We start from the raw sequence: 144,179 nt of genomic DNA, 5'->3' as shown, positions 1-144,179 counted from the left end.
GCTTTTAATTTTAATTAAGGCTTTGATTATTTTTGGGCTTTAAACCCATAATTCAAATCCATAATTAGCAATTAAAATCCAAATCAAATATATATATAATTGTCATGTACAATTATATTTCTTTTCGGTTGTTGTTCGGTAACTTTTTTACAACGTAACGTGTACGTTTATAAATTAACCGTTGTTTCTGCTTGTCATTTTTATATGACATTTATAATTTAATTATATCATGTATAATTAATTATAACCATCTTAATATTAATTATAATCAATTTATAATTAATCAGTAAGATTCTCCGAGTAGCTCCTATATGATGTGACCCAATAGGATCTGTGTTATGTTGGTAAATAAAGTTAAAACTGTTTTAACTTCTATAATCATGAGCGGCATCTGGCAGTATACATCATGACCATCCAATTACACAGATGATGCTGTACTGTATAATATCACGATCCAGTAAACAATTTACTTGTGTCAGTTATCAGATCAGTTTCAAGGTAGATGTGTGTCATCCTTGCTAACTGAATCTTTTCTTGATCTTGAGCATATTATCAAATATAATTACTCTTGTAATTATACCGCATGCAGATAATCTAACTCTACCAAGGGGCCCAGTGATGCTATAACTCGTATAAAATACGAGGGACAAATAGTATTCTTGGTAAACTATCACTTCCTCAGCTAAGCTATACATATGGAAAAGCTACCGTTATGACTGTTTTTTACAGACAGCGTTAGATAACAATCACACATACATATTTCTCAGTGGGAACGATAAATACCTCATATTGTAGAACTTGACACTGAATGAAAATATTAATGACACGAACACAATTTTATTTAATGTTTCATTCGGGGTCTGTCAAATATCATGTTCCTAGAACATGTATCTATGTGATTAAAATGACATCTCGTGTCAATGGTTTGTAAAACTTAACCATCTTTTAATCCACATACTAACCTAGTAACGGTTAATTAGTGTTCCTGCTAATTACCTCGGTTAGTGACTTCTTAAGAATATATATCATCTTTATTATGGAGTTTCACAATTCTAGTCATGAACTCGAAATGATCCATAATACAATAATATTCAAGGCAACAAAATGATATATAATTAAACATTCAATTCATGAACAAAGCTTTATATGATAATTTATCGCATTATTGACTTCTAGATTATTACTAACTAACATAATTTTGGGTCACATACTGGGCGATTCGTCACTCACTCACAAGTTGTTTCGTGCGTTTTAGGTACAGAGTTTAGCGATCCGCAGCAGGAGTTGTCAGGAGCTGTCTTCGATGGCCACGTCGCTTGATTAGTTAGGATTAGGTTTTGATTAGGTTTACGAGTCCCGTATTTGTTGTTTTTTTATATACGGGCTCGTTAGATCATGTATTCTCTTCACTAGATATGACATGGGCTGGATTGTACTATATGTATGTTTATTTATTTGTTATGTGGCTGATGCTTGATATTTATATTTCGCTTCCGCTGTTTATTATTTTGTTATTTTCTGCCTTGCGTGTTTATTGATTAATAAACACGAGGTGATGCTAATCACACCTTCGGAATTTTTGGTTTGGGGTGTGACAATTCCAACGGTACAACCGAACACTCATATAGTATATTCTCATAATTATTTTTGTGCATACTAATGAGTATGGATTTCCGCAAATAAAAAAGTGGATTTCCGAACCTGTCAAATCCCATCCCGCACAATCCCATGACAAACGAACAGGCTCTAAATCAAATATGAATCCTTTGCATGTCAAAAGTAAATTATAAATTAGCAACCTTTACATTATGTCCCTCATTTGAAAATTGATCTTTAGAACTAATGACTATTATATTAACACTTGTTAAGTATGTTACTGAACTTGTGTAACTTTGTTATTTAATATATGAATGAGGGCATGATCTTCACTTTTTCTCAAAAAAAAAAAAAAAAATTTCTTTTTCATTTGGCTACCAACTAGCAACTAGAGAGAGGGGAGGTTTGATGGGCATCAGATCAAATTCAGTTTCATATACAGTGGGAATCATCCAATCCGCATCAAAATTCGTCAGCACTTAATCTGCACAAATATTTATTTAGATCACACGGCTATAACCTAGAATCCACCAATAAGGCATTATTGGTTCCAGATTATACTGGTACAGTTGAATTCACATCCCCTCAGGTTACAGTCAGTACAATTAAATCGAACGATCCAAGATTGAAACTTTTAACTTGGCACGAATCTCAAAGCACAAATAATACTGCCCCTCATCATCCGAATAGACACTGACTGATATTAAATTTGGGCCGTCCATTTCAATTTTTTTGAGTCAGGTGGGAGGATACGGATCTGGTACAGCTGGACTTGTGCTATTGCTTCTACACGGCTTCATCTCCTTTCGGCTTTTACCCAATAAGCCGTTGTTTCTAACTTTATATATTACAATGTACAGTTAATAAAAGCCCCTTATTTCATTCCTTATCCACTCACCTTCCAACTGAAATTTTATTGGGTTTTGCAATATTAAATGCTTTGAAGGATAAAGAGATTGAAGCACATATCAGATTTAGCCCACAAATTTGCTCACCATCATGCCTATATACACACACACACACACCACCACACATGTTGCATGTCAATTCACCAAACATAACAAATTAACTCATACATATTCCACTGTTTCATAGATTCTTGTTTTGAGAAAGATATATAAATCAAAACGAGAAAGGGATGGAGAAGATTTTAGTTGCTCTTTTGCTGGTGTTGGTAGCTTTATTATCAGTAGGTTTCAATTTAGCTCAAGCTGACCATCAGATCCTTTTTCAGGTAAAATTAAATTAATTCTTTTTTATGAAACAATACGTTCACTTTATTTGTGAAAACATTTCTTACTTGTCATTAATAGTCATACCTAATTTGTTCGATCAATGCAAACAAACTAATTCGTAGAATGAGAGGCTATTCCATATATTATTGTTGGTAGGGTTTCAACTGGGAGTCATGGAGGAAGCAAGGAGGATGGTACAACTTCCTCAAGGGCCAAGTCGACGACATTGCCAGTACCGGTGTTACGCACGTTTGGCTTCCACCACCTTCTCATTCTGTTTCTCCACAAGGTTAATACATACATAATAATCATCACTGTCTAGCTAGAAGTATATATATATATATATACTAATATTTTTTTAAGAACTACATATGATAAATGATTAATTTGCACAATGTTGCTAACTAGCTAGTTTTGACAAAAATAAAAAGAGCAAGAACAACTTATATATTTATCACGAAAATTAATATATTTATTTATTTTTGTTATGAACAACTTTTAAAGATCCATTTGGCCGCTTGTCATGAAAGAGCGAAAACCTCCAGGCTCAACTCCGAGATTTCTCTTGTGAGGATCATATTAATTAAAAGTTGTAGTAATTAAACTCAGCATAATATAATTTCCATAAAAATTATGCATTACTGGCTAATTTTTATCTAAGTTATAATATCCGTGACACCATTTAATAGGTTACATGCCGGGACGGCTATATGACCTAAACTCCTCAAAATATGGCACTGAGGCAGAGCTGATGGCGCTGATCAGTGCCTTCCATACAAAGGGCATACAATGTGTTGCTGACATCGTTATCAACCACCGTTGTGCTGATTACAAGGACAGCCGAGGCATCTATTGCATTTTTGAGGGCGGCACATCTGACAACCGCCTCGACTGGGGACCAGGGATGATATGCCGTGACGACACCCAGTACTCAGATGGCACTGGTAAACCTGATACAGGAGCTGATTTTGGAGCTGCTCCCGATATTGACCATCTTAACTCTCGTGTCCAGCAAGAGCTTTCTGATTGGTATTTTAAATATTTTTAATGTTAATTTATATATATGTTGATTATTTCAAGATTTTACGCAACATGAGGTTGAAAGTTAAAACCTCATATGCTCTTGCAATAGTGTAACTTTCATGACATGTTGCAGGTTGAACTGGCTCAAGACTGATGTTGGTTTTGATGGTTGGCGCCTTGACTTTGCAAAGGGCTATTCAGCCAGTGTTGCTAAGATTTATGTTCAAAACACCTCTCCAAGTTTTGTTGTGGCAGAGATATGGAGTTCACTTTCATACAATGGGGACGGCAAACCTTCAAGCAACCAAGACGGAGCTAGACAGGAGCTGGTGAACTGGGCCCAGGCAGTTGGTGGTCCCGCAACAGCATTCGACTTTACTACAAAGGGTGTGCTCCAGGCGGCAGTGCAAGGAGAACTATGGCGGATGCGCGATGGAAATGGAAAGGCTCCCGGCATGCTTGGTTGGTGGCCTGAGAAGTCGGTCACGTTTATCGACAACCATGACACTGGATCAACACAGAGCATGTGGCCTTTCCCGTCAGACAAAGTCATGCAAGGCTATGCTTACATCTTGACTCACCCGGGAATACCTTGCATTGTAAGAATATTGTTCATTGAAATTCAGTTTATGTGTATCTGTGAAATTTTTGGGAGAAAGTTAGTCACTCCACTATTATTATGTTCAATGTTTTGCTCTGTTTATGTGTAGTTTTATGATCATTTGTTCGACTGGGGACTGAAAGGACCGATATCAGAATTGGCTGCTATCAGATCGCGAAACGACATCCATTCAGGCAGCACACTACGCATCCTGGTTGCCGATGGAGATTTCTACATTGCAGTGATCGATGAGAAAGTGATTACGAAGCTTGGATCAAGATTTGATGTCGGCAACCTGATTCCGTCTGATTTCCATGTTGCAGCACATGGTGACAGTTACTCCATTTGGGAGAAGAGTCACAATTTGTAGCATCACTTCAGAGAGATAGAGAGTGTATAATTTTTCTTGATGAATTTTTTTAGCAAGTATATTTAATCAGCTTGCAAATAAGTTGTAGTTAATTTAGTTCTCCAGGTTTGAATTGTATTTTAATTGAACAATTTTGTTTGTCTAGAGTAACATTTTACTGGTAACAAAATAAAGATAAAATGTGTGAAATAATTTTTTTCTGGATTATCAGTCTGGCAATAAGCCCAAGCCCAATTAGTTCGTAAAATAACTTGTGGGTTTTGAATATAAAACATACATGTAATAGATAAGGTACACAACGGACCGAGATTGCTTCATATTTAAACGAAGACATGAGCTTTAGTGAACCATTTGTGATTGGTGAATCCATATTCTTCGAGATAATCATAATATTTCTGTATAGATCCGAACCGTCCGATCAGAATCCGGAGAATTGTACGAATTTTGATCGGATGGTCTGGAACTAAAAAGAAATATTATGTTACCTTAGATTTCTCTCTAATGGAAAAAAAAATAGAAAAATTATATAAAGATAAAGGAATAATGTTCTTGTAAAAAAAAAAAAATGTTCGAAAAAACGTTCTGAGTGACTTGTATGCTCGTTCCATATATTGTATCGTGATTTGTTATATTTTCGGAAAATAATTATAGTATACAAATGAACACAACATCAAACACGTGAATCACAGTATGTATGTACAAGCATGTTGTTACAGAGCGGTCACATTCTGAATGAAGGATCACTAAACTAAATTATACTAAATTAACGGACTTGTTAAAATTAATTGATGAACTATTCATGGTTTGTTCTCTGAACATTTTTTTTTTGTTTCTAACAACTTTAGTTATTGGTATTGAGGAAAAAAAATCATGCCACGACCAGTTTTTCATCATAAAAATACATCTGTTGCTAACATATTCACATCACGTGCACGTACAGAGACAGACTTTTAAGCTATCGATGACAAACATACACAATAGATATCAATCATATAAAATGACTTTTAAGCTATCGGTGTCAAACATACACATTAGATGTCAATCATATAAAATTTTCATGCTGAAAATATGAATGTCGATTTTATAAAAGTGAGCCTATGGTGTTTAAGAGTGAGCCTATGGTGTTTTACAATATACACTTATCTAGTGTGTTTCGATACAACAAGTATTAAATTTGTGTCAAGATACACTCTGGATGAAAATCGAAGTGCATCCAACAATTATTATATGAAAGCACACTAGGTAGGTGGAGCAGTACTCTATATGTAGATCCGTCTTTAGTGGCATGATAAATAACACATCACGCCCCGTTACCATATTATTAGAATTTTTTTGGTTATTTTTTAAATACTAATTTTAAATCCATTCAATTTTTTTTAACATTAAAAATTGTTCAACTATTTTTTATTTATAATATTTTACAATTTATCACAGTTTAAACATTTTTTTTTTCTGATTTCTATTCATAAACGAATTTAATTTACGAAAAAAAATAGTTAACATGACCAGTCTATTATTATTATTATTATTATTATATATATATATATATATAGAGAGAGAGAGAGATAGGCTAATGTGCTTTCGGTAGCATATAGGCTGAAATACACACGGTCCAAATTTGAAATTTCAAAATTCAAAAAGTCGATCTGAACCGTTCATCTTGTTTTCCATATTAATATGTGCTTGGAGACCAAATTTTATATTTTTCTGAATTTGTTTACTATTTATTAAGTCACTTTGAAAATTGCTGATCCAACGGTGGCTTAACAAAACAGTAAAACCGTTGGATCAACGATTTTCAAAGTGGCTTAATAAATAGTAAAAAAATTCAGAAAAATGTAAAATTTGGTCTCCAAGCAAATATTAATATGGAGAACAAGATGAACGGTTCAGATCGACTTTTTGGATTTTGAAATTTCAAATTTTGACCGTGTGTATTTCAGCCCATATGCTACCGAAAACACATTAGTCTCTCTCTCTCTCTCTCTCTATATATATATATATATGAGGAGGGTTCAAATGCACCCAAATTTTTGTGTACCCAAATGCGCCATATCTTTCAAAATCTTTTTTCTCCGTTTTCAAAGTCCGAATAGTCAATCCGAACCGTTAGATGCGATCTATATATTAAGATGTGCTTGTAGACCAAATTTTACATTTTTTGGAATTTTTTTACTATTTATTAAGTCACTTTGAAAATCGCTGATTTTGCATTTTCTGGACCATTGGATCAGCGATTTTCAAAGTGGCTTAATAAATAGTAAAAAAATTCCAAAAAATGTAAAATTTGGTCTCCAAGTACATCTTAATATATAGATTGCATCTAACGGTTCGGATTGACTATTCGGACTTTGAAAACGGAGAAAAAGGATAGGGTGCATTTGGGTGCACAAAAATTTGGATGCATTTGAACCCTCCTCTATATATATATATATATAGAGTACGGCTAACGCGCTTCCTCTAGCATATGGGCCGAAATGCTTCCGGTGGAAATTTGAAATTTCAAAATCCAAAAAGTCGATCTGAACCGTTCATCTTTTTCTCCATATTAATATATGCTTGGAGACCAAATTTTACATTTTTCTGAAATTTTTTACTATTTATTAAGCCACTTTGAAAATCGCTGATCCAATGGTTTTACTGTTTTGTTAAGCCACCGTTGGATCAGCGATTTTCAAAGTGGCTTAATAAATAGTAAACAATTTCAGAAAAATGTAAAATTTGGTCTCCAAGCAGATATTAATATGGAGAAGGAGATGAACGGTTCAGATCGACTTTTTGGATTTTCAAATTTCAAATTTCCACCAGAAGCATTTCGGCCCATATGCTAGAGGAAGCGCGTTAGCCGTACTCTATATATATATATATATATATATATATATATTTATCGCGACTATTTATTAGACCTGTGTACTTAATTTCGGTAATTGTCCTTATTTCACATACTTTGCATTTCCTAGTGCAACACATATTTTGCGTTTGTTTACTTTTTTTTTCAGTTGCTTTGAATGACATACAATTGATATTATTAATTCAAGTGAACAAACATAAAATGTGCATGAATAAATTTTATATTGTTATATATAAAATACTCATTGTGTCAAATTATACATGTTAGAAGTAATGCACCACTCATAATTTGCTCATATGAGATATTGGAGAAACCCAATTACTATTATATTGTTACTTTATTTAAATGCTTCAACTCACTTGTTTGAATACTATTTTAGAAATAATTATATTTTTATATAGAAATATTGTAATTTGTATTTTTCTTGGAATCTGTTGTTACAACTAGTTACACTTTATTTACTTATAATTACTATTAAATTTAAAATAATATTTCCAAAAATAATATATGTTATCTAAATTATCCAATATTGTACACAAACACAAAGGTTTTTTTTTTTAGAAAAAAAAGATTGACATTGTTTGTTAAGAGTGAGAAAAATAATTCAATTGAATTATAAATTTATTTTGTCTTAGATTAAGACTAAATTAAAACTTTATTTAAAGATTTACTTATAATTATGTACCTATACAATTCAATTTGTTAGCATTACGCAATTCTTATATGAACCTTAAATTTTTTTGATTACTTCTTTTGCTACCTGAGCTTAATATTAACAAATTTGGCACATAATAGTACAATTGAGATTTTTATTATTAATACTAAAACTTGACTTAATTAATTAACTGAACTTACACAATAACAATTAAATCTTAATTTGAATCTTACCGAGATGAATTAACTATAAAAATTGATGAAATAATGACAATAACCAGTAATTTAAAATTTTCTTATGGACCTATCTCCATGAAATAAAATATACCTTTTTTTTTTTGAAATAGAATTAAATTTCAAAACTTTCAATACATAATGCCGCAGCAACAAAATTGAATGGAAAAAGCGGTTATTTATTTAGTACAATATCCCAAAAAAAAAAAAAAAAATCGCAAACCAACTACTTCAGAGATACTATTTTTGTTTATCTAACAAAATTGTGAGCATTATGAGAGAAGAATCAAAACAATTAATAGATTGATACTTGGCATTGATCTGTTAATTAAAATCCATATTTGTTTCTTAAAATACTATCTGAATGTCAGCAAGTTGATACGTACCTTATTTTTTTTAGTATGTGTTTCAAGTTGTTATTACTTTTCTTATTTCTAAGAAAAATATTAAAAGGACATCGTTACAATTTTTGTTGGGTATTGTATGAAATGTCTAGCCTAGTAAATCTGATTCAAAGCTTGAAATGGTCTAACCTACTAAATCTGTCTCAACACCATGATTCAAAGCTTACAACACTAGTTCCCATGGATCTGTATCCTTCCAGGTACCTGATTCAACACAACTGAAACGGACGGTCCAGATTTACTCTCAGCCGGTTCTTTCTTGGGATGGCACAGGGGTAGTATTATTTGTGCTTTGATATTCGTGCCAAATTAAAAAGAACAATTTTGAGCCGTCCAATTCAATTGTACTCCGTCCGGTAACCTGAGAGGATGTGAATTCAGTTCCCATGGGTGCGCATGTCTCTGAGGAAATTCACATGATTATTATTTTTTTCCCTAGTTTTTCTTTGGGGTCTGTTCGGCTCCGTTACTGTTCGCGTGGAAAAAAAAAATTCAGTTCACAGAAACAGTAAAAAAAACAGTTCAATTCCTATGCCTACACTCATTTCCAATAGTGGGCCGAACAGACCCTCAATGTGTAGGTGTTTGAGATTTGTGTCGGATTGAAATAAAAGATCTGAATTTCACTCGAAAGCAGAGTCAGATTTTCAAACAATTGAGATAAAAAATAAATAAAAATTAATAATATAAAAAATTTAGCTGAAAATGAAATTTAACTTTACAATACTAATAATATTTTAATATATATAAATTATATAAAAAATCATATACAATTATATATTTTTTATTTCATTTTAGATTCAGTTAGATAGATGATGCAATAATGAATGTAATGCTGCGATAATCACTATTTAGAACATTAATTTAATATAAATCACATATTGAGATCCTTTAGTTACAACCTTCATTGATAATTGATCCGCCTAGTCAAATCAAAATCATAAAAGTTTCTGTCATTTCCTAATTTAATTTAAGGATGACAAGTTGACAACACCACTAATAATTAATATAACCCTGTATTAATGCCGTTAGATACTCAAAAGAATCCAAATTTTGTTTCTTAATTACTAGCCAAGACATATAATTGTAGGAGGTGCTATCAAAAGTAAAAGTCCTGTCTTATTTAAGACTGATAATATTTGTTTTTAGTATTAGAAAATCGTTAACGACATCGCAACGAATAATGAATAATATTTTAACATTAAATAAACATCACTCTGTATTGAATTTTAAAACGACATCGCAACGAATAATGAATAATGTTTTAATAAGTAAATTAAACATAATTTTAAATAGATTCACTAATATATTTTTTAAACCGAACCTAACCGAACCGAATCGAACCCTGAACTCTAAACCCTCAAATCGTTAGATATAATATATATTGAGAAATAAAATAAAACCTCAAATCCGAGATGTACCTCAGCCACCTCTCCCTCCACCACCCCTTCTAGACCTCACTCCCGACATTAATTACAATACTCTCCCCTCTCTCTCGTCTCCTCTTTGAGCGGAGAGGAGAATGAGAGAGAGGGGAGAGAGTCGAGCGAAGCTAATAGCGTGGTATTGTCAGAGTTCAGAACCTAGTGTTTCTATCTATCTTGATTGGAGCCTGATGTTGAGTAGATTTGATAGTCGGAGTGCAACAACTATTAGACAAAAGCAGATCCGGTCATGGAGAGAAATGAAAAATGAGGTAATAAAATGATTAAGAGTGTAAATAAGTATAATTAGTTGGTTAGAGTTGTTTAGATAAAAAATTATGAGAATAAAGGAGTTTAAATTTAGAAATAGAAAGATTATTTGACTCGTTGTAAATATGTTATTTATCAATAAAATTATTAGTAGATGTTGCTACTAACTTAAAAAAATTATAATCTATATCATTTTTATATGAACATATAAAATACTATAATATTTGAAATTTTTTTTATTATCAAAAGCTTACAACAATGTATTAATGTGAATAATTTTTAGATATTATTTTTTTATTAATTAATTTATATAAAAATAAAATCGAATGTGATATTTTTCATGTAAATGTATTGAAAATAATATTGATAACATCTAATAATTTTATTTTGATATATTATAAGTTTAAAAAAATTTGTACCGAAGAAACTAAGGGCGTGTTCGGCAGATCTATATAGGAATGGGTATGGAAATGGGATTGAAAATTTTTTGAACTAATTTGTACTGTTCACGTGGAAAAAAAAATCAGTCTGAGTGAATTTTTTTTCTTCTCATGTGAACAGTAACATTCACTCTTCTACCGAACAGGACCTAAATGATTGAGACATGATAAAAAATAATAATTTAACCACCTACGTACTACTAACAGGCAGCTACAAGGAGTGCAGCTGTAATGTGACCACTAACACAATCCCATAATTTCAGGGGTATTCAACTTCTAGCTGATGTCTTCCATTTAATGCCCATCTAAGACTTTGTCAAATTAGTAATATTTCTAGGATCTCATCGTCGGACTTCTATGATTGAAGACATTCTCTCATGAGTTTAACACAATTAATTCGCAAAATTATAAAATCTAAAATTCATTACTAGATATAGTTTTTTTTTTTTTTTTTATGTCCAGCAATAATCATTATGAAAGAATAGGCCTTTAATTTGATAAATAAATGTCCTCCGCTAAGATTGAATTTAAAAAATATATATATAAATATATAATTTAAAAGATTAGACCTCTAATTTTTCTTCTTCTAAAAACCATAATTATTAGAACATTTTTATATTAAACTTTTTTATAATAACATGTTATATTATTATTACATCACTTTCCAGAATTAGTTTTACTAGTGATTAGTTTCTGCTTTACTGACCTTAATCAAGCTCGATTCTTCTCCAGGATACCCAGAGTGATGGCCTCGGACTTCAAAATCCAAGAGGACCAAAAAAAAAAATAGTTTGTATATGGTAAAAAAAAAACAAAGAAATTTCTAACATTTCATCCAAACTTTCATCGCCTTCACTGTGAAACGAGGGAAGAAACCCAAGCTCCTCCCACGATCTCGTTCTGCTGCTGCTTTGAATATAGATATCTTGCGGATGTCAGATGTTAATTGGGGTTCAAATGAGGGTTAGAGATTTCAGATTTGTGTTCTTCTAGCTAGTATCGACTCTAAATTCAATTGGCAGAATTCGAATTTTATGTCCTCACGAGGTGAGGTTTTGTCTTTATAAGTGAAGCCTTTTTTTTCAATAATATACCGAGTTATCTCAATTGGAACAAATCTCTCATTCTAGACTCCAAAATCTTCAGAACCGACACTAACTTTAACATTACTACTAGTTAATAATTGTTAGCAAAATCAGTTGTGATATTGATAAAAGAGTAGAGTTAAAATGTCACATTATTTTCCTTGCCTAATTATGTCTCACATTCTTATTTTTGTTTTCAAAGTCCAAATAGTTAATTCAACTAGCTCAACATATATTATCTCCATATTAAAATGTGTTTGAAAACTAAATTTTATATTTTAAACCTTTTTAACTATTTTTTAAATAGATACAAAATCAAAGTTTTTCATAAGATTCGGTGTCTAAAAAACAACGATTTTATATCTATCTAAGAATTAGTAAAAAAAAAAATCTAAAACATATTAGAATTGATCTCCAAGCACATTTTATTATATATCAAGGCCATATTGAGAGATTCGGATCGACCACTTGAACTTTAAAAATATAGATAATAACATGATTGGAGAAAAAACAATCAGCTATTTTAACCCTACTCTTAATCAAAATAACAAATTATACAATCCCGGACTCCAAACACACCATTACAGTCACTAGTACAAAAAACCCCTTCACCGACCCTTAATCACCGACTGTTTTAACCAAAGCATCAGTGTTGCTATACCTACACTGACTCTTTTATTAAATAACAGTCAGTGTTTTTGTTCAACACTGACGCTTAAAAAACAGTCAGTGTTTGTTATCAACATTGACGGTTTTAAAAAAAAACAGTCAGTGTTGGTTGTCAACACTGACGGTTTTTACAGCGTCAGTGTTGAACACCAACACTGACGATTTTTCAAGCGTCAGTGTTGATACTCAACACTGACGCTGTAAAAACCGTCAGTGTTGGTGGTCAATACTGACGCTTTTAAAACAGTCGGTATTAATATCAACACTGACAGTTTTTAAAGCGTCAGTGTTGACAACCAACACTGACGCTTTTAAAACAGTCGGTGTTACTAAATTTACTGACTGTTTATTTTGTAGCCGTCAGTGTAGGTTGATTTACTGATTATTTCGTTTAGCCGTCAGTGATTTACTGACCTGTTTTTCATGGGTCTGGTGTGAAGAGCACATACATACTTAACATGAACATGGATTTTCTGTAGCAGAATTGCAGGTGCCTCATCGAATGGAGCATGAGTGTATCACTGACATGTGGGGACCCGACCCAAACTAATAGTTCTCAATAGAGATTCTACCAAAAGGAATAAAAAATATTTGAAAGCAGTTTTTGAGTTACGACTCTGAATTTGTACTCGTTTGGTGGTCCACACCGAATTCAAAGGATTGAAACACTTTGTTTTTCTGTTTCGTCCTTTATTTTATTTTTCTTTGAAAGTATAAATTCTTGTTTTGATAATATTGATTAGCTTTAAAAATATTTTTTAATTTTTAAATGAGACATTTAAAATATGATGTATACTTTATACATTCACATATATATGTGTGTGTGTGTGTGAAGAAAAATGGTGAAATTGATGTAAGTTATACTGTCTTGCATCAAAGTTTGATCAAAATTTATTTTTATTTACCCATCCATCTAGTTGACCAAAAATTGAAGCATCATATGGCCATAAATATTTCTCGTTAGATCGAAGCTCATACATAATTAAACTTTCGAATTTTTTGGTTGGTTACGTTCAATGTTCTCCCTTGATCATTTTAAAATATTTATGCACTGTGTATATTTTGTAAGATATTTAATAATTAAGTTTGATTGTTTAAATTTAATTTATAGATGCAATAAATATTTTATTGTTGTAATTCATAAAATATAAAAATAGGATTGGAATTATATTTGTGACTGAAATATCAATTTACAATTATAGTTGCTGAAATATATACCAACTATTTATATCTTAATTAATAATGTATCACCCAACAAACATGCATCTCAACACAAAGCAACATAAACTCTTGTTTCGTGAGTTAATGAAGACGCACGAGAATATGTTGTCCTTGGTTTGATTTTTTTTTAGAGTTTGGAGTTTGGAGAAAAAAAATATTCATGGTTTGATTTGTTTTAGGACTTAATACCCAACAACAAATATTCATGCATAAAAAATAATGCAAACTAAGATCAAGAATTTCTATTCCCTGTAAATTTGTTAACTCTCTACCAAAAAAAATCACCGACGGTTTTAAAAAAAAAAGTCAGCGTTGAATACCAACACTGACTGTTTTTTTTAAAACCGTCGGTGATTTTTCTTTTATATGCCGCTGAAATCTTCGTTCCCGGGTTATATATTTTCATTTTAGCGAACTTCATTTCCCTCTGCGATAAACCCTCCCCGTCTCTCTCGCTCTCTTACAAAACCTTCTAGCCGCCAGACCTCACCCTTTTCGCCCAGCACTAAACCCTCTCCGCACCATCCCTACCCATCTCTCTCTCGCTCTCTCGCATCAGATCGGCACCATCCCTCTCTCGATCTCTCACCAGCACAGACGCATCAGATCGGCACCGGTTTCTCTGCCTCCGCCTCTGACGCTGCCACTGCCGCCGGTTTCTCTGCCTCCGACTCCTTCCTGCCACTGCCACTGGTCTCTGATGTAAGTGGTTCGATAATCCCTTCTTAATTTGGGAGCTCTTTGTTGTTTTAGGACTTCTTAAAAGTATCGGACTTGAGTCATGCTGGTACTGGTACCCCCTTTTCTGATTTGCTTCTGGTATGAATTAATTATGTCAAAATATGAGTATTTGTTTGTGAATTTTTGTTATAATACAATGTCAGAGGTTCAAAACTGAAAAATTGACGGGAAGGTTCGGACGCTAGAAATTCTTCACGGCCTTGGCGCTGCGCTGTAATTCTTCTTGTTGAATCAAATTAAGATGGTCTTCCGAAATCTGGCTTGGTTAATTGCTTGGTAAAATGCATGATTATGAAATTGCTTGGTTAATTGTAAATAGGTAATCCCACATATTAAATAAAATTGACACCCAATGATAAATTGGTGAACAATCTTGATTTCAAGCTTTACAAAACCTGTAAAGAAGAACAACACCAATTTTTATTATCACTAGACTATCTCGATCTTATTTGATATTTCACATTCTATAACTCAGATTGGTATAACATCAATATTCCCACAAGATGCGAGAGTGGGAACTTGTATCTCTGAAGAAGCATCTTCCATTTGGCAAGAAGTTTGATTGGGTGTCAAATGTACAGGTTATACAATTTTACTTTTATTCTTTCAGCTATTATTTATTAATTAAGTCGTGATACCCATTGTCTGCTCCATGAGATTTGTGCTTATGTTTTGCTACTGTCATTGTTGTATCCAATCTTGGTAGAATTACTAAGATAAATGGCATCATGACACAAGTATATTAGAAAGAAAGAAAAGAAGACGAAACAAGTAACATCTGCATGTAACTTTCAAGTAGAGCTTATTTACCATACTAAATTTAAACCGCAACTTCTAATAATTTAGCATACTCCTTTGGCATAATGGAAACCAGAGCCTAACTGCATTCATAACATTGAAGTTTAATTAGGCCAGTGTGGGTTTAAATGCAAAACTGTCATGATTGTTATTGCTCTATATAAATAATTGGTTAAGGATGGAATAGTTAAAATTGCAGATTTGGGGCTAGCAGGGGAACTTTACTCGGAGCCTCCTTATACTGAATATGTCTCTACGAGATGGTAAGTTCATTATTTTTGTTCACTAAATGCTTTAAAGTTTGACCCTTGAAATTCTACTGGTACCTCAAAGACCCCAAATGACCTTCTGTGACAGATCAGCCAGTGCAGGCTGATCAGAAGTCCAAACCAAAAATCCACATGAACAGTCAGATAGAGGACTCAAAAACACACACTTTAGACCCAAATTTTACATTCATAGCATTTTTCTATGATTTACTAGCTATTTTTAAAGTTGGCTTTCTGAATCTCCAAAAAATGCTGTTTTCTGCATCTTTTACCAATCTGCCCCTGCATTCAAGCATCTGTTAAAAATAGTTAGAAAATTACAAAAATCCTGAAACTTGGCAAGCATGTAGTTTAGACTTTCCTTTACATTTCTATAAAAAGAACAAAAAATTTGGCGTTGTAGATTGTCCAGAATGCATTAATTTGAGAATAATTTGCAGAGTGAGTTTGCATGGAGTGAATACACTTCTACGGTATATTGTCATACTACCCTCTTGTCAAGTTGTCATACACTTTATCATTGTGACATTAAATTTAATGGCACAGATTCTAATTTTCACTAATTGCTAGCTGTAGGTTGTACTAGGTGAAGTAGCAATGTGAGGTTGATTACGTTGAATAGGCCTCGTCAATTGAATGTCATCTCTTTTCGGGTGGTACTATCTTTTATATTAGTTATAGGTTGCAAGAAAGAGAAGCATTTTTTATTTAAGTCAAGTAAATAGATTTTAGATGCCAATTAACTTGGATAATTTGGTGTCTTTTGTGTGTTTTGTGGATATATGGCATGTAATTTGGATAGTTTTGAATGGCAATTAACTTGTTTGGTGTCTTTTGTTTGTGATTGTGGCATATTAATTTTTTAACGTCAATAAATGTTGAATGGTAATATATGGCTAGCAAAAATATGGAGGCTAGCCTAGAATCAAACAGAACCATGTCCAACACTGACTGTTTTTAAAGCGTCGGTGTTGGTACTCAACACTGACGGTTTTTAAAAGCGTCGGTGTTGGTACTCAACACTGACGGTTTTTAAAAGCGTCGGTGTTGGTACTCAACAGTGACGGTTTTTAAAAGCGTCGGTGTTGAACCCAACAGTGACGGTTTAAAAAGCATCAGTGTTGAACCCAACAGTGACGCTTTAAAAACCGTCAGTGTTGAACCCAACAGTGACTGTTTTTAGAGCGTCAGTAAAAGGTAACATTCACTGGCGCCGGCTTTACTGACGCCGCTATAACAGTCGGTGTAGGGGTATTTCAACCGTCGGTGAAGGGGTTTTTTGTACTAGTGAGTGAATAAATCTTTTTATGAATAAAATAAGATCTCTATGAGATGGGCAGTAGCATAGTTAGCTAGAAAAGTTGTTCTAATTAAGACTTTAGCTATTCAAAAGTCGAGAGTTTGAACCCTGCTAACGACTTCCCAGCCTCTGCGGAGATTTCAACAAAAAGAAGAAAAAAAAAATAAGGTCTCTATATCACCCACAAAACTACTGTTTCACCTGAAAAAAAAAAAAACACCTTTGATGTTGCTACTTGCAAAAAACAAAACACCATTGATGTCGGCATGTTGCTTCTTCTTAATTAATTAATTATCTTTTCAAGACATGATAGAGAGATACACCAACATCAGCTAAACAAAACCATCAATGACATAGTTATTAGAGAATTAATTACCATTAAACCACAGCACAATATAAAATTCTTTGGTTAAATATGACTGCCCAAAGGAAAATATATGTACCGTTATATTTTAGCAGAACATTTGAAATTCAGATAATTTAATTTTGAAAAAAGTTTTCAAAATAATCATCCGGCTTCATCCTACTCCTCCATCCTAAAATTATCTTTCGTTGCATTTGTTCTCAAGACTTTGCCATGAGAAACAAATATTTATTAGATAGAAAAAAAAATTCATAAATAAAATAACTTGTACAAAAGAAAGGATTAAAAAACTTTTAAGCTCAAATATAAACAATTTTTTGAAACGCTTAAAGCTTACACATTATGTATTATTGTCAAGTACTTATGTTTGGGGAGATCGAGTTTCAATGGCACATGTTATTTGTTGCTGCAAAATATCACAAACTCACTTTTTCATTTATAATTCAAATTTTGAAAGTCAATGTTGAATTTAAACAGTTGATCTTGTTCATTTTCGTGAGAAATGTGTGTCCACGTTTAACTTTTATAATTTTTTTGAATTTATTTTATACTAAATCAAGATTTCCAAAAATTAATGCATTTAAAATTTATGAGTTATATAGTTAATTATATTTTTTTTTATTTTCTACCACTTAATCTATTATAAATAAGCTAAAAAAATCATAAAATTTTGTGTGCACGCATCTCTCATCTCTCATGACATTAAAGTACAAGACCAACAATGTGAATTCGACATTTAATTTTCAAATTTGAAATATAAATAAAAACAAGGTTGTGTATTTTGTGACATCAAACGCATGAATTGGAATTTTTCTCGTTATGTTTTGTCATAAACCGAAGCAAATCATATGCATGGAAGCGCTAGAGAGTGGAAAAAACATGCCGTGTCGTGCCGTGCTGTGCTATGCTGTGATTAACATGTTATGATTTTAGTCAAGTGCTGTGCTGTGACTAATACGTTGTGATTTTAGTCTCGTGCCGCGCCGTGCCGTAATCAAGTTAATTTTTCACGTGCCGTGCCGTGACCAAAATGTCAAGGGATGATCATGGCACGCGAATGGTCATGCCACGGGAGTCATGCCATGCCCAAACATGCCGTGACCAAACGTGACTCACGTGACAATTTAATTATAATTTATGTTAGTTTATTCAAGATTCACTATTTGATAAAGATTAAATGGTATTAATTACATGTGACTCGCGTGACTACGTGCCGTGCCATGCCATAACTAGATCTTTCGCGTGACGTGCCGTGTCAAATTTTCTAAAGATGATCATGGCATGCGAATAGTCACAGTACGGGACACGTAAGTCATGGCACGTAATCGACTCGCATGCTGTGTTGTTCCGTGCCAAAGTCGTCTCCGTCATGTCATTTTTCCCACTCTAAAGGGGGCTATGCAGAAAAATGGATTGGAAATTCTCCTCGTCTCGCAGTTTGTCATTTGAAGAGAACGGTGTGCAATAATTTTTCGGGATCAATCAAAAGATATGCACATCTTGGTGGAATAAGTCTATACTCAGTAGAAGTGCATGCGTCAATTATATTATTTTTGTTTTTATGTTTTCTTCCTTTCAAAAGATTTTTATCTGTAAAACCAAAACTTTTCTTCAATCAATATACAAATAAGGGCTCGACTCTTATTTTTCCTCAAAGTTCATAGAACAAAACATGTCACTGATCATTTGTTAGTGATTGTTTTTTTCTGATTTGTTTTCTAGTTTTAATAAAACCAACTGTTGTAATTGAATCGTATGCTCTTAGCTAGCAGGCGATGACAAACAACACTAATTTAAAGGAGGGACCATATGATATTTGCTAGTACAAAACTTTAAGGATTATTACAAGATACAATGTATATCGACAAATATATTTTTCATAAATGGTGGAGGAGCACATGCTATAACAAGTGATGATTAATTATAGATGAGAGGTTGCAATCCATACAGATTAGCTATATGCTACTGCAGTACAGTAGCAGTGTGGTATTCATTGTACCAGAAAAAACAGTGGTTTTCTGATAATTAGAAGGGTAACGTAAGCTATCATCCATTATTTATGTCCATGCTAGATACACATCTGATACTGTTAGCCATGCAATATGTGCATGTATGCTGCTGCATTAGAGATGGATCTCAACTTGTAGACAAAATAACCTTCAAAAAATCTTGTATTGGATTGTTTTTTTCTCATGATAATCAACAAAAATACAGACCTGTCTATGTATACATGTCAAAAAGATCTCAAAATATTTCTCAACTTCATTACATATTTTTCACATGTTTTGTAATTTATTAATTGTTGCAAATTGTACAATTTTCTCGTAAAATAAACAATAGTGATGCTAAAAGTATTGCCATAATAGAACCTAGAATATAAAATAATGTATGTGTAATGGGTCTAACTAACATCATTCATCTCAGGTTAAATAAGAAAATATTTTTATACAATTTGCGAATATATAAATTTATTTTTGTAGCAATTGTACAATTTGTTCGTAAAATAACCGATAGTGATGCTAACAGAATTGCCATAATAATGGAACCTATAATTTAAAAAAAAAAATGCATGTTTAATGGGTCTAACTAACATCATTCATCTCAAATTAAATAAGTTTACAGCCATTATCTTTTCCTCAATTTTGTAATTGAAAAACCTCCCATGGCAATATTAAAAGAAATAAAACAAACTAGTAGATAGTTACGTAATGTGGGCCCATGATGGTATGGTCAGTGGACAGTGGGTAGAGATTGGGTCAATTTCAGAACAGTCTGTGACTAAACATGGTCGGCTCATGGGCCCACAAACCAGCCCATACAAGGACAGATATAATTTCTCACAAGCCATTAAGATTTGTAATTAATCAGGAGGTACTAATGTGCCAACTGTTAGAATGTAGATATAATTACCCCAAATTAATGTAGTGAGGGAGGTCTGTTGAGTATTAGATCAAATTCGGTGTGATGGTCGGTCGGAATTGTTCGATCGATGTTAAGATTCTTGCACACTTTATATATCTATATGAATCTTACAACTGTCCGCACGAATCTTGATGCAGATCAAATGGCGTCGACCACCCCATTTTATAAATTTATTGGATTAGAAGCTGATTAATTACTGTGTTAGCTGCATGGGTAATTTTGTAGTTGCAACTAAGAAGGAATATATATATTTATATACAAGTGAAATAAACAATATAATTTGAGAAGAAAATGTGACAAAAAAGTTTCTGGGTGGAATATATTAAGTACCATAATTAATCAACTCTGACAATTTCCAAGAAAATGTTGAAAGTTCCTATTTAATTATTTACTAATTTTGAAGAAAAAAAATATAAGCTAAAAGTTATAAACTTGCGAATATATTATTGTTTAATTCTTGGACTTCGTCAACAAAAATTGCAGCACAGAAATTTTTGTTTTACAAAATTGAAGTGCTGCATAAAAATTAACCACTATATATTAATTTACCATGCACTCAAAATTCTAACTTAATTCTAGAAAATTACTTTAAATATTCAACTTTCAGAAAATATATTTTTTTTTAAAATTTAAAATCAGACATATTCCATAACGGCGTCCAAGTTGACCAATTATTGAACTCAACTCCTAAATTTGATCCCAATTTAATTATGTCTTCCTTCTTAATTATAGATGTTATTTTAATGAAGACATGCAGCATATATATGTTTTTTGGATTTGTTATATAAGCATTTTTTTATAATATAATGTACTATCATTTGTATTTCTCAGATCCTTGTTTTCTGATTAGGAGTGTGTAATGATTGGATAAGCCATGAATTAATTATCCACTGGCTATAAAAAAATGTTCTCTTTTTTATTATGTGGAAACTCATTTCTTAATTATATTCAACATCACATATATAAACAGCCACCAAGAAGCAGCAATAATATCTGACTGTCTCATCTACCCAACACAAGTACAAAATTTATATTCATACTTTTGATTCCTAATTTACAATTGACCTACAACCATATATTACAAAAAGATGAAACACCTTTTTCTCCTTATTGTTAAATTATCCAGAAGGAATAAAAACCAATAGAACAAAAATTTTCATATATACCTTTTAATTGTCATGATGTTTACCATCTACACTTGACCCTCCTTGGTCCCAATCGAACTCTTACAATGCGCAATGGCGGCTTCGATCGCATTCTGTAGCTCCTCCATCGTGCTTTCATCCGAGGAAGAAGAGAGCTTATTTATTGAGCCCATGGAAAAATGCCCACTATGCGAAGGAGACCCTCTCATAGAAGCCGGGGCTGATCGCTGCCCCCTTGTTCTCCTTCTCCACCGCTCTCTTTCTCTCGGGACTGAAAAGGAATGCGGTCTCTTCTGTAAATCTCGCCGTTCTCTTTCTCTTCTATTGTTTGAGAAAATATTCTCAACCATGCCCATAAACTTCTTCAACACTTGACCCAATTCCAACCTCTTCTTGTTCGCTTTCGTCTTGTTATCATTCCTTAATTCAGTATCTTCGTTCTTTGCACGCCAAATTCTGAATATATCGGACATCGATTTGGGCTTTGTTTTTGTTGTCTCGCTTTTGCTGCTATAATTTGATGTGTTATATCTTCGGCTAAGATCACTCTCTACACGATCTAGAGGGAGAGTGAAGTTTTCTGCTGATGAATTTGAATTGCGAGGCCGTGATTTTGTGTTGGAAACGGCTTGGAGAGGCAGAAGTTGGCCACCCAAAAAAATTTTGTCAGCCGGTGATAGATCAAATGTTGTAAGAGAAGACGTCGATGCATTGTCGGTGCAACTATTGGTGATGTTTAGTGCTGGTGTGAGAGGGGGAGGGGTGGATTGGAGAGAGATTGTAAAAGAGAATTCATGAGAGGGGGAGACAGTGGAGGAGGGAGGTGGAAGGGATGATACCTTATCTTCTATTTCTTTCTTGTTTTCTCTTATTAGCAAATGTTTTGGTGAGTCCATGGAATTTTTGGGAGAATGATGTGTGGGGGAGGAGACAAGGGAATATATGATGAGAACTTGAGAAGATTGGTGCATTTATTTATTTTTCACTTGTAGTTTATATATATACTAAGGTAGTTATTGCCTTATTGGATATTAGTTCTTTAGAAGGTGAAGCATTCAATGTGGCTTTGTGTAGTGAAGATGATGAACAGGAAATATGGTTCAACATTTTAACTTTTTTTTCTCTAACTTGCGTCATGTTGGCCACCAATGTAGGCCAATTATACAACTTGTATTTATTAACCGTTATTAATTGTCTTTCAAGATTAGTTGTAAATTATTAAAATTAATTTCACAAAAAGGTAGCTTTAATTTACACAAACCATCACTTTCCTAGTGGAATGTTTGTGCAAGTTTAATAACAAAATACTTGTAAAATCCAACAAGCAGCTTATTAATCTTGAGAACTTGTCAAAATTTAGCATATTAGGTGACTGCTATACTATATAAAGAGAGGTGTCTCATGGCAGATTATATATTTTTTCTATTAAAATGCATTTATTGAAGGTCTATAGATTGAGTCAACGTGCATGCATGGTTATTGGCTAGATATCCTCTGGTCTGATCACATCATGCATATATGCACCACAAATCAATTAATAAAAATTACAAAGGATAAAAATTTCCAAGGCATGTGACATAGTTAACCCCATAACGCAGCCAACTAAGAGGTCATGGTGTCACGTAATATCATTGGAAATATATATGGAAAAATGTATGAAAAGACTGAATGATTTATTTGGTTTTTATCTATTATTCTAGTATATATATGTGATATTGTGATGGGTTTATTTATAATTCACCGGTGCTGACAAATTATTTTGATTCCGTCCATAATTAATTAGCCATTTCCAGTCAATGGTCAGCTGCCATGTGGCGTCAAATCTTTCCATGTAAATCTATTCTGACTAGGGTTAGTGTCAATGGCACTCTTTTACTCATTTATCCGATTCGATTCGTATTGTATTCAAAAATACGGATAAGAGTAAGATTTTTTTTTCGTTAGCTTATCGGGTACGGGTAAGAGTAACGATTTTTTCCATTATCTTACCAATTTTCGTATAAAATAATTTTAAAAAATAAAATTATATTTATATTTGTATGAAGTTGATGCATGATGCAATAAAGTTTTGTACTTTATTATAAGTTTTTATAATACAAATTAGTTGTATTCATTATTATTTTTTCTTTTATTTCTTGTTTTGAAAAATATTTTATCGAAAGCACAAATTGAAATGTCAATCGCACATTTTTATCTGTTTATCCGACCCGTACCGTATACGAACATATATATAAAAGTAAAGACTTTTTTTCGTTATCATAACGGGTACGGATATGAAACAACCTCCACCCGACTTGTATTGTTTTTAGACACCCCTAATTATGAAATAATTTGGATAATTTCATACGTGCATGTGTTTTAAATTTGAAAGTTTCAACAAAGTCAGTCTTTAAAATACAGAATAATGTTTTATGTGAAAGGTTTTTGGATTAAATTTTAAATGAAAAATATTCTCATTTAAATAAAAAAAAATTCGAAAATATTAAATATTTAGGTTGTTTGAAGTTCAGCTTTTATAAATATTAATTTTGTATGAACTAAATAATTTGGATATTTTTGGAGCAATAAGTGGTCAAACAAAATAGCGGCTCCTTGTCGTCTTAATTTTATATATATATAGAGAGAGAGAGATGGGCTATGGTGCATTGCAATGCATAGGCCATGGTGTGCATTGGACCATAAATCACCGATTCAAAGTCCAAATGACCGATCCAAACCATTCATCTTGTTCTCCATATTAATATGTGCTTGGAGACCAAATTTTATATTTTTTGGAATTTTTTTACTATTTATTAAGCCACTTTGAAAATCACTGATCCAACGGTGACTGTTTAGAACAGTAAAATCAGAAGTCACCGTTGGATCAACGATTTTCAAAGTGGCTTAATAAATAGTAAAAAATTCCAAAAAATATAAAATTTGGTCGCCAAGCACATATTAATATGGAGAACAAGATGAACGGTTTGGATCGGTCATTTGGACTTTGAATCGGTGATTTATGATCCAATGCACACCATGGCCTATGCATTGCAATGCACCATAGCCCATCTCTCTCTCTATATATATATATATATATATATTCTAGACTTGTACTAGTAATTACGTACCTTCGTTTGTAATTGATAATTAATACATAGCTCTAATTTTATTACACAATGACCCCCTCCATGAAAGTTTTCACAAGCTGGGGCAAATTTTCAAAAATGCAACCATGCATGACCGTGTATTTTATTTTATCTTTTTTCTGGTGATATACACAAAAACAAGTAGAGACATGGTCATAGTGAGTTTGCTAAATAAGAGGAAAGTATTATAATTATTATCCGTTAATTATACTTTTACTGAGAATTTTTTTTTATAAATGACAAAATATAATATTTCTTCGTATTAGAGGTTGTAGGTTCAAAATTCAGATATAAATTGAATTAAATTACTTTAAAAAGTTTGACCTTCAATATTTACTAAAAAATAATTATATTTGAATTAAAACTACTGTTCGTTAATTACAATGGAGATCGATCGGAGCCGGAGGTGTGAAGCTTTTCTATGAGGATAAATATCGTGGATTTTTATATTATTATAAGATAAAAAAAATTAGTTTAGCTTTAAGTTTTACAAGTAGTAGAGTCAGCCGTCATTTTTTTTAATATCCAACATTAAATAAAATCTAATAGAAATGTTCATGATTTTTCAAAAATTAATTGTACAGGGTCGGTAGCTAATTAACTTAATTATATACTAATTTTTCTTAAAAATTAAAACAAAGAATTGTAATTTGTGTATTTGAAAAAAAACGAATGGGTAATTAAACCCTCATATAAGTGATCATATGGTGTTAGAAAATTTTGGGTTCTTTATATATATATATATATATATATTTTTATAAAACTATATGCCTATTAAGTCATTTTTGCATTTTCAAAATCTAAACAATCGATCCGAACCGTTCAATATGATATTCATATTAAAACGTGCTTGGAGATCAAATTTTATATTTTTTGGATTTTTTTGCTATTTTTTAAGATATGTAGAAAATCCATTGATTCAGAAGATTCTGAGCCATAAAAAACAATGATTTTCTACCTACTTAAAAATAGTAAAAAAAAATGTAAAATTTGGTCTCCAAGCACGTTTTAATATATATGGATATCATGTTGAACGGTTTGGATCGACTATCTAGACTTTTAAAATGCAAAAACGACTTAGAAGCATATGGTGTTAAAATATTTATGGAAGTGATTATCCGGTCTAATTTTTTATTGATATGCTAATAAATCATACTTATTTATAGAAAAATTTGAGCCATTTATACATACAAAATTTGGGCCTTAATATTTTATTTATTTTTAATATATACAAATTATTCTTTAATTTTATATATACACAAACATTTTCATTTTGGGGCCCCTAGATCTTGGGGCCCAGAGCGGTCGCCCTGACTGTCCAATACCAGGGCCGGCCATGCTAAAGGCACATGCATCATGCCATAATTTTTTTTTTCAAATATATCATTTTTCTTGTCAAATCGTACACATTCTTATTGAGTCGTGATTTTACGGCAAAAAAAATGATTAGCGGATTGGTTTACCTTTGGTGAAGTATTCCTCGAAGAAATTTTCAAAGAGGTTATTAATTACCATTTATAGTTGCTCATTGTGGCATAATGGTAAATTTTGTAACAGAGCATTTTTTACTTCATTCAGCGCACAAACTATAAGTAGCTCTTTTTAGATTCTGGAGTCCGTTTGCTGCATGACGTCAAAACTGCTCTGTTAAAATCTTTACCCGTGGTATCATTGAAAATTTGAAACTACAAATTCGATTTTGGAACTTCGAATTTTGGACTATATGAACTTTTTTTTTCAGATGAAAGACTAGATGAACTTAATGTATCTTGAATTCTAGTATTACATACGTTTTCTCCAAAATTGCAAATGCCAACTTATAAATAAATAAAAAAACTCTATTTTATCGTCGTAAAATTACAAAATTGTATTTTTCTTCTATCAAACTAACTAATATAGGTATTTATTCTTTCACAATATAAAAATTGATACATACATGTCTTCTATCAAAATAACTAATATAGTATGTATTCTTTAAATCCTATTAAGATTAATACATTACAGATACCAAAATATTTTCATCCGATTCTTATTGGATCCATTGAAGTTCGTAATTGCTAGATATCTCGTCCTCAATAGCAGAGATATCCAACGATTACAAAAATCTGTTAATATTTGTGAGGGTAAAAAATTACTATTGTCGATAATAAGTCGACATAAATTGTTATTTTTAAGAATATCATTATTACCGATGAAAGTATCTGACAATGACAATGTTAAGCATTTTTGTGTTAAACATTTTTGTTCGTGATGCAACGATTACAAAATCTGTAAATATCTGTGTGGGTAAAAATTTACTAGTACCGAGAGTAAATCTGTATAAATTGTTATTTTCAAAAAGATCGTTATTACGATGAAAATATCTGATAATATATGACAATGTTAAATATTTTTATTCCGGCAAACAGTAGAAGTTACAATTGAGTTATTATAATTCCACAATAAATTATATTTTAAAAACAGCAGGTACAAATTAATCCATTATTTTAGACAAAAAGTGGAAACAGGAATATCTAGTTAGGATCTTTGACGTAATGACCTTATTCAGTATTATTCACACATGAATAGAAATATAAATTTAGCATACTGATAATCAGGACATGTTAATTGTTTGACAGGAGGTATAGTAACCAATATATGAAAATGATTTGATGTGGTCCATGCATGATCGGATATACATTGTATAGTTGCATGAAAGCCAATGGCACGTTTAAATGAATATATATATATAGATAAATAAATGGTCCTTGCCAATACAGCTCACATAGTACATAGACACATAATAGAGAATAAATCTGCTTCAATCCGAATTAGATGAACAGTACTCTGAAATTCTTGCTTTTCCAAATCTAATCGTTCAATTTTTTCTGTGCACGCATCTCGAAATAGCTAGTTTGTTTGTTCACGCATCTCAAAACAAATCGACAGTTAGATATGGAAAAGCAGGGATTTCAGGGTACTGTTCATCTATTTCGGATCGCAGCAGATTTATTCCCCACAGTTAGATATGTAACTAAAATGAGGAGAGTTCAAATGCCTTCATTTTTTGTGCCTCCACCATGTCTCTATTTTTTTAAAACTTTAATAACTCAAAATTTAAAGCTTAAAAAGTCAAAATAAAATCGTTAGATGTGATCTATGTTATTTTCTCTATGTGCTCATAAAAAATTATGATATTTCAATTTTATTTTTATGTGAATCAATAAGTTTAAAAATCAACGTCTAGAAATCATCCACATTAGTGCGTTTTTTATAAGCTATTGATGACAATCAAAATAAACTTGAAATGTCATCATTTTTTACACATGCATATATAAAATGATCTAGATCATATCCAACGGTTTTATTTTGACTTTTAAGTTTTAAATTTTGAATTATTAAAGTTTTAAAAAATGAAGGCATGGTAGAGGCACAAAAAAATGAAGGCATTTGAACCCTCCTCAACTAAAATAACTTCTTGTTAAAAGATATTGACATTGTTATTTTAATTTGAGTGAGACTATGGTAATTTGTAATACACGAATTGTTTTGTGCTTTGGATTTATATCTCTGTTTCAAAGTTTAAATAGTCGATTCGAACCGCTTAATGTTATTCTCGTATGAAAATATACTTGGAGATCAAATTTATATTTTTTGCAAATTTTTTTTTTTAGACAATTAGAAAATCAATTGATTTAAAAATTCTGGACCATTCAAAAGTAGTTATTATCTACCTACCAACAAAAATAGTAAAAATATTCCTAAAATTATAAAATTTGGTCTCCAATTATATTTTTATATGATAATAATGTCGAGAGATTTGGATCGACTATTTCAACTTTAAAGACAGAAATATGAATTCAATGCACTTAACGATCTGCGTATTGAAAAGTACCATAGTCTCACTCTTTTAATTTTATGCATAGCAAAAATTATATATTTTTTTTTAAATTTTGTTATCTATGTAGCATTGTCAACATCTTTATATCGCTTACATTCTTCACTGTATTTAGTAATTAACAAATACCATCTCGATTTTTTGATGAATTATAATTACTTCCTACATTCATTTTTTTTTTATCAAAATTCCATAAAAATTAGTAGGGGTCCATTTAGTAGGGGTCTTCTCATTAATTGGTAAAAAAGTGTATACCAGAAGTATCACCATGCTTTCGGTTGGTACTAAGGCGCGTTACTTGGTTTACATACTGGTGCTGTTTCACTGGTATGATTTCTGTTTTTTGGATTTTAGGTATCGATGTACTTGTGTTTTGTCTAGAGTTGATGTGTTTAATAAAATACGACTGAAATCTTGATACTGCTTCTTGATCACTGTTGAAGTTCAGTATCTAGCTAAGGATGTCAGATATGCTGCTGAGACCTATACAGGCTTTGGGTTTCTCTTGGGTACTTTTAATTTTTGTTGTCTATTACTTAGGTCCTTGTACTGTTTCTTTTATATAATGGAAGGGCATTTCTGCCTAGTTTTTTTTAAAAAAATTGTCATATTTTACCATGTCACTGTAAGCAATAATATTGCAATATCAATTTGACATTAGAAATATTAATGGTGTGACCATTAAATGTGATATTTTGACAAATATGCCGCTCAAATTTGTGTGCATTTATATATGATGTCTGGTAGTAGAAATTTACATGATAGGAATTTTTGTTTACAGAGAGATGGACGTATTTTCTTATCAAATTTTATTTTTGTTATTACAAAGTATTTTTTTTATCAGAGTTTCAAATTTATAATCTCTTACTCAAATGAGATTGTCTTTTACCACTGAACTAAAGCCGAATTTTTTTTATATACCATAATAAAAATTAAAAAAAAATCAAAACACCTCCGTTTTAAGAGAATTTCATCTTTACCCAGGCTACAGATTGGTTCTGCGGCCCCATTTTGAGAGGACCGCAGAGCCAATCTGCGGCACCACTTTGCATGTTACAGCAACCTAAAACACCCCCACGGCCCGATAAGTGGGGCTGCATATTGGCTCTGCAGCCTGAGTAAAGATGAAATTCTCTCAAAACGGAGGTGGTTTGGTTTATATTTTTTTTATTATGGTACATAAAAAAAAAATTGGGAACTAAAGACTAGAGTTCTTCATAACATTAAAGTTGATATCATCATATGACATTTTTCTTCAAATTTCATATAATATTAGATGAAAATAGGTTTTAGTTAATTATTGGTTTATTTCCAATATGCCAAGGGCTTTTGAGATTTTTTTGTCAAAGGTCAGGATTGTTTGTATGATTGTACCTAATCATGAAGATTTAATATATATATATATATAGAGAGAGAGAGAGAGAGGAGAGGGGGGATCGAGGATAGCCTGTTGGGTTTTGACGGTTCAAACTCATTGATTAAGTATGTTGGGGTTTTGACGGTTCAAACTCATTTATTTGCTTAAGGTGCGGAAAGAGTAAAACAAATTTTTTTACATCTACCTTAAGCTACGGATTAAATGAATCAAGAAGATCCGTTTAATCCTATTTACAGATCTACTCCATAATTGATTTCTAAAACATTAAATCTATTTATCAATTAAATAGATTAATATTGTTAGTGTAATAATCTAGAAGTCAATAATACGATAATTGATTATATAAAGCTTTGTTCATGAATTGGATAATTAATATCATTTTGTTGCCTTAAGTATTATTGTATTTATGAATCATTTCGAGTTCATGACTGGAATTGTGAAACTTCATAATATAGATGATATATACTCTAAAAAAGTCACTGATCAAGGTAATTAGCAGGAACACTAATTACCACGATAATGTTAGTATGTGGATTAAATGATGGTCAAGTTTTACAGACCATAGACAAGGAGTTGTCATTTTAATCACATAGATATATGTTCCAAGAACATGATATCTGACAGACCCCGAATGAAACATTATACGGAATTGTGTTCGTGTCATTAATGCTTTCATTCAGTGTTAAGTTCTAAAGTATGAGGTATTCATCTTTCCTATTGAGAAATGTATATGTGTGATTGTTATCAAACGCTGTCGGTAAAATGCAGTTATAACTGTAGCTCTTCGGTATACATGGCTTAGCTGAGGTAGTGATGGTTTACCAAAAGTACTATTGTCCCTCGTATCTCTATACGAGCTATAGCATCACTGGGCCCCTTAATAGAGTAAGATTATCAGCGCGCGGTATGATTACAAGAGTAATCATATTTGATAATCTGCTCAAGATCAAGAAAAGATTAAGTTTACAAGAATGACACACACCTACCTTGAAACTAATCTGATAGCTATGAGACAGAAGAACAGACACAAGTAAATTGTTTACTGGATCATGATATTGTACTGTACAGCATCATCTGTGTAATTGGATGGTCATGATGTATACTGCCAGATACCGCTCATGATTATAGAAGTTAAAACAGTTTTAACTCTATTTACCAACATAACACAGATCCTATTGGGTCACACCATATAGGAGTTAATCGGAGAATCTTATTGTGATTGATTATAAATTGGTTATGATCAATAGTAAGATGGTTATAATTAATTATACGTGTTATAATTAAATTATAAATGTTATGTAAAAATAACAAGCAAAAACATTGGTTAATTTATAAACGTGTGTGACACGTTGTATAAAAGTTAACCGGCTAATTTATAAATGTGCAGGACACGTTGTATAAATTACCGAAACAACAACCACAAGAAATATAATTTTTCAGAATAATTATACGAATATTATTTGTATTCGGGCTGAGGGCATTTTGGTCTTTTCACACATCATCCTTATCCACATGACACGTCATCGATCTTATCCACATGACACGTCATCATCCTTATCCATTCAATGGCATATCTTGTAAATAGGCATATATTGAGGGGTATTTCGGTCTTTTGCGAACCTCCTCAAAAGCCTATAAATAGAGGGGTGCATGTAGAGAGAAAAACCATTAATTCACTCGTATCGTTTCGTGTCGAAACGAATCGGTATTTTCTCTCTTTCTCGGTTTCTCTCCCAAATAGTGTTTCGGTTGAGAAAAGAAAGTTATACGTAGTTGACGTATAATATTGCGGGTTGTTGTAAAGTATATTTACGGGATCGGTGAATAGTGTTTTCTCGAATTTCGCGGTATGTCAGTTTTGCTTATTTGTGAAACTGAGTAGCTGAAAATTCATGTTTATGGGTTTTCGTCTTTTCCTGTGAATAGTATTTTTGCATAATTCCGCGGTTTATAGTATTCCTGGCAAAAGAAATAAACCACTCTCTGGTTAGTCCTGGTGGATAACCTATAGAGGCACCATACGTTTGGTGCTCCGAGGAGAATCATTCCTGTGATGTAGCTCTACTCGCTCGGTCTGCATTCCAACTGTGATTTGGAAACAAGGTATAAATATATTATATTAATCTATTTAATTGTTAAGTAGATTAAAGTTTTAGAAATCAATCATGGAGTAGATCTGTAAAATGATTAAATTGGGTTTTGATGCCAAAGGAATACTGAAGGTGGACCGCCTTGGAAAGTTTCCTGACATACCCCGTTTAATCCTTGGCTTAAGTTAGAAGTAAAATTTTTGTTTTACGTTCTTTTCGCAGCTTAAACCTAAACGGGTTTTGGTTACCCCGAAACCCCAACAAATATAACATGTTTATACCTTGTTTCCAAATCACAGTTGGAATGCAGACCGAGCGATTAGAGCTACACCAGGGAAGGAATCGACTCTGAGTATCACACGTGTGATACCTCTATTGGTTATCCACCAGGACTAACCAGAGAGCGGTTTATTTCTTTTGCCAGAAATACTATAAACCGCGAAATTCTGCAAAAACACTATTCATTGAACTTTCGGTCAATCAGATTCACTGATTATCAAAATCTGAAATACCGCTAAATTTCGTAAAACACTATTCACCAATCCGAAAAACCGTAAACAGAGAAAGAGAGAATTCCAATTAACGAAGTAATCAGATTAACACGTGAATTAGTGGGTTTTTCTCTCTACCCCTCCACCCCTATTTATAGGGTTTAGGGTCGGTTGCCAAAAGACCAAAATGCCCTCCAAGTTCGGCCTATTTACAAGATATGCCATTGAATGGATAAGGATGATGACATGTGGACAAGATCGATGATGTGTCATCTAGATAGGATCGATGACACGTCATGCAGATAAGGACGAATCTGAAAAGACCCGAATGCCCTCGGCCCGAATACAAATAATATTCGTATAATTATTCTGAACAATTATATTTTTTGCGGTTGTTGTTTCGGTAATTTATACAACGTACCGTGTACGTTTATAAATTAACCGGTTAACTTTTATACAACGTGTCACACACGCTTATAAATTAACCAATGTTTTTGCTTGTTATTTTTACATAACATTTATAATTTAATTATAACATGTATAATTAATTATAACCATCTTACTATTTAACCAATTTATAATCAATCACAATAAGATTCTCCGATTAACTCCTATATGGTGTGACCCAATAGGATCTGTGTTATGTTGGTAAACAGAGTTAAAGCTGTTTTAACTTCTATAATCATGAGCGTATAATTACAAGTGTGAATAGTTCAGTAATTATATTTGATAATTACAAGAGAAATTATATTTGATAATCATATCGGTTACTTGCAATACTCATGAGCGTATGATTACTTGCAATACTCTATCAAGTAAGAACTGTTTTAACTTCTATATATCTTTTAATCCACATACTAACCTTATCGCGGTAATTAGTGTTCCTGTTAATTACCTTGGTCAGTGACTTTTTAAGAGTATATATCATCTATATTATGGAGTTTCACAATTTCAGTCATGAACTCGAAATGATCCATAAATTCAATAATACTCAAGGCAACAAAATGATATATATAAATAAACATTCAATTCATGAACAAAGCTTTATAATAATTTATCGTATTATTGACTTCTAGATTATTACAAACTAACATAGCCACTGCCAGATTTTTTAAAAAAAAAAAAGAGAAGAGGGAGGAATCCGATTACCACAATTTTGAGTTACCATAAAGTTACCAAAATTATTTTTTACATTTTCAAAGTCCAAATCATCGATCCAAACTGTTCAACATGATCTCCACAATAAAATGTGCTTGCAGATCACACACACACACAGTAAAAAAAACTAGTCAAATTCAGACCAAATTTTACATTTTTTGAAATTTTACATAATAAAATGTGCTTGGAGACCAAATTTTACATTTTTTGAAATTTTTGTACTATTTATTAAGATGGGTACAAAAACTAGTAAAATTCAGACCATTGAATTTAGTACCCATCTTAATAAATAGTAAAAAAATTCAGAAAAATATAAAATTTGGTCTCTAAGCACATATTAATATGGAGAACAGGATGAATGGTTCAGATCGACTTTTTAAATTTTAAAATTTCAAATTTGGACCGTGTGTATTTCGGCCCATATGCTACCGAAATCACATTAGCCTATCTCTCTCTCTCTATATATATAGAGAGAGAGAAGGGATCAAGTTACAACAAGTTACAACAAGCATTTTCTATATTTTTAAAGTTCAAATCGTCGATCCAAACTGTTAGATGCGATCTACAAATTAAAATGTACTTGGATACTAAATTTTATATATATATTTTTAAACTTTTTTACTAGTTATTAAACCAGTTTTAAAATCGCTGATTTTAAAAAACAGTGAAATACTTATGGATCATTTAATACAGTGATTTTAAAACTGACTTAATAAATAGTAAAAAAATTCTAAAAAAATATAAATTTTGGTATTCAAGCACAATTTAATGTAGAGTATATGTTGAACGGTTTGGATTGACTATTTGAATTTTAAATTTATAAAAATTGAAGTATTTGTTCCAAAGTCCAAAAATAAATGTTTTGATATTAGTCATATTTTCTTTATATCTATATATGGGATCAACTAACTATCCCCGAGTCAATTTCCTCTAGTCATCGCCCAGTCAATAACTACTTGTGTGGGCCGTTAACTAACTGAACTTCATTAATTACTTGGGGGAACCACCTAATAATTGATAGATTTTATAACTGACACGTGCAAATATGGATACCTATGCGCCCAAGTTTTAATATATAATATATCAAGTATTCATACCTAAGATACCAAGTATTTCAAAAATAAACTGGACACATCACACACACATTTTTTACATGTTTTTAGAGTTGTTTTTTTTTTCTCCGTTCAATCTCGTCAATATTTCTGATGATCTTTGAGGAAATTTGCAAATCTAAAACCATGGACGTCTTCTACGTAATTTTCTCTTTCAAATGAGATCCATGATGACATACTTTCGGGTTGTCCGTCGTGCAAGTATTCGTACCTCGTCGGTGTAAGTATTCATATCTCGTGGAACAAGTATTTATACCTCATCGTGCAAATTTTCATACCTCGTAATGCAAGTGTAAATAATTCATGTCTAAAGTGTTTGTACCTAACATATTTTATCAATTTTTTCCATATAGCACTAGATGACGTCTGGAAATATTAATATTAAGTATAACAAGTATTTATACATCGTTATGCAAATGTAAATAGTTAATATGTCAAGTGTTAGTAACTAATGAAAGCAATGAAATTTTTATTTTTATTTCTATATGGCACTGGATAATGTATTAAAGTATTAATTTCAAGTATTGAAAGTATTCATACCTCGTCATGCAAATGTTAATACTTTATGTATCAAGTGTTTTATCTAAAAGATTTTATCAGTAGTTTTTTTTTTCTTATGAAATCAGATGACGTTTATAAGTACTAATATCAAGTATGCAAGTATTCATACCTTGTCATGTAAGTGTAAATAGTTCATTTATCAAGTATATGTATCTAACAGATTCTATTAAATTGTTTTCCCATATGCCACTGGATAATATCTGAAAGTATTAATATAAAGTATTTGAAGTATTTATACATCGTCATGCAAGTGTGAATAGTTTATGTATCAAGTGTTTGTATATAACAAATTCTATCAATTTTTTTCATATGGCACTGAATGATGTCAAGTATTGCAAGTAATCATATCTCGTCATGCAAGTGTAAATAGTTCGTGCATCAACTATTTGTATCTAACATATTTTAAGTATTCATACTTATAACCGATGTATGAATTGTTACGTTGAAAAATATCTTAATTTAATAATTTTTTTTACAAATTGTTTTGTTTGATGCTTGATTGTATTAATACGTAATGTGAAAAGTATTCATACCTGTGTATTTATGTACTAATGTTCACATTGTAGACTATGTTGCTTGGATACGGATATGGATATCATTTAAAAGTATTGATATCAAGTTTTATTCCGGTTTCAAAAATAAAAACAAACTGAACCATTTTAGCCTATCGACAGAAACGAACTGAACCGAAGTTTTATTTCGATTTGTTTGATTTGTTCGGTTCAAACCAAAGTATATTTTTTTTTTATTTAAAGAATGTCAATCAATTGCTTTATAATGTAAACATTACATAAAAAATTCAATATTACATAAATTAACTGTACCACAAACCCAAAACCCATTACAGCCATTCAAAAGAGAAAATTACACAAAAATATTGAGTTATGTTTAACTAATTCAAACATTTGCCTCATGATCAACCTATACCATCAATTCGGCGTTTGTATAAATTAAGTCGAATTTCATTCAAGGTGTAGATGTAGAAAGTTTAAAGGCAAAACAAAAGAATTAAGCTTTTCCTAGGTTCGGTTCTTTTGAATGGACCACTTGATTAGACCAGAGATATTTGGTAAAGAATTGTAAACACAATTGCACAAGAAAAATTGAGTTCTCTGTTTCTCTTCACTTTGTCGTGATGCTATTTAGTTCAACTTCTTCGATAAAAATATATGAATTCCTCATTTTTCCTCTGCTTTTCCTTTTCCAATTGCAGCATGCACTCCAGTACAAGAGATTTTGAGTTAGTTATAGAAAAATAGTTAGATGAGAGATAAATGAAGATAGAAGATGGAGAAAAAAATCTTTATTCTAAATCAAAATGCGATAAATGACCTCATGAAGAGAACAAATAGAGATTGGGTTCAATGGATTATTCGATATAATATTAAAGAAAGCGTATATATAAAAAAGAGGAATAAATTCGAATAGATGTCTCTTGTGTGGATATTTAAAGATAGCTTACATCTTTATCTTTACACCCTGTTTGAATGGAGAGTAGAGGAAGGAAGGAAGGAAGGAAGGAAGGAAGGAAGGGGAGGTGAAGAATAGAAGGGAATGAAATGGATTAGAAAGGAAAATTAACATATTTAATAATGAGAGAAAATAAATTTAACTTTCCTTTTCGTCTCATTTTTTATTTGGTTGATTAAAATTTAGAAAGTTAATAAAAAATTTGATGACTGTTGTAGGTTTGTGATAAAAAACTTGTATGAGAATTATATTGGCAAGATATAGAGTTAGACATTTGTGTTATTTTTTCTAAAAATATTTGCAACAAAATTTATTTCCATCCGTTACACTCCAAATTGGAAGGAAAATCGATTCTATTAATTACAATGATAAAAGGTTAAACATTTCACCTCCTGTACCCTTCATCTCCGATATAAATTTGTCAACCAAACACGATTCGACCGAAAGTTTTCTTTTCTTTCCATTCCCTCCCTTCCTCTACTCTCCATCCAAACAAGGTGTTAAAAGAAAAGTTGATTGTTATGCACGAATCTTTAAGATGATTAAAGAGGAAAGTTTGAGCTTCAATTTCTTTTTAAAAAATAAGCTAAAATTTAATACAAGATCAAAATTTGGAAATATAAAGATTTATTGTGATTCATTTGTTGTGTTAATTTTTCTTTGCTTGATCTTATATAAAAACGAACTTCATTTTTTTTTTAGATTGGAGATTAATGCATTACTTATGAAAAATAAAACAAAATGAACGGTTCCCATCATCGCATGTAGCATTTGAGATTTAAATTTTGAATTATTTGCTAAAGAAATTGAGACCATAATATTAATAGGTGATAAGAATTGTAGCAATTGGATCAATGAATTTTTTTTAAAACAAAGCTTGGTATCCTTTTTCACACGACACGCTCACCGAAGCGGACGCGCCTCAAAACATGTCCATGCGCGCGCGGGGCCGAATGAGCTGCTCGTTTGTTTGTACGGTTCGACACAACCTCGACACGTGGACACGGTCTTCTCCGGCCACGTATTGGCTTCTAGTCCTTTCTCCGTTCTCACTGGCTTCGTTTCATCAAGAATTTATGCAAGTAGAATCATCGCTAGAATTCTAAACGAATGAATTCATATCTTCTTAGATCTGAATTCGTATCCTCTGCATTAACTCAAAGAGGAAATCTTTTGAGTTAATAAATTCTTATCATTCGATCTGTTTTAAAATTTTGTACAGATTAGATCCGTCTTAATATTAAAAGGCTCTCTATATCATAAGCAGGAGCTGAATTGACTCTGTTTAAAATCAGACGGTTGAAATTCATTAACTCAAAATATTCTTTTTTGAGTTAATGCAAAGGATACGCATTCCTTAGATCTTAGATATCAGGGGTGATCAAATATCTTACCCTGAATTTTTAAAAACAGTTGTTAGAAAATTAAAATGTCCCACCATATTGACTGTTGAGAGCATAGTTCTGAAAATTGTTGAATCGTTTGGGTTTCTTTAAAAAAGATAGTGAAATCAAAAAATTGAGTAGAAATGAAAGGGATTTTGTTTTGTCGATAGAAAAAAATAAGATGGGAATGAGAAGCTTACAATATGGGGATCAATATTTGAGATTCAATTGTTAAGTTGAAGTTTGGTTACTATATTGGACCATTTCTTATTTAAAATTTATTTCTAAGTTTTATGTTTAAATTTTAGCCAACCTGTTGATTTTTTAATTCAAAAGTTTGAGATTACTTTTTCATTCATTCAAATTAACCAATATTTAATGTAATACTTTAATTTTTAATTATTGTATTTTATTTTTTTACAAATTACTATTTTACAGATTTTATTCATACAAAGTATGTTTTAAAAAAAAAAAATCCCGATCTGATTCGCCTTTTCCACTTACTACTTTTGAATTTGAATCCGATTAGTTGCTTTCTTGCTTTACATACCTGAGAAATAATTAGAAATTAATTGTCTAGATTTAATTCCAGCTGGGTTAGTGAAAATTTGTTGTCATTATAGCCAATAAATTTAATCAATATATTAAAATTTATCCCCAATAATAAATTGTATTCTTTTATATATTAAATTGTATTATAATATTATACTATCAAAAGCAACAAAATTAAAATATCTACAGTTAGGGGTGTTTACTGGTTCGGTTTGGTTGAAACTGAACTGAATTAGGCAAATTAAAATTATAATTCGGTTTCAAAAATAGAACCGGACCGAACAGATTTAGCATTGCAACTGAACCAAAGTTTTATTTCGGTTTGTTCAGTTCAAATTAAAATATATTAATTTGTTTATTTAAAGTAATTGATTTATAATAAACCGAAGTATCTAAAGCAATTGATTAAAAAATAAATCAGGGTATTAAGAAATAAACCGGGATAGTTTAGACCAAATTCATAATATATAAAAGTTCGGTTGGTTCGGTTATTTCAGTTTTGAAAATTTTCAAACCGAACTGAACCATTAAATCGAAAAAAACTGAACCATTTAATCCAAACTAATTCGGTTCGGTCCAAAACCGATTAAAGCGGACCCAATGAACACCCCTATCTACAGTGACTTTAGTATCTACAGTGAATTTGGTACATCGTCAAAAAAACAAAAAACAAAATTAAAAACAGTGTCAAAAATTCTACCTGTAAAATTCTAGAACCCAAATTGACCCCACTTGGTTGAAAACATCGTGGCATTTTCAAGTGAGACAAACAATGAACGACAAATTGCTTTTAATAGATGCAGATTGGTTCTTTTGCTTGAGACGAATCGGTTAAATAGTCGCTATATAATTAGAAAGGGCCATTTTACAAGTCTCAAGTCTAATTTGTGTGCTCATTATTATTATAGATTTTGTTATTATTATGTCGTTTCAAGAGCTATATATATGCGCAATTTTTTTTTTTTTTTTTGCTAGGGTTTGATGATGATCAATCGTTGTCGTTGAAATTATTTTTGTTAGAAAATAGCAACAGTCAAGATAAATATCAATAAATAGAAAAATTGAATTATCTCTGGACAAATATGCTTATTTCTTAAGTTCACCGAGTCTCGTGGTGAATTCAAGTCTAAAACCTATCAAATTGACTTTAAATGATGAATCCGAACCGTTGAAACTCACATACCTTACAAGTGATGTGTCTACATGTGAAAATTTTAAACATTTGAATTAATTTAGTATAAAGTTAAGCGGTCAAAAAACGTTCAAAAAATGAATGCAATAAAATTAATTTATTAACCTTCTAATTTTGACCGCTTGACTTTATACTAAATTAATTCGAATATTTAAAATTTTCACATGTAGACGCATCACTCGTACGGTGGGTGGGTTTCAACGGTTCGGATTCGTCATTTAAAGCCAATTTGACGGGTTTTAGACTTGAGTTCACCAAGAAGCTTGGTGAACTTAAGAACACCCTAGTTCTACTCCTTATTTTCACTAAGTGTAATAATATAAGGGTAAGGCTACCATGTTTTGCAAATTAAAGTAGGTGTTTTAATTTGCTCTCATATCTCTGGTTTTAATGTTCAAAACGTCGATCCAAACCGTTCAAGTTGATATACATATTAAATTGTGCTTGGAGACCAAATTTTATATTTTTTGGAAATTTTTTACTATTTTTTAGAATTTTTCAAAATCGGTGTTTTTTAGAAAATCCTGGACCATCAAAAACAGTGATTTTCAAAAATTCTAAAAAAATAGTAAAATATTTCCAAAAAATATGAAATTTGGTCTCCAAACACAATTTAATATGGATATCAACTTGAACGGTTCAGATCAATGTTTTGAACTTTAAAACTAGAAATATGAGCGCAAATTAAAACACCCACTTTAATTTCTTTAATTTCTTTAATTTTCAAAGCATGGTAACCTTACTCATAATATAATATTAATATAACCCAAGTGATTTGATCGATAAACCAACCCATTTATTATTACGAACACATCCAAAAATTATAAACATTTTTTGTCATTTTGGGAGAGTACAATTGTCTACTGGAGATGGATCACAATCGCAAATATAATAATTAATTACAAAAAACATGTCAATTTTTTGAATAATTCCACACGCACGCTTCATGTTGCCCATGCCAATTTTACCTGATGCAATGCCTGAGAAAAAGACACAAAATGAATCAATCAAAGTACCTAGCTTGACCTCTGAAATTTGGAGGTTTCACCTCCAGGTCCCCACAAAATTTTATTTTATCACCTTTTATGATAATTGAATAATATTTCACCAACTAGTCAATTTATGCAGCCCTTCAAACTTTGCTCTCTGGTAGCAAATATTAAAGATAGATTATTAGTATATCCAACAATAAATTTATAATTATTTTATTTTCAACCTTTTTTTATTGATTTACAATATATTGTCAAATAATTAAAATTGAAATACTTTATCTACATCTATTTAAAAAAAAAAAAAAAGAACTTCATTGTCAAACATCACCTCTATTTTAAAGTAGTTAGAAAGTTTGTATTCATTTGAACAAATTATAATATAAAAATAAGAGATATAGACACTGTTTTATATGCAAAATGTAGATTGGCAATTGTGATGCATATCCCCCCACAAACAAGTTAGTAATGGTGTCAAATTATTGTTCCATTACTCGGCTTCCAAACAAGTTAATATTATTTTTAAAATGTTGTTTGTTAATGCCGCTAAATATCATGTATCATTTATGGTAAGGTTTAGTAGCTAGTTTGTCAAATTATTGTTCCATTACTCGTCCAATTTTTTTTTTCTTTTTATTTTATATGATAGATACTTGAATAGACGAGATGTTGATTGGTACGAATATTGATTGAATTTTGTTGTTGTTCAAATTTTGTCTTGAAGTGGAAAAATATTGAAGGTAGGCGAAAAGAGCCTAATTCGATAACCTGCTTTAATATAGAAAAATAAATAAAATTATGTGTATATTTTATATATTAAACATAGTTAACTCTAATAATCGTTCGATCAGTGCCGATAGATGTCAATCAATTTTTAAATTATTTTGAGTACAATACACAACCTATATAAGCTATAAAAGAGATATCTATAATTACTTTATAAAAAATTTATAACCGTTTGGTCAATCAAAACTCCTGCATTTTACAACTAGGTTCCTCTATTTTTTCTACGAGTCAAATTCTCTGTTTGATTGCAAAATAAGAATAGTTAGAATAGTCAAATCAAAAATAGCTATTCTAAGAAGACAAACAATAGTTTTTTTTTTTTTTTTTTTTGAAAAAGTAGATATTTTCACCTGTTTCATTAGAAACAAGTATTGTTCATTACAATTCAGAGCTGTAACTCTGAAACTACACTAAAAGTTCATTAATGCTACTACTCCATATGCTACATATTAGGAGTTCAGCAATTGTAACAGTTCGAAACTACAGTAGAACATGAAACACAAAATAGTGCAGTACATAATTGGCAAATACAAAACAGGACCATGTAAGCAGGTGAACAGAGAGGGGAGGTCATTTATTGATCAGATGTGATGAGGGATGAGTTAGACCCGTTCTGGTTTCCTTTTGAGTTATGTTCTGCTTCCAGGGCATCAAATTCGGCCCTGTCCCTTAGGTAATCTGACAGGTCCGATTCCTCTAGTCCAAGAAAAGGTTCTTCCTCTGAATCCCAGCTGAAGGTCTCCTCCTGAGAGGTATCTGTCTCCGATAGGATTATAAGTGGGCCTGCCTGGGACAGTTGAGATACATCCATAGGTATTATTAAAGAGAGCTTAAACTAAGAATCATCTGCACTGGATTTACACCAATAAGAGGCTAAGGAAATAATTTTGGAACCAATAGTAGACAAGGTTGGTACCACTACATCGGTAAAGCATAATTTGTTCCTAATTAACCAGATGGTCCAGATTGTTGCAGCCCTAACAAGTTCAATGAGTAGTTTATTTTTGAGGGGTATCCATGCATCTAATAACCATAGGTCATGTATATGCTCACAATTAAAATGGAAAGAGTTATGGTTTGCTATCCAGGACCAAATGGCTGAGGCAATGGGACATGTGACAAATAAATGGTCAATTGTTTCTGGTGAATTACAAAATTTAAACAATAGCTATTTTTAATTTAACTATTCTAACTATTCTTATTTTGCAACCAACATACCCAAAACTCTTAGGACTAGCCTATTCTTATAAGACAATAAGTTTGGATTCATTATTCTAGCTATTCTAATCCAACCAAACATCAAATAGGTTTCTGAATAGCCTAATTCCAAAAATAACTTATTCTCAATCCAACCAAACATACCCGCTATTCTATAGAGATGATAAAATAAAATAAAAAAATAATCTTTTTCAAGAAATAAAATTGACTCATTTACATATACTTTTTCAGTTTTTTAGTTTTTCATTCTTCCATCTCCAACTGAACATGATCAGCATAATGAGGAATTGAAATATATTCAAAATTTCATTTTTTTTTTTTAATTTTTAATTTTTTTACTATTACATACATTCGCCAAACGATTGAAACGAACCATTGATTTCTGTTACGCCCCCCTTTAGAAACATTCTTGCAAGTATAACCTATTTGTTCATCAGTCATGATACAAACCACACAACTACTGATACAAACAGCACCAACCAAATATGAAGGGTAATAATCACCAATTACTCAAAATAAAGATCTTCAACTGAACTAGAATAGTGTAAAAGAAAATATATCTAGAAAGATAACATCACGTTGTCAAAAGAAATTTCACATGCCTAATTTGTACTTCTTTGACCTGAAAACAAGCTATAATACATATACTCATTTCACATTTCTCTTACTTTCAATGAATGATACCTTGATAAATTATGGTACTAGGAAAAAAAAATCCAATAATCAATGATCTCTATAATTCCCTATAGACAAGTACAAGCACTCTTTTAAAATTAATCGATGTTCAACAAAAAGAAATAGAAAAATTAACCAAAATAATAACAGATTGCAAACCACCTAAACCTAATTCTAGGTACGAAATATTTTCTCTATACAAATGGCGTATGTACACCACCATCTTAGCTAAAAAAAGAAGCCCTTCATTTGTGGATGCCTTAATAAGCAAATGCACCATTAGGGTGCCAAAGAATTCAAGTTAGCCCCAAATCAGGATTTGCAAATAAGAGAAATCTGTATTGTCGCCAAGTTGTTGATCTAATTTACTCCCAAGAATCACTTGAAGCACTTTTCGAAGAAGATGAGAAGTCTGAAAAAACAAAAGGAGAAGATAAATTTCACTTCAGCTGAGCAACAAATGAGTTACAGAATCCTGCCCCTGTTTGAAAGAAAGTTACAAAGATTTCATGGACACTGTGGGGCTTTTGGATGAAGGTGCAACACACAAATAAAATATATTTACACGCTTACAAATCCAAAATAGGATTTAAATAGACAGAAAATTTCTTTAATTTTGGTACTGAAACCCTAGAAGTTCTGCGCCAAGTGCATGTGGAGGCCCTAAAATGAAACCCAAAAAACATGGAATTCCAAAGAGAACAGAAAAAAAAATTGAAAAAGCATCCTCTAGAACCCTCCTGTTCTCTTTCTTTAATAAATTCTCAAAATACTCTCCCTTATTGTAACTCTTAGCAAACTCGAGGACAATTGACAAATAGGTTTGCATATTTATAAAAAAAAAAATTGACTTTAGGAAATTAAAACGCAACAAAGAAGTGAATTATAAGACAAGTTCCGTACCTTGTGAACAACTTTTCCCCTCCATTGCTTCCTTCTTTTGTTGACAGCTATGACAGAGAAATGGGCCATCCCACGGACTGACAACTTTCCTAGGCTGGGAAGGACAAGAGTGCAAGGAAATGGCCTCCTGTGGCTTTATCTCTAGTTGGCAAACTGCACATGCATATATCTTGAACATATTTTGGACTGCATTTCCTGTATCTAGCCTACATTATTCACCAGAAGAATATGAAAAAAAGGAAATAATAGGCAATGTTATAAAAATTTCTAAACCAGTGATTAGACATATCTACATTTCCCGACAATTTCTGACCTCTTTCCACCCCCCCCCCCCCCCCAACACACAAACAACAAATGAAAAAGAAACAGAAAGAATAATGTATTTTTGGGTTTATGAAATTGTATCAGATCTAACGAACAGTGCCAACAAAGGCACCGTGGTGCATATACCATTACTGGTAATAGTTATAACAGCTCCTACTGATCCTAAAATAAGAACAAAAAGGAACCTATGAGCAAGTGCAGCAGATCCATTCTCAAATATTTCCTCTACAACATCCGGCTCTGAGTGCTCCCGTTTCACATTGATCGACTTGGCAGACGGTTTCCTATGAAAAATGTTTTTCAAGACTCCCATTCCGTGCTTTTTCGGATGCGGAGCTGGAGCGGAGACCGCTTTCTCCTTAGGCAATATGTCTACGACAATACAAGTTGTGTCATCTCTTAGGCCTCTCCCCTGTACGGCTTCCTGAAAAGTAACAAGAAATATAATAGTAAAAATTTAGCATAAACCATTGCTTTCAAATTGAGTCTTTGGATCATGAATCTGACATTTTCATGTTGAGTCACAAATGAAGAGTCAACCTGCATCTCATAGAAACAGGAAATTCTTGATGTCGCCGATTCATTTATTGTAATTCTGAATCATTGATCAACAATCAAGCCAACCACATAAATGGATTATGCATCTATCATTTTGTCATTTTACACTAAAAGCAATGACCAGAACCTAATTTCCCAGCATTGTCATGATATCAAGCCAAATTATCTAGTATCTATGCTTCTACATTTATTTGATTACAATATCCCAACTAAACTATCTTAGCATACTAACTACCCATTTTGGGGAAGTTAAACAAAATCATACTTGAGAGTTGAGACAGTAATTTCTTTAGAGTTTTTTCTTATACAAATCTACAGTCGGATCATACTGTTCATCATGCAAGGAATGCAAATTAACAAAGAAACAAATGCACCTACCTTCACAATCTGATTAGCTGCAGACTCAGCGGGCAACCCATGGCAGCACTTAAGAGCAGAGTCAAAGGTCAAAGCATCCCATACACCATCACTAGCAATTATAAGGCGGCCTCCTGCATTGGATAACTGCATCAAAATGTACAAACTAATCTCAGATATGAAACAAAACCAGTGCATTATTGCACACTATTTCCAAATTTAAAGGTCAGTAAATTTCACGTTAGTGGTATTTTAAACTTGAAACTAGAAATCACGTGGCAGTAACTTCACAAACCTTGACTTGCTTCACATATGGAACAGGAACAATGAATTGACCAACATCCAAATCACCTATAGATCTTGAAAGGCACAAACCACCAGGCCAACACCTAAGCGGACCTATCTGCAAGAAGTAGAAAAGGGGAGTCTGTGAAATTACACCATATTACTCACTTTCAGGAAAAAAAAAAGTAATACAGGGTGAGAAAAAATTCCCAATATTCATTAACAGACATAAAATTTCCATTCTTAAAAGAAATGAAACGCGTTCCTTATGAAAAGATCAATTATACAGAAGTGGAAAACAAACGAGGAGAACAATAATGATTTATAATTAACATAATTCCAAATGGGCCTCAAATAAGGACACTAAATGCCTGCACCATATGTGTTTAGAGGGAGAGCGGGAGAGAGAGAGAAAGGGGGGAGAGAGCGAGCGAGCAAGAGAGAGAGAGAGAGAGAGAGCAAACCTCTGCACCACCTACGATATTTAATCTGCCAACCTCACCACCACTAGCAGTAATACGTTCTACCCTGTACGATTGAAGTATTGTAATAGTTAATAACAACTGGACAGAACAGAGAAAGAAAAAAACAATCAAATTACGGGAACAAAGGACAATCATGTAAATACCAATGATATTTATCTTGAGTATAGAAGATATATAGATATCTTCAAAATCTTTTAGGTCTTACATGTAAATACCAATGATAATTATCATCTGTGTTTACAAATATCTGGGACAGCGAAACTATCCTAGAATTTACTTCAGAAATTTGCACTATATATCAAGCATCAAATGCAAGTGACCTCCAGTGGAAACCCAGTTCCCCCCCACCCACCCCCACCCACCCCAAACCCCCCACCCCGTGCCATGCAGGCACACACACAAAGAGAGAACTTACTCCTTTTCGTTAACATCAAGCCGGTGATCAGCTGATAGATGGTGCATAGAACCTTCAGCAGACTCAAGAATGCACCGTGAATCACCTACAGATGCTGCCGTAACGACCCATCCATCTACTATCACCATTGTTACAGTTGTCCCCGATGAATGTGCTAAGGTAGTTACCACAGAAAAAGGTATTCGAGTTAATGTCCTTTAACAATGTTTAAGATAACAAAAAAGGAATCTTGATGCAGGAATATAGTTTTGCATCTAGCCAATCATTTGAAATATGCTTGGAACTGGTATCTAAGAGATCAAATGAGATTTTACAACTCTACATTTTCTAAATTTTGTTCTTTGATTTGTACTTATTGGAAGAAGATAAATTGTTAAAGTTCTGCCAAAATGGTTTACCTTACCAGTAACAGCCCCAGAGAGGTAAAAAACAAACAAAAGCAGCCAGTATGGTAATCTTTTCACCAATAATTTCTTAGGTATTATAGCAGTTACATCAAGTACCCCTAGCATTACTAAATGAATACCTTGATTTTGAAAATCTTTATCTGTTTTGACAAAGCCGGCAACCAAAGCCCTTGGAAGAGCCCCCAGCCAATCATCCCGACTCAAATCAGACGGCATTGCGCCTAAAACATTGTTTAGAAGATTCTCCTTAGCATATATAGCGGCTTCTGAACCGTTGTGCCCATCAAATAGCTACAGAAAAATATTTCACCAATTACTGACCTTAAAAATTAAGTTCTGGTACTCTAGAATTTGTATCAACTAATAGAGTAATGCTTTGCTAAAGCAAATTTGGCATATTCTATAAATTGTCTAAACTCTAAATCACCAAATATAGTAATGTGGCTCAAAAAATTAAAAGAGAAATAATATCCAGTCCACAGGCTTAGTTGCAATTTAAACAGTTATGTTTAATTTCAACCGTTAGTTTAAGTTGCAAAAAAGTAAGCATAATCGATCGTCCAATTCATTCCTCGCGATCTACTCTGGGGCACTACAAGACTACAGCGATCATGTCAGCTGATCATTACAGATTCGATCTCAGAGAAACGAAATTGAACACAAAAAAGATCCATGAAGAGGAAGAAAGTATACCGCAAAAACTGAGAATGTGGTCGATCCATCGCCAGGTACTCTTTGACACTCGGTCTTGAAAAACGTGAAATCTTCCCCTTTCTTGCTCTGACTCGCCTGACCGTACAACACATCGGGCTTTTCTATCCTCTCGCTTGTATGTTCTCTCTTTAACAAAACTGCCAGTGGCACTGCCATCTCTCTCTCTCTCTCTCTTCCCCCTCCAACCACGTTAGATCAAAATCTCAAATAAGCACGCGAAGTACGCAATAAATCGAGATGGATCGCATTAACAGAACGCGCAATCGTGGCTTCCACGCGCATTCAGGAAATGCTTGAGAAATTCGCCAGAAAACGATTGATTTTATCTTTCAGTAATGAATTGTAGTGTTTTGAGTTTTCGTCTGCCCAATTTTCTTCTTTCTGGTCCTCGTACGGGACTATGGTTACAAATACGGTATAGTGTCTCGCACTAGCAGTTAAGCTGGAGGATGGTATGTATAGGTGTGACAGCGAAAGCGAATCGGAGGTGGTCTGATGCCACATCATAACCGTCCGATCGGATATAAAATCGTGCTAAAAACTTCAAACTGTGTGTGAATCAAGTTCACACAAATCTTAATGCAGATCAGATCACTTAGACCAGGTATCGGACTGAATTTGATCCGACGCTCATCGGACCGAATTTTGTCCTGAGTGAAAAATGAATCATATGGTGGGGACCACAGATTATTGTGCGTAAAATGGGTATAATTTAAGCTCAAGTGGGAAAAAGAGCTCTGCACGGAAATGACCGGACAGGGAACGAGTTCAACCACCTGAGGTAACAGAAATTTTGAATTTAAATCTGAACCGTTCAATCTTCCTTTGCGCGAATATTAAATGGCCCCGTGCATTCCACTAAGGTCCGAATTGAACCGGATTCTGATCGAACGGTTATGATTAAAAGTCAAATATTCGGTTACCTCAGAGAATAAGTACTCGAGGATTGGACAAGTCTGGAGTGGGGCCCAGGCAATAGCCCGTGAAATGTTTAGACTATGTAGATATGGGCCGTTGACGCTTTGCCGCTCTTTACCAGCTGGTTTTTCGCATATAAGACGGAAGGAAAATGGCAACTTTGCTGGTTAAAGCAACGTGATTTTTTTTAAAATAGAATCAGTTTTAATTATTTTTATAAAATAAGTACTATTAATTTGTTTTTTTACAAAAATAAGTTTCATTGATTCTAGAGATCGGTAGAGGAAGAATTTAAATTTTGTTCTAAAGAATCTGCATTAGTTATTTATACTTATTCTTCTGTCCACCGATTTCTATGATCGGTGGAGCTGTTTTTTTATAAAAATTTCTTCAATGGTGTTTGTTCTATTAAACAATTAAAATTGATTCTATTTTTTTTAAAAATCATGCGACGTTGCTATTTTTATAAATTTATTCTCAAACTTTCCATCTAAATTAGACGGATCGAATTCATTTAGATCTTGTCCATAGGATTTCCGACAAATTTTATTTAAAATCGAACTTAAACCGTCCGATATGTGTTCAAATTGCTAGTATGAATTATAAATTTCAAATAAAACAATTTTGTGTCACATTGAAATTAGAAACTCCTTTTGTTACTTTAGCTTTAGCTTCCATATTATAACGAATCAATTGGATCCATAAAAAGGACTTTTCCAACACTTTTATAAAAGGTGAAGGTTTTATCTAAAAAGTTTTGAACAAAGTCTCATTCAACCTGAACAGTTTGATTTATGTCAAAATTCGCACAGACAAGTTTGATCTATGGGGTTAAGTTTAAATTTATTATATTTAAAATCCATTAGTACTAAAACTAAGACAAAAAATTTATAAACATAAAAAATATTTAAAATATTTATATAAAATTAAAAGGACAAAAATATAGCATTAAAATTGATCTTTTATAATTATAATTGATTCATTCGTATTGTGATTTGTGAGCTCTCCATCTTTCATGTACTTTTGAATTAAATTGAATGAAAATATCATGTCATTATCTTGCCATGTCATCCTGACATGCTGCCACATCATAAAAAATATCATGCATCAACCCAAATATATTGTCATATCATCATAAATTCGATCTTTCGTAATCTGTATTAATATCGATATTATGAACACGATATATTTTGATTCGTAATTAAATATTTTTAACCTGACATGACACTAGAATATATAGTGTGATGTGGATTTATAATTTTAAATAATAAATGAAGAAATAATGTGTTTGTGTCATTTTGTGCATCCAAAACTTTTGACATCGAACCCTTCTCAAAACATTTTTACAAGGAGATACCTAAAATTATGATTAAAAAAATTTGAGATAAAAATAAGAGTCAAAATTTTCAACTTTAAAGATTTATAAATAATCACTCCGTATAATTTCAAGCACATGTCTTCCATTTAGCGAGCATTAATAGTTTCAACCATAGTGACAAGATACCCGAATTATACCTGAGTTATACCCGTTTAATTCTTTTTTGGGGTGATGCCGAACCGAACACCGAATTATTCGGTTGACCAAACTTTGACCGAATTAAACCCGAATAATTCCCGAATTTTACGAACTTTTCCCGAATTTTACGAATTATTCACGAATTTTTCCTGAATTTTTCCAAGAACAATTATTTTTTTACTCCCTTGCAGGATTGAGATTTCTGATCTGGATAATTCCGAATCATTCCCGAATTATACCCGAATCACGAATTTTTGATCTCGCCGAACCGAACCCGAATAATTCATTTGTCACTATGGTTTCAACTACTAGATTAAAAATATGTTTATCAGAATTATAATAAAAATATAATAATAGTATTTGTACAATTGTACTTTCTTCAAACTTAATTTTTAGTTCAAAGTCCAATTCTATATTTCTATCCCTCATGCCACGGCAACAACTGCAATTATTTGAAGGCCATTTTTTATGGTTTTGATCTTCTATGGCAGCCACAGTTAGGGATTTGTATGATTTCGGATCAACTGGTAAGGAGCAATGGAGCATAGTGACAAATTAATTATTCAGTTCGGTAAGGTGAGGTCAAAAATTTGTGATTCATAAATAATTCGGGTATAATTCGGAAATGATTCGGACCAGAGATCTTAGTCCTACAAGAGAGCAGAAAAAAAAACCAAAAAAAAAATTTTCTCGGAAAAATTTAGGAAAAATTCACGAATAATTTGTAATTTTAATTTTTTTCTTTTAAGATTAAAAATTTGATTTTTTTAAATATTTGTTAGATTACTTCTTTTGATGTATAATTAGTATAATTATAATCAAAGATTTAAATAGTGTTTATCGCGTCATAGCGGAATGGCTAAGAAAACGACATTATGGCCATATAGCGCCGCTATAGTGCGAAATAGTGTCAATAGCTTTATGGTTCGAAAACGCTATAGCGTGCTATTTAGAACCTTAATTATAATGTGTAATTGAGTAGAACTAGGGTCCTCTTAAGCTCACCAAAGTGTTTGGTGAGCTTGACTCTAAAACCCATCAAATCAATTTCTAATGACGAATCCGAACCGTTGAAACCCGCCTACCTTACGTGTGATGTGTCTACATGTGAAATTTTTAAACATTCGAATTAATTTAGTATAAAGTCAAGCGGTCAAAAAACATTCAAAAAATGAATGCACTAAAATTAATTTATTAACCTTCTAATTTTGACCAATTGACTTTATACTAAACTAATTTGAATGTTTAAAAATTTCACATGTAGACACATCACACGTAAAGTAGGCGGGTTCTAACGGTTCGGATTCGTCATTTGAAATTGATTTGATGGGTTTTAGAGTCAAGCTCACCAAACACTTTGGTGAGCTTAAGAGCACCCTAGTTCTACTCATGTGTAATTAGCATTATTATACTACAATACGCTAAAGTATTTGAAATTTTGTTAAATTATGTTAAAATACGCTAAATTACGCAAAGAGAGATGATATCTTCATTGAGAAATACAAAAAAGTGACGGCGAAGTTTTCAATTAAGATTTTCATTTCTATTTTTCAATCTAAGTAGCTCAATAAATTAGTTATATAATGAACTTGTAGAATACTAAATTTTATATTTTTTTTGAAATTTTTTTACTATTTTTTATAATTTAGGAAAGATGACACAAAATCCATCTTATTTAGCATAATTTAGCGTATTTTCAGTATAATTAGTGTAATTGAGCGTAATTTAACATAATTTCAAGTAACTTAGTGCATTTTAGTATAATTATGCTAATTACATGTTGTAATTAAGGTTTTAAATAGCACGTTATAGCATCGCTATAGCATTTTCGAAACATAAAAGCTATGACGCTATTGGCGCTATTTCGCACTATAGTGACGCTATATAGACATAGTGCCTTTTTTTAGCCATTCGTCCCATTCTGCTATGACAGTGCCTTTTTTTAGCCATTCGTCCCATTCTGCTATGACACAATAAACATTATTTAAATATTTGATTATAATTATGCTAATTATATATCAAAAGAAGTAATCTAATAAATATTTAAAAAAATCAAATTTTTAATCTTAAAAAAAATAATTGGCCACCTAGCAGCCGGTTTGGAAATTTTTTTTTTTTTTTTTTGTTAGAACCAGCCACCTAGTGACCGGTTTGGACATTTAAAAAAAAATCAGATTTTGTAGACATAATTAATAATTTTTATTTTAGATTAAATATTAATAAAAATGTCGGTGGATCCCGCATCATAAAAAAAAAAACATTACTATTGCATAATCGCATTTACTTGATATGTTGAGGCATCACCCCAAATTAATATATTGTCATATCATCATAATTCGATCTTTCGTATTCTGTATTAATATCGATATTGGGAACACAATCTATTTCAATTCGTAATTTAAATATTTCTTTTTACTTGACACGACTCTTAAATATATAGTGTGATGTGGATTATAAATTTTAAATAATAGATAAAAAAGAAGAAGTGTGTTTGTGTCATTTTGTGCATCCAAAACTTGTAACATTGAACCCTTCTCAAAACTTATTTATAAGGAGATATTTAAAATTTTGATAAAAAAATATATTCCTTTTTACATAAAATTAAGAGTCAAAATTTTCGACTTTAAATTTTATAAATAATCACTATGTATAATTTCAGGTACATGTCTTGCATTTAGCGAGCATTAATAGTTTCACTACTAGATTAAAATATGTTTTCTCAAAATTGTAACAAAAATATAAAAATAGTATTTGAACAATTGTACTTTCTTCAAACTTAATTTTAGTTCGAAGTCCAATTGTAGCCCTCATGCCACGGCAACAACTGCCATCATTTGAAGGTCATTTTTTATGTTTTTGATCTTTTGTGGCAGCCACAGTTCGGGTTCGGTTGGGCGAGGTCAAAATTTTGTGATTAGGAAAATAATTCGGAATAATTCGAGAATGATTCGGAATTATTAGGACCAGATATCTCAATCCTGCAAAAGAAGAAAAACAAAAACAAAAACAAAAATGTTCTCGGAAAAATTCAGGAAAAATTTGCAAATAATTCATAAAATTTGGAACAAAAAATCGTAAAATTCGTAAATTATTCGGGTTTAATTCAGTCAACCTTATAATTCGGTGTTCGATTCGACATCACAAAAAAAAAATTATTCAAATTTAATTCGCGAATCTTGTGACTATGCTGATAAGGAACCTGATTTTGTCATATTAGATTCAAGTCATTTATTGTGAATTTGAACAAATTTTAAAGTGGACTTCTTATATTTCAAATAGGTTCAATTTTTTTGGCTCGGTTGGGACTTATTCTGTCAATTCAAGTCGTTTATTATCAGTAAGTTTTTCAGGCAAAAACTAAGATTTCTCAACTTCACCAAGCTGAAAAGTCTGCTTGAACAAGATGTAGTTTTTATTTTGTTTTATTTTAACAAAAAAGTGATTTCTACACAACAAAAAGGTAAAAAAAAAAAAAAAAAAAAATTCACGTTTCTTTATTGTAACCTTGGGATCTCTTTTTTTAGATATTCCAAATGTTCACATTTTCTTACTTATTATTCTATATGTCATATTTTATTAAGAATATCAAAAGTTTACTACAATAACATTTTTTTTTAAGTGCAAAACATGCATCAAAGCAAACATACATAAGTCCATATCCACTACTTTTTCTTCAGAAATAAAAAGTAGAACATATTTTTAATTTATGATAAGGTCAAAACATATGGACCAATGAGTATAATATCTTAGAGACTTATATGAATCTAATGCGGACTTATGTTAATCCAATACGTGAATTTTAAAACAAAAGAAAAATCATTTAGAACAATAAAGATCAACATTTCTGTAATAAAAAATAAGGAATTTTTTTTGTCTTATTGCATCTATTCAAATTAACATTATACAACATAACTCATTCACAGTTGTTTATTAATATATCAATATCTAATAGGAAAAATGCTAACAACTCAGACAAAATAAAACAAATAATATTAAATAAGAAAAAACTTTTAAACTAAACAAATTTGTAAGAAATAAATTCAATAAAAAAATATGCCAAAAAAAATATAGGTTTAGCCATACTTAGACTTTACAACATGGTATTCATTGATTTTCTGTGATATCTAATTTACATATTTTTAAATGTAATAAAATATCACTCTTGGTCTCTTGGATACATATTTTTTGCCAATATTTTTCTCCTCTTTTCATAGAGATAACAAACTATACTAGTATCGTTCACCGCATTGAAGAGATACTTAAATGAAAAATCAAGTAACACTTGCATGATAGATCATACAAAACTCACCTCTCTATCGAAACATGCATGAAAAATTTCTTACAACATCAATTTCAAATGAAGACACGTAAGAATTCTTTTGATGTCAAATTTTAAGTGCACCAATGCTTCACTAAAAAGAATCTTTAATACACTTGAAATAGCAGTGAGACAAAAAAAAATGACCTTCACAATAATCATGTTTAGAATAACTAAATTTTAAGAAAAAAAAAACATTAATCAAATTTTATCTATATAAGAGTAGAACTAGGGTGTTCTTAAACTAGCTTCAAACAATAAATTCAATCCGTTGAACAACAAGCATACGTATGTGAACAACAAGCCAGATCGACTAAAATCATGTGTACGACCAATCTATGAGCACATGTAACATGATCCAAGTTAATTTTAAGATCAAGTATAATGGCAAAACTCAAGGCAAATGTTCACCTTTTAGGATTGGTACATGTTAGATTATCTTTTGGGTCAATTTGGGTGTAAGAAAAAATAATTGGTAATGCGCAACATACACTATTTTAACAAGATTGTGGTTCTTGTTTAGTCTTGCAATTTCCACACTTATTTGCATAAAGCTAAATATAATCAGACACTGACAATTTCCACACTTTTTTTTGCTCTCTATTTGATGCTACACTTTTGGGAGACATTAATCATTTCAATACAATGGATATATATATCACTTAGTGTTATGATTTGTGAGACTCTAACACTATCTTTATCATTAAATGGAAGATCTTATTTGAAATCCCTAATTTATTCAGCATGTTGGGTTAAATGGAATATTAGAAATAAACACATGAGCTCAGTCTGATGTTAAGCATGTGTTTATAAATTATGTGTGTAATTTATTTTATAAAGATACTAAAAATATAAAGGATGAAACTGTTGATTTTAAATTTATAAATATGGTTGTTTAGTTTCAATGACGAACATAAATAGTTAAAAACAATCTACTTCATGAGTAACATGTTTACACACAAATTTTTTAAAATTTTAAATTAATTTAGTATAAAGTCAAACCGTCTAAAATAAAATATTTGTAAGTTAATTTTAATACATTTATTTTTTTCATAATAAATTTATTTAGAAATTTAGAAATTTTAAATGCCAATGCACTAGTGATGTAGATCGGTCTCAACAATTTAAATTTATTATTTGAAACCAATACAATAAATTTTAAAATTAACCTCACTAAAAACTTAATTTAATTCTAATTATACCAAAGAAAACAATCTCAAAGTGCATAAGCACATCCATTATCCAGGCATGAAGCATCACCATCAGAAAATCTAAGTATGCACAGCTGGATCAGTGGGAGCCACACGTTGTGGGAATCAAGAAACACAGTTGTCGGATGGTGATTGGTTGACCTCTCAAGCCACCAATCATAATTTAGCCAAGTGGCGTTGCATGAATTATGGTGCGGCGTTGGTGCGGTGGAGCAGATTAAACAAATAAAAAAATAAAAAAAGCAGAACAGAGAGGGCAGAGAAGGGAATAGGGATGCGACGCAAGCAAACGCGTAAATTTGGTCTGATCATTAAATTTGGAGTCGGAATTGGTCAATTTCTTGCGCACAAATTGCGGCCAACTGCTACCAACTTATGGCATCGGTGGTCGTCGTAGGAACCAGAGACTAACCGACTAGGGCCGATTTTTTTTAAAATACTCAAAAAAAATTATTTTATTAAGAATAATCAGGTTCTAAGTGAAATTTTAAAAATATTCAGGCCGCAGATTTTTTTCCGCGCTCCGGAATTTTTATTCCGGGCCACGGAAAAAATTCACGCCCCGAATTTTTTTTTTTTTAGATTTTTTTTTATTCCGAGCGCGGATTTTTTTTTTTTTAGAGTTTGGAGAAAAAAAATATCCATGGTTTGGTTTTTTTTTTATAATATATGTGTATGTATATATAATATAATATATGAATAATATAATTACATATAATTATATATATATTAAGGTTTTTGTATAATTATTTAATTATACAAAAACCTAAATTACTCTACATGCAAACTAAAAAATTCCACAATTAATAATTACACTACAAAAACCTGAATTATACTAAACAAAATACCAATCGTTGTACGTCTACCGTCGAACGAAAACTTAAACTGAGTTTTTGAGGCACTAAACAACGTTTTTTTTAAATTCTGATGCTTCCGATGCCCGATGTACCACCCAGGAAAAATCGGATCCGTCTCGTTCTCCCCTTTCCGAAATGTGCTCATACGCGCAAATCCGATTTTCCTAGCCAAAGTTATGGATGTTTAAAGTTTTTTCTTGCGGTAGAATTTTGAAAATGCATAACTAATTGTAGAAAAATCCAAATAAATTAAAATTTGTGTCAATTATGTGTATTTTTGAATGCTCTACATGCTGGTGTATTTTTTATAGATACATATACATATATTATATATACATATACATATATTATATATATATTATAAAAAAAATAAACCAAACCATGGATATTTTCTTTCTCTGAACTCTAAAAAAAAAAAATCCGGGCCGCTGAAAAAATCCGCGCTCGGAATAAAAAAATCTAAAAAAAAAATAATTCGGGGCGCAAATTTTTTCCACGACCCGGAATAAAAATTCCAGGGCATGGAAAAAATCTGCGGCCTGGGTATTTTTAAAATTCCACTCAGAACCTGGTTATTTTTAATAAAATAATTTTTTTTTGGATATTTAAAAAAAAAATCGGGACTAGGGGAATCAATTGCTCTACTTAAAAATGATATTATCTTTGGCCATGGTTGCTACTTAATTTTAAATTAAGTACAAGTAAATATGTAAGTTATTTTTTCAACTTAGAAGAGTGAAATCGAAAAATAAATGTATGATTTTTTATCCTATATATCTCTTTAGCGTTCCTTTACTTTACTGCGTTGTAAATTTTCTATGCATTATCGATTTCTCTGTGATCATTTCAAAATTCATCTTTAAAATCTCATACCCCTTGAAATGAGAATGAAATATGTTCTTTTTCTTTTGGAAAAACATAAACTTGCTTTTCTTCATCTAACTGTTAATTTTTTTTTTTTTTAAATTTGCGCATGAAAAATTTGAACGGTTGAATAAAAAAAAATAGATCCAGCTTTTCCAAAACAAAATTATACATGCAGCAGATTCAGACTCCATAAAATGTGTCTTTTTGTTGGAGAGAATAAGAGTTCTCTTTTTTAAAACAGAGAATTCGGTTTTATGTATTTGGCTCGCTAAAAATTATTTGTCAGATTATGTATACATGTATCAAGTATTTGTAAGAGATGAGATCATATAACATTGCTTTATTAAAATAAAATTATATTAAATTTAAAATCTGGCATTACAAACATGATTTCTAATATGTAAATATCATGGGTACAGAGATTTGATGTATGTTTCAAAATCAAGTGACTTGAAATTTCTACAATAAAAAAAATATATAGTAATTGGAGGTTGGCTAAGATCAAAATGGTAATTCATGAACTTTGGTGTTACCAATTTGTTCTGCGATTTTGAAACCATATCGAGCATGTGGCAGCGGGAATCAAATTTCCTCTTCATATGTGGGCAGAAAAATCATGTTCAGTGGGTCCATCAGTCAATCCGTCTGAATAGTTATAGTCAATGTTCTAAATAGTGATTATAGCGCTATAGTTTTTAAGATCCGAAAAAGCTATAGCGCAACCATAGCTAGCTATTTAGAATCATTATAAAAGAAAAACAATTAATATCGTTGTAGCTTTTGAGGTCCAAAAAAGCTATAGCTAGCTATTTAAAATCCTGGTTATATAGTTCATCCGTTTAGAATTGGAGGTTATAATTGAAGTATGTAGAATATTTAAATTTTGAAAAAATCATAATCTTTACTTCAATCTATTATGACCATTCATATTTGAATGGATAGATGAATGGACTCAATTGACAAGATTTTCATATCCTTTTTTTTTTCATTCCGAACAGCTACGAATTAAAACAAAAATAAGGAAAAACTAAATAAGTGACTTTTACATAAAACAAGATTCTGGCATGTTTTATCTTTCATGCGTGCGTGTCAATTGTAGCTGAGAAAAGATGAATCGTATAACAAAGTGATTAAATTAAAAAAAAAAAGAATATTCGCATTATTTTATCCCACACAAAAGCTCAACAAAGTCATGCAATGAGTGTGATACAAAAATGTATTTTGTATGAAAAAGTTTCAATATTTTTTAATATATCCAGCTTTTTCAATATCTTATCAAGGTGTAAAATTGTAGAAATTTCTTCCTTGATAATATAAAACAAATCATAGTATATTTATTTAATTTCACCTATATTAGATATTGGAGAATACCAAATAACTTGTATTACATTTGGTTTAAAAAAATATATATATAATTGTATATTTTGAAATTTTGCTACATTACAAAAATCTCATTTTACATTTATTAAAATAATCTTGTTAAACTCAAGAAGACTTGATAGCAGAAGCGGAAAATCAATATCAATAAAAAATATAAGTTGATTTTTTTCTTACATCTCACCAATCACTTCGGTGTTATCTGAATGAATGCAGACATCTACAACACAAGAGCTACAATCACAGCCATACGTGAACAAAAGAAAAATTGCTAGTGGTGGTTGTGGGACTATGCTGACTAGTAATCATTTTGATTACACAAGTAGCACAAATACAAATTATATAATTTAAAATTTAAATAATACAAGAGTTTTTTTTTGTACACTTAGAATTTTTTTTTCTGTGATTGGAATTCAATTGTTCTACTGAAATGAAAATGAATTAATTGATAGTGTATTTTTTGCACTTGGTAGTGTAACAAATAACAAGAAAAATATTAGGATGATGTAATATTTTGTATTAGGGGCACTTAATATTTATTTTTTTTCACCCTACTTACGTATGATTTTTTAATTTTATTGAAAGTGAAAAAGGCAAAATATTAGAAAAAGTATATAGAAACAATTTTTTTTTTTAGGAAATTTTTAAAAAATCAAGATGCTAACACATAAACTTCTCATGAAGTCACCTATTATAATACTTATTCTATCCAAATATGCTTAAATGCAGAGTTTTGATATATAAGATTTGATGCTCCGAACATAAATTTTTTTATTTAAAAAAAGAAGAAGCTGATATTGCAATATCATTACCACTGCTTCTATCTAATATGAATTTCACTCAATTGATGGATCTTTCTAAACTTTGCTAACATAAATTACACTTCTCATTAAAACTGTGAACTTAGTACAGTAATATAAACTCCGTTTCTTTACGGAGAAGTCACATGTTCAATTTTTGAAAGTATCATCTAAAAAATATTGGAAGTGTATCAAGACTCTTTAATCCAGAAAAAAGAATATAGTACTTAGTATACATTCTATAAAAGAGAATGTACAAGTTTATTTTTCACGAATCATTAGAATTTGATATATCTAATTTTTCTAGAAATATAAAATTATTAAGTTTTATATTTATAAATTTCAAATGTACGTGGTGCAAATAATTTTAGTAGCCAACATATAATTAAAAAATAAACAAAAAATGAAAAAAATAATTTAGGAAACGAAAATGAATAATGCTTTGACTAATAGTAATAAGAGATGACCAAAAAGCGGCATCCAAATTAAATTTCTTACTTCATGCATGTTAAGGTAATTTAGTTATTTTTTTAGTTAAAGCGTGTTACCATAAGTTTATAGATTATACTATTGATTAATGAGAAGAGAGAAAAATTGAAAATAAATTTCTGTCACTGAGTGAGCTCTACAGACAAAGTATAGTATATGTAGAGTCAGTTAATCTAACTTGAAAATGTGTTCTAACTTAATTATTTTGCCGTATTTTTAGCTTACTCTCTATTTCATAATCAAATATAACCTTAATATAATGTTACTATAATTAATTAGGAGAAATTTAAAGCCTATTTTGAGACATGGGTTGATGTCATATTTGATTATATTTCATAATCAAATATAACCTTAATATAGTGTAATCTTATTATATGTCTCCTTTGAGTTCATTTTCTTTTCTTGCATTGTCAATTTTCTTTGCATAATTTTTTTCTTGTTTTCGTTTTAATGACTCGTGCTCTTTCCAAAATTCATCTTTAAAAACTGAGAATTTAGTTTTATGTACTAAGTATATTTAAGAGATGGGATCATATGGCATTGTTTTATTTTGATATTATTTATAATATTTAGAAACTAAAAGTAAAGTTTAAATTTAAAATCCGACATTACAAACATGATCTATATTATGTCTACAAAAGTTATGTCCACAATAAGACGAGATTTGATATATATTATCAAATAAAACTTAAATTATATGTCGCTTGATTGTTAGTATATCTATAAATTCAATAATGTACCTGCAAATTACTTTTTAATTTATTTATTTTCTTAAATATCATTATGAAGGCATTCAAAATAATCATTGTCAAATTATCACTCCTTTGGTATTTCATTACTTCGCCATCATACATGTATTATACTAACCATGATGTAATTCATTTTATAAATATTTTTTAATTATAAATTGATTTAATAATAATATCGCATTGATCGGGCAAATAAATAAGGTTTAAGAATTAGAATAGTTATGAGAAAGAAATTTTGTTCAATATTTGTAACTCGTTTGTAAATAAGAAAACTAACGATAATTTTAACAATAAGGCCCAATGGGCCGGCTCACCACCAAAATTTCTCATTTTTGTTTGAATTTCATCTGGGCCGTTGATCATAATATTTTATGAATTCGTATTCTCTGCATCAACGCTCCCTTTGAGTTTCTAAATCTAATCCGTTTGTTTCATACTAGCACAAATCTAAAAGAGTTCCCACACATTACATGCGTGAACTAAATTGGTCTGGATTATGATAAATTCAAATATTACGACAGTGCACAAGATGCGGACTCATATTTTATCATGTTTTTTTTGTTTGCTACCACATAATACGAGCCGAGAGGGAGCTAACAAGATTCAATGCGGGTCAATTGACCTCATTTAATTTTCAAACTTTTGTAATGATGTATAATTTTTTATATAATTTAGCATAAAATGTCATAGTATGATAAAATTGATTCTCATTCTCTACATAAAATTTATATACAATTGACTCCCAATAGTTCGAAATTTTTTATATAATTGATCCCATACGTATTTGACCCCCATTTTTCGAAAGTCTGGCTCTGCCCCTGCATACAAGTACTACTGTTTGCATCTACCATTCCTCTTTTGATTTTTGAATAGAGAGGAAAAAAAATCATATCCTAGGTTAGAATTTAGATTATTCCACTGTCAAATATTAATTTCCACATGAGATCCCCATGAGGTGCCAAGATGACTTGGCAAGTGACATGTATCATACAGTCACACGAGTACTGATTCTTTGAGATAACTCAAATTTTGAGTTTGGATATGAGCTGTCTAATAAGAATCGGGACTAATTTGGTCTAAGATAAAACTCAATACCTTTAATATTTGTGCCAAAATAGATCGGTTGGTTCGGATCTAAATTGGGTTCAAAACCGGTAGCCTTGTATAACTCTCTTGGATTCAATGTTTTGTTATGTTTTATCTTTCATGCGTGTCAAAAGTAGGAGAAAAGATGAATAGTTAGCAATAAGTGATTAAATTTTTTTAAAAAAAATTCTCATTATTTTATTTCACACAAAAGCTCAAGAAAGCAATGTAATGAGTGTGATACAAAATGTATTTTGTATGAAGAGGTTTCATTGTTTTCAATATATCCATTTCATTCAATATACGTCTTATCAATAGTTGCAAAATTACATAAATTTCTTCTTTACTAATATAAAAATATCATTGTATATTTATTCAATTTTTATCTATATTAGAAATTGGAGAATACCAAATAATTAAATCGTATTGCATTTAACTTAAAAAAAAAATTGTTGCATAAACAAATTGGTAAAAAACAAACAAAAAAAATAGTTTATTTAGAAAAATTGACACTTACCAATACTGCCACTAATTTTGGTGTATATACAATTAAAATTAGCGAGCCTACAAAATAAGAAATTCTAAAAAACAATTAACAAGTTCCAAATTAAAAGTACAAAATTTTTAAATTCAAATAAGAGGTGATTTTCTAGAAAGAAGTTTGGTTTTTGGGTATTACTCTTGTTTAATGTTCTAATTCTTTAATCCATAGCACACATACACTGCCCCGATAAAATGGATGCGTGGTAATTAAAGGACGTGTCACTCTTCTGTTTGGGTGTTGCTACAATTATGCAAGGTATTTTTCATCCCTAAATTCCTTTCGTGTTATTTTTTAGTTATTTATTTTAGTTAGAAAATAATTATATTAGACTACCAACAACAAAGTCAATAGACTAGTTAGTGGATTTAAATGATCTTGTTAACAGTTATATATGGTCATGGTTGATTTTTAAACTACCACCAATTAATAAGTGACTTCTTTTCTTGGCAGGACAAAATGTAATTCTACCTGACATTATAAGAAATATACAAGTTGGCAAATACTCCTTCGTAAAGATATGATTCGCCGTTTGGTCAGTTGGCAAATACTTCTGAAGACATGCGTGTCAGACAGCTGCATAATAAAAATATATATGATGAGGGCAAATGCATTTCTTCTCGCATTAATCACAATAATTTTTTGTACCCACTTTGTATTGTGTCTTTCTTGTTTGATATTAGGATTCTCTTTGACCAAAATCTCAAGGTTCTTAGTGTTATATTCCGAAATTTTAAAACGAGATTTATTAGCTAAATTAAAATCACACCTAAATTAATTTTGTTTTAATTAAATGGTTTATCGAACGATATTCGATTTATAAAAATTTAACGAAACTAAAATTTTGGAAATAAATGATTATAGGATTAAAATTCTAACTCAAGTTTTAAAAAGAAAATTTTAGAACTTATAAAAATAAATTCGGACTATTCGAGAAAATTCAAGAATTTAATAATTGAAAATCAGAAAATCTAATCATTTCTCGTGAACTATTAGAACATGGTTAATTAATAAAATTTGATTTATTAATAACGAAAATAATCGAATTATAAATTACTGTATATTATATAAGATTTGCCACTGAACCATAAGATTTATAAATTAATTCTATTTATTCGAGAGATTCGTAATCTAAGAATTAAACACAAATCCCGTTAGAAATATAGTTATTATAAATTATTAAATTGACATGTATTAATAAATAAATAAATGGAGTTAAAAATTGAAGAATAAAAGAGTTGACAATTATTCGCACGAATTAATCTAGAAATTTTACGAAAATTCGAATCGAAACCTTACAACGAATTGTAAAACAAGTAAACAACAAATGAAACCCATGTAGAATTACAGGATTTAATTGGACCGTCTGATCGCGATCCAGCACGAATCTTGATTGCATCTCATTCCCTTGATTTTTGAATTTAATTGAAAATGGGGATTTAAGCCAATTGGATAAAAATTTCGGGTCTGGCCTCACCCTTCCTCTCCATTTTCTTTCTCCCGTTTTCTCACCGACAGGGGACCCCATTGTCCCATTTTCTTCCCCTCTTCTTCTCTCCCATCGCGCAAAACCCTCCCTTTGTCGCTGTTTTGCGCACCCCACTGACTCTCTCTAGCTCTCCATTTCTCCCTTCTGGAGAGGCAACGGTAGGAATTCCCGCCTTTTTTACTTTGCTGCGGTTACGAAAGTCTTTGCTGCATCGTGTGATTGTCAGAAAATTCGTACTTCCGACGACCATAGTGTCTAATAGCTCACCTGCCCTCTGAGGCGATGGAATGAGCCCTCTCCTGCCTATTTACAGTTGAGGAGGGTTCAAATGTCTCCATGTTTTTGTGTCTCCATCATGTCTCCATCTCTTTTCATCATTTTCAAAATTCAAACAGTCGATTCGAACTACTCAATCTAACCTCTATACTAAAATATGTTTGGAGGCCAAATTTTATATTTTTAGAAATTTTTTTACTATTTTTTTAGATAGGTACAAAAATACTGTTTTTAGATGGTTCAGATTTACTGATTTTGTACCTATCTAAAAAAATAGTAAAAAAATTCCTAAAAATATAAAATTTGGTCTCCAAACATATTTTAGTATGGAGGTTAGATTGAGCGGTTCGGATCGACTGTTTGAACTTCGAAAATGATGGAGAGAAATAGAGACATGATGGAGGCACAAAAACATAGAGGCATTTGAACCCTCCTCTTTACAGTTATATAAGTCCCTCTCCTTCATTTTTTAATTTCTTTTGATGTAGATGTTCTTAAATTTTAATTGATATGAATTCCAATTACACGGCTGTGTTCAGAGACCGTTTTATAGATTTTGACAGTTTAAATGAAAGAAGCAAGTTTTTTTAATTTACTGAATATGTCGATTTTAATAATTTGCTTAATGGTACCAATTATCACAATATAAACATGTGCACAACCAACGCATAATTTTCTTATGGAGCATGTAGCAATGGGTGCTAATTTTGGGAAAAAAAAATATTTTTGTCCGAAAAAGAAGTCAACTTGTATATTAATATTGTAATTTCGGTGGTTATTTATTTATTTTTCCATTCCAATCAGCTACGAATAAAAATAAAAATAAGGAAAATACTAAATAAGTGACTAAAAATTCTGTTTTGTTTTTATCATTCACGCGTGTGAATGATTGCTGAGAAAAGATGAATAGTATAACAAAGTTATTAAAGTTAAAAAAATATTGGCATTATTTTATCTCACACAAAAGGTTAAGAAAGTAATGCAATGGGTGTGATATAAAATGTATTTCTTATGAAAAAGTTCCATTGTTTTGTTTTATAATATATCCATTTCTTACGATGTACATCATATCAAGATGTAAAATTGTAGAAATTTTTTCCTGAATAATAAACAAATCATAGTATATTTATTCAATTTTCACCTATATTAGATATTGGAGAATACCAAATAATTAACTTGTATTGCATTTGGTTTTAAAAGAATATTGTTGCATATTTTGAAATTTTGCTACGTTACAAATTGAAGTACTCATTTTACATTAAATAAATAAGTTTGCCAAACTTAAGCAGACTTCGTAGCAGGAGCAAAAAAACAACATCAATCTCACATACCCATTAATAATTTCTAGTATTCTAGCATCGTCTATACCACAACAACAATCACACCTGACGGGACTTGGCGTGTTGAAAATGAAATTCCAAATTCCTGATAAGCGAAGTGTGAGTTTGACAGTATTTTTTTTTGTCTTCACTGTTATTAGAAACTTGATTTATACGATGTAAATATCATGTCTATAAAAAGATGAGATTTGATTATTGTTTTGTTGTAAATTAAGTGACTTAAAATTTTGACAATAAAAAATTAATAGTACTCGATTTATCATGGAGTTCTACTTAAATTACATGAAATTTGATTGTTAGGCTACCAATAACTTCAATAAAATACGTGCAAATTACTTATTGATTTTCGAATTTTCTGAAATATTATTACTAAGGCTATCAAAATAATCATTGTCAAATTATCACTCTTTGTGTATTTCATTACCTAGTTATCATGAGACAGGTATTATACTAATCATGATGTAATTTATTTTACAAATGTTTTCGAATTATAAACTGATTTTAATAATAATATCGAATGAATCGGGGAAATAAATCAGGTTAAAGAATTAAAATAGTTTTAAAAACTAGTTTTTGGTCTAGTGGCAAAGATATATAGTCTCCGATACTGGTCTTGGATTTGAACCTTACATGAGAGAAATTTTTTATTGCAATAATAACAATATAAAATTTGCAAACTTAACCTCCATATTTTTTTTTTCTGAAGAAAAGCATTAAAATAGTTTTGAGAAAAAAAAAATTGTTCGATATTTATAACAAGTTTGTAAATAAGAAAAGTAACGATAATTCTAACAAGAAGGCCCAATGTACGAAACCCTTCACACCGAAATTTCTCATCTGTTTGAATTTAACCTCCTCACCCAATTAGGCCCAATGGGCCGGTTTTTGAGTTCATTTTATCAAGTGCTATATACCACATCATACGAGTACTGTTTACATCTGTCATCCTTCAATTTTTCAAATGAATCGAGGAAATTTTTTAATAATTTGCTTAATGGTACCAATTATCACAATATAAACATGTGCACAACCAAAGCATAATTTTCTTATGAAACATGTAGCAACGGGTGCTAATTTTGGAAAACACCAAATTAATTAGTTTTGTCCAAAAAATAAGTGAACTCGTATATTAATTTTGTAATTTTGGTGGTTATTTATTTTTTCCATTCCAATCAGTTACGAATAAAAATAAAAATAAGAAAAATACTAAATAAGTGACCTTTATTTTACATAAAACAAAAATTCTGTTTTGTTTTTATCTTTCACGCGTGTGAATGATTGCTGAGAAAAGATGAGTAGTATAACAAAGTGATTAAAATTAAACAAATTATTCACATTATTTTATCTCACACAAAAGGTCAAGAAAGTAATGCAATGAGTGTGATACAAAATGTATTTCTTATGAAAAAGTTTCATTGTTTTGTAAATAATATATCCATTTCTTTCGATGTACATCTTATCAAGATGTAAAATTGTAGAAAAAAATTTCCTTAATAATAAACAAATCATAGTATATTTATTCAATTTTCATCTATATTAGATATTGGAGAATACCAAATAACATGTACTGTATTTGGTTTTAAAAAAAAATATTGTTGCATATTTTGAAATTTTGCTACATTACAAATAAACTCATTTTACATTAAAAAATAATCTTGCCAAACTTAAGAAGATTTTCATTTATTTTAGCTAGAAATTAGTTGTATTAGCTTACCAACAACAAAGTGTAACATTTCGAAAAATATGCATATAGAATTAATAATTGAAAATTTTGTATGAAATGTTTAAATATGTTTTTATAGAATAAATCACAGTTTAGTGTCAAGTATCATTTTATTAAGCATAACTGATATATTTAAGTTACTTTGTCCAATAATATGTTGTTAATTTGAAATTCTAAAATGTTCGAATATTTGAAAGTCAGTTAAATTAATATATGCAATAAAGAGTTAAGCATCTAGTTATAATTATAATCTTCTTTTTAGTATTTGGACTAATTTGCAAAACTTGCAAATACAAAGGTTGAATATATAAAGAAATGCAAACTTAAGATTTAAATAATAAAATATAAAATAAAAGGAGAATAGTCAAATGACTTGTGCCACACGGCCACTGGTGAGTGAAACACTCAGCTACTTAAATTTCCATTAATAAAGGGTATTGCCTATCTCTTCCGAAAATAGAGAAAAATAAGAAAAATCAAAATCATATAAAAGGAGAAATGTGTGAAATGAAAACGAAAAAGAAAGAAAGAAAAGAAGAACAAAGAAATGATTTTACTATTTAAGTTGGTTTTGCTATCCAATTACGGACCAGTCCCTTTCAGAGAGCTTCACAGTTATTAATCAGTAATATTTTCCATTTCTATTGGCTATGAATTTCTTAATTTATCGACCTATAAGAGTTTGGTAATTTGTGAAAAAGTAGGAACAAATCTTACCCTTGTTGTTAATTGACTTTTAAAGAAATCTTGTTTAATTGAGTGTATGAATTAAATTTGCCTGAGGCCTCTCTTATATCATTTATTCTTTTAATCGGATTTTGAACCCAGTAGCTTAATTTGATTGTGTTATTTTGTCTTCTTGACGGTAATGACCAAACTGAAATTTTGGGGCACATGGAGCTAGGTTATGATATTGATTCAATTTCAGATTTTGGGCTTAAACCTTAATTGTACGTTTTTATGTATTGGTTGTTTAATTTCTTTCAAATGTGTTGCAAAGTGAGTAATAGGTTATTAATGTATAAATTGGTACCTAAATGCATCAATTTAGTTTGGTTACTAGTATATATAGTTAAATGTTCAGGGGCATGAACGTAAAAGAAATAAGACAGGCAAGGTATATTTGTAAAATATCAATGATATGATAAATTAGATTGCTAGAGGGGCCTTGGCACAAAGTGGATATTTGTACCCGAATATGAACTGAAATTGAATCTAAATAATTAACGAGCATTTTATATGGGTTGGGGTGTTTTATAAAAATATCTAATTATATGTACAAGATTTTAACTCATTTTAGGAAACTGTAAGATATTGAAACTAAAAATAAGTATTGATTGAAATGTGTACATTATTGTTAACATAGGCATAATTATAATGGAGATAAATGAGACTGTTCAGGGAAGAATAGACTATTAGCGATCTCACCTATTACCCTACGATATCAGGTGCAAGGTTATTGGATTAGTCTGAGGTTCATGACTAGGAATTAAATCGTAACTCGCTGTACATTTTGAAAATTTGATTGACTGCATTGATTGAACTGTTGCATCATATGCATAGCCCAATACAATTGAAACTGAATTACATGTAAGTCTGTTGACTGTCATGTTGATATGGTTTATCGATTGGTTGATTCTTATTGTAAATGATTGATTGAGACCATAGTGACTGAATTAATTGAATATGAAATACTATAATCCTTGAACCTCCATATAGTGGAGAAAAATGATTAATATATCGTAAAGTCTAGCTAGCTACTAGACTTTACTCCAGGACCCTTATGCGCATATGGTGAATGGCCCCAACTGAATTCAGTACAGGTTGGATATGGGATATTGAATAAATGTAAAATGTGACTGTGAGACTAATGAACTGTGGTAACTGTCTTATAATTGATTTTCTTTCCGATAATGATAGTATTGTGATATTGATTTCGTATTATTTCTGTTAACCAATTGTAAGGATAGTTATAACAGTATAAGCCTGACATGATAGATACAAGTTATGGTATCTTTTAGTGTTACCAGACTAGAAATTGTAGAGTTAAGAAACCAAACATTACCAGACTTTATGGTTTAAAAGACTTTGATCCAAACCATATATTCTGATAAGATTCTTGGAGTTCTGATTTATTTATCTAATTTTTGTTGTTCAATTGGATACTGTTATTGAGCATTTGCATTTGTCATTATATAATGAAATGTTTGTTTCTCGTGCTGTGATTTCATTATGAATATGGATTTCCTTCGAATCCAATAATCTGAGTGGCAATCAGCACTGAGAAATAATTTATTATTTCTCACTCGTTTCCCCTTGTGGGTTATATGTTCATTATGCGAAGTCAGAGAAACGCTTTCGGGTTATAATTGACAGCGGGACCACCTAAAGGTATGGGATTTGGGTTTATTGTATTTGACAGGATGCAGATAATATATCTCTAGCATCATCTACTATAAAATGTGAGATAATTGCTGTAAATAAATTGGGATATGGCAAAAATAATTGATGATATTGGTAATGCATAAAAAGATCCATGCCTTATGTTAAATTAATTAAATGGTAAATAGATATGGTAGTAATCGTCGCACCTCCGGATCGGAGGTGTGACACAAAGTAAATAGACTGGTTAGTGGATTTAAATAACCTTGTTAACAGTTATTTATGGTGATGGTTGAATTTTTAAAATACCAGCAAATAATAAGTGACTTCTTTTGTTGGTAGGGACAAAATGAAATTCTATATGACATTATGAAAAATGTACAAGTAGATCCGATGCCATTCGCCGTTTGGTCAGTTGGCAGATACTCCCGAAGACATGCGTGCCAGACAGCTGAATAATAAAAATATATATATGATAAGGGCAAATGTATTTCTCCTCATATCGATCATAACGATTATTTCTGAATAATAATGTGTTTATGTATAAAATTTATAATTTTTAAAATTTATCCAGTGTTTTATCAAGTTATTAAATATGAAAATAAATCTACTGTGATTCTTCAAGAATCATGGAACCTGCTATTCCAAATCCAACCCTTTACTTTATGAAATGTTCAAATCTCAAAATGAGTATTTTTCTGTGCATGAATTTCGAAATAAATGAAGAGTTAGATTTGAAATAGCAGGATCATGTGATTCCTGAAGAATCACAACAGATTTATTTCTATTAAATATAACTTTCAAAAACTCCTTACTCTTGTCTTTCTGAATAATAATATGTGTTTACACATTTGATACTCTGTTTTTTACTTCATATCAAACATAACCTTAATATCTAGGTTGTGGGAATTGAGAATTTGTATATTTAGTGCACTATTTCTTCACATGCATAGTATATTAAGTTACTATTTAGAATTTTGTAGAATATGTGTACATATATAAGAGTAGAACTAGGGTGTTCTTAAGTTCACCAAGCCTCTCAAGTCTAAAAATCCATCGAATCGGCTTCAAACGACGAATCTGAACCATTGAAATCCGCCTATCTTACGAGTGATGCGTCTACAGTAGTAAATGCCAAAACTCATCATGAAAATTCAATAGCAAATGCCAAAACTCATCATGAAAATTGAATGATATTATTCTACAGTAGTTATAATACAATGCAAGGTTTATTAGTTTGTAAACTTCAATTAATAAAACATATTTGTCTATATTTGTTTCTTCAGAAAATGAGAAAAATTCTACATATTAATTAACTAATATACTCTTAATTTAAAGCACTATTACATTCAGAGAAAGATTATGTTTGTGCTGAACAATTTATTCTGACAAGAAGTTAGAAGGAGAGAACAGTGAGTTCAAATGGACATCTCATCCCCACCGGATGAGAAACAGACTCGCCACCGATGAGGCGATCACCAGGTATACCCTTTTTCGCTTTCACTATAATAATCCATGTAGATAGCATATATATAGTTCAGCACTGAAATATATAGATGCTAGACCAGGTTGATTAAGTATACTTTAGAAATTAGAAAGAAATATTTTCAGCAGGAAATTTTTAACTTGGGTTTTTCAGTGACCGATGAACCTCACAACAATTATAAGAAAATTAAGTATCCCTCCCATCTTTTCAGAAATTATTCTGCACAACTGTAACACTGTTACGTACTGAAACATCAATAGTGGGCCTTTTAATTACGATTCAATGGAATAAGTGCTCATGACTTGGCAGCTCCAATAGATCGACTCAAATCAGACGTATGTATTAACAGTAGGTTTCACAATAATTAACAGTAGGTCATAAGTCAATTCATCACTTAAAATAAATTATGAGGCTGTCCAATAATTAACACATGCAGTAGGTCTCACTGTCGAAAATTCAGCAATTCAAGTCTTTAGTCAAAATAATAATTGTCTCTTATCAGCAACATTATTTGATTTACCAGATTCAATAAATTGCCGTGGAAATTTAAGTACAATTTGTTTGCATGTATAGCTGAATTTTGTTAAATTGTTTTAAAAACACGTACTGTTTTTCTAATTTGATTCGTTAACGTAAGGCATGATGAACACATCAAAACTATGAAGTTGCAAATTAATTAATTGTGCCCATATATATATAATTTGAAATACATGTACAATTTCTCATGAAGTAACATAGACATGATTAATACCATATAAGTCTTCTTACTATTTGTATGGTCCGAATCAAAGTTGGATGGCTATCATATATCTAACCATTGGCGGATTCAAGGTGGCTCAGGGGTAGGCAAGTGTCTATCTCTGAATTCGATTTTTTTTTTTTTAGATTCAGTGGTATTTTATATTTGTGTCTATCTCTATCTCTGAACGGAAACAATGTCTACCCCTGGATTTAATTCATGGTAAAGTAGAAGAAAATTACGCAGAAAAGAAAGTCAGTCGAAATTGATTTGCTTAAAACAATTAAAGAAAAAAGACGCGGTCCGATTCACTACTCCACTTAGAAGAATCACTGATTCACCAGGATTAAAAAGAGATATGCTATTAAGGATCTAAATATATATCATGTCGCAACTAGTCATGCCATGACTTGAGTCATATGACGTGCCGTGACTAAATTTGGAAGGATGGTCATGGCACTTGAGTAGTCACAACTAGAGGTTTAATGGGAGGGCGGGTATGGGTACCCCGGGTATACCCGGGACGGGTACGGGTGCGTCTCGGGTACGGGTAGGACGGGTACAAGGGTATACGGGTACGGGTATGGTCGGGTATATTTTTCAAAAATCATACCCTACCCGTCCTATACCCGTACCCGTGTACCCTTGACGGGTAGGGCGGGTACGGGTATTTTTTATTTATATTTATATTTTTTTTTGCTGTTTTTTTTCTGGTTTTTTTGTTTCTGGTTTTTTTCTGTTTTTTTTTTGCTGTTTTTTTTCTGGTTTTTTGTTGGTTTTTTTTTCTGGGAGGGAAAAACAGAATTTTTGAATTTTGAATTCGGATGAACAGTACTCGGGTATCGGGTACGGGTACTCGGGTACTAAGGTACGGGTATAGTCGGGTACGGGTAAACTCGGGTAGGGTATGGTCGGGTATTGGTCCAAAAAAACGGATCCGGTCCGGTTTATGCCCGTACCCGCGTACCCGACCCATACCCTTGCTCGGGCACGGGTACCCCGGGCGGCGGGCACGGGCGGGTATGGTCGGGTATACCCGACCCGGGTATTGTTAATCCACTAGTCACAACACATTAGTCACGCCATGACTAATGCATATCGTGACCATATGTGACGTATCCAAGTATGACCGGTCATGTTTGGTCATGTTTAACTATTTTTTTCATAATTTAGACTAGATTATTCAAGATTCACCATTCGATCAAGATCTAACGGTCCTGGTTACACTTGACTCACATGACCATGTGCCGTGGTCAAATCTTTCATGCGTGAATGATCACTAAACGGGGCACGGGAGTCAAAACACATGACCGGCACACGTGCAATGTCATACCGTAATGGACCCTGTGTTGTACTGTGACTGAACCGTGTCGTGTTGTGACGTATCTGATCACGTCGTGAGTTTTTCAGATTATTTTTTTGTTTTTTTGCTTTAATTTGTCAGGAGAAAAAAACAGAAAACATTATACACTTATTAGTATTTTTTGTCTATTTCTAACAAGAATTCTTAATCAACCCCTTATCTAACACCTTTTTTAATTAAGCAATTTTGACGAATTAATTTATTGATCGATATTGGTGTGAAGGGATCTATAGTGTGAACTAAACGCCTCCTAAGATCGATACACGGAAACATGTAGTGGTCTACTTCCGAAAGATATCAGCTGCATTCGACTATATTAATTAGTTAGAACACGGTAATATTGTAGTGATAATTAAGGTACCAAAGTTAGTTTTGATTTTATTTTGAATTTTTTAGGACAAAATTTTACTTAATTAGCAAATTTTAGCATATTTTTACTGCAATTAGCTTATTTTAGCATATTGTAGTATATTTTCGTCTATTTTAACATATTTTAGCCGAATAACATATATTTTTTTCATATTAGCGTATTTTAGCATATTTTAGCATATTTGAGTATATTTTTGCTTGTTTTAGCATATTTTACCCGAATAACTTATTTTTTTCATATTAGCGTAATTTAGCATATTTTTACCTCAATTAGCTTATTTTAGCATATTTTAGTATTTTTCCGCTTGTTCTAGCATATTTTAGCCGAATAACAGATTTCTTCTCATATTAGCATATTTTAGCGTATTTTACCGCAATTAGCATATTTTTACCACAATTAGCATATTTTAAGCCAAGTTGAGTATATTTTTGCTTTTTTCAGCATATTTTACCCGAATAACATATTTTTCATATTAGCATAATTTTGCATATTTTTACCGCAATTAGCGTATTTTAGCCAATTGTAGCATGTCTAGTTTTCTTTTTCAACGTAGGATGTCTAGGGTACGGCCTAGGAGACCACCAGCCCTTAGCATTGGTCCGGGTACGAATAAAGGAGTGTGTGGTTCATAATTTGGTTGATAATTTTCTGCAGCCAAATTTTGGGTTGAACTTCCAGCCCCCGACTCTCTGCGAATTTTGCATGCAAAAACTTCGAAGCCATCATCGCCGGACCTCACAACCCGTGCGCTGAGGCCTCTCAATGCCCTGTCATCTCCTAATGCGATTCTGACATACTTTCCTGCTTGGACCATTCGGGGCATTATTTCTAATTCCCAACGATTCTTATTGTAGCCACTCGCTTCATTAATAAGCGATTGCAACTCCTCAAATGAGAAATTTTCATCAACCCAATATGTATTTACTGGAGGTTTGGGGTAATGTACCCCATACTGGTCATATATATATGAACTTCCCTCCAAAATGTACTGAAATTTCAATAAACATGGCCAATAAACTACATTCATAAATGATAAATATTTTATCAGTTTACTGATTTCAATTGTGAATAGTTATGAATACTGAATAGTAGTGAACAGTCGTATATGAACAATAATAAACAGTAAAGATGTATATGCACAGTATATAAACAGTAAATACATATATGAACAGTAAATATGTATACGTATATAAATAGTTGTAGAAATAAAACCTGATTTAGCAGCTGAACAGTAAATACGTCTCCTTTCTCCTTCTCTCTTTCTCTTCCTCTCTTTCAGGTGATATAGCAGTTGAAAATAAACCCCAAACCCTATTTATAGTGCAAAAAAAAAAAACCCCAAACCGTGAATTTTTTCCACGGTTCTGACTTTTAATTCCAAACCGTGAAAAAAAATTCACGGTTTGGGTATTTTTATAATTTCAGCTGAACCATGGTTATTTTTAATAAAATATTTATGAAAATGAATAATTTTAAAAATGTCGGAATAAATTATGAGGCTGTCGAATAATTAACAACAATTGAAGTCTTTGATTAAAACGACAGTAGTCTCTAATTTGATTTGCCGGATTCAATAAATTACCGTGGGAGTTGCGTGTTGATCATGCATGTGTGAAAGACTAGTACCATGCATTAATTGACTTGAAGAGACGTGTTTTGATCATGTGTGAAAGACTAGTATTATGCATTGACTTAAAAAGACTAGTACCAAAGACTTGAAGTACCTTACAAGTCTTCTTACAAAAACAATCTTTTAAAATAAATCTCATAAAAAATTAAAAAGAAAAATATTGGACACGGTGAGTGCTTTTTACGTTACTTTGTACGGTCGAAATAAATATTGTAGAAAATTGCACTGAATTTTTTTGTATGGTCAAATTAAAGTTGGATTACTACCTTCATGTGACGTATCACATCAACAACATCTACTTGTATAAATAGGTACAACTGGAATATTTTGGTGAACCATCAAGAGCTTAGCACATTAATTCAAGATGTGTTATTTGTCACCCAATTTCATCATTCTCCTCCTCTTACTCATTCAAGTCTTCTCGGCAAATTGTTGTATTGAGCGTGAGAGAGATGCCCTGCTTGAATTCAAAACCGGTGTCAGTGATAAGAGTAGTCGTCTAGCTTCATGGAGAGGTAAAAATTGCTGCAACTGGGCAGGGATCCGATGCAACAATCGAACAAGTCATGTTATCAAGCTTAACCTTCGAAATACCAACGATGTCGGACTAGACGATGATGGATACATCACCTCTGTTTCGAACTACCATAGCTTGTCAGGCAAGATCAACCCATCTTTGCAATTTTTAAGTGATCTGAAGTATTTAGATCTCAGCTTCAATAATTTTAGTGGGAATAAATTTCCAGAATTTTTTAGCGCATTTAGAAACTTAAAGTATCTTAATTTGTCTAACACGGGTTTGTTAGGAACGATACATCCTCAGCTTGGGAACCTTTCTAAGTTGTTGTACTTTGATATTAGGCAAGACTATTATCTTTATGATTTTATATTGAGTGTTGATACATGGTGGTTATCTAATATGAGGTCTCTAAAGTATATGGACATGTCTGGAGTTGATTTAAAAGATTCAAATGATTGGGTGGAAAGTTTGAACAAACTGTCATCACTTGAAGTATTAGTTTTGTCCGGGAACTATCTAACCCAAATTCCCAATACACTCACTTTTGTGAACTTCACATCTCTCAAAGTGCTTCATCTTTCTGATCAAAACTTCAATAACACCATACCCAATTGGGTGGGAAGTCTACATAGTTTAAATGTTATAATTCTCGAAGACTGTAACCTGGTGGGGCCATATCCTGCTACACTGGGAAATCTAACTTCTCTAAACAAACTTTCCCTCAATTATAATTCACTTGATGGCAAGGTACCACCACTACACAGTCTGACAAAATTAACCCACTTATCCTTATCAGACAACAATATAGAAGAAGATATTAAAGAGTTATTATTAAGTAAGTTGTCAAACTACACACGAGGGAATCTGGAGTATTTAGATATTTCATCTACTAACTTGATCGGAAATTTGACAGGATGGATAGGGGACATGACCAGCGCAACTTATCTTAACCTTAACTCTAATAACCTAACTGGTACAATACCAACTCATATTGGAAATTTAACAAATCTTGTTCATCTTGATCTTAGTTATAACTCCCTCACAGGATTACTATCAGAAACTCACCTAACTGGTTTGTCAAAACTCAAGTATTTAGACCTCACACATGCCAACCTAACTATTTTGTTAGGTAGTGATTGGATTCCCCCTTTTCAATTGAATACAATCTGGTTGAGTCCAAATAAAATAGGGCCAAAATTTCCCTCTTGGTTCCGAACACAAGTACAAATTGAGTTTCTAGATCTGGGAGACACTGGAATTGATGATAATATACCCGATTGGTTTTGGAGCATATCTTCACTTAGATCCATTCAGTTTTCTAATAATGAACTTAGAGGAAAGTTCCCAGTCAGCTTGGTGCACATGACCAAACTCATATTTATGGATTTGAGTAATAATCAGCTTGTGGGTGAAATACCATTTCTTCCTAGAACTTTGGAATATCTGGATCTTTCCAATAACTTCTTGTCAGGAGAACTGCGTAAGAGCTTTAAGTCACCATATAAGAATAAATTGATTGTTTCGAACAATCACACTATTGAAGTTGTAGAATTGTTTCCTTGTGGATTAACTAGTTTGACGCATCTTGATCTCTCGAGTAATAGTCTTTCGGGGCATCTTCCTCCTTGCTGGTCAAATATCAGCGGATTACTAATTATAAATCTTGCAAATAATAGGCTCTCTGGACTTGTGCCTAGCTCTTTGAGTTGTTCAGTCGGACTAGTAGTACTTCAACTTGAAAACAACAGCCTAACTGGAGAGTTTCCATTTGATTTGCAATTTTGTAGGGGATTACAATTGCTTAATCTTGCAAAAAATACTTTTCATGGGATAATACCAGATTGGATAGGAGAAAACATTCCCCATATGGTATTCCTAAGATTGCAGTCCAACTTATTTTCTGGTAATATTCCATCCAAGTTGACACAACTCAATAATTTACAAGTCTTAGATCTTGCAAATAATTACCTTTCAGGACCGCTACCAAGAGGTTTGGATAATTTTACTTTGATGAGTAATCAATTGCCCTTCTCGTCGTTAGATACATTTGCTCATGAGAGTTTACATGCAACGGCCAAAGGGTTAAACCTTGAGTATGATTATAAAGTTCTTAAATTTTGGAAGAGTATGGATTTGTCAAACAATAATCTAATCGGGGAGATACCTCATGAGATAGTTGTTCTTGCTGGTTTATTGAATCTAAACTTGTCCAACAATCATTTAATAGGAAACATTCCGCTTGAAATCGGAAACATAACATCTCTAGAGTCACTCGACTTTCACATGAATAACCTGTCTGGAACTATCCCACAAAGCATATCTGCTTTATACTCTTTAGAAAAACTCAATTTTTCTTACAATAATCTATCTGGGAGCATTCCAACTGGGCATCAGTTGCAGGCGCTTGACGACCCATCAATCTACAGTGGCAATCCATACCTTTGTGGACCCCCACTAAAGACGAGTTGTGGTAGCAGTGAGATACTTCCTCAAAGTGATGGTCACAATGATTCTGATTTAAAAAATACTGGTGATAGGGACAAGTGGTTGTATTTGTTCATAGAATTTGGTTTTGTGGCGGGATTTTTGTTAGTGTTTTTCATCCTACTATTCAAAGTAAGGTGGAGGTGTACCTATTTCCAAATTGTCGATATTGTGTTTGATAGGTTGTACGGGTTGATGTTGAAGCCAAAACTCAAATGGGCTTCGGCCCATTAAGCCATTAAGTCATTTGGACGGAAATGACTTTCGTATGGAAAATGAAATGGAGACAGAGAGAAATATGTGATTTGAACTCCAAGCCATCCATTTTATTCTTCTCCAAGCTCATTGCAGGGTTTATTGTTCTCTTGACTCAATCCACCTTAATATACTACGAAATCTCAAATTTGTGTATGAAATTGTTAGTAATGAGTGTTAGAGTGAGTGTTAATGGCTTGATTATCTCATTGTATTTGTAAAAACTCTATTAATTTAATGAATTTGTGCCGTGTGCTCCCGTGGTTTTTTCCTGAAAGGGTTTCCACGTAAAATTTTGTGTCTCTTTTTTATTTTGTTGTGCTTGATTGCTTATTTGTGTTGGCTTCTTGTTTAATTTCCATATTTCTCTATTTGATTGAGTATTGGTGTATGCCCGCAAGGTGCTCGATAAAGTTACTTAATTCTTGGATGCTTCCTCATCTACCCCAACAATATGTTATGGGAACATTAACATTCAAGAGGTTGACGAAGGAACGAATTCAATATCATGTAGTTGATGCTCTGTAGTTTATAATTAAGTTGTATGTCTTGTATTGTATTGTAGTCCAAGTCTATTTAGTTTATAATTAATTGTATGTCTTGTATTGCATTGTAGTGCAAATATATTTGATAATGAAGTTGTATATTTCATGAGTTGTAATGCAATTGAACTTGTTAGTTGCAATATTAAAAGTTTTTTTTTTTGTTTTTTGAATTAATGTACAAGCAGAGAGAGTGACTGCTGATTTCCGGCTTCAAATTTGATCTGAATCAAAGCTGTTTAGAAATTATTCTTTGTTCTTCTTCTGATTCTGCTAAAGAGTACCATGAATTCTATATCTTATTATGCATTTGAGAATTTTATTCTTTTTGAAATATAACGGTTTTAGTATCAGGTCTATTTATATATAGATAAAAATCTTCTGTTATTCTCAAGGAATAACAAGAATCTGTTTTTCCGATCACAACCGTTGATCTTTGTTGAGATTTGTGTATGAAAAACTTTCTTTGTTGAGATTCACGTATGAAAAAATTTGAAAGCACAACAAGAATGAGACATTTTTCACGAGGATAAAAAAGTGACTTTTTGCGACGGAGTACCGTCATTGTTCAACTTTTTCTTTTCGTGACGGGTACTTTTCGCGAAGGAGTACCGTCATAAATGCATTTTTTTCCCTCGCAAAAAGTGTCTACTCTGTTGTTGTGACGGTTGGGACCTGAATAACAGGGTTTTTGTTATTCCAAAGGAATAAAAACATATTTATTTTCTTTATTTAAGAGTAATGAGATAGACCTACTGGTGCAATAATTTGTTGGTTTTGAATCTTTCAACAGGATAACTTGCGTACCTGATGTTTCACATGGAGATCCCCATGAGGTGCCAAGATGACGTGGCAAGTGATATGTATCGTACAGTCACACGAGTCTCGATTCTCTGAGATAACTCAAAATTTGAGTTTCGATTTGAATTGTCAAATAATAATTAATTAATAAGAATTCGTACTAATTTGATCCAAGATATATAGAATGCAGAGGTACCTTTAATATTCGTGCCAAAGTTGATCAGACGGTTCGGAATTAAATTGAAAATATGAGTTACCTTAGTGAGTCCTTAGTTAACATTAAATTCAATCACACGGTTGTCCGGAGGCCGTTTTATGGATTTTGACATTTTGAATGGAATTAGTAAGTTGTTTAATTCGCTGGACCCGGTGTACGAGCTCTGAGAGAGTTTTATGTGGGATCGCCATTCATTTGATTCAGAGGAGGCCGTACATATTTTTTGTCATGGAGGGAATGATGAAATGGCTTCTCGCTTAATGATACCAATTATCACAATATAAACATGTGTGCATGCAACCAACGAAATTTTGTCCAACGGGGGTCGTATATTAATTTTGTAATTTTGGTGATTATTATTATTATTTTTTTATTCAGAACAGCTACGAATTAAAACAAAAATAAGGAATAACTAAATAAGTGGCCTTTAACATGAAACAAAAATTATGTTATCTTTTATCTTTCATGCGTGTAAAGTAGTTGAGAAAAGATGAATAGTTAACAATAAGTGATTAAAATTAGAAAATAATATTCGTATTATTTTATTTCACACAAAAGCTCAAGAAAGTAATGCAATGAGTGTGATGCAAAATGTATTTTGAATGAAAAAAGTTTCATTGTTTTCAATATATATATCCATTTCTTTCCATATACATCTTGTCAACCGTTGAAAAATTATAGAAATTTCTTCCTTAGTAATATAAACAAATAATAATATATTTTAATTCAATTTTTCACATATATTAGATATTGGAGAATATCAAATAACTTGTATTGCATTTGGTTTTTAAAGAATTATTGTTCCATCATTTGAAATGTAATAATTTTATAGTTTCCAACTTAAAATAACAATATAATTCCCACATTTCAAATTAGTATTTATCTGAACAAAAGGGAGCTGACACTTATTTCATCTTTATTATGGTAATTATTTATGTTTATAAATTACAATAGTTAACTTAATATATTATGCACTGACACTGTATGACCCCGCACCAACACTATACTTAAGAGCGCAAGAAGCGGTTATTTTGGTGGATTCAGTTGTGGGTTAGGACAAATATAGATTTGTATGGGTTTTACAATTTTAGTTGTTAGCAAGTGTAAATATAATTTAAAATTAAAATTTTATATTGTGTAAGACCTAATGCTTTCTTTTACTAAACATAGTTGCTTTTTACATATTTATTTATCGTATTATCAATTATTAATTAATGATTGAGCTGCATTGTTTCTAATTAAGACATGCTAAAGTCATCATGATGATCAACTATTAATTGTCTTCGAACTTAATTATATGACTAAAAATTATTTAATATTTCACTAATGAATGATCATCAATTAATGTGCGAAGAAAAACTACTTCGTATATAAAATTAATTACTTTATTGGATTATCATCTATTGAAATTTCTATATACATTTATGTTGTATTTCATATTTTCATTTAATAGCATTTGTCTCAATTTAAGTTTTACATTTATTCTTCTACACTCAAAAGTATAGTTGTAACTTGTATATATAATACAATATAATTTTTGAGTATCTTGGATATAATTATCAATTCGTAGCAATAATGATTATAATTTAACACCTTGGTTGATTGGTCAGTGATTAAAAATAAGTAGACCCAAGTACTGTCATGTGCTTGAATCATAAATGGAACTTTTCTTTCCTTTTTTAGAGAATTACTAATGTTTACTGATTTAATTTTTTCTTAGAGAACTCCAAGATCACCGATTTATATTTTTTTTTTCTTACTATCTTTCCAAAAAAAGAAAGATAAACTTTTACTCACAGTTCAACAGATTAATTAAAAATTTCTCATATTTTAAATGAGTGAAGCCCTCCATAGTTTTTTATTGGATCATGATAACAATCCCCGCAGGTCTATCCCCGCAAAAAACCCCACACTAACTGCCAAAAAAGTAATGGGGGGGACCGCTCAATCATTAATACTCCGCAAAAAATGTTAGTATTTAACTTGAAGCATCAAAATATTTATCCTGAATTTGCAAAGTATTAATCCCTATGCAATGATCTCTATTTATGACTGAATAAATCAATCCATTAATTGTCCCCACACAAAATTTCCTTTTTTTTTTGAATTGTCCCCGCACAACTGGGGACCATTAAATAAACAATCCCCTCATAAATACTTGTCAGTTATCCCCGCACAAAATTTTCTTTTTTCTTGGATTGTCCCCGCACAATTGGGGACCATTAAATAAACAATTCCCTCACCCAATGATAAATACTTCTCACACATAATGATAAATACTTTATGTTATATAGATAAATACTTCTCAGACATAATTGCAATTTTCAGTAAAAACATCAATGATAAATACTCTAAGACATAATGATAAATACTCTATGTTACAAAGATAAATACTCTATGTTACATAGATAAATATTTCTCAAACATAATTGCACTTATAGTAAAACATCAGTGATAAATACTCTTAGACATAATGATAAATACTCTCATGTATAAGAATAAATATTTTATGTTACATGAATAAATATTTCTCAAACATAATTGCAACTTACAGTAAACATCAATGATAAATACTCTCAGACATAATGATAAATACTTTATGTTACATGGATAAATACTTCTCAGAAATAACAAATAAACATTTATTAACGGGAATTGTTATTAGATAACAGTATAATTAATGCGGAAATTATTTTTAAAGGAATAATTAATGCGGGAATTGTTATTAGAGAAAAGCATAATTAATGCGGGGATTGGTATTAAATGACTCTAATTTAATGCGGGGATAAATGAAAATTTTTAGCCAAATAAGTAAGGGGATATGACAGTTAAGGAAGTGAGAGAGTGCGGGGATAAATGGGGGGATATGGGTGGGGGGATTAGTATAATTATTCTTTTTTATTTTAAGAAATATATTAAATATTTTATCAGAAAGGAATGAGAACCAAATTATTGATTCTATTATTATAGACATTTCCTAAGGAAATAATATATAAAAATATATATCAGAGAGTAAGATACATGAGATTCATTTATGGGCGGTTGGGGCATTTAAAAAAAGTCGAGGGTATTTTGTCATAGATTATATTATTGATTAATGAGAAGAGAGAGAAAAATGAAAAATAAATGTCTGTCAGAGACAGTGAGCTCTACGAACAAAATAAAAGTGAATAATTTAATTGGGCTGAATAGGTAATTAAATTTATTCCGTCATGTCTTTATCTTACTACTCATTTAACAATTTAAGTGAAAAAATAAATTCGTTACTTCATATTTTTACTTTATATAATGTTATTAGATCGTTGCACTGGGAGGATCTACAATGTAATTATTTATAAGAAATTTTTAAAGTCTATTTTCAGACACATTGGATGATATATCATTTTGAGTTAGAAACATATTATCTTGGAAATAAATCTGCTGTTATTTCAAAGGGATCACAAGACTGTTATTTCGATCTCAGCCGTTTGTCGAGATTTCGGTACAAATTTTTTTTTCTTGAGATTTGTACATAAAAAACTTTGAACAGTTATGATGGAAATAACAGAGTCTGCGATCCCTTTGGAATGAACGCTGATATATATCCTATTATCTTATGTCTTTTTTGAGTTCATTTTCTTTTCTTGCGTTGTCAATTTTCAATGTACAATCGGTTTCTCTGTTCGTTTTAATAACTCATGATTATTTATAGAAATGTTATGCAGTATTAAAAAAACTGAGAATTCGATTTATGTATTTAACTCACTAAAAATCATTTTTCGGATTATGTATACATGTGTATATTTAAAATTAAGAGGTATTATATGACATTGTATTTTTTATTTTATTGATAATATTTAAAAGTAAAATTTTAATTTAAAATCTGACATTACAAACATGATCTATATTATGGAAATATTATGTCGATGAAAAGACGCGATTTGATGTATGTTTTACTATAAATCTTGGCTTGAAATTTTGATTATCAGAAATTAACAATGATTGATGTATCATCAAGCAATACTAAAATTACATCAAGCTTGATTGTTAGCATATCTATAGTTTCAATTAATAACATATCCAAAAATTACTTATTGATTTTCATTCTTTTTTATTTTCTGAAATATTATTACTAAGGCTATCAAAATAATCATTGTCAAATGATCATTCTTTGTGTATTTTTTTTGTTGAAAATCCGTAGGTGATATTTCATTAATTAGGACAAAATTAGTTTCATATCTTTTCTTACTAGTACATACAACATTTGTATCATATAACAAAAGTAGACAAGAAAAAAAGAAAAAAGAAAAGAAAAAAAAACTATGGGTTACTGTGCTTCGATCAGTATATAGTGAGTCCACAGGATTTTCTATGCTCGTGCTCAAATTAGTAGATTGTGAACCTGCATAATTTCTTGTCATTAATACAAAGTAGTGTTGTTGTAATCAAGACAAGGCAGGGGTATTCAGGAGAGTATTCGTGCTCAGATAAGTTTTGTACCTGAATTATTTAAAAAGAAACACAGAGAAATGAGATAGGAAGGAGAAGAAGAAGAGAGGTCATCGTCAGTGCATCATCATCATCATCATTAACCATAACTATACCTTATTTATACATAGATATAGTAGATACTAAATTAAGTAGTCCCCATCTGTAACACCCCGGAACAGGGGGTCGCGCAGTTTTCGCCAGTGTTTTAAAATGCGGTTTTGTTCATGCATGCGGAAGGCCACTTCATACCGCATATGCGGTATTTTCATGCAGATATATATATATATTGTTATGTTTATGTATGTGGGCCTGCTTCTAGGAGTATGCGGGGGGTGGCAGGGGGGCGGCAGCCCCCTGTGAGCGTTGTCTGAGGTTACGAAGAATTTTATTTCGGAGAAGTCAAATTGCATGAAAATACTTTAACCGACGGCCCAGATTAGTCAAATTACCGATCAAGATGGACGGTCCAGATTAGTCCTTTTTCACATAAATTTTAATTAAAATACAATCATACTATCATATGATTTGATTTAAAACAAGTTTGGTTCAAATCCGATTTAATTTGGCTAAGTTATACCCAAAACAACATTTTTCAAAACCCCATTGCGGCCCGCAACAAATTCCAAAATTTCCAGCCTCTGCAAATCGCCTCTGCCTCCATTCATTGCGGCCCGCAATGAATTTATTGCGGCCCGCAATGACCTGGTTGGATTTTAATCTGCGAATTTCCCTCTGTCTACTCTCATTGCGGCCCGCAATAGGGTTATTGCGGCCCGCAATAAGGGTAATATTTTTTTCATTCCTTTGCCCATTTTCGTGAAATTTCACCCCGTTTTCAAACCCGATCAAATCCCCGTATAATTAAACAATTATTCCCCATTCACTAGAAATTTTAATGACATATAACATGCAATTTCAACATTTAAGTCATAACAACAATTTAAAACATACCGTTAGGGTTTTATAACATAATATGGTTCTATAATAACCTATACATCAAAATAACCGACTACGGGTTCAACTACACATTCAAAATAGGCATAAAGGGTTTGGCATAACCTATTAGCTTGGTCTATACTCACGCGTCGAGCCCGAGTCCCACTTCACTCGCGTTTACCTACACATATCAATTCAAAGGGAAAAATTCCCCGAGGGGAGGGGGGTGAGAAAAACCTGTCATCCATTTTCTCAGTGCGGAATTTAAAGGGCTACTGGATTTGTGAGAAATCCATCACCAGAACTAAATACACTAGCAAAAGGGTATCTATTTATTTATTCACCAATAATAATAAATGCACATGTACCGGGAATAGATTCAAACGGATTTCAATTCACATCTCATCAACATCAATCAACGAATTTCCAGAAAGATTTGGTTTCACAGATATAATATATATAAGTCTGGTTATGAGGTACAGATATCAACTATCGATCACATCCGGCTTAACCGTTCTATTTTATGGTTCAAGTCATACATTCTCATCAATTCATCACTTAAAATATACACGGGCATATTCCGCGAATATGCAACAGAATATCACTTTTCTCATAAAGAAATCACTGACACTTTCACTGAATCACTGAACCACAGTTCTACCTAAAATTACACTGCACTTCCCTTACCCAACCGGTACTGGGTTCACTAGGGCCATTCTCCAGATGCGCATAAGGGTCCTGGATGAAAGTCTAGTAGCTAGCTAGACTTTCCACTATGATACACTGTTCACTTCACACCATCAATCCAAGTCATACTGTGGTTCCACTCACTTATTCAAAATGACAGATCAAGAATCGATAAACCGTACCAACATGAGAATCATAACAGTTATACAATTCAATTACACTAATATCACAATTAATGTAATGCGGCAACAAATGCTTTCAATCAGAGATTCAACATGCTATGCACAGTTTATTTAAATCAAACAATCAACATAAATATAATAATATGCACCGTTATTTAGTTCTACGAATAAACCCCAAAACAGATCCCGTGAACCTCCGCACCTGGTTACGTAGGGCACGTAGAGGGTCCGCGATCTCGCGACTCGGTAAGCTCGTCAATCCCGCTAGCCGTGCTCGTTAGGATCTATACATAGGTCAATTTATTAAATTCCGGCACTTTTACAATTTAAACCCTAATCAATTTTTGGGAAAATCCGTAAATTGGAAATTTGGTTGCACTTTGGAACACGGAATCAATCAATTTACACTATAGAAACAACAAAGGCACGGAATAATCAGTTTGGTACGATTCTACGGGTTTTCACCGAAACCCTAAAAATACGGAATCAAGAAATGAGAGAGAAATAGAAAGGGAAATTACCAATGGAACTGATGGATGTGCGAGGTTTGAGCTCCTCTTCCTAAATCTCCGTTTTCGGGCAATACGGTCACCGGGGGAGGGTTTAGGGTTGTCTCTCTCCCACTCTCTCGTTGTCTTTCTCTCTTGGCGGAAACAAAGGAAAAGAGAGAAGGGATGGGGGCGCAGGAAAGGAAAGGAAGGAGGGGAAAGAGGAAAGAATGACAAGGGCCCCCACTTGTAAGTGGTCTTTTTTGCAAAATAAACCCTCCACTTGTTCGATATTGATTAAATGATTTATATAACACCTATTGCTCCTCTTTCTTAACACAATTAATCGTATAATTATTGTTCACCATCCACGTCACTAATTTCGTATATACGTATATATATATATTATTCGATTTAACCACTTATTATTTTAATTAAATCTGAATTTTAAAAGTTCACAGTGTTACACCATCCAAACCCGTTGAATTGAGACGAAGCGAAGAGTGACAAAGCGGAGGAGCCGAGATAGGGTGGTGGATCTCAAACCCCCTTATCGCCTCCCTTTCACCTTTGACGATATTAACGAGGGAGCAGACCAAACCCTAAGACTACTCGAGCGGCACAACTCGAGACGGGAAAACGGAGCAAAACGAGATGGAGTGATCAATGAGCCGCGACTAGATCCAAAGTGGAAGTGTTGGCTTTGTGGTAGTCGACTCGCAAGGAGAACCTCATCGGCTTTCGGCTCGATAGGAGGACCTCGTCGGCTCAGCTAGAAAGAAGAATCTCGTCTGCTCAGTAAGTGGGACGTGGGTTGATTGTGGGAGGGATGGGAGAACGGAGAGGGGAGCGGGGAGCGGGGGTGCCTTCAACTCTCAAAGCGGCAGCGGCAGCGGCAGTAAGGGATCGTCTTTTTCCTCCTCTGCGGTCTACGGAGTTCCCTTGAGGCGACTGCTTAAATTCAGTTTCTCACGTAAAAGAAGATCCCATTCTGTGTATTTCGTTACTTAGTTATGAGACATGTATTATACTAACCATGATGTAATTCATTTTATAAATATTTTTGAATTATAAACTGATTTTTAATAATAAGATCGTATTGATTGGGGAAATAAATAAGGTTTAAGAATTAAAATAGTTTTGAGAAAGAAATTCTGTTAGATATTTATAACTAGTTTGTAAATAAAAAAAAACTAACGATAATCTTAACAATAAGGCCCAATGGGCCTGCTCGCCATCATTAAAATGTACGAATCCCTCCGCACCGAAATTTGACCTGGGCCGTGGAACATAATATTTTATGTATTCATATTGTCTACATCAACGCATCTTTTGAATTTAAATCTGATCTGTTCGTTTCATACTAGCACAAATTTTAAAGAAACTGTGTCCATTGCTGACGTGAACTGAATTGATTCGGATTATAATCGTACGGTTCAGAGTTAAATTCAATCGGTACATTAATGCTGAGGAAAGAGAGTCATATTTTATGATGTGCTACCACGTATGTACAATTGTTTGCATCTATCGTTCCTCTATTGAGTAGAGGAAAATACCAGTGTTATAAAAAACGTCCGTTTAGATCGATTAATCGGCAGATTAGTCATTGGCGGTGATCAAATTGTTATGGATTTTTTTAACTAATCGGCTGATTTATTTTCGATTATGACCGATTATTCTCGATTATTTATGATTAATCGCTTGACGGTACTCTGTTCGTCTGACGACCACATAACGTTATTTACAACACTGGAAAAAACATATCCTGGGTTTGATGGTTCCACATCCTCATGTAATGCCAAGGTGACCTGACAAGTTATATGTGTCGTACAGTGACACGAGTCTGGATTCGAAGTAACTCAAAATTTGAGTTTGAATCCATTAAAATTCAGACTAATTCGATCCAACATAAAAAACACGAGTACTTTTAATATTAAAGCCAAAGTAGATCGGACGGTCCGGATGTATATTCAAAATTTAAGTTACCTTAGTGGGTCCTTATTTGATATGAATTCCAATAATCACACGGCGTTGGACTGAGGTCGTTTTATTGATTTTGACATTCTGAATGAAATGGCTTCTCGCTTAATGATATATATATATATATTTTTATTATTATTATTTAAGAAAATTGGCAGATGCTGTCAAGTTTGAATTAATTGAAAAAAAAGTTACAGATAAAATTTCTTGCCTTACCAGTCCTCACTACCGAAGACTTTAGATCACGCTATAATTGTAATTATCTACCCAGAAAAAAATTTCTCTCAGAACCAAATTTCTCTGAGTCCAAGGTCTAAACCCTCTAACCTGTTAGCAAAATTTAGACCACAGCTTTACCTCTTGTTCTATCATGTCAGCCAACAGGTACGCTGGTACCAGTTTCTCTCTGAAGATCAAAGCATTACGTTGTTTCCAAAACCAGCAAATCCACCACTTGTAGCTTATCTTGCCCTCAATTCTTACTAACACCACTGAGCAGCACCATACTTCCTGTACCGAGTCACTCGGTACCATTCAGCCGGCAACCCAGTTTCAAAGCAATCATACTTCAAATTGTAGTCGCATATATAAGAGCATTTATTTAAATAAAAGGTGAATGGCAGTTTCTAGAGGCCCATCACACAGCACACAACCCAGCACACAATTGATGTGCCTCTTATAGCATGGTCGGCAAAGGTATGGGCGCTGTGGAAACAAAGAAACAGAAGGTGGATTTTGTTTTACGGGAAAAACAAAATCACCGACTGTGTTAATAAATGAAACGAAGATGGATTTTCACAATTGGAATAACTTTGTATAGTATTGGTGGTAGAATAGGGATGAGGAACTCATGAGGATAACTACTCGTGGTGTTTTAGTATTTAGTGTAATGTATATACTATACGATGTAAACTCTTTTTTTAATCAATACATCTGTTACATCTGTTGATCGGCAATTAATTTGCCGACAACCTTCAAAACAAAAAAAAAAATAGAATTGAGGTGAATGGCTTAATGATAACAGGTGCTAATTTTGAAAAACAAAAAGTATTGTTTGGTCTGAAAAATAAGTTACTCCATGGACTCGTCTATTAATTTTGTATTTTTGGTGTTTTTTTTCCCATTCCGAACAGCTATTAATTAAAACAAAAATAAGGAAAAACTAAATAAGTATGTTTTATCTTTCATGCGTGTCAATAGCAGATGAATCGTATAACAAAGTGATTAAAATAAAAAAAAAATCGCATTATTTTATTTCACACAGATGCTCAACAAAGTAATGCAATGAGTGTGACATAAAATGTATTTTGTATGAAGAACTTCATTTATTTAAATATCTATTTTTTCAATATACATCTCATCAAACAGTTGCAAAATTATAGAAATTTCTTTCTCAATAATATAAACAAATTATAGTATATTTATTCAATTTTCATCCATATTAGAAATTGGAGAATATCAAATAATTAATGTGTATTGCACTCAGGGGCGGAACTAGAAAATTTAAATAGGGGGGCTAATCTCTAAAATGTAATATGTAAAAAGACAAAAAAAAAGGGCTAGTGGGAATTAAACCCATGACCTCACATATAACAACTAGAATTTAAACCACTATACTACAAACAAACATTTGTTAGTTTATGAGGGGTGCTAGACTATATAAAAGTTTAAAAAACTCAAAAGTTTAATTAAAATTTAATATATATAGTTAAGAATTTTAAAATTATAGGATGTCTTAGCACCCCTGGCCTATACGTAAATCTGCCCCTGATTACACTTGACTTTAAGAAATTTATTGTTGCATATTTTGAAAATTGTTTAAATTTTATGTATTGTATTTATACAAAAATTAATATAAAATAAAAGTGATATTAAGAGCAACATTCCATTAAAACAAATATTAGAAATCTACTTTTATTCTCCAAGGAATTGTTATTGGTACATTGGCTGTTAGACAAGTCTCGTCTTATATTGCGATAAGAAGATAACAAAAATATATCTACTACTCTTAACAATACTAGCAGAGAGTCACAGTTAATATGAAGCCAAAAGTGATTTATTCTTACACCTCATCTATCATTTTGATGTCGCAAGCCTCGTCGGTGTCACAAACATCATCTTTGTCAGCATCGCCTACATTGTCTGATCCCTCAATCACCACCACACTTGAGTGTAAGAAGCACTGTTGGTTGTGATCGTGGAGAGAGATAGTTAGTATAAATAATGTGATTAGAAAATGTTGTAAGATTTTAGTTATGTTTTCAATTTCATTTCAGATTGTAAGTATTTATGTATGGTTTTTCAGAGATATATAGATTATAGGGTGTAGGGCTGCAAACGAACCGAACCGAATCGAATTGGAACCCAATTCGAAATTGAAATAGATTTAAAATCTAAAAAGTCAATTCAAATTCGATTCGGTATAATTCGAACTAGTTCGATTTGATTCGAAATTAGTTCGAAATTGAAAGCTTAAAGGGAAAGAGAAAGCTTAAAGCTTAAAGAGAAATAAATATGCTGCGATTTCATGAAAGAAAAGCGATTTTAAAGCTTAAATTGAAAGCTTAAACGAATTGGGGAGGGGAGGAGACGAAGGGCCACGCGTAAACGAACTGGGCACGCAGAGAATTCAACCACGCGTAAACGAAATTGCATTGTTCCGCACGTAAATGAATTGGGCCACGCGTAAATGATAACTATTATTCTATTCATCTCTTTTTCACACCTCCGCTTCGTAAATGAAATCAATCCGCACGTAAACGAATTGGGCCTGGTTTAAACGAATCGAACTGGGCTAGATTCATGAACCACACGAATCGAATTGGGCCTGGTTTGAATTACTTTCGAATCAAATTTTTTTCGAACTTTTTTGTGCACCCCTAATAGGGTGGTACTAGTCTAGGACCTAACTGGTACTGCGAATAAGGTGTTAAGATATGTTTTTAATTTATTGATTTCACTGAAGTTTTGTACTTTAATTGGAAACATGTTGCAAGCTCTCTCTTTATAAGAGGAAAACAAAGGAAAAAAAAAACAATTTATTACTAGTTATAATGAAATTATGTGGATAAATAAATATTAACCGGAAAGTTCAGTTATGTGTTCTTTAGATGAAGATAAAATAAAAGCAAGATCAGGAGACAAAATATTACAAAATTATTAAATTCATTTGGTAATCTTTTGTCTTCTGACCAGAGAAAAGCGAATCCTCAATTAGAATTTAGATGTTTCCACTGCAAGTTGTGTTGCACAAGGTGATTTTTCAAGTAGTGATGCCAAGATGACATGGAAATGATCAATGTTGTACAATTCAAAGGCAGAGCTACTTAGATTCAATGGGAACCAATTGATCCCCATTTAATTTTAAAAATTTTATATGTATGTTTATTTTTCTAAATTATTTAGCACAAAGTCAAAATATCATAATACGGTAATATTGACTTCCATTCTTCACATAAATTTTTTATATAACTAACCTTCATAGTACAAATTTTTTTTTATATAATTGATCCTACCTATTTAACTCCATTGTTCGAAAATCTTTAACTCTACCTCTAATACAATCACACGGCTTTGTCTGGATACCGTTTCATGAATTTTGCCATTTTGTATGGAATAAGCGAGTAATGTAATTTACTGGACCTGGTATACGAGCCGCAGAGAGTGTTTTGCGAGATCGCCATTCGTTTGGTCCACGGGAGGCCGAGTATATTTTTGTTATGGAGGAAACAAAATGCCATCATACCAATTATCACAATATAAATATTTGCACATGCAGCTCAAGCATAATTATAATTTTCATGTGGACCGTGTTAGCTAGCGTGTCTGCGTGTGGTAATTTTGAAGAACAAAACGTATTTTCTGTCTGAAAAATAAATTACACCAATGACTCTTATATTGATTTTGTAATTTAGGTGTTTTTATTTTATTTTTCTATTCCGAAAGGTTGCACTATTTAAAAAAAATTAAAAGAAGGAAAACAAAATTGGTGATCTCCACATGGAACAAAAGTTCTGTACATTTTATCTTTCATGCATGTCAATTGTAGCTGAGAAAAGATAAATACTGTGACGGAAGATTAAAATAAAAACACAATAGTCGCGATTTTTTTACCCCACACGGAAGTACAACAAAGTAATGTAATAAGTGTGATACAAAATGTATTTTTTATGGAAAAGTTTCATTTCTTTTAATATATCCATTTCGTTAAATAGACATCTTATCAAGTTGCAAAATTATAGGAATTTCTTGCTTAATATTATAAACAAATCATAGTATTGCAAATTTATTCAATTTTTATCGATATTAGATATTAGAGAATACCAAATAACTTATATTACATTTGGCTTTAAGAAAATTGTTCCATTTTTTTTTTAAATTATCTATATTTTATAGTTTTCAAATTAAAATAATAATATAATTGTAACACCCCAAATTAAACCGAAGTTAGTTACTAATTGCCCTGTTCTATTCTCATTTGCATTATCAATATCAATAATGCCACCTATGCAATCGCCTATTCCGCTTGAGTTTCCAATTGAACATGAGAATAAGAAACAGTGTTCAAGAACGTGGAACAGGATTCAATATCGATCGTTCAATCCACTTGAAGATGCATACACACCGGCTTTAATTTTTGTGTGCACGGATCTTAAAGTAAAATGGACAATCTTGGAGGCCATCAAACTAATAAGTAGATATAAGTAAAATGACATTATTAGAAAACTACAACTATTTCTTTGATTGATTTATCTTTGATGATCACATGTACTTATACTAACAAATAAGCAATAAAAAAAAATTAAATTATGACTTAATTTACAAACTCCAATCAAACAATAAATAATTTAAGTTATATCTTAATTTTAGAACTCAACTATGCAAACATACATAATTTAAGCCGATTTAAGTTGAATTTAAAGTTTTTTTTAAGTTATATCTTTAACTCCAATCACGCAGTCAATGGAAAAGTTGGGAAGAGGTTATGCAATGCGCACTAACATCGTTTAGCTGATCAGTATTTTCTCTCGCCAAAACCTAGTGATGAATTGTCATGTGTCAAGTCGTTAATTTGTTGCTATGTATCAAGAAAAACATAGACAAATTGAAAAAACATCGACAAATTAAAAAGGATTGCAGGAATTTCCGAGTTATTTCATTAAAAAAAAAAATCTAAATCTTATAGCGTGAAGTAGTATTTAATTAGCTAAAGGTAAAAGGCATAAATTAGTTATTCCAATTTAAGTTGTCTTAAATTATTAAAGTAAAAATAGAACTTAAAAATTATTTTCAACTGGTGATTCCAACTTAAATTAGTTTTCCATATTCAAAACTGCCTTCTTTTCCTTGTATAATCTCTTCCTGAGCGATCTGTGCGTAACAAACACAACACATTCGCTCTTCGCTCCCAATTCCAAATCTTTGAAATCTTCTCATTCCCTCAAACAGACAAGGTTAGTGGGCTTTCTTAATTTTAATTTCTTATAAGTCGTTTGGGTGCTATATTTGCTTACACCAATCACTGGAAATTGTGAAAAGAGATCAATTTTATCCGATGTAGGAACTGGGATTTTAATTAGAATCTTGTTTCGCGGACAAACTTGTTAGAACGCTAAAAAGCTTTCATTTTTTCCTCTTCTTTCTCTCTTCATGATTGAAACCACTAATTAAGAAACCAAGAACCTTAAATGAATTAATTACGTGTTTGCCAGATCTTTTTTCTCTTAGCTATTTAGGTTTCCATGTCGCTGTAGGTTTGGGGCAATGAGGTACTGTACTTGTGGCACGTCGTCTAGATTTATGTACATTTCGTTCATAATGATCAGAATTTTATTTATTTCAGTTATGTGTCCAATTTTATTTCAGATTGTAAGTGTTATGTGTGATATCTCAGGGGATATATAGACTATAAGGTGGTACCAGTTTAGGACCTTAATGATACTGTAAATAGAGTGCTAGAAATATGTTTTTAATTTTCATCTTTTCGCTGGAAATTTGCCAGTTTGTTATTTATATTGAAAACAAGTTTCAAGCCCTCTATTTATAGAAGAAAAAAAAAAGAAAAGAAAAAGCAATTTATTGCAAGTTATAATGAAATTATGTGGATAAGTAATTATAAAGCTGATTTATTAATCAGACAAATAATAATTTGGAAAGTAAGATAGCTGGTGAATTCAGTAATTTTGTCATGAGTAGAATAACAAGCAATGATGTCAGATCCAACTTTGTCCTATTTTTTCAGTATAGGGTGATGGTGTAGCGCAGTTGTTTCGGTGAATTTGCATATTTGTTCTGTAATATATGTATTCAGTTGAACATATGTATGTGATCAAGCATATATAATATCGTGCAATTACTATGAATTTGTAATTAAATGAATATGCATGCAGCAAAAAATGAGATGATAAAATTGCATATTAACCATTACTGATTATCTTATCTTTAGCTCTTTCACTTGCTAACTTATTTTGCATTTATTGTGCTAATAAAGATGGCTCCAGGGCTAAGTACAATCATGTATCAGATAATGAGGAGAATAAGAGAACCCTTTATAATACAGGTAGCAAGATTGGAGATAGTCGACAACGCCAGTAACTTCACAAAAACTGCAAAATACATATGCCATTACGAGGAGCATTGTACGTGCACTATTTCTATATTTCATTTTATTTTGCATGGAAATGCTGGCACTGGAGCAGACATCTTTTTTGTTTGTTTTCAGAAAATTATATATATTTTTTGTTGTCTTTTTAGGTTCAGTACTTTGTCAACTGCATTTAAAATTTAGAACTTAATTACCGAAAAAAAAGCATATTCTTGACAATTTTGTGCATGATTTTGTTTTACCAGATACCAGTACAAGCCAGCAAGATCATGTTATGTTTGGGGGAAGGGGGCTGATTATATAAACTTAAAACTTCTTCTCAAGAATCAACCTTTTCAAAAGCAAATTTAGAGAGTTTGGTTGGGGTTGATTTAGTAAGTTTTAAGATATAATGGTTTTGTTTTTCTCAAGGTGGTGGGGATTTACTTGGACCTCTTTCAGTGCATAGTACATCACCAAAAATATATTTTGAGTTGAATATTAATGGTAGAGCTCTTGCTGATATATTGAGCTCAACCTTTCAAACCATCAGAACAATTTCCCTGCCAGTGGCTATGAAGCAAAGTAAAATTAGATTTATAAATATCAAGTGAGTATATTACTCATATGTAGATCAATATCCACGTTTCAGATTCTTCATTCCAAGTCCATCTAGTGGAAGAATAAGTTTATTAATAGTTAAGATCATCATTCCTGGGTGACCCAACTTGATTACGTGCTCTCATAAAATTGATTTACTACGTAATGTTTATATTGTTGTCAGAGTAATAGGATCTAAATTATTGGAATACATAATATATTTCAGTGGCTGATGCAGTAACATTTTTTCTTAGAAGACGCGGCTAAAGGTTATGTACATAATAAGTTAATAACCATGTTTTGCAATGGAATTGTTAGTTGGCACTTGAAGCCACTAAAAATAACCATGTTTTAGTGCTAACTAGTTTATTTGTAACCCTATATATGCAGGGAACATCAAAAATATTTATAGCCTTGTGGCCGGTGTTGTGGTGGGTGTAGCTGTACCTTCCATTGCCTTCATGTTCATCTGTCCCATTTGTGGAAGCACGCGCGCACAGTGCAAGGATTCATTTCCTTGTTACCAGCGACTAACTGCCCCGTATCAGAGAAAGATAACTACCCCTTACCAGAAAGTGATAACAATCTCAGTTAAAACAGAGCCGTTCTTGTAATCTCGAGATCTGAATAGTTTGGTACTTAAATTTAGTCCCGCTTTTCATCAAGTATTGTTTTAATTTGCCACTGCTAACTGCTTGTTATTAACACTTGTTCATGATATAGAGCTTTTACTGGTTACTTGTATAGACCTTGATGTCTCCAAATCCCCTTAAATTATGCTACTGTTCAATTTTATACCAAAAGTTATTAAATTTCATTTCATTTGACACAAATTGATGAACCGTAAATTTTTTTATATACACCAGAATTATTCTAAGAGGAGAGATCAAATGCACCCAAATTTTTGTGCACCCAAATACACCCTATTTTTCAAATCATTTTTCTTTATTTTCAAAGTCCGAATAGTCAATCTGAACAGTTAGATACGATTTATATATTAAGATGTGCTTGGAGACCAAATTTTACATTTTTTGAAATTTTTTTACTATTTATTAAGTCACTTTGAAAATCGCTGATTTTGTATTTTCTGGACCATTGAATCAGCGATTTTTGCAGATATTGTGAAATCATGAGGTGTAATTGAACTCTCGATTTTTTTATAATTAACAATTTTAGAAGTTTTTTCTAACCAACTGTATTACCTCTCTTTTCTCTCTTTCTGTATAAATACTATTGTTGAGTGTGTATTCACTATGATACTACAGTCAACAAGAGATAGAATGATATTCTAGAATGACATTTTAGCCGAACAATAATATACCTACACAGTTTTATATGACGGTTTGGATCTAACCTGACTTGTTCTTTATTCATTATTGTTTGCATCTCACATACCTCTGTTGAGAAAGCGTACTCTGAATTAGAAATTTAGATGGTTTCTTTTTCGAAAAGAACCCTGAAAGTTGCTGATATAAACAAATATAAATGAGGTTACATTACATGGGGTGATTTAGATGGTTTCACTGTCAATTTTGGCTCCACGGAGAGATCACAGGACCCTGCGATTCCACATCTAACGTTTCAGCTGTTTTGAGATCCGTTCAGAGAAAACAATTATTGTTGAGATTTGTACATTTTAGAATATTAAGGATACATCTGAAATTGCAGGGAGCGCTGCGATTCCTTGGAATCGCAGCAGATTTATTTCCATAAAAGTATGTCCAGCTCTCCAGTATACTCTGACCAACGAATGGTGGTCCCACAACATTCTCTAAGCAGATTGTATTTGTCATGTCTAGCGAATTAGGAAATAAATATGCTGTGATTCCAATGGAATAACAGAGTCCTGTTATTCCAATCCCAACCATTTAACTTTGTTGAGATTTATGTATGAAAAGATTTCTTCTTTGAATTCGTACATGAAAAACTTTGAATGGTTGAGATCAGAATAACAGAACTATGTTATTCCATCACAGCAGATTTATTTCCCTCAAATTTGGCAGCCTCTGCCAATTCTTCATAATAATAATAAAAAATAAAAAAAAAATAAAAAACATTGCGCTCAAAGACAATATAAACAATTAACCATAATTTTCACAAGCGAACAAAGTATGATATGATAAATTAGTAGTGCAATTTGTGTGATACAAAATGTATCTTGCATGAATCTTTTTTGTTGCTTTTAATATATATTTATTTATTTTCATATATACATCTTATCGAATTGCAAAATTATAGAGAATTGCTTGCAATATCATAAACACATGATATGAAGTATATTTTAATCAATTTATTATATAAGATATTAGTGAAAATCAAATTGATAACTATTGCATTTGAAACTAAAAAAAATATTATTATTCATTTTAAAAATGTTATAAATTTTATATTTTCTAACTTAGCCATCTATTTTTTTGGCATGCATACTGTAATACCAAGCCAACGGACAAATTTTCAATATTTTTTGTGTCGGTCTATATTATTAATTATATATCCTCATAGTTTTTTTCCTTTTCAGACTTTTTAATTATTTGTTGTTTCATATGCTAAACAAAGAATATACATAAAATATATAATAAATTTTAAAAACACCTAAATAATTTCAAATGGTAAAATAAGTAATTTCATAAATATTGAGAGTATACATAAATTTCTTCCCTTATAATGGTACATAATTCACTTATGACTGATGCGCTTTACGATAATGCAGGAATTACATGCCTAAGGCTTTCTCATCAAAAAAATAATAATAATAGAGGAATTAGGTCAAATTGTAAAGTAGTATATATACCATCGAGCCTCACAAGATAAAGATAGGCTCATGCTTAGCACTGTTAAATATTTATTCATGTGATATAAAACTCAAAATTTCATTATAAAATTTTATTATTTATTTTAAAATCTCTTCTAATGACTCTTAAAATATATTTACTACTTGGGGCATTATGTTGTAGCTTTAAAATCCTGACTTGTTCGTATTTATGGATTCTATTTTTTTTAAGGAAAATTTCTAGCGTACCCATACAAAATTTTAAATTAGTCAATTTTCTCATGAAAATACTCTTATTTAATCTTTTATTTAATTATTTTAAAAATGCAATGGACAAATATACCCTTCTCTTATTACTTTCTTCTATTGTATTCTCTTCACAAAACGAGAATGTATGACTTTCAACTGTTGCGTTAATTCTCTCAAATCGAGAACATCTGAGCGGCCACAGACCATAGATTTATCCAAACTGTTTAGGGAAACTTTAGCTCGATTCAGGTTCTTATGCTGCTTATCCAAACTGTTTAACATAATGAATATATTAAAATGTGCTTGCATATCAAATTTTATATTTTTTTGATTTTTTTTACCATTTATTAAGTATTTAACAAAATCATTATATTCAGACTATTTAATTTTTGTATTCATCTTAGTAAATAGTAAAAAAAAATTAAAAAAAGAATGTAAAATTTGATATGCAAGCACATTTTAACATATCTATCATGTTGAACGGTTTGGATCAACTGTTTGGACTTTGAAAATAAAAAGTGTAATTCGATGTCACCAAAAAAAAATATAAGTGGATCCCTCCTCTTGATATATTTCTCTTTTCGTTTCCTTAAGAGACGAGATAGGATATAAATTCACTAGTATAAATAAAGAATTAGATAGGATATAGATGGAGAATTAATTTGTTTCGAAGTCCCACTCGGAATTTTTTTTATTTATTTCTTAGTGACATCACTATTTTTATATGAAGCACGTAGATATTCTGATCCATTAATAATTTTTATTAAAAGATGAAATTTTATATTTAATATCAACCCTCCGATCAAATATTACGATTCTATACATTTTTTTTATATTATTTTTTGTGTATAGAAGTCTGTATTTATTTATACACATACTTGCCACATGTACTCGCGACATACAAATTGTATCATTTTTCTGATTGGTCCTGATTTCTTTCTATATTTAATTATTATTTAAGTATTTTTTAAAAATTAATTTGTTATGTCTTTATATCTTTCTATTCTTTTACATCATTTAAGGAATGTTATTTGTTATTTAATAAGTTATTTTGTTTGAGATTTTTTTATAAAAATATGTCAAAAAGATAAAAATTATATGTCACTTTATATGTAATTTAGAAATGTTATTTATAGATAGATGTTATTTAATATATCATTTAAAAAAAATTGTCATTTAGTCTAATTTTTTATGAAAATATATTATTTTGTATTGAGATTTGGTTTTTATTTTTATATAATATATTATGTTGCAACACACATCTACAATACTAATAAATTGTTATGGATTGTTAGACCAAGTACCGAAACAAGTTCTCCTTGCCTAGCATGAAAAGAAAATTTGTTTGGGTTTTAATTTCAAGACCAAAAGTGTTGATTTAAAATACAAGAATAGTTGAAGGGCCTGTATTTTTTGCTTTCACAGTATCTTCCTTTTTAGATATTTAATAATTTAAAATTAAACTCAATAATTATAGAATAGATAAAATTATTAGATATGAATATGTCACTTGTACACGCATATAAAATATTACAATATCAACTTTATTACGATTGACATAAAATTTTATATGGATATATTGGTGTTGGAAATTTCTAGAAATTAATTTTTAAGTCGATTTCTGATGTTACTTATTTCATACATAGGTAATTTCAAATCTTTGTTGAGTCAATTCGTAACAAGATCCAGAGAGGATTATATTTGTACTAAAATTCTATTAACTAAACATAAAATGAGTTAGTTATAACTTATAAGACGAGAATATGCAACAAAGGAGGCAAAAAGAAGAAAAAGGTAATACAAAAATAGAAAAAGAAAAAAGGAAAAGTCAGTGTACAATTAATGAATGTCTAATAAGTCGATATTTTTATCTATAACATAATAGTAATTTCAAAAATTATGTATTAAATTTAAAAAATATACTAAGTTTATAGTATATAATTTATTAAAATTGAGTTTTTTTTTAAAAGTTGTTAGTGGTTTGTTGGTTTGTGTTTAAAATTGTTGGTTTTTTATTTACATAAATGACATCATTTTGTTGTTTTATCTAGAATTGAAAAAAAAAATCATAAAATGCTGCAAAAATAATTTGAGCTCGAGGCCTTCAAATTTAAGGTCAGATGCTCTTCTAATATACTATATAATTATATCTGTTTAAAACAAACTCGACGATAATAAATTTTGTAATTAGGCTGTTGATTTTACCATCTATTATGAATTTTTGATATTTTTGCCCATATTAAAAAAATGGTAGTATGGGTGAAATTCTTTGTTTTTTCTTTGTGTGTGTGTGTGTGTGTTATACTTAAAAAATCAAGTCCGCATCATCTGCATTAACTCAAAAGAGCATTTTTTTGAGTTAACACATCTCGGTCATCTGATTTTAAACATAATCAATCCGACTATAGTCTATAATTTAGGAGTCCTTTGATATTAGTGTGGATCTAGTTTGTATGAATTTTAAAATTGATTGGACGGTCCAGATGCATTAACTCAAGATATTTTTTTTTTTTAGTTAATGCAGAGGAAACGGATTCTTAAAATTTAACCAGCATATCTTGGACCAGTGAGGCCATAGCGTGTCAGTTAAACAAACAAATTTGAAGCAAATCATAGCTACGCTCCAGATTTAATGTCCATCTATACTTCCGGTAAAATATTTTTTAAAGCAAGAGAAAAGAAGAAAAAAATGATAATGTTTGTAATGAAAATTTGAATCAACGGTTAAAAAATTAGATAAAAATAAATATAGAATCATATCATTTATATTGGACCATAAATAAAACCATACATCGGAAGTATAGATTTATATCATTTATATGATTTATATATATTTATAAATTATTTTATTGGATAATGGATACAAAATACTTTTTATTCTTATCCGTTGTATAAATGAGAGAAATATCCACTTGGCAGCTGCTGCCACTGCCAGGCTTTAAAAAAATAAAAAATAAAAAATAAAAAATAATAAAAAATATGAAAGAAATATCTTTGGCCGAGCACTCACAGACTGACGGAGTGACGGGACGATAACTATCCGTTATAGAAAAAAATTTGATAACCTAGCGAAAAAGAATTATCATCCACAGCCGTCAGCCGCCACAGAACAAAATTGCAAATTGGTAAAAAATCCTTCAATCCACTGCCTACGGCCTTACAATCTCAGTTACCATGTCTCTCTGTCTCTGCTATCATTTCATCCACAGCTGCACAACCGCCACAGAATAAAATTGCAAATTGGTAAAAAATCCTTCAATCCACCGCCTACGCCCTCCGGCTTTACAAGCTCAGCTACCATGTCTATGTCTCTGTGTCTGTTTCAGGGGAGAATCCATTGCCTCCGTCTATCTCTTCCCCTCAATCGGAGTACAGCATTTGCCACCTCCAATAATGCTCTCACTCAAGCTTCACCCCCAAATCCCCACTTTGCTGTAGAATACCTCGTTCAATCATGCGGTCTTTCTTCTGACGAGGCACAAAGAGCATCCAAGCATATCCAACACCTCAAATCCTTCGATAAGCCTGACGCAGCGCTACGCTTCATGAGAGAGATCGGCTTAAGTGAATCGGTCATCAGAGCTGCTGTTTTCCGGGACTCTCACATCCTTTGCTCTCATGTCGAGAAGAAAATGAGACCAAGCGTCGCATGTTTAAAAGAGCTCGGCTTCTCCATGGAAGAGATCTCAGGTATCATTTTCTTTTGGCCTCGTCTGCTTCGGTGCAATATTGCCACAAAGCTTGACTCCTGGTTGGGGATTCTCGGTTCGGTAGAGTATTTGTCGGCGATCCTTAAAAGGCAGCCAAGAGTCATTTCAAGCAGCTTCGAAAAAGTTATCATGCCCAATTTCTCTTTTCTTCAAGAGCAATGTGGTTTATCTGTTCGTCAAATTGTACGGCTGATACTTACATGTCCTAGATTGATGACATCTAGGCCTGAAATTTTGAAGATGAAAGTTGAGGAGGCAGAGCAGTTAGGTGTTTCTCGTTCAACCGGAACTTTTGTGGATGCATTGAATAATGTGTACTTTCTGAGCCAAAGCACCATAGATGCAAAGCTGAATTTCTTAAGAAATCTCGGATTTTCACATGAGGAGGCAACACTTATGATTAGTAAAGCCCCCCCTTTGTTGAGTAGATCAGAGAAGACAATTGGCAGAACAATGGAGTTTCTGATAAATGAAGCGGGTTGTAATAAGAATGATTTGGTCCGAAATCCTTGTCTGCTTATGTACAGCTTGAAAAATAGGCTGATACCTCGGTGCATTGTTAGAAAGCTTCTGATGTCGAAAGAACTCCCCGTGGCACATAGAGCTTTACCTACTTTTATGAATCCAACAGAGACGAATTTTGTGGAGAAATTTATTTTGCCATATGAACATGTTATTCCTGGACTCCACCAAGCATATGCAGATGCTTTTCATGGAAAAATTGTGGAGATTGAATAATGCTTTAAGAGAATCTCAAGTTGATATTTTTGCTGGTTTTAGATTTTATTTTTCTAAATCTTGGCTAGAGGCGGCCAAGGGTTAGACTTTACTTCATTAAGTTCGTCATTCTCTCTCTCTCTCGGTCTTCATCTTAAGTTAGCCTACTTTGTAATTGTTTTTTTTTTTTTTTTGAGGAAAAACAAGGGTCATGCTCTTCTTTCATTGATTAAAAAGACAGTTGCAGCTCAGGACATCTGAGCCTGAAAAGTAAATTAAAACTAAGTAAGGCTAAATCCTGAAAAAAAAAAAACTAAACAAAAAGAAAATTAAATCCACATCTGTGGTCTCCAACTGTGCTGGTGAGCTCTCCTTCACACCAAGCTATATCTACATTGCACTTGGAGAATGAGGGCAATAGAAATGTGCTCCAGTGTCAGCACATACCTCCTGTCAGCGTACCAGTATGCTATTCTCTCATTTCAGCATACCAGTTCAGTGTCCGATGTCCTCCTGTCAGCGTACCAGGTCTGAACGGTATGCTATGCCCTTGTGTAAACGTATCAGTTCATCTGTACCAGTCCGTTGTTCTACAAGCACGTGAGCATCGTACCAGTCTTTTTTCTGTATCAGTCCGGTCCGATCAGTAGCATTCCATCAGTTTGAAGTTGCCTTCAGATCCTGTTCGGTACCAGTCTATTGTACCAGCAGTACCGGGGTGGCTTTCCAGTTTCCAAAAATCTGTTACTGACTTACTGTCAAGAATGTGTGATGTGCCAGATAATTTCTTATTTTAATTGTTCCACCCGTTTGTCCCTGCCTCTAAAAATTCTTGAGCATTGTTCCCTCCAAAGCACAAACTGTAAGTTGGAGGTTCCTTTTATGTCCAGTTCTTCTAAGCCCTCTCACAGTTTGTCCAGTCCATCTTGTTTGTGTCTATCCTCTGGGGACGCTAACAATTACGAAAATTGACACTACATATGCTAGTCTGGACTAGAGTGGACTTGAGTGTTGCAGTATCAAGTGGTACTGTTTTATTCTAAGCACCAAAACTGATTGAATTGATTTTTTTTTTTTGCAGATAACTTCCCGTAAGCTCAACATTTTATTAATAGTGCATTCAGGATACATTGTAAATACTGACCAAGAATCAGTGTTGCCTTACAAGTATAATAAAACAGCACATCACAGTACTACATTTTAGCTATCTAAAAAGTGAAAAGTGTAGCCCCTGTAGCTCCAATTCTCTATTCGACCCTTCCTTGCCAGGTTGTCAGCCAAACAGTTTTGGCTTCTGATTACTTTTAACACGGCTGAATTGGGTGAAAAGTTTGAATATTTTCCAAAGCTCAAAGATTTCCATGAGGGCCCTCGAATCTGACTCCATCAGAGGTTGGTTTTGGGAAATTGCATCCACTAGGCACTGGCTATCCGTATAGAAGTCGCAAGCCTGTATTCCTAGTGCTTGTACTGCTCGTACTGCCTCCATGAGTGCAGCAGCCTCCGCCTGTAATGGACAGCAAACCTGAACCCCCTCCGTGATATACATCAGTAGTTCCTCCTCCTCGTAAAGAACAATCCCATTCCCTCTCTTCCAGTCAGCAGTCTAGGACCCGTCTATGTAACAGGAGACCCAGTTGGCAGTACCAGTATCTCACTGCCCATACTTGTCAGGGACTAGTACCATCACATTTGCTGACATAGCCATGAGTTCGGTTTCCTGAGAGATGTTAAAGTACAATCTGTAGGCCTAGGTCTCAATCCACCGTACGTCGCCTGATTCCAGCACCTCCAAATCGCCCAACATCAATTCACAAACTGTGTCCATTGATCCACTGTCATGGTACCAATCAACCCCTGGAGAGATGGAAATAAATCTGCTACGATCCTGTAGGGTAGGGTCCTACAATTCCAAATCCAACCTTCTATTTTTTAAGTATTACGAATCTCCATAAAAGTTGTTTTTATGCACGAATCTCAAAACAAATAAAAGGTTGGATATGGAATCGTAGGACCCTACAATCCATCTTAGGATCGGAGCAGATTTATTTCCTGGAGAGACTCTTTCAATTGAAAATTAATCTAAATAAATATACAAAAAAAAATATCAATATTGGGCTTCATAGTTGAGAGGAGCAAACAGGCTTCAAAAGGCCTTTTGAAGGGGCTTCAAACAGGCTATAGAGAAGACTGGGAGGTATAACGGACTTCCGATTATTTTTTAATTAAATCCTTATTTAAAATTGACCCTTTTCTAGTGGCTCATATAACGGATCCATAAAACGGCCTTCCACTTCCAGTGACATTCACGGCTGTCCCCGAAAACCGTTTATGGATTTTGACATTTTGCATGAAATAAGCTGAGTTATTTAATTCAATGGATTCGGTATACAAGCCGCTAGAGACTGCTTTGTGGGACCGCCATTTATCAGTTGGGGAAGGCCGGGCATAATTTTTCACGGAGGGAATGAAATGCCCGGCTCTCAAAGGTATCAATTAGCACAATATAAAGATGTTCGCTACTCGCGCATAATTTTCTTGTGAAGCATGTTGGCATTGTATGGTAATTTTGGAGAATGAAAATTTGTTTGTCAGAAAAAAGAAGTTACCGCGAGGATAGCATATTAACTTTTTAATTTTAGGTGGTTTTCTGTTTTCCCATTCCAAAAGGCAATAAATTACAACAAATGAAAACAAGGAAAATTTAAATTTGTGACAAGAACAAAAGTTCTGTTATGTTTTTATCTTCCATGTGTGTCAATCGTAACTGAGAAAATATGAATAGTAAAACGGAGTGATTGAAAGCACAACAAAGTAATGTAATAAGTGTGATACAAAATGTATTTTGTATGAAAAAATTTCATTGCTTTTTAATATATATATCTTTCAATATATATCCGATCAAGTTGAAAATTTATACTTAATTAGTATAATAAACAAATCATAGTAAATTTACTCAATTTTCACCCATATTAGATACTGGAGAATGCCAAATAACTTGTATTGCACTTGGTTTTAAAATAATTGTTGTTTTGAAAGGGGATGCTCATACTGCAAGTCGGATACACAAGGTTTGGAAAATGAAGGTGCCTCCAAGGATGAAGGTATTTGCTTGGTTAACTTACCATGAAAAGATCTTAACGGCAGAAAATTTGAAAAAAAAGAGGATGAAATCTACCGAGTATGTGTGTACTCTGTAGAGGTGATGAGGAATCAATCAAACACTTATTCTCTGAGTGTCCTTTCTCACTGACTGTTTATACAGTACTTACTAGGTAATATACAGCTACCCACTGCCGCCCACCACCACCTTGCCACCGCCCGCCCTGACGCTGCCGTCGCCGCTTGCCATGACGCTGCCGCCTCCACTGCCTCAGCTGGAGCAGCCCCCAATCCCGGAGCCAGAGCAACTCGCCAAGCCCGGAAATTGGAGGCGGTTATTTTGGTGGCTTCGTTGGTATGGATTGGAAAGCTTGTTTGCGGTACTTTCCTGTGTAGCATTGAAAGTTTTTTTGTGCTAGTTTCGTGTGTAGGATAGGAACTCGCCGAGCCCGGAAATTGGGCCAGTATGGTACATTGGTTTTTTGGTCTTTCGATTTTTATTACCAAAATTCTTTTGTAATAGAATTATTGAATTGTTGGGTGCCTCTATTAATTGTTTCATTTAAAGGCAATTTTTGGATAAAGATATCATTAGGGCTATTTTATCTCATACAACACATCAGTTATATAATTCTTCGGACTAGCAGTAATACTGATTTTTAGTAAAAAAAACTATTTCGGTCTCATATAACACATCAGTTATATTAAGTAAAAAACTATTTCAGACTGTTTACGTCGTTATTTTTAGTAAAAAACTAGGATCAAAGCCAATGCTCTCTCTGGTTTGTCGCATGGCACCATATGCCCTGCTCACTTCAGTGTAACCAGCGCCAATCCTTCGTGTTGAACTGTGAATTTTCCAACCTGAACCAATTAACATAATCCAGTTGACAACATATCCATAGTTATTAGTTACCATAATAAATCTTGGACCACCCCTGCTTGTGATTCCAAAAAAAAAAAGCACATGTGCCACTAGGATGTTCAAATTAAAAGTGTGTCATTATAAATTACAATTAATCATATGCGTAAAATGGAAGAAACACTCTTCCTGTATTGATCAGAAAATATATCAAATAAAAAATATTGGAATTAAAATTTAATCAAAGTTACGTTACTTATGTCATGCTAATTATACCATTATTGCAAGAATAAGGATTTTTCTCAAGAGTTTTACTACCACTGTTTACTCTAAATTAAAGGGGCCTTGCTCCACCATAACGCCATATCCAAGGGGTGAACTGTTGGGATTTTTCTCTTTCATGGTCAATTGCTTACCTTTTTTTTTTGGGTAGTACCATATCAAAAGTTTACAATTCCAAATAAACTTTAGAAGTAGGCAAAGTCTATTATAAAGAGTAAAAAGTACCTCTTTTGCCCCCATCACATTTACTAGTAAATATCTAAGTGTACTAGCTCCCTGACATGTATCAGTAAATATCTAATCTAATTTTGCTTTGTTAGTTTCCTTTACAAACTAAAATTCATCTATAAAATTAAATTTAAAATAGAAATTATCACTAGCAGCCCAACAGAAACTCTTCTTAACGCTTGCCGTAATCTACTTTTGCATCACTTGCATATCAAATGTTCGCAACAATAACGAATGTGTCTCTACCGGTATTCACATGAATAAGTTGAAAACAATTAACCGTGAAATCAGTGTGCTGGCATTGAACAAACAACAATTCTACGGAATCAGCAACAACACATGCATTGGACCAAAGAAAATGTTTCAGAAATTATTAAAGCAAGAAACAAATTGTAATACATGAACATGAAAAGTCTGGTCAAGTGAATTAATTTTCAATTTTTATCATATATTAGGGACCACTATTGATCTCCGGTTGGGTTCTATTTGTAGCCTAGCCCCACTTGCTTGGACTAAAGGCTTGTTCTTGTTGTTGTATTAAGGATCACTATATGTACTTCTGGTAGTGGTTCTCCTGAGAGGAAATGACTGATCACAGAAAATGCTCTCAGCGGTCGATTCGACAGAACCATGTGTCCGGCACCTCTTATCGTCACTAGCGTCAAGCCTTCATACTCTTCAACAAACCCTCCAAGCTTCAAGTAACACACAGTATTTAATTTAAGAAAATTGTAGTTTTTTTTTTCTTTAATAAGCAATGATATTCTTTTATAGAAGCTACGTACCTGATCATCGCAGTTCCACGGCCTCCATGGTTTCTTGACAGGAAGTTGGAGGGCCTTGACAGATTTTACTGTATTGGTGAGTGGCACGACGCTATCTATATCACCACTGAAACATCATATTTAGATAGGAAAAAATACAATTCGGAAACTTTTTTGTTCACTGGCTAATAATGATAATGATAATAAACCAGAATTAGATAATAAATAAAAGTACCTGTACAGCATGACTCGGAGCCCTTTGGTAACAATTTTCATAATTGTCGGAATAGATGTATTATCTTTTGAAGTGTATTCTAAATCTCTACAAGAAGGCCAAACAGAATTAAGTCATAAAATTATAATAAACGAAGAGACAATGCGAATGCAGTAAATGATATGTTATTCGAACCCTCAAATTGAATCTGAAATGTCAGTGTTTTTCATCTAGCATCCAAATTAAACTGCTTCTACCAAGCAGATTATGAAAAATGATGAAAAAAACTTAGGAAAATTAATAGTATTACTCATCGCATTGAACCCATACAATTAATGTTCGGGTCAGCATGAAAAGCCTTCTTCACCTCAGGAAGATTGATGTAACTTTCAGTAAAATAATCGATGTATGGATCGATGCCTTGCTCCTGCACAAAACCCATGCATTATAATTCAGAATGCCTTTTTTGCATATCTAATTGTTTTCATCATCTATTATATTAAAATGTACGAGAGATAACAAGAATAATTATGTGAAATATTACTAGCTGTATATATATATATAACTTTTAATATTTGGAATACAACCAGATTGCTTTATTTTATTTTTCCCAAAAATAATAAATAAGTCATGCTTGTGGCATCTACATGATCAACAAAAATCGTTATTATCTTCTTTTCTTATTAGGTTTTTACCCCTGAAATACACATGCTATTTGGAACTAAAAGATGCAGATCAGGATAAAAATATGCTCTGCAGGAATAAAAAAGAATGGATTAATTGTATCATCAAATACTGGCCATTTTACCGTTTCATCCGTTTTGCACTTTTGTTATGTGAACTGGCGTTGTAGTTTAAGCAAAGTGGTGCATAGATATTGTAGTAATCCAAGTATCCAATAAGGGCAGGGGCGGATCCAGAATAGACTGGGGGGCAGGGGCGAATCTACTGTAGCACAGGAGAGGGCAGCCGCCCCCCCTGGATTTTGAGTTTTAGTGGTAATCTATTGTCGAAATTTTTAAATATACCATTATCTAAAAAAAAAATAAACTAAAACACCACCGTTTTGGGAAAATTCTAAAAATGCCATGGCCGCATCTCCTAGAAGCGACCACGTTATAGGTGGTCATATCTAGGCAAAGCGGCCAGTTTTTTGGGCCTCTTCTAGGGGATGCGGCCCGTTTGTTTTTTTTTTTTTTTTCAGAGTTAGCATATTTTATATTTTTGTTGTTTTGATTTTTTGTTTCAAAAATAGTGGTAGTTATAGTTGTGTGTGGTATTTAATTTGAAAAATATTTTACATTTGGCAATGTCGTTCGTTAACTGCATATGTACGAAGAAGTAGTTTGATTTTGTTTTGATTTAGAAATATTAAATTAAGATACGCCTAACAAACATGAAATAAATATTTAATACAATAAAAGTACTCTTAAATAATATTATTCAAAATATTACAACAAACAAGCAATGCAATCACAACATAAAATTGACTACTAGATAAAAATACATTGCTTGCCTTCTGAAAATTGACAAACAAAAATGTATTGTTATTATTAATTTTTTTTTAAAGTTGGAATTTAATTTAAAAATATGAGTTAACTACCTCGTGCATCTCGAGCAGCTCTGTTTTGTTGTTCCTGTGTATCTCGACCAGCCTGATGTCCTCTCCTTCTATTATGCAGTAAATCAAGCTACATCAGAATCCTATTGACTCGCCTTCGACCCAAAGTAATATTTTTGTCATTTGGAACAAGGGTTGGGCCTTCGTTTTGCGGCCAATCAGACTGATTGTCATACACATGCTATTCACTCATCCATGTGTTGATCAGTGTCTGGATGTGATAGTAGTAACGTACGAACCTGCCAGGGTCGGACCTAATAATAAGTCAGATCTGAGCGGATCATGACCCGTTTAACCCAACCTAATTTGTATATTTTAATCTTTTAATTTTCAAGCCATAGAAGTTTAGGTGGGTTGGAGTCATTGGAGCAGTTATTATTGAACTTATAAATTTAATGTATTGATTAGAATTAGTATAAAATAAGTTTTACAGCAAATATTACAGAATATTAAAGAAATATTCATAAGTTTTGGTGATTTTTAAAAATTAAATGAGCTCCAAATTGGCTTAAATTATCAAAAGATATTTTGTCTATATAACAATTGACGTATCGATTAGAACTAGAACAAATAATTTTTTTGTGTCTAATATACATATTGTATGTAAATACATTTTGGCATTTTTTTTCCCGCTAATATTGATGTGTGATTAGAAATAACACAAACGAATTCTTCTTCCACAATTATATAGTATTCGAAGAATATCAATAAATTCTGCCGAATTCAGGACACAAAATAATGACCAAATTGAATTAATTAAACATGCAATGCGATGCAATTGCATTTCAACATATTTTATTTGTATAGAAATTAACGTATCAATTAGAATTAGGACGAGAAATTAATTCTTCTACAACTATTAGATAGTTTTTGAAGATTCTTTCAAGTTTTGGTAATTTTAGAACATAAAATGTGACACGCATTGACATGAAACATCAAGAGATACATTAATTTAAGGTGCTAATTGCATTGGGATTAATTTTGTTCGCATAAAAATTAATATACATATCAGTTAGAACTAATACATGGAAATTGTACATGTTGTCACTGTTATATAAATGGGGTCTGAATCCACTAACATATACATGCAACGGTTAGATAGATTATCGATTTGAATCAGCAATACTATTTTTTTTTCCATCTTTTACTAGTGAGGCTTCGGTACTAAGGATTGATCGGTACTACAAATCATTTTTTTTATTTTTAAAATTTAAATAGTCAATATAAACCATTGAACACTATGAAAATGTAATTACATGCAAACTTTATATTTTGTTAGAATAGTTTTACTATTGTTTAAGATAGGTAGAAAATAACAACTTCTGAATGGTCAAGAATTTTTAAATAAAGTGATTTTCTACTATCTAAAAAAATAGTAAAATATTCTAAAAAATGTAAAATTTGATCTACAAGTGTTTTTTTTTTTTTTTGGAGATCACGTTGATGAATTTTAAAGTTGATGATATTGAATCATAAAACATATCATTATACACTATGCATAAGTACCATAGCCTCACTCATTTTAAAAATAATATTCCAAGCATGTCCATAAGGCTAAGCTCCAAAAGAGGATACGCGGAGGAAAGGGAAGAAGAAAACACTGTGCAGAGATTACGACATCGCCAAACCGTATCTGACTGAGGGTTCGCACTTGCTTCAGAAGAGGAGAATTGAATAGGAAGCGGGGGGTACGTGCTGTGCGGAGGAGAAGAGAGGGGAGTGCTAAGCTTTGTTTTGGCGAGATCTGTACTCCTCAATTTGGAGTGTAAATTTACTGTGCGGAGGGTTGGCCACCCCCATCGTTGTCCCCTTCCTTCCTTTTAAAGAGGGTGTCCCCCTCCGTTCTGAAACACACTCCAAGTGTCATTAATTTTTTACTTCGAGTTAAGTTTGGATGGAATAAACATTACAAGGTGTGTGTATTATGTTGTAAATGCATGCAATTCATCGGATTTTGATATTTTATGAAAAACATATATGTTGCATATTTACTATTTAGCAAAAATAAATTCATCCGTATATATTATTTGACAATTCAAGCATCATTTGATTATGCTTAATTAAGCCTACAACATCTCTACATGAGAGTACATCACAATCTAAAAACCAAGGTAATTTTTCTATATAAGATATGACTGCACAACAGAAAAGTTCAATGGCAGTAACAAAATGATTTAAAAAGTTATCAATATATTTATCAACGAAGAAAATTCTCAGCCAGAATAAGCAAAAGAAAAATAATTTAAAAAAGTAACAATAAGCATATATTGTGAGAGATTACAAACAATAAATACACAATTTGAAAAACAATTTACAAATCCAATTCAAAAGAAATTAACAAGTACAAAATCTTATCTCCATCAGTGGGAATGTCGCTTGAGCCAACTGCTACACTACTGGAAATATCACATGCATTATTACATTAGTTAAAAGCTCAATGTCTATATTTTTTTTTTTTAAAAAAAGAATCCCAGTGTTGTCACATGATTATAAAAAAGTATTATTGTTCATTTTTAAAAGTTGTTAATTTCATACAGTCACACGGTTGTGGGGAAACCGTTTTATTTATTTTTGACATTTTGTTTGGAATAATCGAGGTTTTTATTTATTTTTCGCATGACAGTTATCATTTGGCGGCGGAACCATTTAAATTTCTAATCAAGTACGCTTTTTCAATAAAGGAACGTGAGATGCAAACAATAATAATTATATATATGTAGTACCATGCAATCAGGATTGGGCAATGAGCTGGCTCTGTCCGAGCTAGACCAAGTTCATGGCTCGCTCATTTTAGTAACGAGCGAGTCAACATTTGAATTCGAGTTGAAAAAGTGGCTTGTGGTTCGCTTGTTTTGACAACGGCGAGTCGAGCCAGCTCGTGAAAGCTGGTGAACCAAAAGGTCAAATGTATTATATAATATATTATAAAGTCAACTATCATAAATTAAGTTTGTAACTAAATTCATACATACTAAAATACTAAATATCTAACTTCGTACAAATATAGTTCACAAAATAAATTTATACATACTAAATTCACACAATTTCATAATTCATATGTTTCTTGTTGTTCGAATTGTTCAAGATGATACTAATTAAATTTATTCAAATAAATTCAGAAGTAGAACCTTGTATTTTTTAGTCAGACTTCTCCAGAAAGTTTATTTTTTTCTCAATTTTTTGCAAAAAAAATAAAGATTTAGATAAATATAAGATCTACCGATTATGGTCATTTTTGGAGTGCAATTTAAAGAGAATAAATTTGTCCACACAATAAAGATAATTAGAGATGTTGTGTCAAATGATAAAAAAAAATAAAATAAAAAATCTCTTTGCGCGGAATATTAGAAATTATGATCTTAAAATAGCATTATTACTTATGACGTAAATAACCCCTTCTAATTAGAGATTATTTTAAGTTTCCTTCTAAAAATAAGTTCAGAAATTGTTCTCTTTTGCTTATGTAATTTATTCCCCTGCGGTCAGTGCGTAACCCGGCCCTCAAACACAGCTCTCTAATTATCTTAGAGCATCTACATCCCTGAAACTATTAGAGTTTCTAATTTGATGTGGCAGTTTCTAATCCAGTTTCAGAGATGTGGGAGAGTTTCTTATTTAAAAACTATGCAGGAAAGTTTCTTATTAAGAAACTGTTTATAAACTCTATGTTGGCTAAATAATTGGCTCAAATTGTTTCTCCTTTTTAATTTGTTGCTGACGTGGCTTAATAGAAACTCTAAAATGAGTTTCAGGGATGTGAGAGTTAGAAACTTTAAAGACCATAATTTTAAAAAAGTAGTTAACAGTTATTTAGAAACTCTGTTGAGTTTTAGGGATGTAGATGCTCTTAGAGTTATGACTTATGACATGACATAAATAACCGCTTCTAAAAATAAGTCCAAAAATTGCCCTCTTAATATCTTTCCCGGCGGTTCAGTGCGTAACCCCTCAAACACAACAAATCTCGTCCTTCTCTCCCAATTCCCAAGCTTGAGACCTTTATTTGATTCCGTATCTTCATCTTCTCATTCTCTCCGACAAGGTTAGTCGGCTTTCTTAATTTTAATTTCTTATAATTAAGTCGTTCGGTTGTCATATTTGCTTAAACCATTCACTAGAATTGAAAGGATTAATTTTATCCGATGTTAAAACTGAGATTTTAATTTGAATCTAAAGCTTTCACCTTCTCCTCTTCTTTTGTCTCTTCATGCTTTGAACCACTAAGAAACCAGGGACCTTAAATTAACATGTTTGTCATATATATTTATTTCATTTTTTTTTCTTTTGTTTTTTTTTTGGCTATTTGGGTTTCCATGTCGATGTAGGTTTGGGACAATATGGTACTGTACTCGACTCTGTCGAGATTTATGTGCATTTGGTTCAGATTGATCAGAATTAATTGTCTTTATTTTAGTTCTGTTTCCAATTTTATTTTAGATTGTGGGTGTTTATGCATGGTATCCCAGGGGATATATAGACTATAATTAAGGTACTAACAGTCTAGTACCAGTCTAGTACCACTGGTACCGTGAATGGGATGCTAGAAATATGTTTTTAAATTCCTTGTTTTCACTGAATGTTGCCGATTTTCAATGGAAACATGTTGCAAACCCTTTTTTCTAAAAGAAAAAATAAATTTGTTATGAGTTCTAATGAAATTATGCATATAAGGTTTTATTATGCTGGTTTTTAATCAATTTATTACGTGTTCCAAACTTATTTTTAATAGTTTGGAAAGCCCAGTTATGTATTCTTTAGATTAGGATAAAATACGACCAATAAGATAAGTAGACAAAAGACCAGTGAATTTAGTAATTTTGTAATGAGTACGATAGCTAGCAATGATTTTATATCCACCTTTGTCTTGTTTTTTGCAGTATTGGTTGATGGTATAGCAGTTATCTCTGTGAATTGCATCCCCTTTCTATAATATATGTATTCACTTGAACATATGTGTGTGATTAAGAATATAGTGTACTGCAAGTCTGCAACTACTATAAATTAGTAATTAAATGAATATGCATGCAGCAGAAAGTGAGATGATTAAATTGTATATTAACCAAAATTGATTTTCTCTCCCCATTGTATGTACCTAATAATATAAATATTTGTGTTTAGTTTTTCTTACTGTTTCACTTTGTTAACTTATTTTACATGTTTTGTGCTAATTTGAATGAAGATGCAAAGTACAATTCAGAGGCTGTATCAGGTTATGAGGAATACGAGGATAGTAAGATTGGAGATAGACAAGGAGCATGGTATGTATATTGAACTAAGGAATATGAGGAATATGAGGACAGGAAGATGGGAGATAGACAAGGAAGATTGTATGTATATTGAACTGCTCTATCTCTTTTTGGCACCATTTTTTATTTTTCATTAATAATGTTGGCACCGAATAGATTATTTGATAGTTCAAGTTTACTTGATTTTGACATTTTTTATTGGAATACCTAATAGATTTTAGTGGTGGTACACGGTAACATTTCTTATTAGAAGATGTGGCTAAAGTTTAATGTACATATATAATAATATCCATGTTTTGGTGCTAACTAGTTTTTTTTTTTTTTTTTTTTTTTTTTAACCCTATGCAGGGATCTTTAACAAAAAAAATTATGTCCCCTTTCCGGTGGGTGCAGCTATACCTCTCACTGCTGCCATGTTCATCTGTCCCTTCTGTGATAGCTAGGATTGATAGGATTCAGCTTCTTGTTACCAGCGACTAACTGCCTGGTAACGAAGCAATAACAATGTCAGTTAAAACAGATCCATTCTTATAATCTCAAGATCTGAATAGTTTGGCACTTAATTTAGTCATGTTTTTCATTAATTATTGTTTTCATTAATTTAGTCATGATAGCTTTTACTTGCTACTTGTAATGACCTTGATGCGGTTATAGCAAGTTATTTATTACTGTCGTATATATCTGAATCCAGACCTCAATCCGTTGTGCTTAGGGTTGCTAACGAGCCGAGTTAGCTCGAGTTCAGAGTAACTCTAATTCAACTCGGGAAATAGCGAGCTCGACTTGAACTCAACTCGCGACTTGTGAATTAACTCGTGATCAATGATCCTAATTACCTACTAGCAGTTTAGCACTTTAAATTTTATGGTGTTGAACTGTTCTTATGTAATAACCTATTTTTAAGAAGGTTCCTCTGTTCAAAGAGCAGCAGTCCTTGCATAAATTCTTGTAAATATTCACGCATGTCATAGTTATTTTTGTTTACGGGTAAGAAAGAGCATTTCTTGAAACACTGTTATATATTTGGATCAAGTTGGGGTATGGTACACAAGTATTGAACTCAACCGAGTCCGAGTTGAAATGAGTGAGCTGAGTACAACTCGAACTCAACTCATGAGTTAAACGAGTTACTCAACTTGAGTTTTAACAAACAAGTTATTAGCGAGTTCGTTACCGAGCTAAGTTCAAACAACTCACGAGCCATGAGCTTTTTTACAGCCCTAGTTGCGCTTCATCGGTCACTAACCAAAATCAGTATAAGGAGAATAGAATTCTGATTTATATGTATTAGAAATGGCTAGTTTAGAAGATGCCAGTACATGTAGTAGTTTTAGCCTCAACTTGGAATTGCTGATTTTCAGAGTCATAGGTAGAAATCAATAGCAGAATTTAGTAGAATTGAGGTTATATCTCCGCCAAACAATACTGAAAAAGAGTCAGAATAAAGCACTCTTTTAGTTTTCTCAATTCCATAATAGAGCTGGAATTGAAAATTTGGCTGGAATAAGAGATGAGAAACAATTCATTTTGAAGTGGCATCCCCATCCTCATTTAATATTTTTTTTCATCCTTTCTCTTTGTACATATGCTTCTAATTAATGGAGGAAAAACTTGTTCGACAATTTAATATGACCATAATTTCTGACAATCTGCTAGGTTATTTGTGAAATTAAGACTTCGATGAACGTGAATTGTTTTTTTTTTTTTTTTTTCAAATGAGATCTATTTTTGCAGTAGCTTGATTTTCCATCTTTCTTCTCCTTTTGCAAATTTATCGATTTAGTTGCTAATAAATTGCTATTTATAGCTTGCTCGTGCTTAAACACAAATTGTCTCAGCGGAATAAGAAAATAAATTATGATTGTAGCATAACCTAATCTTGTACAATATTTGTGACTTCCTCTAACCTATATAGCTTATGAGGTCTCTAATTAGCTAGTGATTTACGAGAATAAATAAAACGGTTTCCCCGCAACCGTGTGACTGTATGAAAATTAACAACTTTTAAAAATGAACAATAATACTTTTTTATAATCATGTGACAACACTGGGATTCATTTTTCTTTTTTAAAAAAAAAATAGGCATTGAGCTTTTAACTAATGTAATAATGCATGTGATATTTCTAGTAGTGTAGCATGCAGTTGGTTCAAGCGACATTCCCACGGATGGAGATAAGATTTTGTACTTGTTAATTTCTTTTGAATTGGATTTGTAAATTGTTTTTCAAATTGTGTATTATTTATTGTTTGTATTCTCTAGCTCACAATATATGCTTATTGTTACTTTTTTAAATTATTTTTCTTTTGCTTATTGTGGTTGAGAATTTTATGCGTTGATAAATATATTGATAACTTTTTAAATCATTTTGTTACTGCCATTGAACTTTTCTGTTGTGCAGTCATATCTTATATAGAAAAATTAATTACCTTGGTTTTTAGATTGTGATGTACTCTCATGTAGAGATGTTGTAGGCTTAATTAAGCATAATCAAATGATGCTTGATTTGTCAAATAATATATATGGATGAATTTATTTGTTTTGTCATAAAATATCAAAATCTGATGAATTGCATGCATTTACAACATAAAACACGCACACACCCCTTTTGTAATGTTTAGTCAATCCAAACCTAACTTAAATTAAAAAAATTAATGACAATTTAGGGTGTGCTTCAGAACGGGGGGGCATTCTTATTAAAGAGAAGGAAGAGGACAACGATGGGGGTGGCCAACCCTCCGCAGAGTAAATTTACACTTCAAATCTGGGGTACAGATCTCGTCAAAACAAAACTTAGCGCTTCTCCTCCGCACAGTAGCACACGTACGTACCCTCCGCTTCCTCTTCAATTCTCCTCTTCTGAAACAGGTGTGAACCCTCAGTCAGATACGGTCTGACGATATCATAACCTCCGCACAGTGTTTTCTTCTTCCCTTTCCTCCGCGTACCCTCTTCTGAAGCTTAGCCTTATGGACACGCTTGGAATATTATTTTTAAAATGAGTGAGGCTATGGTACTTATGCCTAGTGTATAATGGTATGTTTTATAATTCAATATCTTCAACTTTAAAATTGAAGCTATCAATCTAAATATTATTTTTAAAATTCAAGCTATCAATCTGAATATTATTATGCCTATCGTATAATGGTATGTTTTATGATTCAATATCTTCAACTTTAAAATTCAAGCTATCAATTTGAATTGTTCAACGTGATTTAAAAAAAAAAAACACTTGTAGATTAAATTTCACATATTTTAGAATATTTTACTATTTTTTTTAGATAGTAGAAAATCACTTCATCTAAAAATTCTTGACCATTCAGAAGTTGTCATTTTCTACTTATCTTAAACAATATATTAACTTTTATGCGAACAAAATTGATCCCCAATGCAATTAGCACCTTAAATTAATGTATCTCTTGATGTTTCAAGTCAATGCGTGTCACATTTTATGTTCTAAAATTACCAAAACTTCAAAGACAATCTTCACATTTTATGTTCTAATAGTTGTAGAAGAATTTCTCATTCTAATTCTAATTGATGTTAATTTCTATACAAATAAAATCTGTTGAAATGCAAATGCATCGCATTGCATGTTTAATTCAATTTGGTCATTATTTTGTGTCCTGAATTCGGCAGAATTTATTGATATTCTTCGAATACTATATAATTGTGGAAGAAGAATTCGGCGGAAAAAAAATGCCAAAATGTATTTACATACAATATATATATTAGACACAAAAAAAAAGTTATTTGTTCTAGTTGTAATCGATACGCCAATTTTTATATAGACAAAATATCTTTTGATAATTGAAGTCAATTTGGACCTCATTTAATTCTTAAAATCACCAAACTTATGGATATTTCTCTAATATTTTATAATATTCTCTGTAAATTTTTGTATACTAACCCTAATCAACACATCCAAATTTTATAAGAACAATAACTGCTCCAGTGACTCCAACGCACCTAAACTTCTACCGAAATTTTTATTAATAGGAAATATATTAAATAAATATCAGCACCTAAACTTCTACCGAAATTTTTATTAATAGGAAATATATTAAATAAATATCGAGATTAGAGAACGCTTTTGTGTTTTATCGAAATATAGGGAAACCGTTATGGTTTATCACGGCCTCTGGCCGTTATGGCTTATCACAGCCAGCATTAACACTTAATTAATATCATCTATTCTAATTGAACCGCGCAAGAAAAAAACCGGAAAAAAAAACCCTGGCCGTTACTATCTATCACGGCCAGAGGCAGAAAGAAAGAAAGAAAAAAAAAGGGTTGGCCGTGATAACCCATCACGGCCAGAGGTGAAACAAATTTTTTTTTAATTTTTGGACTTGGCCGTTACTGTTCATCACGAACAGAGATTTTTTTTTTTTCTCTGGCCGTTCCAATCTATCACGGACAGGGTTTTTTTTCCGGTTTTTTTATGATTCAGTTAGAATGGTTAAGCTTGTTAATTAAGTGCAAACTCTGGCCGTGATAAACCATAACGGTTTCCCTATATCTCGATAAAACGCAAAAGCGTTCTCTAATGTCGATATTTATTTAATATATTTTCTATTAATAAAAATTTCGGTAAACTTCTATGATCTTGAAAAATAAAATATTAAAATATACAAAATAGGTTGTGTTAAACGGGTCATGATCCGCGGAGATCCGACTTATTATGAGGTCTGATCCAAACCCAAACCTAACCAATAAGGTCGGGCCTAACAAGCACATCAGGATACCCGTACCGGATCCGGATCTTCTAAAATAATTCAACTTTGTAGTTTAGATCTGAACCGTTTTATTCTAATTCATACCAATCTAATTTGAAGTGGAGCGCACAAGACTTCTTTAATCTGACACTCCGGATCTAAACTAAAAAATTATATTTTTACAAGGAGATCCGATCTCTACTTATATGGAAAGTATCGTGATCATATCAGATCCGACTTATAACTAGGTCCGACAGGTGGGGCCTAACAAGCAGGTCGATTACCCATCAAACCCGGTCAACATTTCGGCCTCGTGTCTAACAACTGATTGGATCCATCCCTCCCTCCCTCCGTTTTTCTCAATTCCAATTAGTTACTGAAGCGAAGTTCCAAATCCGAAATCCAGACCTCCCTCACGCTTCGTTTACTACTCACTGAAATCGGAAACGCAACCTCGCTAAGAGATGGAGCTGAAACCAGGCATGTCGGCTTTGGTCACCGGTGGTGCCTCTGGCATAGGTAATTTTCTAATCTCCTTTATTCCCGTAATCAAATTGATAACAGATGGAATCCGTAATCTGTAATTTGTTCTTGTTGGGATGATTATAGGTAAGGCACTTAGTCTGGCACTAGCTCAGAAAGGTCTATTTGTGACGATTGTTGATTTCTCAGAGGAGAGAGGAAAAGAAGTCGCATCAATTGTAGAAAAGGAGAATAGAAAATTCTATTCAAGTCTCACTATGCCATCTGCTCTTTTTGTTAAGTGTGACGTCACTATTCCAAGTAAGACTCGTATGATTTTGCTGATTTTTTAATACACCTCTTTTTTTTCATGTATTAGAAATAGGCAGTTTTATAAGGTGCCAGTTGTAATGTCCTAGTAGTTTAATAGTAATTAGAATAATTGGAAGATAAGTATGAGTTAGCTAATGGGTTTTTATAATAATTTGATACTTAGGTAGGAGATACTAAAGATATAATTAGTCAGGGTCCTTTAGAAATGTTGAAAGAGATAGTAATGAATAAAATGAATTAAGACCTGTTCTCTTTATCCAATTTATACCATAAATTATCTATTTCGCCACAAATTACACAAAGCACTCTCAAAATCCCCCAATTTGCATGATCTACCTTTTAGGATCATGACACCAGTCCATACAGTAGTTTAAACCTCAACGTAGCTAGCACATAAGAATAATTAAATAATGAGATGATGATGATAAGATAAAAATTAAATTAAATTTAAAGCCGACCGGTAAAAAATTTGAATTGAGATTTGAGGCTAATTTATAATCCTGAAACTGAGATTATACGTTAATTGAAGTAAGTCTTGCAACAAATGTGGCACTGATGTTTCAATGAAATCTGGGACTGCTTTTTGTGCTCTCATGGGCAGGTGATGTTGCTGGTGCTTTTGATAAGCATGTCGAGACTTATGGAGGCCTTGATATATGCATCAACAGTGCTGGTATATCTACTACTAAATTATTTCATGAGGATACAACAGATGGAACTAAGACTTGGAGACGAACTGTAGATGTCGATCTCATTGCAGTTATGGACTGTACGCGCATAGCGGTATGGGATATGACCTTTCTTACCCTCAGAATTGTTTAGATTTACAAACATGCCCATTTTAAACTCCTCAATAATTGTACGAGGTACTTTTTGACTATATAAAAAGGAAAGAAAGACACACCTGGGGGGGGGGGTTAAAAAGGAGAATAGTATGACCTTAACATTTGTTAATGATTAATATAAATTTTACTTGTTGTGTTTGTGTTATTGATTAGTTGGTCATCTTATTCATAAATAATGCAATGTAACAGTATGATATTTTGTAACATAATTGTTTTGTTTGAACTCTTAACAGATTCAGATAATGCGGTCCAAGAATAAGCGAGGTGTCATAATAAATTTGGGATCTGCTGCCGGTCTCTATCCCATGGCATTTGACCCTGCCTACTCTGCCTCAAAAGGCAACTTTTCTTATGTTTGTTCCTTTTAATAGATCCCTTTTTTGTTCTTTTTTCATCACTGAGTTGAGTACTGCAAAATAAGTTTTTGTGGACAGTACTAATTTAGTAATTTGAGATTACTTTCAGATGATTGCATCATTTACAAATTAGAAACTGAATATGGTCATCTCATTTTTGTATTTGCAGGTGGAGTGGTTATGTTCACTAGATCACTTGCATTTTTAAAACGTCGTGGGATTCGTGTCAATGTGTTGTGTCCTGAGGTAAATGTTACAATTGTTCTTGTAAATAAGGATGTTTTAGTAGTGTATCAGTGCTTTTTTTGTTGCTTGAATTGTGCTTATCTTATTGCACTACTGCTTTCATGTTGCAACAGTTCTTGTGAATTTTTGTTCAAAGTTTCACTTAAGAAGATTTTTCCATTGTGCATTATGGCATCGAAGCCATTACCAGTAGGTATTGGCCAGTACTCACATGAGTATGTTGACTTGTTTTTGAGTTTACCGTCATTTTTATTGATTTATCTAAAATATGCTAATTATTTATCAATTAAATATAAATAAATTAATGCATGTAAATAAATCAATGCAGTTTATAGAAACGAATATGGGCATGCAAGTTAACCCCAGGATTGTAAAAGCAATTGGTGGCTTTTTGCCAATGGATGATATTATAAAAGGTAAGATACCCAAAGCTTTTATCAAATTCTCATCAGAGATTGAAGTTTAGAGAACTTATGATCTGATTTTGTTGCGATTAATAGTTCCCTCATATTAGAAGGGAAGCATTTTAAGTAATTTTGAATATTTTGGAACATTTGAATAATATTATCTCAAAATCAATTGGAACATGACTTTCTTTCTAATTTTTCTGAGTTTTGGTTATACAGTACGGTGTATCACTGAATATTTTGAAATTATATTTTAGATGAGATAAACAAAATAGCTGCTGAGTTCTTATTTGCATCATGGATATAGTACTTATAAATAAATAAAGTACGAAGGATTCATTTCTGTTCCACCTTATAATTGAAAGAGTTTACCAGTTAAGATTAGACAGCTAGTGAGATATAGTTGTTGTGGAGTTCCCCAAGGACAGTTAGTAGGGCAAATATAGTATTTTGTATGTTTGAATATCATTGCTCAATTGAGATTGACTAATAGAAGAAAAGAATTTTTTATAGAGAAGAAAAGAACTTGACTATTAGATAATATTACCAAAAGCTTGAAGATTTTTAGCATTTGTCAGGTACATTTGAACTTATAGAGGATGAGACTAAGTCTGGTGCTTGCCTATGGGTAACAAAACGTAGAGGGCTGGAGTATTGGCCAACACCAGCTGAAGAAAAGAAGTATCTTATTACACGGTCAAAAAGAAACTTCACAAGTCCTAATTTTCCAAGCATCACCATCCCTCAATCTTTTGAGAAAATGTAAACTTCTTTTTTAATCTCTCAAGATTAAAGGGAAAAAGAATGCACTAATGTTTGTTCTTTTTCTCTCAGAGTTGTTCACACACTTACTCACAATTTTCGTTCTGCAACAAAAATCATACGAACTCAACTGAGACTACCCATCAAGCCAGATTTTGCTATGGTCAAAGTCCTATATGCTGGCGTGAATGCAAGTGATGTAAGTACATAATAATACCAAGCTTATCATTTGTCTAAGTGCCCGCATCAGAAAAAAAAAATTAAAGGAGGTTTAAGTTCAATCAAGTACGTTTTTCTGAGTACAGCTGACAATTTCTGTCCCAACCTGACCTGTTAGGGCCAGCAGAGGTGGTTTTAATGCGTTAGAATTTATGAAATATATGCATAGCCCAATCTGACCTGACTGAATAGTTACTGAATAGTTTAATAGGTTGGTTCTGGGTTAATATTTCCTGACCTGCTAGTTGGTTTGAGTCAACCCATTTAAACTATAACTAAAAATTCCAACCCAACTGACTGCTTGCTGTCGGTTTTACGGAATCTTGATTAGTATTAGCACTAGATCTGGCATATGAGAATTGCATGCATAGTAGAAAACTAATATGCTATATTCATTGTGTCAGTCTATATTGTTACTTCTTCATAGTTCATTCTTCTTCAGATTTTTGAATCTTTTTTGTGCATTTTATAGGTAAACTTTAGCTCTGGGCGTTACTTCAGTGGTAAAGGCAATGATGTAGCTGCACGACTTCCATTCGATGCTGGTTTTGAGGTTCCATGATTCTTTAACGTCTCTCTTCTATTATCATTGCTTTCTTTTGCGGAGTTAGTGTTATTGTTCTTTAGGGCACACATTCATAAGTAGATTGTTGGTTTACTTGTAAAATATTTTTCTTATAGGCTGTTGGTATCGTGGCTTTCGTTGGAGATGCTGTTCATCATGTGAAAGTAGGGACACCTGTTGCCTTTATGACTTATGGTGGCTATGCTGAGTTTGCTTTGGTAATGCCTCATGCTATTATATATATCTTTCATTATAAATTTTATTGGTGCTTCATTTCTACCCTATTTAAACATAAAGAGTGTCAATTATATTATGGCAAAAATGTAAGAATATCTGTTCTCTTGTAAGCATGACAATCCTAAAATCCCCCAGCTCTAAAATAGTACATTTTTTCACCAATGTCAAAATAACCACTCCTTTTACCTCATTTTGGGAGAATTTGTGAGGAAAGAGGGTAGTTTGGCATCTTTTGGAGAAACTGGGATCAGAAATATATAGAGAATACTTATATTGTTTTGTATGTAGTTATGTACTATCTCCTATGTTTTGGTGGGTACGTATAACTTTATTTCTACAGGGATCTAGAGATATTTTGTATTTTATTTTTGCTTCCGATTAAGGAGAGAAGCTGTTACTCATTTTATCTAAAATAATTGTAGGTTCCAGCTAAATTTCTGCTTCCTGTCCCCAGGCCAGACCCTGAGGTCGTGGCAATGCTCACATCTGGCTTAACTGCCTCCATTGCTCTTGAAAAGGTACTTCATATGTATCCTTTTATAGAGTATTTTCAATAATGCAACTGGCAGTGGTCTTTGTCGTACATCCTTCTTTTGAGGAAGTAAAGAAACAGTACATCACTGTAATGCTTGAAAACATCTAATTCATGTAAATAATTGAATTAATTTCCTTTTTTTCCTTCCTTTTCAACTTTTTGTAGGCAGGAAAGATGACATCGGGAGAAACCGTCTTAGTAACAGCCGCAGCTGGTGGAACCGGCCAATTTGTGGTCCAGGTCAGTTAATGCCCAAATTAACTAGCTTATAATATTCTCTACTTATTTAACGACTTAAGCAACAATCAGCACAGCAACCATTTGGTATATTTTTCTCAATTTTCTGATAAATTAATGTAGCTTTGTTATGGCAGTTGGCAAAACTGGGAGGAAATAAGGTGGTGGCGACTTGTGGAGGACAGCAGAAAGCAGCACTGCTGAAATCTTTAGGCGTTGACAGAGTCATTGACTACAAAACTGAAAGTATAAAAGATGTACGTTATGTTAGTTTCAGGATTTGATCTTTCTTTCCCTTTACAGTTTGTTTCTCATAATATAACTAAAACTAGTCATTTGCCTATACTGTACACCATCGAACTGTGAAAAATTAGATCATAGAAATAAAACATAATTAATACAAAAGCAAAGGCAATAGTTTTGCCGGGACATGCTATGCAAATATATGATTTGGTGGTTCTTAAGGTTTCTTTTCTCTTTTTGGATGTAGTGTTTCTCATATCGTCATCTCCCTGTGACTTTTGTGTCTGTTCTGCAAATAAAACTATACATATCTGTATATTTCTCCCTCCAAATTTACTAAATAATACCGCTGCAAAATCAATATCTTTTGTATATATTGTTTTAATGTCATGTACTATCAGTGGATAAGTAGCTTTTTTCTCTATTTTCTAGTCTGGAAGCATATTATTCTGTTAGAATGGTTTCATATTTCATTTACTTTTAAGATCTTCCAATTTCTATAATTGCTTCATTATCCTTCGTTGTTCCTTATATACACACACTCAGCCATTGGTGAATGTTATTTCAGGTGCTGAAAAGCGAGTATCAGAAGGGCGTAGATATCATATATGAATCAGTTGGAGGAGACATGTTCAATCTGTGCTTAAATGCTCTTGCAATTCATGGGCGGCTCATTGTGATTGGGATGATATCTCAGGTTGGTTTCTTTTGATGTGCGTTGACGACATAAATAACAATGTTGATTATCAGAGCAAACCAGTTGGACTTTAAAGGGAGAAGTTATTGGAAGTTTTGAATTTAAACATATTGAACATGAGTAGGATTAAAATGCCCCATTGTTTTCGTGCCCCAATAATGCATCACATCCTTATGTCCGTTTTCAAAGTCCAAACAATTGATCTGAACTGCTCAATATGATCTCCATATAAAAATGTGCTTGGAGACCAAATTTCATATTTTTTTGGAAATTGTTCACTATTCTTTTAGATAGGTCAAAAAGCACTGTTTTTGGATGGTCCAGTATCTTCTGAAAAAACAGTGATTTTGTACCTATCTAAAAAAAATAGTAAAAATTAAAAAAAAAAATGACATCTGGTCTCCAAGTACATTTTGATATGAAGATCATGTTGAGCGGTTTGGATGGACTATTTGGACTTTGAAAATGGAGATAAAGATGTGATGCACGAGGCATGAAAGATATGAGGCATTTGTACCTTGCTCATTAAACATACAATTAGTTACTTGAAACGTTGTCTAGTTAGCCTACCCCAACTTGTTTGGGACTAAAGTCTTGGTTGTTGTTGTTGTTGGTTGTTGTAAAGGTTTTCCAGTAAAAACAAAGGAGCATGGTCTTCTGGGAGCAAAGTTATACCTGTTCCCGCTAGTGTAGATCCTGGCATTATTTTGTAGCTCTTTACTCTTGCCTTAGTTGTTTTTTGTTTTTTTAGTTATTATTTACAATAAAATACTCATATTAAATAAGAAACAAGAAATCATCAAATTGCTTATTTCTTTTATATTCTTGAGGTGAGTTCAGTGAGGAGTCGGACCTATTTAGATGGTGATGATATGATTAGTATACTTCTAATATTACTAAATGACAACAATCTATGTTTTAGTATCAAGGTGAGAATGGATGGAAGCCATTAAGCTACCCTGGGCTGTGTGAAAAGATCCTTGCTAAATCCCAGACAGTGGTATGCTTTTTGTCAGTTTAATTTATCAAATGAGCTTTCAAAGTGTTGAATCCATCTTCATCATATTTTTTTTTTATCAATACTAATCAATTCATGATGATTTATGGTGACTACATACTGTAAACTTGGCTGTATTATATATACCGGTATGCCCAATTAAATTTGGCTGTCAATTTTTGAATCAGGTCTTATCCTGTATCTTAATTTTGCCCTTATTTGTGTAATTGGACAAACTTCAAGCCAAGAAATACAAAGTAATAAACAATTCGAGTCATATTAGTCTTGTAGGGCAGGTGCATAACTGTATGTAATAGTTATTCTGGAAAATGTTTTGTGAATTGTGACTGTCTATTTTGGTGTACTTGATAATATTAATAGAACTTGTTATTTTAAGTGTGTTTCTAACTAGGAAGCAAGCAAACAGTTGCATAATTCAATTGGCAATTTTGCTCTCAGTTTTAATGGTTATTTTGCTATGTATGCTTTTGCCTCAGGCTGGATTTTTTCTTATTCAATATGCTCATTTGTTTCAAGAACATCTTGATAGGCTATTTGATCTCTATGCTGCTGGTAAACTTAAGGTACTGTCTTTTATTGTGGAAGACATGGTGCACAAATTACAATTTTGTTAATTCTTACTTAAGATTACGGTATGATTTGAGTCTTTTTTTGCAGATTTCTTGTTAAAATACATAATATTGTGAAATTTTATTATTTGCCTTCACATTTTTGGTTATATGCAGGATGCAGATAACACCAACCAGTAATAGAAGTGTTGAACAATTGAAAAATGATTAATTATACTTTTCTTTTTTAGTATCAAGTCAATTAAATGTCCTTGCAATGAAAGGGTATATTTATATCAGTTTTATTATGGCTTAATCTGGATACAAATTTACCATAAAATCTTAAAATCTAACGTTCCACATGAATTTAATTTGGTAATTGCTATGACTTAGAAAGATATGGTTTTAGGAGGGGCAAAATTGTCAAAATTTAATGAAACAACCTTTGCCACCTCATTGACTGATTGCTGGGGGTCTTAATATGATGCTAATTAAGAAAAATGTATGTACTGTATTTTAACAACAACAACAACCAAAAACAACCAAGCGTTTAGTCCCGAACAAGTTGGGGTAGGCTAGATGTACTGTATTTTAACATGAAAAAATATTGTATGTGATTTGTCAATACACTTAAGTTTTGGTTCTTATTTGCAAAAGAAAAAGATAATTCAATTACTATATTGTGGTATGTTGCATGACTAAATCTCTCAAAATCCATTGGGTACCTTTTTTATTCCAGAGTACTTTTTTAACGAGTCATGTCATATGTTATTTCATATCAATGATTTTGCTTAGTATCATTGCTTGCTTTTGATTACTTATGATTGCTTTTACTCAATTCTATCTAGGTAAAATTTTGTTGCTAATTAAATACACTGCAATGCATAAATATAGGTGGCTGTGGATCCCACCCGATTTTCAGGCCTCAGCTCAGTTGCTGATGCAGTGGAGCATCTTCATTCTGGTAAAAGTGTCGGCAAGGTAAACTGCACCCATTTTTCTAAAGTATCTTTAAATTTCAGACAATTATTTCTAGCTTGCTAACCTATTTTTTTTTTTGGAGTGAGGCTATGGTACTATGCATATTGCGGATTGCTTCATACTATGAATTAATATCTCTATTTTCAAAGTCCAAATAGTTGATCTGCCGTTCAACATGATCTCCATATGAAAATGCGCTTGTAGATAAAAAAATTCATTTTTCACAAATTTTTTTACAATTAGATAGGTAGAAAACCACTTAAATCTAAAAATTATCGACCATTCAAAAGTATTGTTTTCTACCTATCGAAAAAATTCTAAAAAAATGTGAAATTTAGTCTACAAGTACATTTTCATACGGAGATCATGTTGAACGATTTTGAACGACTATTTGAATTTTGAAAACAAAGATATTGATCCATAGTACCATTATCATAGCCTCACTCTTTTTCTTGACCTAAGTTGATTGGCATTCAATTATTATCTACATGTGCAGGTTGTAGTATGTGTTGATCCAGGGTTCAGCAAGACCTCGTCCAGGCTATGATAAGTACCGTCAGATATTTATTCTTTCTGTAAGTGGTTCAATATAAAGAAGTTGTCAATAAAATTGGGGCAAACTTCAGCAATGTTACGGTCCAAAATAAAATCATCAGCTGTTACGGCCTTGCTGGGGAATAAGGCACTACCCGTTACATCTTGTGTTTAATGACTTCTAAAATGAGATACAGGGATAATTATTACACTTGTAAGTGTCTTGTACACAGACTTGGTAAGAATGCGAAATTAATAAAAGGGTTATGCAGTGACAATTACTGTTTTAGTCATGAAAGTACATTATTAGGCAACAAATGAACTATTTTTCTGAAATGAGTCGTGCACTTTTTTTGTAGTAAATAACACGGTTCTTGTTGATAAGAAACTTTTCGATACGAAGTTGAAGTACTGTTCTTGTAAATCTATATGATGATTTGTGTTATATTTATTGTTCTTTCTGGTATACACCTTCAAATCTTAGCATAATCATACAAATTCTGTAGGTTCGTGGAATGCAGTTTATTTCTAGAATATGCCTCTATATATGGATTAATAATTTCATGTCTGTGACAATCGAAAATTAAAATATTAATAGATAATTGTCTCTATTTAAATTGCGACTCAAATTTTGGTGCAGATTGAAAACAAGTTGGTCATTCATGGAGCAATTTGAAAAGTTATGATTCAGATGATAACTTTATCTGAACAAATGATCCATCAAATTTGATACCCAACATATCCATATTAACAATTTAATGTACTCTTCGCTATTCATAAGAACGAAAAAGGCCGAAAATTTTAAATATATTCCTGTCAAAAAAAATAAACAAAAAAACCATTGAATTCTAAGTATTCAAAATTTCTCATGTTCGCTATTTGAGGTTGCGGACACTGATGGAGTGTCCGCCATTTCAAATGGTGGGAAGCCCAAAAAAGACAAAAAAAATGGAATTCAACGGCTGAATGGAGTTATTTGTTTATTAATTTAAAAAAAAATAAAAAAAAACAACTTATTATTTAAATATGTTTCAAAAATATCAAACAAAATAAATAAAATATCATATAATTTAGATTTACAAGCAGCACTGCAAAACATTTTTCAGGCAAGCTTTTTTCCGGCTGTAAAAAAATTTAACTAGTTCTTGGCGTGTTATTGAAAAAAAAAAAAATGTTTTGAATATGAGTTATTGATTCCGGTTCAAAAGTCACTTCTAGATAAATAAAGAAATTATCGTGATACTTCTAGTATATTCAAATTATAAGGTACTCTTATCTATTTTAATATATTCCTAATATCTCTTCTTCTAGAGAAATAGATGGATACCTTAGAATTTAAATTTACTTGAAGAACCACGACAATTATTTTTTTATATATCTAGAAGTGGTTTGAACTGGGATCAATAACTCAGATCTAAAACTTTTTTAAATTTTTTTCAGTAGAAATAGTTTTATTTTTTTTACAGCCGGAAAAAATCATGCCTGAAAAATATTTCATAGTGTTTCTAGTATATCTAAATTATAAGATATTTTTATCTATTTTGTTTGATGTTTCTTCTAACATGTTCAAATTATAAGTTGCTCTTTCTATTTTTGAAAATTAATAAACAACTAAATTCATTTCAGCCGTTCAAATGTGAACTTTGAGTTTTTTGGTTGTCCGTCATTTGAAATGGTGGACACCAAAAAAGTGTCCGCAATTTCAAATAGCGAACGTGCTAAATATGAAATTTTCAGATTTTAGTTTTTTGGTTTATTATTTTTTTGGACAAGGGTATTTTTTAAAAATTAGCAAAAAAAAAAGGACAACTAATATAAAGTGTAATATAGCATAAAAACGAAAAAAAAAAACAATTTTTTTTACACAAGTTCAGAGTAATCTAAAAGTTAAACACTAAATTTAATAGAATAATAAACATTTGGGGGAGAGAGAATGTAAATCGACATGCTAGCCTATATCTTTCTATATCAAGAATAATAAACATTTCACTAGAGATATTGGCTACGGTGAAGATGCACGCTTTTTTGCTCTGCTCCACAGTTTCGCCAGTAAGATTCTTTAGTGGGATCAAGGTTTTAAATAGCGATTATTGTGTCGGAAAGACTAAAAAAAAAGCTACACTGAATAGCGTAGTTATAACAAAAGCTATCTTACATAACGTTTTTTTTTTTTTAAATTATATTTTATATTTCTATTAATTATAAACATTATCTAAAGTCTCATAGAGCAATAACTAAGACAAAATTAATCAAGAAATTAGAATATTCATATCGAACCAATACAAAGTCCAAATTGCTATTCAAAATATCTCTAATAATATTATAAACTATCTATTTTTTTAATTCAAAATAATATAAGTATCATGGCATAAACTATATATTCTTTTATATTAAAAAAAATCATAAGTATCATGAAATAAACTATTTTTTTCTATTAATTAAAAATAAAATTAATTTGGACCTCGAAAAAAATGATTTTTAAAATTAATTTTCAGTTTGACCCTTTATATAAAAGCCTATGTACGTAGCATAATGTGCATTATAGAACGTAGCGTGTAGCGCAGATAGCGAACTGCTATTATCACTATAGTAGTCGTAGCTGAAATAACACATTTTTATTCCATGGCATAGCGTTCAAAAAAAATACTATAACACCGCTATTGCTTCACTATAGCGCACTAATTAAAACACTGGGTGGGATAGAGAGAATCATTGCGGGTTATAGAACTTGTCAAATTATTAATTTAGTGGTGAAGCATGTGGTTTATTTTTATTTTTTTTGCAATAACACGTGGTTTAATTCGTGCCGTGTTTATAGTCAATGAAAGGTAGTTTTTTGGTAAAGTTGATAGCTGGCACAAAGTGTTGTTTGTTTAGTTTAAGCTCTTTGTCGAACGATTCATATCTTACCTAAGGTACCTCATTCTTTGAATTTGAAACAAAATGCACACTCATTTTATTGATAAATAGTTAAATACACATGATTCAAGTCTACTTATGACAAAACCTGTTCATTTTTATTTTAAATAAGAGTACACTTTACTTGTTAATATATAATATAAAACATGACAGACGGGACAGATATATTTTTAGTACAATATTAAATCTCCTAGCATCTACTAGATTTACTTGTGTATCTATATAGTAGACATGAACAATGTGTAACCTCACCATGTGATGGAAATTGAAACATTTGAATTTAATTTCCTCAAGGAATAATATTTACATTACGTTAACAAATTAGATATGTGAGATTCATTGTCAATGAATTCAACTTAACTATTTTGACAATCGTTGTGAAATTTAGAATGAGATATATGTTATGGAGTAGAACTAGGGTGCTCTTAAGCTCACCAAAGTTTTGGTGAGCTTAACTCTAAAACTTATCAAATCGATTTCAAATGACGAATCCGAACCGTTGAATCCCGCCTACCTTACGCGTGAAATTTTTAAACATTCGAATTAATTTAGTATAAAGTCAAGCGGTCAAAAAACGTTCAAAAATGAATGCACTAAAATTAATTTATTAACCTTCTAATTTTGACCGCTTGACTTTATACTAAATTAATTCGAATGTTTAAAAATTTCACATGTAGATGCATTACACGTAAGGTAGGCGGGTTTCAACGGTTCGGATTCGTCATTTGAAATTGATTTTATGAGTTTTAGAGTTAAGCTCACCAAAACTTTGGTGAGCTTAAGAGCACCCTAGTTCTACTCTATGTTATGTATGTTTATATTATGTACATAAAAAAGATTGAATTGTAGCGCAACATTTATAGACAAATTTATAATTTACAACAATTATATAATTGATTTAAATAATTAAACCATACTGAATTACATAAATTTAATACACGACCAATTAAAAAAAAAATTAAGATTCTCGGAATAATTCATAGATAATGAATCTCAAATCCCCCAACTCATCACATTATTACTCACTTTTATCAATTTTAAGTAGGGGTGGCAACGAATCAAATCGAATCGAACTCACCCTAGTTTGAGTTTGAATAAGATTCGAACCAAATTGGGTTTGATTTGTTTCGAATCGAACTAATTTTAAATCGAATTAATTGCGAACTACACATTTTTCGAATCGAAGTCAATCGAGTTATGAACTAAATTTTTTTTTGACAGCCTTAGTTATACCGGTAGTTTATGCATTAGTTTTCTTCTAGCGGAACAAAATTCACAAGGTTTCCTTTTACCTTTCACGGATTTACACTAATGGATTATGTGCCAGTTTAAGATTTTCTTACCTTTTATGTTGCTGAATTGATTAAAATCACGGCATGGACCTAGTCAAATGAAACTTATTCCATTGTTAATTTGTTACGCTGCTGAAACATTTTTCTATTATAAGTTACCATTATATTAATAATTTTGAGCTGTGATATAAGTTTGGTTCCTGCATTATTAAAGATTAATGGTTGAATCCATTAGTTGTATTAATAATGGTTGAATCCATTATTAATGGTTTAATACCTAGTTTGAGTTTGATTTGAATAAAATTCGAACTGAACTAGTTTGATTTGTTTCATAACAGACTAATTTTAAATCGAATTAAACTCAAATCAAATTCAAATTGAATCATGAACTACAATTTTTTTCGCCACCCCTAGTTTTAAGGGCCATAAGAAAATATTGCAGGATTACAGAATATTTTCGAAAGTTAATATGAGACAAGATTTGTTGATATAGCTTATAGACTATAGGGTTACATGTGCAATGATATCAGCAGTGTCATGAATATATAATAATTCACTAGCTTAAAAAATGACATAATGACGGGTCAAAACTGAAAAGGGAAGGTTCTTTTAAAGTGATATATTTAATATTCTTTTTGCTTTATCAAAGAAAAAGAAGCATGAAAAGGGTAAACACCAAACAGCTTTCAATGCCGCAGTGATATTTGATCGGACGGTACAGATTATACGACTGATACCGATAACAGATACTTTGTTCAGATTTTATCCAGCTATTTGATCTCAAATGAACGGTCAAGATCTGTCATGACCCTCCAACTAAGTTCCGACTATCGGACTATGTTCACGCTTTGAAGCTGCTTTGGCCGAATTCAGATCACCTAAGGTACCTCAATTTTTTGAATCCGGTACTCTCGCTATATTTTGGCACTAATCTTAAAGGTAGCCTGGCCGGATTCATCATGATTCTGATCGGACGATCCATATAGAAACTCAAACGGTGCATTACCTCAGAGGATCCAGACTTGCTCTCGCCTTCCCTTCGCCAGGCGCCCAGGCGTATAGCGACCCGAACCCTCTCTCCCAAGCTAGGGTTTTTCGCCTGATCGGACGACTCTGTCTAGGTGAGTTTTTCTCTTTCTCTTTCCCTCCCTCCCTCCTTTTTGATGCTTATCCTTACCTTTTCTTCTCAAAATTTTCTATACTTTCGCCATTGATACCGCCATAGAAGTTATCCCAATTGCCAAGATCATAGAAATAATTTGCACAGTTAGAATCCGGCAAGTTGAAAATATCTAGATATTGATGTATGCAATTGAGACTTAATCGACGCGAAATTGGGTTTTGTGGGGAATCAATTGCTCAATTGACGGGCAATTGACGGGCTCGAAATTGGATTTTGTTTATGCCAACAAAATCACGGCTTAATTAAACTCTTTTCTGGGAATTTATAACCTTAAAATCATGATGATTTTTGTTAATCTTTTTTTTTTTTTTTTTTTGAAATGTACTGACAGATGCTGTCAGTATTAATTTTATTGACCAGGTGCCTCTTACATTGAGTTCCTTACATCTTGCAAAAAAAAGGACTAAAACAGCAGAAATAATCAAGCATATCATCCCTGCCCACTGTAACATCTATAATTAACATCTGTTAATCCTGCCATCCCTTAATTCCTATAAATTAACTGATCCATATCTGTAGGTGGCAGCTTAAATCTCTATCTATGCTTAGCAGCTTGACATCCGAAAAGACATATTATGAAATCTTATCAGTGGGTGAAGATGCCGATATTGATGAGATCCGTACCGGGTACAAAACTGCATTGCTGAGCACACACCCTGACAAATTACCAAAACACCACGACTTGTCCGGGTCCCACAACAACGAACGAGAATTTCTCATCGTTCAAAAGGCATGGGAAATACTTGGCAATTCCCAGTCTAAATCTCAGTACGACAAGGAATTAGCTGCATCAAGACGAAAAGTCGATATCATATCAAATGAAATTGAATTGGATGAAATGAATATAGAAATTAATAGTGATGGTGTGTATGAATTGGTGTATCCTTGTAGGTGCGGTGATTATTTTGGAATTAGTTCAGTTGCATTGAAAGAGATGGGAATTTTGTTAGGGGAGAATGGAGAGGTACAAATAAATGGCAGTAATTTTGTACCGGTTTCGGTTGTGTTGCAATGCGGGTCGTGTTCGCTTAAAGTACGCCTTTTAATTGAGGCTAATTTATGAGTATTTTGAATAGTAATTATTTTCACTGATTTTCTCGGTTGAGTGAAAATCTCTGAATACAATTTTGCTTTTGGTTGATTTCAAATTTTTTTTTAATAAAAAAAAGGTTTTAAAGTATCTTCGATCTATCAATTTGTTGCATTTGTTATGTCTTTCTAATGATAGCTTCCCCAAACATTATGAGAATTTAATGATGATTAAACCATATCAATTTGCTAAATAAATGACTTATGCCTAAAGTAGAATCTGCTTTATTCTCCTTTATTTAGTGGGGCTTTTATTGCTCCACTAATTTGTGATTTGTCATAGAAGATATTGTTGGACAGGAAATGGTGCCATCAAATTTAAAATTTTGGAAGGATGTGACTTAGATTCTTCTGACAACTCTAAGGTGAGATGTTGTTTTAGCTTTTGCTTTAAGATTAATTGAGAACACCTGTGCCCAAAATTTTCTTAGACCAAAGAAGTTTGTTGGAAAGAAAAAAATGACCTGAGTTTCTCGGCAATTCATTTTCTATTAAATTAATGAAAACTGTTAGGGTTTCCTAATACTAACAAATATGCACACATTACTTTTAGGCATCTTAGTGTTGATGCAACTTATCATGCTTGTTTGGTACACCATATGCTTATAGTGCTATATCTCTCTATCAGTTTCCATTTTATTCTTTTCTTTCTTCTAGAAAATTCTCTATTACTCTTGGTTTGATGGGTCATCTCAGGTCAGTTGAATCCGCTAGGGTGTCACTCTGTTAAAATAAAGAGGTTAAACTCCAGATTAGCTCAATAAAAACATGTAAAATGAAAAGATTAAGTTCCTACTGTTAAGACATAATCAACCAATGAAATTTGATTATTTTGCAATCCTGACTAGAACCCAACAGAGCTCAACCCAATGAATATTTCTCGACTCACAATCAGGTAGGGTTGAACATAGTCCAAATTTGTTTTTAAGTCTATAGAAATTTCGCACTTTCTCAATTATTTAGGAGGTATCTGATGCAAACAGTTATTTGATTATTTTTATGCTGTCATGTGGTAAACCTCTATAAGTACTGAATGTAACGTCACTTGGAGAGACCTTTATCTCCTACTACCAATTTTAAAATGATAAGTGATTATCTTATTCTTCACCCCAAAGGTTGTTACTCTAATTAAAAACCCTTTTTAGATGAGAAGCCTCTGTTGTGCATGTCATTATCCATCCACAAGATACCAAAATAACATATCTTTATATAAACTCTCACATATATCTTATGCTTATTCAGTAAGAGTGTAATGTCTTGCTTAACAAATGAAGCTCATTTTAAGCTCCCCTCTATCCGCTGCAAATCATTGCCGAGCCTGCTAAAGAGTTGTATCAGTACTCCCTTTGATTTGAGCTCTGACGATGAGGATACCTACTATGATCTTGATACAAAACACGTACCTTTCATGCCTCCCCTCTTTTTTCTTTCTTTTGTTTATCTTGTTACTTGTATTATATTCATTCGCACAAGATTTTGTTAGAATTGGTTATTAACTAACACTTTTTTTTTGTCATCAGTTGATATTAAAGGAGCTAAGAAATCGAGCTGTGAGAGCCAGCTCGAAGCGAAACGAGCACTTCTACTCGGCAAACCTCACCTGTTTATTCATCCCACCTTCACTTGAAAATACCGACAAACAAAAAGATTTTCAAGACATTACTGACAACGAAGATGAAAGCGAGGCCTTCTTTTCAATGAAGAGCAACTTCTCGCGCTGCTCCAGCCAGGGAGCAACAGCTTCATGGGATGAAAACAAAGGCGTGAAGGCTTATCAATCGGTGCTCGAGGAATTCAACCATTTAGAGGGGTGGCCATTCGGGTTGTGCCGCCGACCTCTAGTGTTGCCACCGCTACCCAACATGCCCGCTGACTCTTGGATGTGGCATAGGAGGAAGTCTGAGACCAAATCTTTTGGAGTTGCTAATTGAAGCGAATAATAATGCATGTGTACCGTAAAAAAATGATGGCGTCTTCTTGTATGTGTTCAGGTTTCAATTTGTTGGTATTAATATATCTATAGAATTGTATTATTGAAATTATACACACTTTAAACTTGTTGTATGTGTTCAGGTTTCAATTTGTTGGCACTAATATTCTATATAATTTAGCTGATAGCCACTATCAGTTTTAAAAAAAAAAAATATTCTATATAATTGTATTATTGAAGTTATACACACTTTAATCTTGTTGCATGTGTTCAGGTTTCAATTTGTTGGCATTAATATTCTATAGAAATGTATTATTGAAGTTATACACACTTTAATGTTGAAGGAGAATATTGGGATATATTCCTAAAAAGGAAATAAATTGGATCAGATGCCTGTTTTCGAAAATAACAATATTTATTATTATATATTTAAAATCAATTTTATACACCAAATGAAATAGCACGAGTTCCCCTTTATTTTGACATCATTTTACTTGCAGAGAAAATGGCAAATAAAATTGCTGAAGGAAAATAATTTCCTTTGCATGGTATAGTATTTCTAATTGAATTAGATCCATGTTTAGACCCATTGGGGCTGTTCGGCAACAAAGAAAAGTCTCTTTAAAGCTTAATCCGCTTTCTTCATTCTGTCGAACACCAATTTCTTAGTGCAGATTAAGAACACCTCTTTGCGCGGATTAAAAACACCTCCTTTAGTCTCATTTTATCCGAATTTTAATTCTCTGCCCGGATCTTAAGGCACTTCTACCCCTTCCTTTAACTTCCTTAATTTTCACTTACGAATTAAGACAACTGAACATCGGTTCTTTAGCGCTCCTTAAGTTCTTAATCTTTCATTCTTACTCCTTTGTTGCCGAACGACTTCATTATTGCCTATGTGCTGCCCGTGCTGCCCGGCATGCCTGCTGATTCATTGATGTGGCATAGGAGGAACCTGAGGCCTACAAAACCGGGTTATTTAAAAAGGTTTGGTTAAATTATTTGACAACATGTTGTTCGAAAGAAATAATTTTGGACTGATTTTATGCTATGCAGATGTGTTTGATTGTCATGAAATTATATTGAAATAATATTTACAGACATAAGAACTCATAAAATAATTTATAAAAATTCATACTAACGACTTACGAGAATGTAAGAGGAGAAATATTCAGAGTAATTGTTTGATTCTATTGTAAAAACCATTGTAGTGAATTATATATATATATATATATATTTATAAATCTTGATATCATTACAATTGTTCTTATTAACTTGTAATACAACTTAATTGAAGAAATATTTTTCTTCATTAAAATATTTGATTTTTTGCAAAATTGAAATAAACATTAAAAAGGTGAAAAATAATTTAAATAGTTCATGTCTACGAAGAAAAATAAAATAGAAGTTTGTTCTTAACCAATAAACGGATAAACTCTTTCAAATAAATCAGTAATGCAAGCAGCTTTGTTGTTAATAATTAAATGAAAAACTCACTCAATTAATTAAGAGCCTCCTTCCATCATGAAAATAAAATAAAATTAAAGTTTATTCACAAAACCTTGAGTGAGTCTATGGTACTATGCATATTACGATTTGGCACCGTGCTACGGCTCTATATTCGAGTTTTCAAATCCTAACGGTCGATCCGAACCGTTCATCTTGTTCTCCATATTAATATGTATTTGGAGACCAAATTTTACATTTTTTGAAATTTTTTTACTATTTTTTTAGATTTATTGAAAATCACTGTTTTTAAATGGTCCAGAATTTTCAGATCAAGTGATTTTCTAAATATCTAAAAAAATAGTAAAAAAATTTCAAAAAATATAAAATTTGGTCTCCAAACACATTAATATGGAGAACAAGATGAACGGTTCGGATCGACCGTTAGAATTTGAAAACTCGAATACAGAATCGTAGCACAGTAACAACCCGTGATATGCATAGTACCATAGACTCACTCCAAAACCTTTGATCGAAGGAAGCACGGTCTAAAGTAGAGGTTTGGGGACTATAATAATTCCCACAACTTGATCGAAAGAAGCAATTGATGCGAACATGTGAGTAATATCAGAAACAAATTTCAGCAAGCTCCAGATATTTTTTCGAACTTTTGCTTAATTCTATTTTTCAAAATTTTCCGTGGCGAAATCTCTGCGGTCAAAGGTGATGGGTAATAACTAAGTTTATAACGGATTGCAGTGACTCGTTTCATTATTAAACAGAAAGAGCATACACCGAATATTGCCCAGCATGGTCGCCCAATAGAAATTCAATAGAGAAAATAATTTCTTGTCGGCATCAGCAATTGATCGGGTGTGGTTTTAATCGTGTTGTCTTCCCTGTTAAAGCTCAATATTAGTTCATTACTTGCACGTAACACAAAAATTCATAGGGTTTACGCCGTCATACATTCTTTTTACAATTTTTGAAAAGGAAAAAAATCAATTAAGTTCACTCATGAAACTATATAAATTGTTGCCACATTTTTATTGGAGTAGCATGGTCATACTTTAAACGTGTGTATTTCTCAATGTGTATATAGGTTTATACTTTTTTTCTTTTCAATATTCTTGTCTTATTTAGTGAACAAAATGAGTCTGTCACCATTTTGATAGTTGTTTATAGTTTTATGTAATTCTATACTAAAACATATAATAGAATTGTTGAGTATAATATAGAGCTTTTTTTTGTTATTTCCTCATTTTAATTTTATAAATTTGACTATCTTTTTAGACATCATTTAAATATGAGGAGGGTTCAAATGCCTCCATGTTTTTGTGTCTCCATCATGCCTCCATCTTTCTCCATCATTTTCAAAGTTCAAACAGTCGATCCGAACCGCTCAACCTAACCTCCATACTAAAATATGTTTGGAGACCAAATTTTATATTTTTAGAAATTTTTTTACTATTTTTTTAGATAGGTACAAAAATACTGTTTTTAGATGGTTCAGATTTACTGATTTTGTACCTATCTAAAAAAATAGTAAATAAATTCCTAAAAATATAAAATTTGGTCTCCAAACATATTTTAGTATGGAGGTTAGGTTGAGCGGTTCGGATCGACTGTTTGAACTTTGAAAATGATGGAATGAGATGGAGGCATGATGGAGGCACAAAAACATGGAGGCATTTGAACCCTCCTCTTTAAATATATATATTTACATCATTTTTAACAAATGTTATGATTTCAAGTTTAGAGATAGTGTATATTTTGTAATGGAATTTTGTTTATTATTTTTTAAGATAGAAGATTTGGTTAGTTTAAACCGGAAAAGCCTTTTTCTATTTCCGTATTTATTTATGCTTCCGAATTTGATTATAAAAGTTTGCAAATTGCTACAATGCTTTTATGCATTTGAAGTTTAGCACGTACGATGTATCTATTTTTAGAGGTACTTTTTGGTTTCTTCTTACTTAATTAAGTGATAAGTCTAACAAAGAATTCTCCTTTTGTAAAAAGAAGAATAAAATTTTATTCATTTTGTTCTAAAAAATATCATAAATTCAAGTAAATGAAAATCTTGATAATTTTTTTTTTATGAATAAGACTTATTTGTAAAGCTAACTCATTGCAAAAAGTTACATTTTCCTTTCCACATTGACGATAAAATTCCTTTTGTCTTAGCTGGCATAAAAAAAATATAGAAAAATAAATAATATTCAAATTTATTTCTAAATGTATATTTCTATAAATGGTTATTTACCTTCTTAATACAAAACATAAAAACTGTTCTTTTACAAATTTGTCTCTTTAACATTTATATATAGCCTAATGCAAATGCTAAAGTTAATCTATTTTTTTTAAAGAAGAGGATACAAATGCCTCCGCATATCTCTACTTTTTAATTTTTAATAAGAATAATTCTAAAATTTATATGCAAAAATAAAATTATCAGATCTGACATATATTATTTTCTCTACAGACTACATATACATGAAAAATTATTATTATTGGACTTGGTATTTATAGGAATCCGTAAGAAAATCAATGTTCAAAATTATCCACATCAAATGTCATAATCTTTTTTACGTATAGAGAAAATAAATCCATTTTCTGACAATTTTATTTTGACATTTAAATTTAAAATTTTAAGTTATTAAAATTATTAAATAAACCTTTAAGAACGAAGAATATGAACACTCCTTTTTTTTGACAAATCCACTAAAAAAATGACCAAAAATAAAACCCAAACTGACCCTTTTTGGTTGGTTGACCATAACCCATAGAAGTCAGCAAACGCTTGAAACTTTCACAGTTTCACCTGATATTTTTGAAAATATCCAATTAGCAAAATATTTTAATAATAATAACAAGATTTTAGATAGAATTTTAAAAGTACCTAAACTGTAAATTTTTTCTACGGTTTCGAATTTTAATTCAAAACCGTGGAAAAAATTTACAACTTTGATTTTTTTTTTTTTTGCAAAACAGAAATTTTTTAAATTTTTTATTTTTTGTATTGAAATATTAGAAATCTTGAATATATTTCATTGAAAATAGATCGAATACAATATAATTTGATTTATTAGAAAGACTGTAACAAATAACTCGGATCAATATTTTTCAGGCCGAACTTTTCACGGCTGTAAGAAAAATTAATATATTTATTTATGTGTGATTGGAAAAAAATAAAAATACTTGGATTTTGAGTTATTGATTCCTGTTCAAAAGTCACTTCTAGGTGATACAAAAAATATTGTCATCCTTCTATCTATTTTTGAAAAAAAAACAAGAACTTTAAGTTATTTAATGATTGTTATTCAAAAAGAATTCTCAAAATAAATACAACTTTTTAGAAATTAAATGTACTAGAAGGATGATAATATTTTCTGTATTACCTAGAAGTGGCTTTTGAATCGGGATCAATAACTCATAATTCAAGCATTTTTTTTTACAATAACACATAAAGAAATATATTAATTTTTCTTACAGCAGCGAAAAATTCAGCCTGAAAAATGTTGATCCGGGTTATTTGTTGCGGTCTTTCTAATAAATCAAATTATATTGTATTTCATCTATTTTCAAAGAAATATATTCAATATTTCTAATATTTCAATACAAAAAATTTAAAAATTTTAAAAAATTATGTTTTGCAAAAAACAAAAAAAAAATTTCGAAGCCGTGAATTTTTATTCACGGTTTAGGTACTTTTAAAATTCTTACCATGGCATATGTTGTGGATACAAAAGCATTCGATTTTTCATCTGTAAGATTTAAAAAAAAGAGTGACTCAATGGTACTATGCATATCATGATTTGGTTCGTAATGCATATTAATATTTTTATTTTTTAAATTCTATTGGTCGATCCGAACCTGCAACATGATTTTCATATAAATATGTACTTGTATACCAAATTTTATATTTTTTTTAAATTTTTACTATTTTTTAAGACATGTAGAAAATCACTGTATTTGGATGATCCATGGTCTAGAATTTTTAGATCAAGTGATTCTCTACCTATCTTAAAAAATAGTAATTTTTTTAAAAATAATATAAAATTCGGTCTGCAAATACATATTCACATGGATATTATGTTGAACAGTTCGAATCGATCATCAAAATTTTGAGAACAAAAATATTAATCCGTATTACGACCAACCCATGATATAAGCAAAAAAATAAAAAAAAGCCCAAACCGCAGATTTTTTCTACGGC

The 144,179-nt window shown here is 31.9% G+C and overlaps 8 protein-coding genes and 2 long non-coding RNA genes across 11 annotated transcripts; 8 read left to right on the top strand and 2 right to left on the bottom strand.

The window, feature by feature from the left end:
* The first annotated feature begins 2,674 nt into the window (after positions 1-2,674).
* LOC144552748 (alpha-amylase isozyme 3B-like) lies at positions 2,675-4,891 on the top strand. The gene is made up of 5 exons (XM_078300745.1): positions 2,675-2,830; positions 2,988-3,120; positions 3,521-3,860; positions 3,988-4,453; positions 4,565-4,891. The coding sequence occupies exons 1-5, from the start codon at positions 2,735-2,737 to the stop codon at positions 4,823-4,825; spliced, it is 1,296 nt and encodes a 431-aa protein (XP_078156871.1). The 5' UTR covers positions 2,675-2,734; the 3' UTR covers positions 4,826-4,891.
* Positions 4,892-14,492: 9,601 nt separating this feature from the next.
* LOC144552878 (uncharacterized) lies at positions 14,493-16,717 on the top strand. Its single transcript, XR_013511257.1, has 4 exons — positions 14,493-14,779; positions 14,962-15,399; positions 15,816-15,879; positions 16,462-16,717. It is a non-coding gene; the product is annotated as an uncharacterized LOC144552878 (long non-coding RNA).
* A 4,717-nt stretch (positions 16,718-21,434) lies between these two features.
* Positions 21,435-22,562, bottom strand: BKI1 (BRI1 kinase inhibitor 1). Its single transcript, XM_078300610.1, has one exon. The coding sequence runs from the start codon at positions 22,510-22,512 to the stop codon at positions 21,664-21,666; it is 849 nt and encodes a 282-aa protein (XP_078156736.1). The 5' UTR covers positions 22,513-22,562; the 3' UTR covers positions 21,435-21,663.
* Positions 22,563-43,689: 21,127 nt separating this feature from the next.
* LOC144552746 (Protein phosphatase 2C family protein) lies at positions 43,690-48,520 on the bottom strand. The gene is made up of 9 exons (XM_078300742.1): positions 48,103-48,520; positions 47,529-47,700; positions 47,003-47,156; positions 46,567-46,630; positions 46,113-46,220; positions 45,839-45,964; positions 45,088-45,326; positions 44,579-44,784; positions 43,690-44,087 (listed from the first exon to the last, which is right to left on the bottom strand). Exons 1-9 carry the CDS (start codon positions 48,277-48,279, stop codon positions 44,041-44,043), a joined length of 1,293 nt encoding a protein of 430 aa, XP_078156868.1. The 5' UTR covers positions 48,280-48,520; the 3' UTR covers positions 43,690-44,040.
* Positions 48,521-76,009: 27,489 nt separating this feature from the next.
* Positions 76,010-79,575, top strand: LOC144553073 (uncharacterized). Its single transcript, XM_078301147.1, has one exon. It carries the CDS (start codon positions 76,015-76,017, stop codon positions 78,886-78,888), a length of 2,874 nt encoding a protein of 957 aa, XP_078157273.1. The 5' UTR covers positions 76,010-76,014; the 3' UTR covers positions 78,889-79,575.
* A 23,025-nt stretch (positions 79,576-102,600) lies between these two features.
* LOC144552412 (transcription termination factor MTERF8, chloroplastic-like) lies at positions 102,601-104,131 on the top strand. The gene has a single exon (XM_078300414.1). It carries the CDS (start codon positions 102,714-102,716, stop codon positions 103,860-103,862), a length of 1,149 nt encoding a protein of 382 aa, XP_078156540.1. The 5' UTR covers positions 102,601-102,713; the 3' UTR covers positions 103,863-104,131.
* Positions 104,132-114,834: 10,703 nt separating this feature from the next.
* LOC144552438 (uncharacterized) lies at positions 114,835-116,738 on the top strand. Its single transcript, XR_013511149.1, has 3 exons — positions 114,835-114,956; positions 116,094-116,241; positions 116,509-116,738. It is a non-coding gene; the product is annotated as an uncharacterized LOC144552438 (long non-coding RNA).
* Positions 116,739-121,195: 4,457 nt separating this feature from the next.
* Positions 121,196-130,579, top strand: NQR (ARP protein (REF)). Its single transcript, XM_078300738.1, has 18 exons — positions 121,196-121,395; positions 121,486-121,659; positions 122,273-122,454; positions 122,750-122,855; positions 123,042-123,118; positions 123,447-123,534; positions 124,104-124,287; positions 124,360-124,486; positions 124,979-125,059; positions 125,188-125,289; positions 125,731-125,826; positions 126,009-126,083; positions 126,218-126,337; positions 126,892-127,020; positions 127,943-128,020; positions 128,515-128,601; positions 129,481-129,567; positions 130,064-130,579. Exons 1-18 carry the CDS (start codon positions 121,341-121,343, stop codon positions 130,112-130,114), a joined length of 1,899 nt encoding a protein of 632 aa, XP_078156864.1. The 5' UTR covers positions 121,196-121,340; the 3' UTR covers positions 130,115-130,579.
* Positions 130,580-135,284: 4,705 nt separating this feature from the next.
* On the top strand, positions 135,285-138,648 carry LOC144552742 (uncharacterized). Of its 2 annotated transcripts, XM_078300737.1 has the most exons (4): positions 135,285-135,433; positions 136,015-136,949; positions 137,827-137,983; positions 138,105-138,648. In XM_078300737.1, the coding sequence occupies exons 3-4, from the start codon at positions 137,837-137,839 to the stop codon at positions 138,513-138,515; spliced, it is 558 nt and encodes a 185-aa protein (XP_078156863.1). In that variant the 5' UTR covers positions 135,285-135,433; positions 136,015-136,949; positions 137,827-137,836; the 3' UTR covers positions 138,516-138,648. The 2 variants fall into 2 exon arrangements, with proteins under 2 accessions (XP_078156863.1, XP_078156862.1); XM_078300736.1 differs by lacking the exons at positions 135,285-135,433; positions 136,015-136,949 and adding an exon at positions 136,971-137,479.
* On the top strand, positions 136,037-136,558 carry LOC144552515 (DNAJ heat shock N-terminal domain-containing protein). The gene has a single exon (XM_078300482.1). The coding sequence runs from the start codon at positions 136,037-136,039 to the stop codon at positions 136,556-136,558; it is 522 nt and encodes a 173-aa protein (XP_078156608.1).
* Positions 138,649-144,179: the final 5,531 nt, after the last annotated feature.

Source organism: Carex rostrata, chromosome 4, assembly GCF_964058835.1.
Source record: "Carex rostrata chromosome 4, lpCarRost1.2, whole genome shotgun sequence".
NCBI classification, from domain to species: Eukaryota; Viridiplantae; Streptophyta; class Magnoliopsida; order Poales; family Cyperaceae; genus Carex; species Carex rostrata.
Note: the sequence above shows the minus strand (reverse complement) of the source record. Positions and strands in the feature narration are given on the sequence as shown.

What these genes read in the sequence shown, in the direction of transcription:
- NQR (XM_078300738.1), top strand. Translation starts at nt 121,341, where the DNA reads ATGGAGCTGAAACCAGGCATGTCGGCTTTGGTCACCGGTGGTGCCTCT. An exon ending in TCAATGTGTTGTGTCCTGAG is followed by an intron (nt 123,119 to 123,446) that starts GTAAATGTTACA and finishes AAATCAATGCAG; the next exon opens with TTTATAGAAACGAATATGGG. An exon ending in AATGGATGATATTATAAAAG is followed by an intron (nt 123,535 to 124,103) that starts GTAAGATACCCA and finishes AGCATTTGTCAG; the next exon opens with GTACATTTGAACTTATAGAG.
- LOC144552515 (XM_078300482.1), top strand. Translation starts at nt 136,037, where the DNA reads ATGCTTAGCAGCTTGACATCCGAAAAGACATATTATGAAATCTTATCA.
- BKI1 (XM_078300610.1), bottom strand. Translation starts at nt 22,512, where the DNA reads ATGGACTCACCAAAACATTTGCTAATAAGAGAAAACAAGAAAGAAATA.
- LOC144553073 (XM_078301147.1), top strand. Translation starts at nt 76,015, where the DNA reads ATGTGTTATTTGTCACCCAATTTCATCATTCTCCTCCTCTTACTCATT.
- LOC144552746 (XM_078300742.1), bottom strand. Translation starts at nt 48,279, where the DNA reads ATGGCAGTGCCACTGGCAGTTTTGTTAAAGAGAGAACATACAAGCGAG. An exon ending in CATATGTGAAGCAAGTCAAG is followed by an intron (nt 45,965 to 46,112) that starts GTTTGTGAAGTT and finishes ATTTTGATGCAG; the next exon opens with TTATCCAATGCAGGAGGCCG. An exon ending in GGGGAAAAGTTGTTCACAAG is followed by an intron (nt 44,088 to 44,578) that starts GTACGGAACTTG and finishes TTGTTTTTTCAG; the next exon opens with ACTTCTCATCTTCTTCGAAA.
- LOC144552412 (XM_078300414.1), top strand. Translation starts at nt 102,714, where the DNA reads ATGTCTATGTCTCTGTGTCTGTTTCAGGGGAGAATCCATTGCCTCCGT.
- LOC144552742 (XM_078300736.1), top strand. Translation starts at nt 137,454, where the DNA reads ATGAATATTTCTCGACTCACAATCAG. An exon ending in ATTTCTCGACTCACAATCAG is followed by an intron (nt 137,480 to 137,826) that starts GTAGGGTTGAAC and finishes ATGCTTATTCAG; the next exon opens with TAAGAGTGTAATGTCTTGCT. An exon ending in ATGATCTTGATACAAAACAC is followed by an intron (nt 137,984 to 138,104) that starts GTACCTTTCATG and finishes TTTTGTCATCAG; the next exon opens with TTGATATTAAAGGAGCTAAG.
- LOC144552748 (XM_078300745.1), top strand. Translation starts at nt 2,735, where the DNA reads ATGGAGAAGATTTTAGTTGCTCTTTTGCTGGTGTTGGTAGCTTTATTA. An exon ending in CAGCAAGAGCTTTCTGATTG is followed by an intron (nt 3,861 to 3,987) that starts GTATTTTAAATA and finishes GACATGTTGCAG; the next exon opens with GTTGAACTGGCTCAAGACTG. An exon ending in ACCCGGGAATACCTTGCATT is followed by an intron (nt 4,454 to 4,564) that starts GTAAGAATATTG and finishes GTTTATGTGTAG; the next exon opens with TTTTATGATCATTTGTTCGA.